Genomic DNA, 108,492 nt, shown 5'->3' with positions numbered 1-108,492 from the left:
GGGCACCAATTTTGAAGACACCCTGTGGATTCAGGGTAAGGACATAAGTAGAGCGCGCGCGCGCGCACACACGCACACACGCACACACACACACACACACACCAAAAGCCAACAAGACCGAGTTATTTCTTCAAACTCCTGCTGTGTCTGCTACATCAAAAGATACCTTTGCCCTCTCCCAGCTTATCGAAGAAACTTATAGAAATCTTTGCCAACTGGTGGAAGTGGTGCAGGAAATGCAGGTGTATAGTTTGAGGTGTGCCTAGTAGTCAGCTTTGTGTGTGTGTGTGTGTGTGTGTGTGTGTGTGTGTGTGTGTGTGTGTGTGTGTGTACGCGTGTGCATTCACAGAGTTGTTTACATCACTAGAGGACTTTTCAGTTTGCCCATACATCTCATCTCACTGCAGGTGTCAGACTACAAAAACACAAGACGGGCTTAACTGTGCCCCCTGGCACAACTAAATTGCAGTGTGTCCCAGATTAGAAGCTACCCGGGCTTCTAAATCTCCCTGCACGGTTTCTTTTCCTATTATGTTGCAGTTTATCACCTGATTTCCCACTAGCACACATAGAGTGGAGGAAATGAGATGCACATAATCTATTGAATAAACAAATTTGATTTCCCAAAGCGTTCTCTTTTCCACGGTGCTCTTATCCTTGAAAAATTCAATTCCATTTCCCTTTTTTTCCCCTCTAATTCTTTTGTTTTTTTCATTATGGAAGAAAATCAAACATTTTATTTAAAACTACTTAGCAAGGGGGCTGGAGAGATGGCTCAGGGGTTAAGAGCATCTACTGCCCTTGCAGAGGGCAGCGTTTCCAATCCTGCCACCAGGGGTAGCTCATAACTGCCTGTAACTTCAGCTCCAGATAATCCTTTGCACTCTTCTGGACTCCGTGAACACCTGCACACACACACACACACACACACACACACACACACACACACACATCTGGTGCCACCTTCTGGCACTAGGCAAGCACACTGAGCACATACATGCAAGCAAAACGCTCATACACATGAGTAAAAATAAAAGAAAGAAACAAACAAACCAACAAAAACAAACTCACATTAAAACGTCTCTTCTTGGTGACTGTTATTCACTAGGCAGAACTATATGTTCCCACCTTTGCACAGTGCCAATGTTATGGGGAGCCCACCAAAAATGGTTGCACAGTTTACAGCCAACTCAAAGTCTTTTTTTTTTTTTTCCCCAGTTGGTTGGGACCACACTCAGGTATTCTAGACCTAACTGTAGCGTGGAGTGTCTAGAGAAGCAGAAACTCTTTTGACATCTCACTTTGGGGCATTAGGTGGAGGAAGACTTGACTTTGTGCAATCAATCAGTTTGACAGAAGCTAAGATAACTGGTTAGCTGGAGGGGGTCCTGTAGTAGCAGGCAGGCAGTTTAGCAGAAAAGCTAAGCTAAGCTAAGTTAGCTAGGGCATCTTGACCCTGGATTTCTAGAACAGAGTTGGGTAAATTTCCTTGGGGTTCTCCATCAAGGAGATCAAATTCTAATTAAACTTGAAATGCCTTCGGCAAGAATACAAGATGGAGGAGCCTCTGTGTTGTCTTGCCCCATCACACTGTGTGGCCTACAATATTTTGAAACGTCTGGCTACCTCCCTTACTATCTCAGTATGAACTTCATCAAAAGAGGAAATCTTATTTTTCTGTTCCCAGTGAATACTCAGTAAAGGTTCAAGGAAAGAGTAAATCTAGAGCTAACAACATGCTCCATGAAAGGGGGGGGGGGGCAGGTTCATCCTAAGAAATGGTTAGATCATTACACGGAACAACAGAGATTTCAATACTTCAGGTACAAGCATGTATACTAAGTAATGCAGCCAAGTAGTACATGCCAGAAGCTTATGGGCACAACAGGTTCTTATTTATTAATAGGTACTGGAAATTTAACCGATGGCCTTGCCCTCGCATAGCGCTGCACTCCACGAAACCTGCCCTCTGGTGACTGTCCATGCCTAAGAGATTTTGGAGCTGGGGGTCGAGGCCTGTGTTCTAAGGCAGGTTCAACCACCCATTCGCAGTAATGGTTACAAGAATCCAACTAATAGTGGAAAGCGGAGGGAGCAGTGACCCAGTGCGGCCACATTGGGAAGAAGAGCTAAGAAACCCAGTGAATCCCCCAAGTCCATGCATCTTTGGGAGGGAGGGTCCTGAAGTGAGACCAGAGTTTAAATAGAGGGCCAACACCCAGGTAGAGTGGCGCACGCCTTTAATTCCAGCGTTTTGGAAGCAGAGGCAAGCAGATTTTTGTGAAATTGAGGTCAGCCTGGTCTACATAGTTTCAGGACGGCTAGAGCTACATACACAGTGAGACCCTGTGTTGAAAGCAAAGCAGAAACAGAATAGAGGGCCAGGAATGCACGTTTAAACAGCCCTGACCAAGGTGTGGTCCAGCCCTACATAGGGTCATTATCACTGTTTGGGTTTCAGTCTCATCCAGTAATGTGGGTCCCCAAATTGGGTAAAATCAAACAATACTTTCTCTCTGATACTCAGATAGCACTGCGTAAAGAACTCTGAGCTAAACAGTGCAAAGTCTAGTCTATTATGTTTATTTTAAAATTTTTTTTATTAAATTTAACTATTTTATTTTATGTGAGAGTGTTTTGCCTGCATGTATGTATGTCTGTGCACCACGTGTGTGCCTAGTGCCTATGGAAGTCAGAAGTGATATCTGTGCACCACGTGTGTGTGCTTGGTGCCTGTGGAAGTCAGAAGAGAGTGTCATATCCCTTGGGGCTTGAGTTACAGACAGTTGTGAAGCGCAGTGTAGGTGCCGGACCCTAACTGCAAGGTAAAAACACAAGAGGGAGGAACCTCTGCACCGCCGTGCCCTGTCATCAACGTCCTTCTTAAATCCCCCACTGAAGACCTTCCAGCTAAGAGATTGGAAATAAAACTCCGAAGACCACATACTGTATAACTGTCATTGCATAGTATTGTTAGATTGACAGAATTTTGCAGCAATAAAGAGGTCAGTGAGGGTGGAGGAGGCAGGAGTAGGGCTACGAAGGAAGGAGACCGTGGGTTGACATCACCATTTGGACTTGTGAATGTGCCTGTGGCCACTGAAGCCATGCAGACATAGTGGGATTGAAGAGAATGGCCCTTACATGCCTCCCTCAAACAGAGAACTGTCGCTGCATGGGTACAGTGTGGAAGTCACAGGAACCGCACTCCCTTGTAGGGAGAGTGAACAAGTGTTGAAAAGCAAAACTTTAAGGAATTGCCAGCTAGGAGAAGGTGACAGAAACAGGCCAGCGGCTGCCAACCATGTGGAGGACGAGGCGAAAGGAAGCCAGCCAGGAGCGCAGGAAGCAGAGTCACGGTGTCAAAGATGCTCTCCTTCTGCAGTTGAAGGCCATTTCTCTGCCAGTGAGCTTGTGCACAGAGTAACTGGTTGAGCTGGGAATACTCATAAAAAAAAAAAAAAAAGATAGCCATAAAATATAATTATCTCTTTGGCTAGTATTAAATACTTCAAACCCAACAGCCTAAATCAACCCAGTTTCAATTTCCACAATGAATGGTAAAGTTAAAAAAAAAAAAAAGAATCTGAATTTTTATTGTTAATCTCAAAACCATAACAGGACTGAAGATAACCACTAATTCAACCAGTCATTTAAAAGCATTTCTTTTTAAAAATTCAGAACAGCGCATTTTATTTACTCACATATCGTCTTGTTTATTATCAGATATTTTCAGGAAACATCCCTTTAAGCATCTTCATCTGCTTTAATCAAACCTTGAATTGCTCCTGCTGCTGACGGCAATCACAGCAGCCTGTTGGGGGTAAAGTACAGGGGATGGCGTGTGGGAGTCAAGGGAGAAAAAGAACCATGTCATACTTTCCTCGCAGTTCAAAAATTCTAAGACACTTGAGTTGGGAAAAATGTGCACTTCTCTGCTATTAAATGAAGGCCAAATTTCCAGAGCCACTCTAAAATGAAGAATGACACAAATACACCAGTTTGTTGGCTGTTAGCCAATGGATTAAATGCTATGTTAAGTAAAACTGCCCAACTCTAGCCTGTATAGAAGGCATTAAAAAAAAAAAAAACTTTGTGTGTATGATGTGTGTGTGTGTGTTGGGGGGACATGAGTGTGTCGCAATGTCAGAGGAGTCTGTTTTACCATGTGTGGCCTGAGGGTGGAATGCGGGCTGTCAGCCTGGTACCAGGTGCTAGTACTTACTGAGCCATCTTGCCAGCCCACTGTGACAGGCTTTAAACTGATGAAGATGGCATTTCTTTACAATTTTAATACATCTGAGCATCAATGATCTTTTCAGTGGCAAGTCAAGCATTTCACAGGTAACTTAATTAGGCTGTGGGGCTACTGAGCATAATTGCTTTGAAGATAGAGGGAAATAAAATATAATCATCTGCTATTAAATATTTTCTTCGTCTCACAGAGAACTATTATAGAATCCTTGCTTGCAGATAACTCCATCGCTTCCATTAGTAGAGGAAGCAATGGGACCCATGTGTGCTATGGCTCTTGAAAGCTTCTGATAGACAATATTTGGAACTAACTAGCCAACCAAAATGAAGACAGATGAGTGGGGTGATCAGAAGGAAGTTAGGTGAAGGGCACAGAATGAAGGCTGCATGTGCGCAGACAAGGACAAGAGAAATAAGCAGAGTGCTGTACAAACACAGGGAGAGGCGAAGGAAATACCCCGCGGTGGTGCGTCCCAGTGATGAAGAGAAACTGTCCTGAGAAAAACAAAGTTCACGGAGAGGCATACCAGACGCAGGAGCTTATGTTAAAAAGTCTCAACAGAGCCGTTTCTAACCTTAATATGAGGAAATAATTACACTTAGGGTAAAGCAAATCTAAATGAAAAAAGATAACAAAACAGGGCATCAAAATGGTCCTCTCAGGTACAGAGTAGGTTAAGATAGAGAGACCAGTGACTTCCCATTCCTTCCTATGAAGAAACAGAAGCCTAGGGATACGAAAGGCTAGACCTCAGTGTCAGTGTTTCTGTTCTGTTAAAAGAAGAGGCCAGCCTGTGAGGGAGGCCACAGATTTCAGGGCCAGGCTTCCTTCCACGTTCACTGGCTGGCCCTCAGTAACAATATGTGCTTGTCAGGGAATCAGTGAAGTAGAGCGTTGGTTTAACCTGGGGAAAGAGAATGGTTTTCTTCCCAAATAGTTTGTTCTTTGAGTTTGTTTCATTTGAAGACATGGTCTTTCACGTAGCCCAGGCTAGTCTCAGACTTACCAAACAGTCAAGATGACCCTGAACTCCGGTCCTCCTACCCTCCACCTTCCAAGAACTAGGATTATGGGTATGTGCCACCATGCCATGTCAAAACCCATACTTGAATCATCAAATATTAAAATGATGTATTTTCCCCAGGAGATGTCTTGAGGAAATCTGTTTTTGTTCATGGTGGGTGGGGCAGGGTGGCGGTAGTGGAGTGCAACTCAATTGCAAATAAATGTAGTTGAAAATCTGAAGGTTCAGTGACAACATTTTTTTTTTCATTTAAATCTTCTTCAATGTGTTTCCTTTTAAATTTAACAAGGTGAAAGAGACATTTCAGACCCATATGTCAGCTAGTCTTAAAATAATGAAGAAAAAACTAATACACATTATACATAGCAAAATACAATTTTTGAGTACCTGACAGCCAAAACAAACAAACAAACGAAGCTGTTAATGAAGACTGTCACTCACAAAAACAGGCAAGACCTACCTAGTCCTATCCATGAAGGATTATAACACAATAGGCCCAGGAGCTTTGTAAAAACATCTACTATTCCTAGGGTTGGAGAAATAGCCTAGTGTTGAAGAGCGCTAGCTGCTCTTCCAGAAGACCTGGGCTCAATTCCCAACACCAACATGGCAACTCACAATGAGGGGATTCAATGCCTTCTTCCAGCCTCTTTAGGAACCACATGCAAGCGGTATAGAGACACACTAGCAGGCAAAACACTCAGACATGTAAAAACAAAACAAAAAAGCAAAAGCCACGTTATTTCTAACTAAAATCAGCCAGAAGAAATGTGATCCCTTTAATTAGATACAGTTGCTAGTTTCCTTATAAATATCAGAGCAGTATTTGTAACTAAACATGTATATATTTTTCAAAAATAAAAAACAATATTACTTGGTGAGAGAAAAATGTGAAACCAAAAATAAAAGAAAAATGCCTAGAATTATTAGTACTGAGCTGCTGAAAGCCTGAGAAGTGCCACGGAGTTATACAGCAGGACAGACAGCGCGCTCTGGTATATGTGCTCTGGGAAAGGACCGAGTGTACTCCAAGTGGGTACCGAGTAACCGAGTAACCGAGTTGGCTAGTCAAGCGTGGGTGTGACGGGCTACCTGTCAGAGACACGACAAGCATCCTCAGAGCTCAAGTCCATTTCACCGTTAACTTTATACTGCAAGCAAGCAACACGGGTTTACAGAAAATGCATGGGGAGAAACAACATAAAAATAAATAAATAAAAAGCCTGGAGATGACTCAGAATCTGCGAGTGAGGGCTTGGCAATGGCGTGCCGTCAGCCTGCGTTGTTGCTCCAGTGTCGGGTGTGTAGTCATCAGGATCTTTGTTCGCACTTCACAGCATGAACAACCACCTTTCTCGGGGCTTCAGTTTCCAAACTTGTGAACGGTCGGGGTTTGATCAGATGACCCCAAAGCATAATTTCAAACAATTCCAGGGACTCACGTTGATTCAGAAACCAAGGAACAGCGTGCCAGTACATAGGCGGTGCTCCAGTCCCAAGCCCCCTGCCCCCCCCAAAGAATAAAGCTAAGCCATTTTTAATAGTCCAGTTTGCATATAATTATTTGATTCCATCTTTACTTAGTCATAAACATTACAGAACATAGAAAAACCAGAATTTCCACAAAGTGATTCAGTTTGTGGCACAGAATACTTGGGGACTCAAGCATATAATATAGACTACAGGTCTATTTAGCAACTCAGTGACAGACTGACAAATGCAATGGATAGACAGGCAACCTGAAGATGTAAAGACATCAAACTCCACTTTGTGCAAGTAGAAAAGTGAGGCGGTTACGCACATTGAAAGGTGTTTTAAAGTGTGCTTCCTCCTTTAAAATGGCAGTGATTATCAACCCGCACAGTCGTGCGGCACTGGTGAGGCTGTTTCTGTGCATCTCTGTCCACCATAACTGCTGTTGGGTTGGCTCTGCAGTCTGCCTTGGGCCTGAGTGGCTAGAGTTTTCCTAGTAACACCCCCAGTCTCTGCCCCTAGCTGTGGCCATACTTCCAGAAGTGCCCTGTGTCTGAGGCTGGGGGCAGCAGGGCGTGTGTAGTGAATGAGGAGAAATCTTTCTGAAACAAGAAAAAGGCCTGGATGCCAGGACTGCCGTGATTATCATGAGCCACAGATGGCGTAAGATTCAAATGACTAAAACTCAGGTTGTTGAAATTTTTTTTTTTAGAGTGGTATCTGAGCTCTCTCTCCCTCTCTCCGCCCTGCCCTCTCTGTAACAGAGAAGAGAGACACAGAGGGAGACACATCAGAGGGAGCTGGCTTCATGTCAATCTTGCTCCCAAAACACCTATGAAAAACCGATGACATTATGAGGCACCTCCTAAGACGACCCTGTGAGCCAAACCTCAGTCAAGTAGGTTGTGGTGCCCGTTTGTTACGATTCTCAGAGATACTGACAAATGTGGAGTGTGATACACAGTAAATGTTCTCCTCACGCCGCCACAGGCTGTCCCCCGGGGCTATTGCTAGGCTCTAGCATGCATGGAGGCATGACAACCAGTGAGCACACCTGGAAAGGTGGACCCTCCCTCCCCGCCCCGGCCCCGCCACTCGGAGAGCAAGCAGCCTCTTTCCTTGCAATCCAAACATCACTTCAAGTGGCCTCTTTTACCTTTCCATCCTCCTTGCAAGAAAAGGGAAAGCAACCTCTTTCAGCACTAGGGAAACTCTAAAAGTTTATTTGTGAATTTCCATTTGCCTCCCTGTAGTTTACAACACGTGCACTCTACTAACAGAAAAGCGAGGTGTCAAACTGCAATGACAAATACTGGCGCCCAGGTGAAATGCGTTTCCTAAGCACGACAGTCTTCCACATCACTGGCGTCCGTCCGTCCGTCCGTCCGTCCGTCTGGGTCTGAGAGGCTGGCTCCCGCCGGCTCAGCTGCTCGAAGTCCAAACCTTCTGGCCCAAGGTCAAAGTGGTCCGGGTTCCATTCTTTTCAAAGTGTCTGGGTCTCAGAGGTGGGTCTTGAGAGATTGGACCAGACAGATCACTCTTTGATAAAAAGAGGAGTCAAAGAGAACTGGGGTTTCCATAGAAAGATAAAGTGCTGCCCCTGGAAGTCACAGTCTCTGTAAAGTATCTTCCTAAAGAGGTAGAAATAATAGGGGGCGTGTGTGGCAGGTGCCCTTGCTCAGTAACAGTGAATGCTCTAGCTTTAAGGGCTTAAAATGGATTGACTCCACTCATCTCTCTGATTTTCTCGTAAGTGAGCCAGAACACCATTGACCAAGGCGTCTGAAAGATTAACCAAAGAGGGTTAGTGCACATTTCAAAGCAATTCTAAGTATTCTACACACACACACATATACATCTTTGAGTGACAGAGTCATTTTCAATCTACTTACAAAAACAAAACAGCCCCATAAATATCTTATCGTTTACCTTTGTAAATCACCCGGAAGTTTACAAAGCATTCTCATGTCACATTGACCACAGATTTCTCCATCCCTACATTCCCCTCTAAGCCTCTCATATTGATCTAATTCTGATATTAAGATAGTCTTCTGTATATCTGTCTATTCGGACATCCTACAGGTACCCAGATCTTTCTGTATCAAAAATTATATTTATTGAATCTAAAGTCTTCTTGCCCTGCAAATATTCCCACCTGTAAGAACTTGTTGTCAGCACCAATTGCCCAGGGTCTTTTTTCCCTCCTTATTTTCTCTGGCCCAACAGTTATCCTCATCCAATCAAGCTTCTATACCCCCAATACCTAATAAAAGGTGTCCTCTTTCCTCATCGCACCACCATTATATTTCATTGATCACTCCAGGACCTTTTCTCAACACAGGGAAGATGGGATAATCTAAAAGTGCCAACCTGGCCAAGCCACAGTCCACTCTAGTGTGCACGGTCCACCATGCTCTGTCTCTGTGCACTTTCTGCCTCTCCACCTCGCCCTCTGCCTTGCTCTCTGCGTCTTGGCCAGCTGTGCTTCCTGTCCTCCCTCACCCTTCTGCTCTCAGTACACTCCCACCCCTCTCTCCCTCTCTCCCTCCCTCCCTCTCTCTCTCTCTCTCTCCCCCCCCCTCTCTCTCCAGAGAATGTCTTCTTGCCATTTTACATGGCCAAGCCTTAGTCACTCTTCAACCTTAGTTTGAAAGTCTTTTCTAGGGAGGCCGTCAGAATTTCCCAGTGCAGGCTGTCTCTCCTCGCTGTGTATCTCCAAAGCACTAGGAATTCTTCCTGTGACTCTCGCCATTTACAGTTTCTTATTCAAGGCTAAAACCTCAATATGGGGCGTGCACTCGTGTGTGTGTGTGTGTGTGTGAGTTATTATATTATGCTGATTTTTTAATTAAGTTTCTAACCCCATAACTCATCCCATTTTCAAATATTTACAAGCAGTTACAAAAGTACCTCGCTTTAATCAGAGTCACTACATCACTAGCTCTATCTAGTGCTAGACCACAATGCGCTGTAGTAACCGACAGAAGCACAGCATGGAGCTCTCCTTAAAAGCAGGCTCTCTGTGGTAATGATACCTGTAAAACTTTCTCATCAAAACATGTTCTGAAGCAATAAAACTCCTCAAAATTATGAAATCTCTCTCTATATATATCCATCTCAACCTAGGATTGTTTAGCTAAGAAGACTACTAAAGGCTTTATATCACTTAAAAATACTGTACCTACTTATGTAAATAGATTGTCAACCTGTTTAATAAATGTGACAAGCTCACTTAGCCTTAGTCTATCAAGAAATGAAACATCATTTTAAGAAGAGGTGGAAAAAAAACCTTAAATATATTTTAAAAAGAAAGGGCCTCTTGTGTGGGCAAGACCATGCCACACACATCAGGGAAGAGAATGAAAAATATGAGCAAAGTGCAAGTGACTGAAATACAAAGAGAACAAAAATAAAGGAAGAAACGAAAGCATGCCCCGTGTTTACCATTCTCAGCCACGATGGCAAAAAGCCTTTATACAGGCTCAGGAAGCCTTCCCCTTGGACAGCCTGGATCAAGCAGTCAGTTGATGACTTATACAAAAGTCCTCTGGAAGGAGAAAGAGACCCTTGTCAAATTTCCTCCTGTGTAAACAGATGTAAATAAAGCCATCCAAGGAGGGCTGTTATGAGCTAAATACTTTCTTCTTATTTAGAACAAACAGTGTCAGGGTTCCATTGGCATAGGTATCTTCATTTGATCTAGGCATTTCCCTACTGACTCTTTTTCCCATCACCCTGCTCAGTCCACCTGACCTCTTCTAAAAAGAACACACTGATTTATAGCGCATCTAATTCTGTTAGTTAAAAGGCACATGTTCTTGAACAGAGTGGTCTGCAAATTCTCAGCAGAGTAAGGCTTCGTAACACTTTGAGAAGAATAAAGTCACAATGACTACTTTGTGTCTAAATAATATGACTCAAATTCCCCAAAGGCTTAGTGTATTTTCATCAGACAAAGAGAAAGTAATTTCACATGAATAATTGCCTCACTCGACAGGAAAACACACGAATTCATCTCTATTGCATAGATGTTAGGGGAAGGTTTTGTGCAACTGGGTATTCAAATGCTGATTCTCTACTCAGAGATCTGGTTGCAATCCCTGACACTGGCATTGACCTTTCTATGAAGCATTGTCTGTCTCAATGTTGTGTAAAAATTGTTCTCCGGCACCTCTGATTGGTTAATAAAGAGCTGGACAGCCTATAGCTGGGAGGAAAGTTAAGATCGGACTTTCGATCCCAGGAGGCGGTCCTAGGTGGAGGAGAGAGGGATGAGGAAGTCGCCATGAGGGAGTTGTTATGAGCACACATATGGAGCAGGACGAGCCACGGTGTGGGTAGTTGGCAGGTGATAGGGCATGTGGCTGGGAAGTAGGCCAGGCCCGCATAGTCAGGTTAGAATGGATGAGTATCTGCCCAGCTATAGTGCTTGAAGCTTATTAACAAATGTAATAGTTCTCTGTGTCATGGTTTGGGAGCTAGAATAGGCATAGAAAAAAACCTTTAGTTTTACACATAGACCTACAAGAAAGCATCTTCTTAAACACCCTGAGTGCTGCAGACACTCCAGCACGTGGGCACTAAGGGCTGTATCTACCTTCCTTGTTTGTCTCGAGGTTGGTTCATTATTCGGCTTTTGATGACATCAGCTGGCGTTCCCAGAATAGAAGCTACGAGCCCAGAACACAAACTGTAGGCACAAACAACAACATTTGAAGAGAATGGCCAATAGCCCCCAAATTCTAAAAAAGGCATTTAATATTTAAAGAGAGCGAAGTGCTAAATATTCTTTAAGGTTAAAAATGAATGCTTAATTCACTACAAAGAGAAAAACATTTAAAGCCTGGTCAGTCAACAGATATGTGCCTCCTGGTATTGGACTTCTTTTTACGAAGACAACAAGAGAGTTAAGATTCCCCCCTCTGAGCTAGCTTAGGAAGAAAAGGTGCTTCTCAGGCAAGGTTGATAACCCAAGTCCTGATTTCAGTCCCCAGAAGCCATAGCGGAAAGAGAGGGCTGACTCCCAAAACTGACCTCCACATGCGTGATGTGCCATGCACACATACCATACTACTGTATGGCACGCGCACGCGCACACACACACACACACACACACACCTACTACTACTACTACTGATTGATGATGATGATGATGAAGATGAAGAAGAAGAAGATGATGATGAAGGTGATGATGATGATGATGATGATGAAGATGATGATGATGAAGAAGAAGAAGAAGAAGAAGATGATGATGATGATGATGATGATGAAGATGATGATGAAGATGAAGATGATGAAGATGATGATGATGATTATGAAGAAGATGATGATGATGATGAAGAAGAAGATGATGATGATAGATGTTTAAAAAGATCCTGCTCTGGAGGTGTCTACGCTCTACTCAGGGAGAGGCCAAGGAATAATGGATAGCTTCAGGTGACGCCCAATGCCAGGAACAAACCCCAAACGGAAAATTGTGACAGGGAGTTAACTGAGTGACAGGCAGGCAAGGAAAGGCTCTGAGGATAACTGAGTCCCTGCCTGTGCAGATCTGGAGGCAGCGTTACAAGAACAAAGAATAGCATGTACAGAGAAGTATTCTTGGTGGGGTGTGTGTGTGTGTGCTTTTAATATCATCAACTTGAGAATATTAATATTACATCGTATATCTGGGGTCACCTCAATAGCACAGGGGGATTGAAGATTTTTTTCCAGTGTCTGAAAACAAGATCAGGAGCCAGATGAAACATCACTGTTTCCAACATCACTCATTCCAACAGGGAAGCTGAAAGTGTGTGTGTGTCAAAGAAACGGGGTGCGAGAAGAGCCGAGTTCGCTCACACCCTCATGTCTAACCCTGCTTCCCCATGGCCCTTCCCTTTGCTTTTGTTTTGTTTTGTTTTTCCATCCCTTTTAGCCCTGGGGTGACTCATTCTTTTCTCTCCTTATTTACTCCTCGCGGTCTTCACACGTGTCTACTTCTCCATGTTGCTGAGCTCCCTGGGCAAGGGCTGCTGCAGATGAATACTGGGGCAACCAGCATGGAAGGTCATGCATATCTGCTGAGCTGAGTGAAAGAGACCATCCTCAGAAACTGGCCCTGGGGCAGCCCCCATCAAGCACAAATGCTTGCAGAGTTTAATCTGAACCAGGCTGTGATTTTATCTGTCTCTTCCACATTTTAACCTCAACAAACTTGAAGACAGAAGCTCTCGAAAAACATAGCCTCGTCCTGCTCTCAGGGCGGTGACACTCTTGACAGAAAGATTCCCAAGGTTAGAACGTGGGCTAATGATCCAAGACAAGGCTCTATCGGTGTCTGGAGGGATGGCACAGTAGTCAAGAGCTCTCGCTACTCTTGCAGAGGACCAGCGTGTGGTTCCCAGAATCCATCACTCCATCTCAAGGGGATACAACAAACACTTCAGGCCTCAGAGGCCACCTCCACTCACATGCACGTGTCCACAAACAGACATAAAGGCATACACATAATAAAAAATAAAATAAAATCCTAAAAAAGAAAAGGAAATGGAACAAACAGAGTCAAAATAGCTCCCTTACCTGGATAAGCCATGGGTGGAGATGTTCTCCTCAAGTGGCGTGTTCAATACCAGGTAGTGCTTTACTGTATCATAAGTGGTTAAATCTGGCAAGGAGAAAGGGGTAAACATTCGTTCACAAACACTGAATGTCTTTTGTGTCAAAAAATATGCTGGGTTTGGGGGTGGACTGTGCGCCAGAATGAAAGACACCATTCTTGATTTTTAAGCAGAGGCAGGCAAAGCTACAAACAGTAGGAGAGGTGTGGGCACTCTTTGTGTCCAGAGATGCTTATGTTGCCCTCTGGAATTTTTGGTCTTTGGACTGAGAAATTTCTGTGTGAGACTAAGTTAGACTGAGTTAAGACCCTAACAGTAATAATCACCAGATCTAGACCACTGTTTCATGCTAAGCCTGTTATGTCTTTTTTTTTTTCTAGTGATAATAAAAAGCTATTTAAATAGGAAAGTTAACCCACACTGAAGTATAGACAAATGGACGTAATGTGGTGAGAATGGACTGGTATGTCTGAGCATAGAGACACAATGTGACTGGTACTTTTCTAGAACTTAGGGCAAGGAGCCACTGGTAAGATGAGCATCTCTGCTCCCTGCTGGGAGGTGGAACAACAAAAAAATAAACTACCAGATATCTAGATGTCATTGCATTTTAAAGTAAGTATTCCACAGACAAGCAGGGAAGGAAAGGAAGCTGGAAGAATAGGTGATGTGATGGATTTTGAAATTTGGATGAAAAGGAAAGATCTCTTGCAAAAAACCAAACCAAAACAACAACAACAACCTGATACCCTACTAGAGACCCAAAGGGAGCATGGAACAATAACTGTTTAGCTGGCCAATGACAGGAAAGCATTAGCCATGAAGCAGGTGCTGGCTTGGGTTGTGAATGATTGTGCAGAAGGCTGGTGTGGCAGAGCACGCACAGGAGAAAGAGAACTGCAGGAGCCCACGCTGGCCCAGGCTACTGTGGGGAGGGTCAGAGGTCAGACTGTAGGAAGCCAAGGAGACTACATGTGAGGCCATCACGTTGTTGCCAGTAAGAGATGATGCTGGCTCAATAAGGGCATTGGGGAGCCCTGCTCAGCTTCTGGATATATTCTGAAAGCAGAAATAGCCAGCAGATTGAGTACAGAGAAAGAAAGAAAAGATGAAGGCAAGGTTCTAAGTGTGAGCAATCTAAGGGGAAGAGCTGCTATTTTTGGAGATAAAAGTGAAAGCAGAGAGCTCCTATTATTTATTTATTTTTTTAACAACTGCAACGATCACTTTTGTAAAGCCAGTTCAGGGACAGCGGGCCATGGTGGCTATGTGACACCTAAGAAGGGACCATCCAGGAGGCTTCTGTCGTGTCTATGGAGGATGCAGTTAAGTCATACATGAACCAAGAAGCTCTGGGATGAGAAGACAGAATTAACTGCACTCAGAGAGTAACCGGCGCAAAGAACAGGGAACAGCAAAATTCATAGCCATATAGCAAAATAGATTGTGGGGTATTTTGAGATAATGAAGAACGGAGAAGAAGGTTCGGTAATCAAATGTAGTTTGGAGACAATCAAGTGATACCTGTAGAGTCCCTGAGAAAGCACCTGGAAAGCACAGGTTGAGACACTACAATCACAGGGGTTTCCGGGTGTGTGTGTGTGTGTGTGTGTGTGTGTGTGTGTGTGTGTGTGTGTGTGTGTGTGTGTGTGTGTGTGTAGCTACCAATGAGACCCAGCAGATGTACCTGGAGTGACACAGAAGACAGACGTACTCCCTTCCACATTTCAGCCACCTGTTACTGGAACTCTCTCAAGCACTACCTACCAATCCCTTAGAGTCACATCATCCACCCTAGAAATGATTCCTTCACCGATCAAGCCCTGAGCACTTGATGAGTTCATATGAAAAACTGGGGTGGGAAAAAAAAAGATGAATAAAACCATAGACATTGCCTTCAGGGGCTCACCATGCAGTGGAAGATATAGACTCACAGTAGAAGACGAGACAGTGACCTCACAGTGACAGCCACACGGAAGAGGGCATCTAACGTCACCAGGTATGAGGAGGGGCTGGGAGAGGTTCAGGAGCAATATGTGGGTAGAGATACCAGTTTAGCTGAGTGTTTAAGGGATGTATAGAAGAAAACTAACCACAAGAGGGGGACAAGACTGACAGTAGAGAGGAGAGGGCCAGCTCTGTACACGCAGGGGTGTGGCCCCTCAGATAGTAGCTCTCTGATGTGCTCCTTCCAGCGGATGCGATGAAATACTCAGGGAGCTGAAAGCAGGCAGCAAGCTCTGCGGCATCCTACATCACGTTCCAAAAAGGTCCACTTTGTTATTTAACAGAGGCCAGTGGGAGGTGATATGGATACTGACGGCATGCTGGAGCAGTGATTTAGATAAATCTCTCTGGATGGCTGTGCTGGACAACTGTGAGGATTGGGGACGAGGCCACTTAGAGGGCTGTGGCAGAGGCCAAGCTGGGGGTTTGACGGTGGCGTGGTCTGCTGGGAGGTTACTCGCAATGCTGAAGTAGCAGGTGTTGCGGGTGGGGTGGGATTAAGGGAGCTCAGAAGCTGGAAGTGGCCGGCAGTGCTGCTGTCCTCCTTCCAGGGCTGCTGTGCATCTGCACATGAGATGAGCATCCTTAGAAAACCTAGGATGTCAGGAACATGTCTTTCCTTTCTGCACCGCAAATTCTGTATTCTCAGCTAAAAAGGCATGCTGCTTCTTTACTGGTCACTGTTGCTGGTGACCTTTCCTATACTCTGTGGAGTATATTTCTGTGGAGATTTCACATTCATGTTGGTGAATAAACATGCAAGCATAACAGTAAGCATGGTGTAGACATATACACTGTATGTTTAAAATATGGATGCGGCTAATTTTAGCACTGTCTACGGTGGAACGACTGTCAGGCTCTTGGTGTTACAAAATGCTATTTCCCTATGTGCTTATATGCTTTAGATATCAAAGTTATAAAATTAGGCATATGAATTTAAAATAACGACTTCTTAGCGAAGGCTATCTCTAACTTCTCAGTAAGCACATCTGTCAACATATAGTTTTAAAATGTTTTCCCTCTTATGTTTTCTGTAATAGTGTAACTTGCATCTTCACTATTAATACAGTACCACATTAATAGCATTTCCTAAATAACAATATCTGATATGTCTTAAAATTTTTTTTGACCTAAGGTCTTTATGGTTCAGGATGGCCTTGAACCCACGATCCTCCCAGTTCAACTTTCAAAAAGGGTTTTAGTCTTTTCTAGTTTCCTTGGTGTATATCTGGCCAATTGAGACTTTATGGTTATGGTATTTTAAAAAGAGGTTCATAATTAAAAATGAGAAGCAAGGAGTAGAGACGCATTGTGGGAGGAACATTCCAGGGTATGCATCATGGTGTTCAGGGACAATGCCAAAGGAGCCTCAGGGAGAGAGAGCTGGGCATCCGGGCAGAGTGACTGTCAGAGGGCTACACAGTAGGAGTCCTTAGAAACAAGTTAGTCTTCTCTCCTTATGAGAACAATTTTGTTTTTGTCTTTGGTTCTTTTTGTACATTAACAACTGAGATAAAAATTGATGCTCCAGGACAAACAGTTCAGCTACCATCACCGACCCCTGTTATTGAAAAACAAAACACAGCCTTCGACGGCCCTGACAGCAGTGCTCTTAACTCTATAGCTGAGAGATCCAAGAAGCCTTCCGTTACCTCCCATGTTCACAAGGGCTGCTCTTTGAATATTGGGTACCCAGCCTGCCCACAGCCCGCGTATTCCTCCTTCAGCTAAGATTTTCGCAAACGCATGATGCACTCCACGAAATCTAAGAAAAACAACAGAGAGATGTTATTCTGTGTCTTCTCGACTTTGGAAGGCAGATGCGTAAATTTCACCTTCAGCCGATACTGTCGGAAGGCGGCCAGTGTGAGCAAGGCTTTGGGGAGCAGTGAGGGGGGCTCCAGAAGAAAAGGCAGAGGGCCTTTCCATCGAGTGCAGTGTGCTCCCTGGGTTGTTCTTGGATGTGATTTCATGCCTTCTGTGACAAATATTTGCACTCAGTTCATAAGACATGTTCTTTTTGGGTGTTAGGACATAGCTATAGAACCCAGTGTAGTGAGATGCTGAGCGCTGTCCTCAGTGTCCCCTGAATCTGGACATGGCTGTCTCCTCGCTCTCACGCTTCCCCAGATATAATGTATAGTCCGTGCCAGCCAATTGTGCGGAGAAAATTCTGGGAAAGGGCTGCTCCGTTAACATCGAGTGCGTGCTTACTTGCGTTTATTTACATGTTTTTCTGACCGTGTTTTCCTGAACTCAAACTACCTCCTTTGGATCACTGCTGTCTGGGTTACATTTTTGTATAAAAACACAGTGAAACTGAAGTAAGGCTACCTAAAACATTAGACTGTGGTCTGCCCCATTCTTTAAGGTCCTCAGATTCCAGGTCTGGCTGACAGATCTACCATAGGTCTATGAAAGTCAACAGATAAAATTAGAAATGAAACAGTACTTATTCAGAATCATGAGAAATTAAAGGGTTGTAAAAGTCTAATTTCCAGGGAAACAGAATAATTTGTTGTCAAAGGGCCAACCTCAAACATATCCCTTAAAAAAAAACTCATTTGTTTGTTTATTTTATGCGTATGAGTGGTTGTTTGTCTCCATGTAAGTGCACCACATGCCTGGAGCCTATGGAGGCCAGAGGTGAGCACTGGATTCCACTGGAACAGGAGCTGTGTTCCACCATGTGGGTGCTGGGAACTGACCCTGGGCCTTCAGCAAGAGCAACCACAATGGCTCTTAACTGCTGAGCCATATCTCTAGCCCAACATTTTCCTTTTCTTTTCTTCACCCTTTTTCTTTTCTGTTCTAGTTTTGAGCCTTGTTACTTAGCACAGCACAGGTTCAAAGTTGCAAAGCTCTTGCCTCAACCTTCTGAGTACTAGGATTACAGATATGTCTGACACGATTCAAACATTTTTAGTGGGCAGCATTGTAAATTCTGTCATCATTTTCTCTTCTTAGTTTAGGAGAATGATAAAAATACCACTTTTGCAGTTCTTGTATTGCCAATTCCCACATTAATTACAGGAGGAAGCAATAGTGATTAATCTTTAATTGGTAATACGGGGGCAATTATATTCATATATTCATAATATATTCAAATAATATTTAAAAAACACTGAGTTGGGTAGCTCCGTGGTAGATTACTTCCTTAGCATGCTGAAGGTCCCCTGGGCTTGATCCTTAGCATCATAAAGCCCAACAACGAAACTCAAACCCAGCAAACACTGACCCTCTCAGACTCTTTTATCACCTTGGGCTGGAGAGGTGGCTCAGTGCTCCAGAGCACTGGCTGTTCTTCCTGAGGATCTGGGTTCAATTCCCAGCACCCACTTGGCAGCTCACAAGTGTCCATAACTGCATTGTCAGGGGATCCAATGCCCTCTTCTAGCTTCTTCCACATGTACCATGTGGTGTGAAGACATGTATGCAGGAATATACCCACATACATAATGTAATGATAAAAAGAAATACCCCAAAATCCTTTGTCTCATAAGCAAGATGGTAGTTTAAGTAAAACAGTAGAGAAGACAATCTAAGAATTCTTAAGATTAGGTAATGTCACTTTGGTGACAATGACTATCCTGTCTTGACTTGGCTCTTACTTCTGTGTGCAGGTGAAAACCAATGGGTGAACTTGAGACAATCTGCTCAGTGTCCGCTGTAGATAAAACATCCTGCTTTTCACTTGTTAGCTGTGTTGCTTTTATGAGGGCTCTGTAATCTCTGAATCTCACCAAGGGACAATGTGACATGTTGACAAGCAGAAGCACTCTGTGCTTTGTCTATGTGGGAACTTACGGTACAGAGAGCCACATGCTTTCCCCCCTTTTTCTTCTCCTTTTCTTTCCTCCCTCCCTCCCCCCCCCCCTTTTCAATAACATCAAACACAGTCAACCACAATCTCCAGCATCAGCTACAAAGGAAACAAGCCATCCAGTCAACATAAAAGACAAGAACAAGCAGAGCCCAGCTGAAAACAGGTCCTCCTGGGTTTCAGTAGCTGTTTTCTTCCTCTCATTTTCTGATTCTCAGATTAGAAGCTGTTAGAAAAGCACCAGGGCATGCCCTAGAACTGTGTAACCGCCCTGCTAAGTCAGTGCCGCCTGTTGGCCAGCTGTGCATGCCCCACCCCCCCAAGGTCACAGGGAAGACCAGACTACAGTTGGGCAGGATAGAGAGGGCAGCAGAGCAGTGTTCAGTGGTGAGCGCACCGGGAAAGCCTCAGTCCTCCTCATTCACATCCAGCTCAGAGACAGGGTTCCCAGGAGCACTCCCCAGAGTCAGCTCAAATCTCCACCACTTTTCTGAGAGGGGTCTCTCTGTCTTTCAGAGCTTGCCCTACCCCAGGAGAAACAGGCTACAAGAAATTAGCTATGTCGACCTTTCAACATTCTTTCCAAGAGTTTTAGAGATGGTAGTGTTACCCATAACAAAACTCCTTTAAAAATGAAGACACAGAAACCGTGGGACTTCCAGGAAACCAGTACACACACACACACACACACACACACACACACACACAGACAGAGAGAGAGAGAGAGAGAGAGAGAGAGAGAGAGAGAGAGAGTGTGTGTGTGTGTGTGTGTGTGTGTGTGTGTGTGTGTGTGTTAGGGCTCAAACCAGGCCACATGATCAAGCTCACTCTCTCCCTATCCCCATTTGAAACCTAGTGTCATCACCTGTGGACCAGGCTAGCCTTGAGTTCACTATGTACTCCAGGCTGGCTTCCAACTCTCAGCAATTCTGCCCTGCCTCCCATGTGCTGAGATTACAGGTCTGAATGGCAAGGCCCTGCTGTGTAAACTCTCTACATCAGCTCGAAACAGCGGACTAGTCTAGCTGCCTTTTTTTACTAGGAGGAGGAGGAGGGGCAAAGAGCTAAAAAGACATGCAGCTGCCTGTCCCAGAGCACATACACACCGTATCCTGCGCAAGATTTGGGCTAGCTCTCCTCTTACAAATGCAACGTCAAGGAAAAGGATTTCTGTTACTTCCTTTGGCAAAGATTGGATTCTACGGTGAGAGCATTAGCTAAAGGTCCAAGAAACACGCGACAGGAAACGGGATGGGGGAAGAAAAGTAGCTGTTTTCTGGATGACTCACCTCAGGGGCTTCCCTTCCAGTTTCCGCTTTCCCTCCATTTGCATCTGAACCTTCACAAGGTCGGTGGGGTTGGCTAGAAACTGTCCGAAGACACCAGCCATCATCCCTCCAATGACAGACTTCCTGATTGCAAAAAGAGATAGGTTTTTTTTTCCCCCCAAAAAATCCTTTGATATTAATTTCACAGATCTTATAGGGGAACCACACCAAGCTTGTGGAGGCCCTGGGTAGAAGGTTAGAGATAAAAGAAAGAAACGACACAAAGGAGAGAAAAGCCGAGTCCGACTCTTAACTGGTGGGAGGGTCTAGGGATCAAAAGGAGAGAGGGAAAGTCTGAAATCCTTCTCGCTGAATCAAATCAAAAAGGCTTCAAAGGTAAGAACCCTTGAACTGATTCATTCTCTGCAGCTGGCATCGGAGCGAGCAAGCCTAACAAAACAGCAGAGATGCAATCAGCCTAGGAGGCAAATTTTAAGGCAGGTCTGAGCTGGTTTTCCAAATGGCAGGTTTGACAGTATTCCTCTCTCTGAAGAAATGTATTTTTGTGGGCCAAAGTTCCTCTCCTCGCAGCCAACAGTGAGCGGGACTCAACCATAGCAATTCTAGAGCCGCATTTCCAATTCTCCAATTCACACATCGGCAGTGCATTGTTATAAAAGGCTCTATTGTTTTACATTTCACAACAATTTAAAGAGAGTTTAAATTATTTTCCCTGTTTATTAGTGGTGCTTACTTGTGTCTTGTTTCTCACATGTGTAATGAACGTTTGTATTTCTTTTGGGAAGAATGTCTCTCAACAGCATTTCTTTTTTTCTTTCTTTCTATTTTTTGGTTTAATGGTGCTATATGCATTTTTTATGGCAAACTACCTGAAAATGTTTTTTCTAACTTTGTGTGTGTGATGCCTGAGGGAACTGGAAGAAGGCATGGGATTCCTTGGAGCTAGAGTTAGAAAGGGTTATAGACTGCCTACTAGGGGTGCTGAGAACTGAACTCTGGTCCCCTAGGAGAACAAAAACAACAGGAAGTGCTCTTAACTGCTGAGCATCTCTCCGGCCCCTGTGAACTACTCTTTACATTTCTGTTACAAATTTAAAATTTCAAAGCACTTGTACATTATCTCATACAATACTACAAAAAAACAGAAGGTGGCCATCACTTCTGCAGTGGAGGGAAGTGAAGGCGGAAAAGGCGAGGCAGTTTGCCCACGTTACTCATGAAGGGAACAGAAATGAGATTCAAGCCGAGCTATGACTTCAAAGCTCAGAGATTTCCAAAGGAAGAAGGGCTGTGCTGAAAGGCTGCCATAGGAGTTCTGATGGTACGAAGCTACTATGGTTCTTAAAAAAAAATTCTTAATAAGCAATGGCACGGTGGAAATACGGGGCTTTGGCATCAACAGATGGTAGTACTAAATTTGAGTCACGGAGACAACTTGTTGATTTGTATCTCGGCCTGGAAGTTTGGTCAGGGCTACAGGGACGCACGGACAACCAGGCAAACAGAGAAAGAGGAAAAGGTTCCTCAACATTCAGGGCTGAGCAGCTCTCCTGCCAGCACAGGCTCCTCCCTTGCCACACACTGATGTAAGAAGGAAAGAAAAGTGAGGGGCAAAGGAGAGCGCCAAAGACATGCCGAAAGGGTCCCAGAGCACAGTGTCCAGGGAGTCAAGGAAGTGAGCAGTCAGAAGAAGGGTCAGGGGTACCTAAGCACCCAGGACAAGGAGGATTTGCTCTAAAGCACACTGAATATGTTCATCATCCTTACATTATAGGAATGGAGTACATAAGTGTATGGGTTCAAATCCCATAACCATTAATGCTCTTTTTCAAACTTCTACATTTACAACCTGAAAACAAAAGAAAGAAAGAAAAACATATAAAAATGAAAAAAAAAAGGATGATAGAAAAAAATTAAGTGATCACCTAAACTTCATTTAAAAATTTAAATAACAACCTAAGCTTTGAGGAATAAGCTATGAATATAAAATCATTTGTTAAAATGCTTTAGCAGAGCTGACAAACAGGGTATCTTCATTACGGCGTCTTCCTTCTGTCATAAAAAGTGTCCAAACAACACAAAACAAGTTCCTGCAGGAAGCTTGCAATTCTTTATATGAGTGAAATCTATTCCCAGGTATTTTTTTCTTTAAGGAATTTCAAATAACTCCTAAGGGTGGCTATGATCACCCACTGACTGAAAACCAGCTAAGAGCTGTCAGAAGGTGACAGAAAATTTATTGGTAGAAATGTATTAATTAGAACTGATACAAAAATGTGAGCCATGGTTCATTCACTTCCTGGATACAGGCTTTAAAAACTGGACCACACAAAACGTCTAATAATACAAAAGCTGTACTGCACCCCCAAAAACCCAAACAAACCTGAAACAACACATAAATTTGTTACAAATTAGCTTGCTGCGAAAGAGATGTTGGTTTGCTTATTTCTGGGTGACATATTCTAAGAGAATATTTTTCACTCATAAAATTAACTCTTTTAGGGTTAATGGTGTCTAAGTGAAAGGCCTAAGTGGGGTGTGTTCAGATCTAAAGAGTTTAAAGTCCTTTATCAGATATGCAGTGCCTTGAATTTACCAGGGCATCTTGGAGAGACTGGTGTCTCTTGATTATAATCACAAAGGCACATGATAATGCAATGGTTTAATGTGTCACTTTTATATTCATCAAAACAGACTAGTCATAATAAAAATCATGTGCTGGCTATTCTTGGATAAACTTGACACAAGCGAGAGCCATTTGAGAAGAGGGATCCTCAATTGAGAAAATGGCTATCAGACTGGCCCCAAATGTGGGGCATTTTCTTCATTTTTATCTGATGATCTGAGAGGGCTCATCTCACGGTGGGCAGTGCCACCCCTGGGCATGTGGTCCTGCTGAGCGAACCATTGGGAGCATGCCAGTGAGTAGCATTCCTCTATGGCCTCTGCTTCAGTTCTGTCCTCCAGGTTTTTGCTTTTCAGTTCCTTCCCTGATGACCCTCTGTGATGGACTGTTTGCTACCTGCAATTGTAAGTAAAATAAAGCCTTTCCCTCCCCCAAGTTACTTCCGGTCATGGTGTTTTATCACAACCATAAAAAGCTAAGGAAGACAATGGCGTTTAAAAAAGAAGTCCCGATAGAAGATGCTCCAACAGAATTATTATTATTATCATCATCATCATTTTATGTTCTTGAGACATGGTCTCATGTGACAGAGGCTGGCCTCAAACTCTCTATATTCTTGCCTCCAATATTCAAGGGCTAGAGTTATAGACATGTGTGCTACCCCAGCCCTTGAATTTGTTAAGATTTAAATATTCAATAAATAATATATGTGGACAATTCAGATACATCTCTATTGTGTCTGTATATGATAGGCAGAGAACTCTCACTTATTTGAATTTCTATTATTTATTAAGTCCATTACTCAAAGTAATTTTAGTACAAATGGATAATTTTACATATACTACTAATAATCAGTAAAGAGTAAATAAAGCCTTTGGGGGTATGTGTCACAGCATATTGTTTTTAAAACTAAACTTACCAAAGAGGATAATGCTTATCTTCACTTTTGCCAAACACGACTTCCCGGAGATGTTCGTAGGTGACCATCCGACCTCCAGAATACACTGTGTAGAACAGACCATGACAACACAAATTCAGTCCTGTGTCTAACAAAATAAGAGGCCCTTCTCACCCGGCCTCGCTAATCTTCCAAAGGAGGACTTCCCATTCTGTGTCTGGCCTCTCTAGAATAAAGCCTCTCTCCTCTGCTTTGTTTAGACCTCATCATCTCTGAGGCTTGACTCAAAACATTTTCAGAACGTCTATTTTTGACCTTCTTCTCAGTCTCCCAGACCCATGCTGCATGGTCCAACATAGCAACTATCAAATTCATTAGCAATTACTTTGTTCTTATCTTCCCTTCAAGAGCTAGTCCAGGCCAGTTCTGAGTATTGATTTTTTTTTTTCACAGACATTAATTCACCAAACTTGAAAACGTTTATTAACTTGCACACAACTCAAGGTTTTAAGGCTTCTTAATTATAGAGCTTGGAGTGAAGTTAGGGAAGAAGAGATCGATAGCTGTTTCAATTCTGACCATCTTGGGGACCGCCACTGTGGTGGTAGGAATAAATATGGCCCTATAGGCTCCAGTGTTTAAGTGCTTGGCCATTAAGAGGCGTGGCCTTGCAGGACTAGGTGTGGCTTTGTGGGAGGAAGTGTGTCACTGAGGAGGCAGGCTTCGAGATCTCATATGCTCAAGCTAGGCCTAGTGTGGCAGTGCCCTTCTCCTGCCTGCGGATCAATATGTAGACCTCTCAGCTCCCTCTCCAGCACCATGTCTGCCTGCGCGCTGCCAGGATGAAAATGGACTAAACCTCTGAAACTATAAACCAGGCCCAGCTAAACGTCTCTTCACAGCAATAAAAGCCTAACTAAGACAGCCACAGAGAGGGGAGGGGAAACAGAATGAAAACAAGCCTCACAAAATAGCTCTGTTGTGTGGATTTTGACTCAAATACCCAACTATGGGGCTTGCTGCCCAGACGACAGTCTCTCTGAATAAACACATGTAACCACCACATTGAAGAATTCGTTACGATTTCTTCCCTTTCAGGGGTTAAGCACACAGAAAGGTCTTAACTGGAGAACCACAAAGCAGCTACCACAAATGAAAAGAGACAAAGCACAGAAGAGTAATGGGGTTCAAAAGAGAAATACTTTCAAAGGTGGAAAACAAGGCTACACAGAGAAACCCTGTCTTCAAAAACCACACACACACACACACACACACACACACACACAAACTCAGTCCATGGTGCCCATACAAGAGATTTTCTTGGTATTTCAGGAAGTTGGAGTTGGCATTTCATAAAGATAAATGCAAAATACAAAACAGTACACGTTTCTGTGCTCAATTCTGACTCTTTTTAAAAAAATCATTCGCTAGGCTACCCATGAGAAGAGTGGAATATTAAAAATAACACATGATGATTATTATGCCAATAGCACATGATGAGAACTGATGCTTTCTGGGCCAAGGAAGCAGCCTGGGGGTGGAGGGGCAGAAGGCCACACTCATCTCCAGGTCTCTTTGGAGCGACCTTCATGTTCCCCAGTCTACAAGCTGACATGTCAACGACGCTCATGCCTGTGAGCACTGCTGGGAAGCCGGGTTAGACACATTTCCTCTGGGCCAGGTACTACTAACAACCCAGAAAAGCAGTTAGCCTGGGAACAGCAGCAAAGGGAAGTTCAGTCTTGCTCCCTCTACCCTAATACCCCAGCTGGATGAGGCCAGGCTCCTGCCCTCTGGCAGGTCAGCCTAGTTGGTCTCTGACATACAGGGCAAAGATAAATCTATTTTAGCATTCAAAGAACAACATTTAGCTGAAGGTTCACCCAGAGCTTTGAATTCAAAACCTACTTTAATTTTCACTGTATTTAAGGTTTCTGAAGTAAAGGAAATGATGTAAATTGTTCATGTTTCTCTGTCTTATCCCATTAAAGAACGTACAGGGCAAAATTTCAAACACACAGCTGGGTAGAAACAATTATAACTCCTTTTATGTCAGCCTGTATTAAGTGGTAACACTGGCTGAATTATCTCAAAGTGATTTATAGAAATGGCGGCAGTCTGTCTTTCTTTTTTCATGTGTGTGGGTGTGTGGCGAGGTTGGGGAAGGTGTAGACATGCTCACATGTGTGTAGACTCATGTCAGTGAGTGGGCTGGCTTCCCAATTCCTTTACCGCTCAACCACTTCCAGCTAGTCTAGTTGGCCAGCTTGTCCCAAGGATCTTCCTCACGGGGTAAATATGTCTATATGCTAGTCTCAAAATTTAGGACTCCTTAATGGTAATTGAAAATATTTTCTTCTACTAATTTATTGTATCCGTGTAGGGGGCGGGGTGCCTGTGTGTGTGTGCGGCGACGATGTCTTTGCTGAACTTCGGATATAGCTGAACTCATAACAAACTTACCAGCTAGAATCAAGATAAATACCTACGTGTCTGTAAATGGCTGGCGTCACTCCTTGCCACAACTTTAGAAAGCCTTCCTCCTGGACAATCCCCAGGGCCGTGCGCACCATGCCCCTATAAGGGGCAGACTCCGTTGCACCATCTCCCAACCTAGCAAGGGCAGCTTCTCCTTGCATCTGGAGTCGGGTTTTTGTGAGATCGAGGGGAAAGGTTGCTAATAAGATAAAAAAACAAATGAACAGGAGGGAAACCCCCCCCAAACATTCAGACAAACAAATGAAACCTCTAAAATCATAGGATTAATATTCTCCCAAGATTTGGAGACTCTGAATATGAGAATATAGTGGAATCAGTTAAGGGATGTGAAAAGTACACGCATCTTAAGCCATTCCCACCCATTCTGACCTAGCCAATGGACCATTTATAAAGTATGTTCGCATGCCTTCCTAAATCTAAGACCTACTGCTACAAAGCATCCCCAGTCACAAAAGCAAAACAAAGTAATCCCATGAAAGTAGGACAGCCTTGAACTCTTTTCAATAAAATAATTTACTTCCAAACCCCACTTCAATTTTCCTAACGAGAGACAGCCTACAGTAGCCGTATCCTGTTGTGCCTCCACAGCCGCTATCATTTAAGATCTAATACAAATTAGGAACAGATTCGAAGGAGAATTCTACAATTTCATGGGTTCCCCTTCCATGAGAATAAATCACAGAACTGACGTTTGAGACGCAGAAGACACAATGAAGGTAGAATGTCTTCTGTAGACTGGGGTGGCAATGTTCAACATCCTTCAAATTGAGGCAAATACCCAATTATTTTTTTCTGAACTGGTAAGTTTTACACATGGCCTATTCATAGTAAGTGCCAACTTTATTCATTGGAAAAATTGTTTACATGCTGAATTAGAGACAGGTTATTTTTATCTGAGAGCATATTTTCACCACCTGACCCATAATAACTACATACACGTGATGTCCCTAAAAACTCTAAGAGGGGTAGTGAGTCAAGCTCATGAACATCACTGACGGTACATAAAAATGTTCAGTGACCACTATCTGATCTAGAATCTATGAAAACCTTTTCTAAGATAGGAGGAAGGAGGAGAAGTTTACATATTTCCATTTGGTTTTTTACAAAGTTAGTATCTAATCAGTAATTTTCCTGAACATATATACAGATGTATCTTATCTTGTATATAAATACCTTAAAAGTATCTTATTAACAGGCGAAACTATATACACATGTATGTATATATATATATACACACACACACACACACACACATATACACACACATAAATAGGTAGGAGCCTCTAAGTACATTCTGCTTCTTAAAACAGACTTTTTGTTTTTGTTTTGATTATTTCATAGTTCAGGCTCTCGTACCTAACTGGCGTGTACTCCCCTTCACCGACTAACTTCGATTCCGTAGCCTTCGGTTCTTAATCTTTATACAATTCTCTCCAGCACGCTGTGTTTCACAGGACTGTTTCTGTACAAGCTAATGAGCTTCAAACTGTGAATGTACCTGGTCACTCGGCCATCTGATTTTAGATGTCTTTAAAAGTTGGAGAATTTTGTTGCAGAAAGTCAATGATTAAAAAAAAAAAAGTTTCACTGGCTTTGAGAGGAAAGAGACAAAAAGATGGACCGAAGGACAAGAAGGAAAGAGTCTAAAAGGCAAGCCAATAGCGTGCTGCCTATGATAGGTAGAAAAAGGAATAGACCCCTTGCTAGAACAAAACTGAGTAACACTTTCAAATGGCTAATGCACCAGAGACATCCTTCTTTCCTTCCTTTTTCTTTCTATTTTTTAATGGACAAACAAATGTAAGGATAATTTGAGACTACAGATTGGACTAACAACCCTCCTCCCCCCTGAAAAAATACCATCCGCTCATGCCAAAGCACCATAATCCACTCTAGGTGGTCAACTCATGCGTATTTTCGTTTCTTTCTTTCTTTTGACTCAGGCAGATGAATGTGTTTTTGTTTTTTTCTGGGATCTTGTAATACACAAAAATAGCTTCTCTGCAACAGGCAGCAGTTGTAAATGTCTTTCTCTGCACGTGACCCCATCAGCCTGGAAGAAGGCCACACAGTGGTCTTCACAACTGTATAACCAGGACCCACTACCGTATCAACTGCAATAAGGCCCCAATGAATAGCTGCCCTGCCTTGCATTTACCGTCTGTAAAAATTACTTCTCAGGGTTCCTCCTGTAGGGTAAACACGGTATAGGCTCAATTGGCTGGCTGACTTTAAGCAGATGTTCAAGAGGAATGAATGGTTAATAACTGAAATCCCCCAAGGTAGGACTCCCTCCCCCTTCCCTCCCCCTTCCCCTCCTGGAACTCCTAAAATCTCAGATTCTTAGGCTGCATAAGACTATAAACCACGGTGGGGGGAAAAAGCGATCAGAGGAAGGATGAAAAAAAAAATGTGAACAAATGGATTATGGTCCTAAAAAGGTCAACCTCACTAAAGAGGAAATGTTTCCTAGAAAGGTATGAGGGTTCATGGAGAGCCCAAGAGTACTCACTCAGGCATAAGACAACATCCCTGAGGATGGGAAGACAAGGACCCTGGACACCTCCAATTCATGCTCCTCCCGAAGCTGGCCTACTGGGCACCTGACCACATCCTTGCGAGGGCGCAACCTCTGAAGATGCTCCAGCCTGGAGTGAGGCTACCCGCCCATCCCTCCCCCAGCAGGATGCCGCGGCCACTCGCTGGGGAGGCCGAGGCGGGGCGCCCGGTACCTAGCTCGGCCACGGTTGCGGCGCAGCCGGACAGTAGGAACTTGCTCGTCCGGGGCCATCTCTGCGTGAGCGGCAGCAGCGTCTCCTCCTCCTCGGGGACAGACATCCAGCAGCAGGTCAGGACCACTGGGTACCGCTAGTCGCCTGTGCACCTGCCACCCTGCCGGCGCCGCCCCTTTTTCAGCTCTAGAGAGGTCAAGCAGGGACCACGTGCCTCTATTAGACTCTGCAAAGCCGCCTCCCACTTAGTAGCTGGACGGGTCTGGCAGCCTCAGGTACTGAAAAACAAAGCCGTGCCCAAGAGGCTTCTGGGAAATGTAGTTTTCGGGGCGCTGCGACTTCTCCGATTGGCTGGTGGCTAGGCGCCCCGCTGCAAACTGTGAGCTACCGGAGCACCGCAGCTACGGTGCGTGTTCCCGCCCACCCGTCTCAACCCAGGGCAGCTCGGCTCAACTCTTTGCTATTTTTTTTTTTTTCCTTTTGGACTACTGGCCAGACTTTGTAAGCGATGCGAAGGTGGAAGGGAGCCACAATGCAAACATTACATAAAAATTGGGGCGGGGCGAAGGAGCTTCAGTTACGCAAGAGAATTAGTTGCCAAAGTTGTTCAGAGTTTGGAAAACTGAGTGCGTTCCTTCTCCTCAGTCGGCAGGGAAGTAGGAAATGCCCCAGGAGAGGGACATTTTCAAAAGTCTGTTGATTCTGGAAGCTGAGCGTTATGGAATTACTCTCACCAATAGTACTCGCTGTCCTGGGAAGCTGTCTTCTTTTCTTATTCTCTCAGTGGAAGAATTTGCGTGGACCCCCGTGCATCCGGGGCTGGATTCCCTGGATAGGAGTCGCATTTGAGTTTGGGAAAGCCCCTCTTGAATTTATAGAAAAAGCAAGAATTAAGGTATGTAGCTGTGCCGGGTAATATGGAGGGGTGTGTGTGGTGTTTTCTTTTTAAATTTTTCTTTTATTAAGCGCAGTGTTAGAACACTGGACACACACACACTTCCGGCAGTTAGTCTCTTGTGTTTTTCTACTCATGATCTCCAGCTATGCCTTCTAAGCAAGGTATCTAGACATGAGATGAAAAACAACACAGCTTGCTGGAAGAAGAGATGTCTTTGGAGTGTTGGTAAATTCTTTGCAGTTAACCTTAAGCGAATTCTTGCTAGCACGAAGATAAAAGCTTGTAGTATTTGGAGGTGGTGGAGATTAAAGTTTCTATGATTTCAGTTCCTGAAAATGGGTAATAAATTTGTATTACAAGCAGAGGTGATGCTACGATTTCCTAAAACTTGTTTTGCTAAATTGATCATTAAAAAAAAAAGTTTCAGCACTTTTTTACCCCCCTCCCCCCTCATACCCGCCCCCCTCCATGCCACTTATAAGGGGTTTTGTCCTTATAGCAGCTACTGAATGTTGAGCACTTTAGAGAAGACACTTTCACTGGCCTTTTAGTTTTTATTCATAATTTAGCCGCAAAGATCTTACTGTATTTGTGGTTGAGAAGATGTCTGGATGGATGAAGTGCTTTTGGCAACAAACATGAGAGCCTGAGTTCATTACCCAACCCCTACATTTAAGGGGGGTGGGGAGAAAGCTAGCTAGGGGCTCCAGAGATGACTCATGTCTTAGGATCACATACTGCTCTTGCAAAGGGCCCAGGTTCCCTCCCGCGAGCGCCATGTTGGGTTGGCTCACACTCACCTGTCACTCTTGCTTCAGGGTGTCTGAAGCCTCCAAGGGCACAAGCACATGTGCATACCCTTGTACAGAAACACGCAGACACATCAATAAAGTGAATCCTAATGCTGAACAAAAATCACCTCAATTTTCCAGTGCAGGGGAGGCAGAGACAGGGGAATCCACGGAGCTTCTTGATCAGCAAGGCTAGCACAAGATTCGGTGAGAGAACTGTTTTCAAAAAAGGTGGAAGGTCAGTGAGATGGCAAGATGCCTTAGTGGGTAAAGGTGCCTGCTGCCAAGTCTGACATCTTGAGATACGTCCCCAGAACCCACATGGTGGAAGGAGAGAACCAACTTCCTTAGGTTGTGCTCAGGCCTCCATGTGGGTGCTGTGATATGCACATGCCCATATACACACAGACATGCAAATCAACATATGAATAATATTTTATTATTTCCTTATCGTTAAGTCTCTCTCTGTCTCTCTGTCTCTGTCTGTGTGTCTCTCTCTCTGTCTCTCTCTCTCTCTGTCTCTGTCTATCTGTCTCTGTCTCTGTCTCTGTCTCTGTCTCTGTCTCTCTCTCTCTCTCTCTCTCTCTCTCTCTCTCTCTCTCTCTCTCTCTGTGTGTGTGTGTGTGTGTGTGTGTGTGTATCTGCTCTAGTCCATGCAGGAAGGAGCATGGAGTTCAAAGATGGACACCAGAGCCTCTACCTAATTCGCTTCTCCACTGTACTTGGTTGGGACAGGGTCTTTTGCTGAATCTGGACCTCATCCTTTTAGCTGGTCTGGCTGTTCTGGCAAGCCTCTGGGACCGCCTCTGCTCCCCAGTGCTGGGGAGTTTGTGTGGGTGCTAGGGATCTGGACTCTGAGTCTCATCTTTGCATAGCAAGGACTTTATTTTCTGAACCATCTCTAGTCTTTAATGGCTGTATTTCATCAAACAAGGACAGGATATTTTACTTAAATCCCAATAGTTGGGTTGCATAGGTTGCCGCCAACTGCCTCTCATTGTTTCAGCCAATACCTCAATGGATATTCTTATGTGTGTGCATGTGGTTGCACATTTACAACTTATTTGACTATTTCCTCAGGATAAACTCCTAAGGCAGAATTGCCTGTAGGGGGATGCATAACTAAAATGTTTATGATTGTATTGTGTTATTTTACTGCATTGAAAAAGATGTGATATACACTTTTAATCTTTGTTTTAGCATATAGATTTGCCTAACATTAAATTCCGGGCTATACTGTATACCATAATTCTGTGAAACTTTTTTTTTTACCAGTCGACTACATGAAATAATATTTCTTTGTTTCCCACAGCCTTCCATGGGCATATAAGCTTAGTAATTTTTAAGGAATGTTTGACAAGGGTATCTCAGATCAGATATGTGTGAGGGCTCTGCAGTTTTCTTGGCCAAATGAAGCAATAAGAGCTAACTCTTATTTGATACTGTGTGTGTGTGTGTGTGTGTGTGTGTTGTGGTATTTCTCTTATACCCAATGAGTGTGCCTCCTTTGTTTGATGTTTGAATCCCAGAAGGTAGTTTTAAGACTTATTGTATGGTCAGGATGAAAAAAAGTGCGTCAGAGAACTTTAAACCATGAGAGCTAACAGTCTCAAAGCAGGAATGCTCACCTAGCCACCCACTCCCTAACCAACACATACCCCCAAGCACAAAAGGAAAAACAAACCGAGCCAAGGGTTTTTGCTTCTCCATTTTATACATGTTCTTACTGTTCACTTAGTAGCCTAGCCTGGCCTTGAATTGGCTTCCTCCTTCCTGAGTACTCGGCCTTGTGGGAGTGGGGAGTCAGGTGTGCAGGGCCATGCCTTGCTCCCAGTCAGCTTTCTCAGGCTACTTTCACAGCACTCGCTTTCTCAGAGCAGACAAGAAAAGCTCCGTTGTGGGTGTACGCAGCTTTCTACAGCCTCTCTGGGTGCTTGTGAAGTCGTGGGTCTTAGCAGTAGAATGAAATTTTGGAAGAGGTGATCCACCTTTCCACAGTATCTGTGGTCAGTCCTAACTGGACACTTTGATGGGCAGTTGCACTTACTTGGAGACTGTGTAGGAAACATGTGGCTGGTTGGACTTTCAAGGAAGGGACTTCCAGTCATCCTGGTGAGTTTTCATCGCTTCAGCTCTTGCCCCTGAAGGAGACAGAGAAAACGCTGGGGGCCACAAGTCTTCCCTGTAGTTTAATTTAATTAATATTGCTCAACATTTTTAACTCTCAGGAGAGGCTTAGAAAATGGCTGAGGCGGTTAAGTGCTAGACGTGCAAGCCTGAGGTCCTGACACACACCCGTGATCCCAGGTGGATGAAAGGTCACTTGGGCTTGTTGGCGGCCACTCTAGCCAGTCCCTGAGTTCCTGATTCAGGGAGAGAGACCCCGTCTCAAGAAACCAGATGATTGCCAAGGAGGAAAACTGCAGTGTTGACCTTTGGCATCTCCATACACACACCTCCACACACACGTGCACACAAACATGTAGACACAACTGTAGTGAAAAATCCTGATTCTGTTTCCGTTCCATCTTATTTCTCACCCCTCATTCCCAAGCCCTATATTTCTATTCTGCAAACCTGTCATCAGGTAGCTGCAAATACCGTTCACTGTGGTTGGCAGTACAGCCCGAGGAGACCTGGGTGCCCAGGTAGGGCTTTACTCTGGTGTACCCTAGTGTTTCAAGTTCCCCACTGAAGAAAGAATTTCAGGGTGACTTGAGGTGAAGGAAAAGGTAGAGAGGCAATGTTCTCCCAATCCACAAATAAAGCAGAATAAATAATAATAAATAATGAAGCAGAAAAGACAGGACACCCTTGAGGCAAGCCAGGTGTGGGCTTGGGAAAGGAGCCGCCTGTATGTGACATGGGGTGGTAAAGTGACATGATTTGCAGCTGAGGTGGGAGACCAGGACGGGATGGCTGGTACCGTGTAGTTTTCTTATCCATACAAATGTGACTTTGAAGAAGAGATTTGGAAGGTTCAATGCACAAGGGTCAAGGCAGAAGAGGGAGCATCGGCGAAAAGCCATTAGTCACTGGTCAGAAGGGGGCTGGATTTAAGGCACCGATCATTAGGAGCATTTAAGCAATCTGGTTGGGATGTTTCTCAGAACTTAGAGGTCATATGTGAGTACAGAAAGGCTGGCACACAGTTACTGCCTGAGCCTGCACACATGTTGGAGCTGCACATGTGTGGCTAAACATACAATAGTGCTTATAATCACTCAAACAAATATTTAAGTGAAAATACAAATAGGTTTGAACCCTATTTGCCAAGAACCCCAAAATGCCAATTAAAATGATCAGAGATCTAGCGGGGTGCTGATGGCATGCCTTTAATCCCACCACTCAGGAGGCAGAGGCAGAGGCAGACTGATCTGTGAATTAGAGGCCAGCCTGGTCTACAGAATGAGTTCCAGGACAGCTGTGAGTACACAAAGAAACCCTGTCTTAAAAAACAAAACAAAACAAAACAAAAAATCAGAGATCCTAATGGAGAGATATGTTTCTTCATATATTTTTTGTTTTGATTTTGGTTTTTCGATACAGGGATTCTCTGTGTAGCCTTGGCTGTCTGGGACTTGCTTTGTAGACCAGGCTGGCCTGGAAATCACAGCAATCTCCTTGCCCCTGCCTCCCTTAGTGCTGGGATTGCAGGAATGACCCACTGTGCCTGGGTCAGTTTCTTCATATCTTGCATATAAGATTCAAATATCACCATGGTGATATATATGTATATATATTTCTAATTGTCTATTATTTTTAATAATCAAGAAAGGAAGATGGAATAGGTATTTTATTATGTACATTTTAGGACAGAATGAGTTAGGATTCACATAATTTAAATGTAGGCCAAACCAGAAATTCTAGTAACTACCAGATGTAACCATATTTGCAAATCTGGGCCATTATTTCATTATTGGTATTCCTTATTTTATGAGAGGGGGGAGAGGGAAGGGAGGAAGAGGTGTACATGTACGCTCCTGCATGTGCACATGTGTAGGTGCCATGGCTGCCAGAAGAGGGTATAACATCCCTTGGAGCTATGTACAGATGGCTGTTGAACTGTTCAAGGTGGGTGCTGGAAACTGACCTCAGGCCCTCTGCAGAACAGTGCATACTCTTTGTCCCCAAGCCCCTGCTCCAACCTCAGCATTGGTACTCTCGAGGAAGACTGTTCTACATAACCCATGAGTTAGAAGTGCTTTCTTATGTATCTCTGCTTGTGTGTTTTATTCTAGTATGGACCAGTATTTACCATCTTTGCTATGGGAAAACGAATGACCTTTGTTACTGAAGAAGAGGGAATTGACGTGTTCCTAAAATCCAAACATTTAGATTTTGAACTGGCTGTACAAGGTCCTGTGTATCACACAGGTAACTTAAGATTTTTGTTTTTGCTTTTGTGTTTGTGTTTGAGACAGGATCTCTCTGTGTAGCCTCGGCCATCTTGGCCTTGCTTTGTAGACCAGGCTGGCCTCAAACTCACAGAGATCCACCTGCCTCTGCCTCCTTGCATGCTGGGATTGCTGGGATTACAGGCATGACCCACTGTGCCTGGCTTGGTAACTAATATTTTTAGATAGATCCGTTAAAGGATAACATTGAAACCCCGGAGTAATTTTAAGTAAACTTAAATTCTCAGTCCTCTATTGAGAATAGTGAAGAGCAATTAATTTGTTTTTAAAGTAGGGATGGAAGGGGAGAAAGTATATGTGATAAGCTGGGTCATTGATAAGGAAATTATTGGCAGTCTAATACCTTAGGTTCCCTTTAGATATGTGAGTGAGCCTGGCTTCCCTCCATAGTCACTGTAGAATGTTCGGGCTTTCTAGTGTCTTACAGCACCTAGCCCTCTCACTCATGTATAGATCGTCTCCATCTCGCGAAGAGAGTTACTGGTTTTCTGTGCTGTGAGGACTTTGCCAACAGTCCTACTGGTCAATTCATAGCAGAGGCATACAGCTTACACGCGGCAAGAGGCTGTGCTTGCTTCCTTTGAAAGCAGTTCCCTTTGTCTTCAGCATGGATTCCAAAGAACATCTTTTTAGCACTGAACGAAAAACTGCACGTGTTAATGAAGGGAAAGATGAGCCCTTTTAACATTCCTCAGTTTACTGGGCAGCTGACTGAAGAATTTCACGAGCAACTGGAAAATTTCGGCACTCATGGAACAATGGACCTGAAGGACTTCGTAAGGTGAATAGTAGTTGTTTTAATCCTGAAATAAAAACTTGGAACTAAACCATTGGACTTCAGCATTCACCTGGTGGATTAATGTATTCTAACTAGACCACTATGAGATTAAAAAAAAAAAAAAAAAAAAGTCATTCAAATTCTAAATAATGGGCACTTTCTAGGTTAGCATTCTCCCATTATGGTGAGCAAGTAAACCCACAGTCATTTAACTCATGCATAGTAATTTCTCCTTGGTGTTGTAACAGTTATGTATTTGCCATATGGAATCGGTCTCACAACGTCTGTGTGTCCACCAGTCACTGCTTACTGTGTTTTTGACTAGGAAGACTTGAGAAGACCCAGGAGAAGATCGCGGCAGAAGTCGGTGATAGGGCCCCAGGAGACATTTGTGAGGCTTAAGAAAGAAGCTCAAGTAAAGTCAGTGCGGGGGGGTGCGGGGGTTCTGAGAAAGAGAAGGGAGGTCCTAAGAGACTAGAGAGATGGGGAGGAGCTATGCAGGGAGTCAGCCATTCAGAAGCTCTCTGGAAAAGATGGCGGTTGGGTATGCTAACCATAAGAAACATTTCCCACACACATAACAAATCTCTGCATGTGTGAAAACATTTCCACTTATCTAAAAATTCTCCACATGTGGAAATATTTTCATGCGTATAAACGTTCTCCACATTTATAAAAACATTCACGTGCGTAAAAAAAAATCCCCACACGCGTGAACATTCCCCACGTGTATAAAAAGTTCTCCACATGCAAAAGTTCCCCACGTGCGTATAAAGTCTCCACAGGAAAAAGTGAATTACCAAAGTACTTCCTCTCTTCAGGGGGAATCCCAAGACTCTCAAGGCAGAGAGAGTGAACCGGAAGTGGAATGTGGCTATAAACTCTCAAAGCCCCACCCCTCAGTGATGTACTTCCCCCAGCAAGGCTTCATCTCTTAGAAATTCCACAACCTTCCCAAATAGTGCGACCGGCGCGGCCGTTTCTCATTGCATCCATGCCCCAACGGAGAACTTCAACAGGTGCTTCAGTGGGCAGTAGTTAGAATAGGCAGAATTAGGTGAGAAATTCTGGAATTAATAATTACTATTAACCTTTTTCTCCCTAGCGTATTTGCTGTTACATTCAAAGACAGGAGTGGTGCCTTATTTGTTACCGTTATCTAAATAAATTCCTATTGAATTGCACTCATTCAGCTTATTCTTTGTGTTTGACATTTTGTGGTTTTTTGGGCCTAAGGCGCTTCCTTAGAATGGATTTTAAACATTTCACAGCTGGAGATAGGGCTCAGCGATACTGACTTACCTCATCTTCCGAGGCACCCACGTTCTCATGCCCATGTTCAGAGATACATGCCCATACACATAGTTAAAAGCAGATTTTCTTTTTGGTTTTTTGAGACAGGGTTTCTCTGGGTAGCGTTGGCTGTCCTGGACCCGCTTTGTAGACCAGGCTGGCCTCGAACTCACAGCGATCCACCTGCCTCTGCCTCCAGTGCTGGGATTATAGGCATGCGCCACCACACCCGGCTCAGATTTTTTTTTTTTAAGAAAGAATTTTTACATCTTCAGATAAACACCGTTTCAGTCCTCCTTGAATCACAGCGTGGCTTCCACCAACAAGTGTTAAAACTTAAGAAGGACTTCCCCCAAAGCTGTGTCACAGTATCCTCTGCTCATTTGTCATTTTAAAATTGTGCCGCCTTTGTTATCTAGAGCAGTGGTTCTCGACTTTCCTAATGCTGCGACCTTTTAACACAGTTCCTCGTGTGCCGGTTTTGTTGCCTCTTCATAACTGTAAATTTTCTACTGTTATGATTTGTAGCATAAATACAATATTTGGATCTCTAAAGGAGGCTGCGACCCACAGGTTGAGAACCATTGATCCAGAGCCTTTCTTATTGGCTGCTAGGTTGATTTCCTGAGTGTTCCTGTCTTCGCAGGTGTCTACTTTATCCAGCCACTGTCAATACTCTCTTTAAGAAAGGGTTGTTTTCTACAGACAAGATGGACGTCAAGGACTTCTACCACCATTTTAAAACTTATGATGAGGGTTTTGAGTATGGATCCCAGCTACCGGAATGGCTTCTGAGGTAGGGTAGCCTTCTGTAATTGGTTCTTTCCAGCAACGTGTGTGTGTGTGTGTGTGTGTGTGTGTGTGTGTGTGTGTGTGTGTCCCTTTCTTTCTGATAAGTGTGTGCGCAGGTCCGCTGTTGTTTTGAGACAGGGCGACTCGCCAAGCACAGGACTCACATTTTCGGTAGAGCAGCTGGTCATGGAGCCCCAGCATTCTCCAGCTCTGCGTGGAGTTACAAATGCATACTGTTGTCCTGGCTTTTATGTCATGCTCGTGACTGGAACCCAGGTCCTTACGCTTGCACAACAAGCATTTTACTTTCTGAACCACCTTTCTAGCTCTCATTTCTCTTATTGATTTTCTGCTTTATTTTTATTTTATGTAAATGTATGTGTTTGATATGTATGTGGGGGGGGCGGTATAGTGCACTTGGTGTAGTGCATATGTGGAGGCCAGAGGAAAATGTTAGATTTTGGTCCTTACCTCCCACCTTGCTTTAGACAGGGTCTAAACATCTCAGTATAGTTCAGGTTGGGGTGGCCATGCTTCAGTTGTCCCCACCTCCCATGGCCCTACAGGGATGCAAGGCTAACCCATGAATGCCAGCTCACCCAGCTTCTAGTGGGCTCTGGAGAATCCAATTCCGCTGGTCCTCACTACTGTGTGGCAAGTGCTGTGCCCCTAAGTCAGAATCCCAGCCACATGTCCTTCTCTTAAGTAGACTAACATCAGTTGAGCAGGAAAGACGCTGTTTCTATGTCTGTTGTTTTTGTTTTGTTTTGTTTTGTTTTTTTTATGGTGGTGAGAGGGAGTGCGGTGTTCTCTCTGTGTAGCCTGAGCTGCCCCTGGAGCTCCTGGCCTTCAGGGTGCTGGCATTGCAGGAGTGCACCATCACACCAGGCTCTATTAGTGTGCATGTGTGCAGTGAAGGAGGAGCAAAAAGAGACATTCTTCTTCCTTCCCCCTTTCTGTTCTTTCTTTCCTCCTTCCTGCCTCCCTCTATTTCCCTTCCCTTCCTTCCTGAAAAACAGTGTGTTTGTTTATGTGTGTGTATGTGTGTCTGTGTCTATGTGTGTCTATGTGTGTGTATGTGTGTGTGAGGGGGGAGAGGGGAGAAGAGAAGGAAAGAGGAAGAGAGGAGAGAGATTGAGATAAGGGGGGAAGATGGCATTGAGAATGTATCAACGCCCTTTCCAATGTACAGTGTATCATTATTGAGCAGATTCTGTTTGCATCCATGTTGAGTCAGCCTCCTCCTCTTTAAGGTAGAAGTAGGCGTGATCAAATGCATTTGTCACCATTAGCTCAGGTAAACATTTGTAAAATGAAATGAAAAAACAAAACAGAAACAAAACCCACCAAGAGGACTGCATTCTTAAAAGTTCTCCGTACTTGCTCTATGTTTTACTCTATTTGGACAGTCATAGGTAGCATGGACAGGTAACTTATAAGCAGGAAAAATGTATTCTCTATGTTTGTGGAGGCTGTGACATGCAGGATAAGGTTACCAGCAGGGTGGTTTCTGGGGAGGCCTTTTTTTAGTGGCCGATTTGCCAACTTCTGACTGTGCCTTTGGGGTGGGAGAGGCAATGGAGCTTTCCAGTGTTTTATAAAGGCACTAATCCTGCTGATAAGGCGTTTACCCTCTCACGGAGTCATCATTTTCAATGTCCTGTTCCCTCAAACCATCACCCCACGGTCGAGAAATTCAGCATTTGATTTTAGAGCATCCAGATCACTTGCAGGAAATGGTGGTAAAGACCTGAAACGAATAAAATGATGAGTTTTGTTCAGCTCAGTCAGCATGTGACCTTTGCGCTGGACTTTCATCCCATCACTCTTGGGACAGGCATATTGAACAGAAACCAAGCAATTGCCACATGGTTTTCTCCTTCAACGTCAGCCCAGTAGGAGTCCCAGTGGCTATTTACAAAGCCTCTAAAATGCATTGTCTTTACATGCCATTTTACCTGTGGCCTAGTAATTCAGAAGGGGACCTCTGGAAATTCCACTTTCAGAGACATTCTTTCTTTTTATGTAGTGACCTGTGCCCCTAAATGCCCTTGCAAATCATTGCTTATATGATTTTTTTTTTTTTCTTATGAAGAAGCTGGTCAAAATCCAAAAGATGGCTCCTGGCACTGTTTGAGAAAAACATTGAAGAAATAAAAGCTCATGGATCTGCAGGTCACTCTGAGGTAAGTATCCTCTTTCTTCACTAAGATATATGCGATGAACACCGGAATAAACGGTGATTACTGCAAAAACCATTTTTCCTTAGGAAATGTGTATGATTGGATATAATTTTTGTACCAAGTGGTACACTAGGCATGCTTACATGTGTTATTTTAATATTATAACCTCATAACACGAAGGCATTCTATTCTATAAGATAACAATGTAGATTCTACAATAACAAGAAATGAAAAAACAAAACTCAGAGACTTTAAAATTTGTCTTCACAATTGGCTGTGCTAAAGGACACAGTTACAACCTAAAGGCCTTTGTTGATTTACATAATAATTTTTGAATTAGGCAACTCTCCATTTTATATAACAGATGAGATGTCCCCATAGGCTGAGCATAACAGATGGGTTTTATAGAAAACGGTGAGAGAGCTACGAAGCTCAGAAACAAACAAAAACAAAAAAAAACTTTCCCTTTAAGACTGAGGACAAACAGCGAAGCAAACACTGCCTGGTTAAAATTGGATTGTTCTGGCTGCCTAAGGAGAGGAGGAACAAGATGGATGCAGCTTCCTTATCACTCTTGGCCAGTTTGGGGAGTGTCCACCTCTCACTGTCCTGATTTCTAAGAAGGTCTCAGAGCAACTTAGCTTCCATCCAGTGACATGGGACTCTGGTTTGAGCAACTCCATATTGATTTTTTTTAATTGTCCCTTGGTGTTATTTTATTTTTTGAGGCAGGGTATATCACTATGGTCACTGTGTAGCCAAGATATAGCCCATAATTTCCTGATCCTCCTTCCTCGTCCTTCTGTATATTGGGTCTACAGGGCTGGGCCACCATGCTTAGCATCAATTTTGAGTGTTTGTCTAGTCTACTGGAATCAAAACAATGGCCTCCTGTGGTAGTTTGAATAGGCATGTGCCCTGTAGACTCATGGGTACGAATGCTTGACCCAAAGAGGTGTGGCCTCGTTGGAGGAGGTGAGGTCTTGTTGGAGGAAGTGTGTCACTGTGGAGGTGGGCTTTGAGGTCTCATATGCTCAAGCCACATCCAGTGGGACAGTCTCCTTCCGCTGCCTGTACATCAAGATGTCTTCTCTAGCACCATGTCTGTCTGCGTGCTGCCATGTTTCCCATTATGATGCTTATGGACGGAACCTCTGAACTATAAGCCAGCTCCAACTAAATGTTTTTCTTTTTTTGTTGTTTTTTTTTTTTTTCATTTTAATAAGAGTTGCCATGGTCCTTGTACCTCTTCACATATTTAGGTATGTCCCTTGCCAAAATGAGGACCTGAGTCCATCTTCAGAACCTAAGTAGTAAAACTGAGTATGGTGTCCAGTACTTAACAATCCCACTGGTGGAGATACACAAGGTCCCCAGAGTGCACTGGCCATACAGAGCCTAATCATCTATCTCTAGGCCAATGCAAGACCCTGTATTAAAAAATAGGGCAGGTGGTGACTCCCAACGAGTGACAACACGTGCTGCTGTCCTCTGACATCCACATCCGTGCACACACTTCTGCATGCAAACCCACACATATATAGGTACCTGCACACCCATAAAGAGACACACAGAGAACAAACTGGGCCTGAAGATCTGTGATCCCACCTACTCAGAAGGCTGGGGCAGAAGGATAGCAAGTTCAAGGCTTGCCTGGACGATCTAGTGACATTGTCTCAAAATAAAAGGCTTTGGATATGCTCAGTGATAGAGTGATTTCCCAGCATGCCATGGCTCTGATTTCAATCTCTAGTACTGAAAAACAAACAAACAAAAAACAACCCCCCAAACAAAACAAAACAATAAAACACTTCAAATACTTCAGCATTTAAAAATGATACAGAAAGCTTCTGATTTTAGTTACGGTATTTTTCGTACTATAAGACGCACCTGACCATAAGATGCACCCAGTTTTTAGAGCAGTAAAACAAGAAAACAGAAAAAACAACAATTGGACTATAAGGCACACCCTAATCCCCCCCCCCAACTTTTTGGGGGAAAGTGTGTCTTATGGTCCAAAAAATACAATATATTATTAAGTGTCTCTAGCTAACAATGCTGCTTAAGTCTAGAGAGGAAGGCAGCCTCAGGAAAAAGAGATATGTAAATGAATTGTATCTTTGATGGTTATTTTTAATTTTCAAATTGACATGATCTAGAATCACCTGGAAAGAGTGCCTTAATGATTGAGGCACCCAGAGATCTTGATTGCACTGTGGGTGATACCATTCCCTAGGCAGAGGATCCTGCACTGTGTGAGTGGAGAACGCCAGCTGAGCACTGTTATGTATGCATTTGCTGCACATTATTCTTGACTGTGGTTGTGACTAGTTGTTTAAAGCTATTGTTGCCTTCACTTTCCCAAAGTGATGGACTGCAATCTGCAATCATGAGCTAAAATGTTCTTTTCCCCCTAAGCTCCTTTTCCCCCTTAATCACAGAAAGTGAAACCAGCACAGATTTCTTTCTCTTTGTCCTTGTAGCCTTTCTGTTTTTGTGATGAACACAACAGAGTCTATTTCATCTTATACTTTCAGATCATAATCTAATATTGAGGGAAGTCAGGGCAAGAACTTAAGGTAGGATAGTGGAGGCAGGAACCATTGAGGAACTGTGCTTGCTTAAGGCCCCAACTCATTCACAGACACATGCTCTACCTACAGTGGGCTGAGCCCTCCTATAGAAATGAACGCAGTCAAGAAAGTCCCTCACAGACCCTTGAAAAAGCTGGAGGTGATGGAGAGCAGCAGAAAAATAAAATCCACAATTAAAACAACCATTTCTGCTCTTCTGTCATTATGGATGTGGTAATGACACGCCAGCCAGTAATATTCAGATGGCAGTTACTATGAGCCAGGTATGGATACTCATCTCACAAAGCCATTTCTCATTTCTTATAATAACTTTAAAGCCAAGAAGACGCACTGGCAGGGCCAATCAATCTGGAAAATCTGCAAGCTTCATCCAACAGGACGTGGCACGAGCTGCTGCTCCATTTTGATCTTGCGTATATGTGCGTTTCTTTCACACGAGCTTTACTGTGCTTGTTCCCTTGCGTGGATTCTGCATGTGCAAAGGAGTAGCTGCTTCTTGGCACCAAGGCTGGTATACAAAAGAGCCGAACCAGCACCTTAAAAATGGCACTGTTCCCAGCCAAGCAGGGGAGAGATCGTGGCTCCCATATTGTTTTTCTATCATCACCTGTATGGATTAAGTAAAGACTAAGAGCGTACTCCGTGCCTGAGCATCTGCTTTCTGATGGAGAAGCAACTGTGGGCAAAAGCGAATTAGAGAAACCCTTTGAAGAAAGTCAGCGCGTATAGAATTTCTGCAGTCACTTGGGAATGGCCAGAGTAGGTGAGTGAAGCTGTGCTCTGAATTGGTACTATTTAAGTCAGAACGTTTCTCTTTGTTTATTTTCCTGGGAGCTTGAACCTAGGCCCTCTCATGGGCTATGCAAGCCCTCTGCTTCTGGGATGTATTCCTAGTTTTCCTTTCTCCTTTTTATTTTTGAGAAGGAATTGTTTATCACAGCAACAGAAAGGATACAAGGACAAGGAGAAAGATTTTGTGTTGGTTTCATTTCCTGTAGCTGTAATAGAAAAATTACTATTTTTTGAATGCCAAAAGCAACTTAAGGACAAAAAGAACTATTTTAGCTCATAATGCCACATTGTGGTCCATCACTTCAGGCAACTAAGTTGTCAGAGCTGCTCTGGAATGTGCTTTGTAGCCCAAACAGACTTTGAACTTGAAATTCTCCTGCCCTAACCCTCCAAGTCACTTGATCACAGCCCTGCACCACCAGGCTTACCTACTTACTTTTCCTATGAGCGGAGATTGGCTTGTTTTAAAAGGGAGCATTTGAATTGAGTGTGTAGTTCAGTTAGTGGAGTGTCTGCTGCTTGGTATGCAGGAAAGTCTCCGTCTCTAGCATTGCACTGTAACAATAGTAGGAACATCTGGGTGTGGTGGCACATGCCCTTAATCCTGGCATTCGGAAAGCAGGAAGATCTCTGGGAGTTCAAGGCCAACCTTGGCTATAGAGTGAATTCTGGGCCAGCCATGGCTACATAGTATCTTAAAACCCAAGCAGGATATTCTTGAAAATGCAAACATAGTAACCAAGAAATCCTGAGGTGGTAGAGGACATGGGAGTGGGGGGGGGGGTGGTGAGAGGTGGGGGTGGTGGCAATGTTTGGGCTTGGGTTGTGTAGCTCATTTAGGAGACTGCTGACCTGGCATGCACAAAGCCCCAGGTTTACTCCCAGCACTGAATAAAAGAGGCACAGTGCTGCACTCTTATAATCTGACCACTAAGCAGCGAGAGGTAGGAGGACCAAGAGCCCAAGATCATCTCCAGTTAATTTCCTTTCAAGCATTTTATGGGCAACTGTACTAATTTAATTTTCATGAGGAAATTCAATCGCTGCAGCATATTGAAGTGATTTATAAAAGATTATTCATTTCCTTAATAGTGATGAACACAAAGCCGGGCGTGGTGGCACAGGCCTTTCATCTCAGCACTCAGGGAAGCAGAGGCAGGGGGATCAGTGTGAGTTTGAGACAAGCAGAAGCAGGGTGAGTCTAGGACATCTAAGGCTAAACAGAGAAGCCTTGTCTAGATAGACAGACAGACAGACACACAGACAGAATAATGACATCACAAGGCAGAAATGCAGCTAAGCTCCTCTTGTGTTCCTGTTTCTCATCCCCATGCTGCCCCGAAGGGTATAAGTACCTTAGCGTGCAGACACAGTGTCTTTTTGAATAAAGACAAGTGAAGGATTCCAGGGTCATGGCTCAGTCTAGGGAAAGTGCCTAACCAGCAAGTGTGAGGCTCTGAGTCTAGGATTCCCCAGAACCCACATAAAAATCTGTCAGTGGTGACACAGGCCAGTATCCGCAGCCCTGGACAGACAGAGATAGGTGGGTTCTTAAAGCTCATTGGCCAGCCCCGCTAGCTAAACCAAGGCATTTCAGGTTCAATCGGAGACTGAAAGGTGAGGCGCGATGGAGGAAAGACTCCCAGTGTCGGGCTCTGGCCTCCTTGTGCACATGCGCTCGCACACACATCCACACTAACAAGTGTGTACAGCGCACACAAAGGAAGAATAATAGAATGGCTTCTTGTTTATGGGTATCGGCCATTGTCACATAGCCGTGGTCTAACAATAGTCATTTTCTTCACGCAGACCCTCTTGCAGACCATGCTGGAAATTGTGGAGATGGAAACACGTCAATACAGTCCAAATTATGGACTGGTCATGCTTTGGGCTTCTCTGGCCAACGCTGCTCCTGTGAGTCTGTGGGACAACGGGGCTCACCTTCATCGGTTTAACTTTTGTTTGTTTGTTTTTGTTTTTGTTTTGTTCACTATTTTTTCTTCCTCTTCCTCTTGCTCTCCAGTTCTTCACTTTGTTGGGGGAAACAAAAAGATGATGGTGGATTGGGATGTAAGATTAAAAACGAAGGCTGCCCATAATCCCAGTGCTTGAGAGGTGGAGAGCAGGGGTGCGTGGGACAAGCTGGCCAGCTAGGAAGCCTAATCAGTGGGCTCTGAGTTCAGCGAGGTAGCCTGTCTCAGTGGGTAAGTCAAAAAGTAACCGAGGAAGGCATCCGCCATCAACTCCTAGCCTACACAGGCAGGAGTGTATATGTGCACACATGTGCGCACACACTTATGCACAGACAGACCTGCAAGCACACCAGGCATGCATGTGCACATACATACGCACATGCACAGCACTCACATGTACAACATTTAACCTCCGTTCTACTCCCCTCCAAACTCCACCTCTAAATACTAAAGGGGCAAAGCTTAGGTCCAGAGAGAGTTTGGCCCCATGACATGCAATTAGCCCAAGGAAAAGCTTGCCCTTTGTGGCTCTGACTCCGTGAGGCTACGTATGCTCTACGTGCTGTGCAGTTGGACAAAGCCTGGCCCCAGCTTTCAACCGGGGTGAGAGTACCCCAACTAACAGTTTCCTATGGAATTTCTTGTCTCCAGCCACAGTGGAAGTCACTAAAAATCTCTATGCCTCCATTTCCTTTGCAGGAAGAATTGGGAGAGGGGAGGTGGGGTGGGGGGTGGGGGGGAGACTATGAGTATAAACATAGGCTTCTGACTTGGTCCTAGGCATGGGCCGTTCATTTCCCTATGCAGTCTCTGTGATGATCCAACAAGATGCTCCAGTTAGTGTCCAGTGAATGTGAACGCACCCTCTCCTCCTGGGTAGCAACGCCACCTGCATTGCTTGGCCCCTCAGATCTGTGAGCTTCCCAGGGAATGGAACTTGTGGCACTGAAATTCACTGCGCATCAAAAGAGAACAGGGATCTATAAAAACCATTTATTTTTTATGTGCTTGTTTTAATTAATTAATTAATTTAGTCTTTTGCTTGTTTGTTTTGAGACACAAAGTCTTGCTATGTAGGCTCGGGGCTGCCCTTGAACTTGCAATCTCAAGTGCTGAGATTATAGACACAGCATGCAGTGCTGGGCAACTGTTTTCCTATTATTGCTTTTCTTTCACTAAGTGAACAAAATAGTGGGTTTCCATAGGACACCGTCATCCATGTATATCATTGAACTTGGCTATGGTCACCCTCATTACCTCCCCTTGACTCAACTCCTGCTTGCTTCCTTCCTTCTTCCCAAACAGTCCCCCATCTGCTTCCATAGGGAGTGAGTGACTGTGTGAGTGTGCCCCTGTGTGTGCGCATGCTTGTGTGTGCATGTGTGTGTGTGTGTGTGTGTTTCTTTTAAAGCTACTATGAACTAGGTTGAAGCTAGGAGGTTAGTCTGTGGTTCTCTGCTTAGTCTGCCCTGGTTCCTTACGTTGGCCGAAGTGGAAGAGTAGAAAAATGGCTGTCTATGCATTTGTGTTTGACAAAAATAGAAACGCTCAGCCATCTCTGGCAAGTGTGGTCATTTTTCCCACTTTCTTCAACTTCTAGAAACAAAACTAATGTTTAAGCATGACACATTTCCTGTTTCTGAAGGGTCCCAGTCACTTTACTTCTTTTAACCTGTTGTAAAGAACAAAGAACCGAGACGGCTCTTCCTCCGGCATTTCTGCTCTAACATGTGCCACCACGAGACTACACCGTTCGTCAGTGCCAGTCGAGTGAGGAGTCCTGTGCTCTCTTCCCCACTCCCATGCACTATGATAGTCCCCTCTGACTCTTCTCAACTAACTGACTGAGCTACAGCAAAACTGAAGAGCAACTTCCCAAACATCCACACAACGGCCACAGTCAGGGCATCAGTTCTCAGGGACTCAGCAGCCAGGTCCCCAGAAGAAAGCCACACAAAGCACTATTGATCAGACACAGAGGTCAATCCTTTGAGATTGGGGCTGGCACTGGTCTGAAAGGACGTGTCTGAGGATGACTGAAAGTTTCCTCTTGCTGGGCCTTCCTTGTTGGCACCTCCCAGAGGCAGTGTGAAGCCTGAGCAGAGAACTGGGAAAGGCCTTTGCATCAGATCTGAAGCCAGTTCCCATAGCTGGGTGACAGTGGGCCAGCTAGACCTTTAACCTCTCCCAGGCTGCATCCGTGTCCTCATTTGAACTGCCTCCAGGGATGGTTGGCAAGATTTTACTGGAAGTAATGAAAAGTGCCTAGCAATATTGGTGCTCAGTAAGTAATATGTGTGTGCTGTATATAAAAACATCACCCTCGTTGAAATCAAAGGCTCCTTTCAATGGTCCGTTAGTAATGAATATAGACTGCCATGCGTCCCAAAGGCTTGACTCCTGTCTCAGTGTTCTATTGCTATGAAGAGACACCATGACCATGGCAGCTCTTATAAAGGAAAGCATTTAATTAGGGCTGGCCTACAGTTTCAGAGGTTCAGTCCATTTTCATCATGGTGGGAAGCATGGCAGCATCCAGGCAGACATGGTGCTGGAGAAGGAGCTGAAAGATCTGCATCCATATTGGTAGATAGCAGGAAGAGACAAATGCCACACTTCCTTCCACAATGTCACACCTACTCCAACAAGGCTGCACCTCCAAAGAGTGCTATTCCCTATGAGCTTATGGAGGCTATTTTCTTTCATTTTCCTTTCACTCCCTGGTTCCCTTAGGCTTGTAGCCATATCATAAAGCAGAAAAGCATCGAGTCCATCTTTAAAGATCCCCATAGTGTGTATTAGTCTCAACCCTACAAAAGGCCAAAGTCTCTTCTGAGACCCAAGACAATTTCTTAATTGTAATCCCCTGTAAAAACCAAAATAAAAAAGCAGATCACATACTTTCAACATGCAATGGCACAGGACATACATTGTGATTCCAAAAGGATGGAAAGGGAACATAGTGAGGAAATACTGGCCCAAAGCCAGATTGAAAACCAACTGGGCAAACTCCAAACTCTGCATCTCTATATCTGAGTCAAAGAGTTCTTGGATCTCTAATTCCTTTCAGCTTTGTTGACTGCAACACATCTCTTTCTCTATGGTTGATTCCATCCGTTTTAGTAGCTTTCTTCAGTATCCCATGACGTTGGCATCTCCAACATGCTGGGGTCTTCAAGGCAACCTAGGATTTACCTTCACAGCGTCACACAAAGGCTTCTCTGGGCATCCACACAGGGACACCTTTGATACATGCCTGGCCTCAGTGCCATTCCTTAGCTGTGGAGGGAGATTCCATAACCACTCTCTCCTATGCTCAAAACCACATGGTGGAAGCTGCCGAGTTCTGCTGCTTGCTGGGCTGGAACATGGCTCCTTGTCCAATCGCATCTTCACCAGCTTTCTGTTTATGATGGTTTCCTTCACTGCCTAAGCTTGGCTATCCTGAAATGAACTGTAGACCAGGCTGGCCTCAGACCTTCCTGCCTCTCCCTCTAGAGTGTGGGAATTAAAGGCATAAATCGCCACACCAGGTCCTACACTTTTCTTTATTTCCTTTAATTCCCAAGCTTAGCTGCTTGGGATCTTGCCCTGAAGTCACCACTTCCTTTATTCCATTTAACACCAGGATTTTCTTTAATCTGTTTATCCCCTTGAATTCAGGCTTTAGCTCCATTCCATTTCCTGGTGGCCCCCTTTCTCCTTGAATTATAAATTCTGTATTTTTTCCTTGTTAGGCTTGCTCTTTTTCACTATAGATCTTCATAAAAGTGAACACTAATAATCACACAACAGAGTTGATACTAGGCTGTTTTGAGGTTTCCTCTGCCAAAGCGATTAATCCAAAACTCTTTGGTTTAGCCTCAGGTGGATTTTTTTTTTTTTTTTTTTTTTTTGTCAAGGGCAGAAAGAAGCTGCATCCTTCACCAAAATATCACAAGAACAGTCTCTAGGACATATACAAATATTCTTTTCCTCTGGAATCTTTTGAACTGGGCCCCTATAGTTGAAAATTCCCCTCCACACCACGGTCTTCCTTCCATCCTTCTACTAGGATAGTCCATTAAGCTCCATTTAAAGGGCTCAACTGCTTTTCTAATCCAGACTCACAAAGGCCACATTTCTCCAAACAAAAACATGGTCTGGTCTATCACAACAATACCCCGCTCTTGGTTTCAACTTCTGTCTTAGTGTTTGCTGCTGTGAAGAGACACCATAACCATGGCAATTCTTATAAGAGAGAATATTTGGCTGGAGCTGGCTTACAGTTCAGAGGTTTAGTCCATTCTCAGCATAGCGGACGCATCGTGGTGTAACAGGCAGACTTGGTGCTGAAGAGGAGCTGAGAGTTCTACATAGGGATTGGCAGGCAGCAGGAAGAGAGAAAAGCTGCACTGGGCCTGACTTGAGCATCTGACATCTCAAAGCCGGACCTCTAGTGACAGTTCCTCCAGCAAGGTCATACCTCCTAATAGCTCTGGGGGCTATTTACTTTCAAACTGTCACGACTTATCAATGACCAATATGGGTGTGGCTCTGCTGTCTTGGCTATTAGGATCACCCATTGCTAAAGAAACCCTAAGAGCTGTAAGTGGTGGACAGGTCATTTCTTTGGTGTCCTCTCTCCTACCTTCAAGCCCATGGGACTCACAGGACATTGAGCCCTTCTCGAGTTACTGGGGATCTGTGGTCATCACTGCAGTTCTTTACCCAGCGTGAAATCCGACTTCAAAACACAAGGGATTGAGTATAGAGTGGTTGTTAATCAAGTCAATAGCTCAGCACTTCCACTGAAGCTGACAGGAGGAAGAACGGGAGGAGGGAGCTGTCTGAGCAGTGTGGGAAGATGAGCTTCCTAACATGGTGCTGCCCTAAAGAGTCTCCTCATTCCTTCTGCTGTATCAAGGCTGCACATCCTTGCGCTACCAACTTAATGCACCAGAGAGAAAGCCAGCAGCCTGAGCTGGGCTCCTTTCAGCATTACTTCCCTTCAAGCGCTGCTCTTCCTCTTTTGACCACGTGGGGGAGGATTGGGATCATGTCGAAGGACAGCCTGCTTCACAAAAGCAACACAAAGGGGATGGAAAGGACTTCAGTTATTCCAAGTGTTACCTTGGTCACCTCAGAACGGTTTTCAAATCATTTTTCTTTTTTGCCGCATGCAGCTGTCTTATTTATTTTTATTTAAAATTTTTATTTTAAAAAGATTTTTTTTTTTATTATTTTGTAAATATGAGTGCTCTTCTTTCTTCATGCACACCAGAAAAGGGATTCAGATCTCATCATAGATGGTTGTGAGCCACCATGTGGGTGCTGGGAGTTGAACTCAGGACCTCTGGAAGAGCAGCCAGTGCTCTTAACCGCTGAGCCATCTTTCTAACCCCCTTCCATTTTTCTTTTCTTTCTTTCTTTCTTTCTTTTTTTTGAGAATTTCATGTATGTACTGTATTTGTATTATTTCTACCCCGCCCTTGTCCCCCAACTCCTCCTGTGCCCCCCTCCCATCCCTCTTAAGTTCATTATCTCTCTTTTAATATTCCTTAATAATGTTTAAGTAATAGATGCTTCTAAGGAGAAAAGTGAAAGATAAACCCAAGCTTCTCAAGATTTTATACATTCCTGTATTGTTTAGCCTTAGAAGCAAAAACTTCTGCCTCAGCAGGAAGCTCATATTTTGGTGGTGGAGGGGGGCAGTGAAGTTATTTTTAGTAAAAGAAAAAAAGCATGCTTTCCAAGGGTGGCAAAGTGAGCTGAAGGTCAGAAGGAGGCTGGATGTGAGCTTATCAGAAGCTCCTATTCCAAAGCCTGGAAATGAGACTTGGCCTTTCCTGGGAACTGACTGGATTATCAGGCACTCCTTGGTGGGGTGGGCCAAGCTGCCCTTCATCAATGGCATGGCCTACATGGGCTCTCAGGAGACCACCATGTGCCCACTGACATGATTAGCACTTATTCTTGGGGGGTCATGAATTAAGGAATGACACGGGAAGCCGAAACAGTGGCTTATTCCGTGGGTTCTGTGTCACAATCAGGAAATAGCCTTTATCGGGTGCCACCATAATTTTCTTTTTCTTGGATCGAATTCAAGGAAGGTCCTGTGGGGGGGGGGGGTCAATTCATGCACAGTGCTCTGGGCCTTCAAGGTGAAGTTGTGTGTGAGGTTGGCGTACTGTGTAGTGGTGGGATTGTCATGGCGCTGTCCATGGAATGCTTCTGTGTTCACCACGATGTTTCCCTGCACACCTTTCTGGCTGTGACGTCTTGTGAGTGTTTGTCTCCTCCACCTCTGCCATCTCAGACTGATCCAGCAGCTCCCAGTAGGAAACTCATTTTGAAGAACAGTTTTATCTTACACATCTTATATAGGGAAGGCACGAAGTCCTCTTTTTTTTTTCTGAATTAATTTTTTTGATAAATATTAGGAATGAATAAAGCCAACCTCCATAAGTTTATTAAGTCTTGAATAAGAACATAAACATGGAGACTGTTACAGGGCATTATTGGGGTTGGGAGGACAGATATGCAGGCAAGAGAGGGAATCCACAGAAGCTGAGCGGCCCAGGCTAGAAACAGGATTCTTACACAACCCAGAAGATGGATGCTGTAGTCTTGATAGGAGACATTTATAATGTATTATGAATTCCAATAGAGAGCTTTGCTTTCCGATCTGTATTGGCAGCAGCTGCACTCAACTTTGTTTTAAACCCGAGAGTAAGGCTTCAAGCTCATATGAAGAGCAAGTAGGGAATCACTCATGTGTTGCCCTGAGTTGTGACAGGGCATTGAAAGTGGCTTTATAAGATGCTAAATAATTCTGATAGACCAACACAGAGCATTTGCAGATATACCTGGATGCAAAACGGCTTTGTTCTCGTGGTGAACTCTCGTACCGTGTCTTGTTTTTATTTGATTTTAATCTGGGCGGGGAAGTGTTGGGTGGTGAACACAGGACCTTGTATGTTCATACCCTGCAAGTTCCTCTACTGTTTAGCTACAGCCCCAGTTCCCCATAATTTACTTAATTTATTAGTTTACATTAATGGTGTGGTTTCCTGGAATTATTTAAAATTAATATGTTTCATTTGCAAGAATAAATATTTCTTTCATATTCTCTCTCTCTCTCTCTCTCTCTCTCTCTCTCTCTCTCTCAACATAGCCTTGCTGTGTAGACCTGCCTACTATGAAATTCAGAAATGCCTCTACTTCCTAATCACTTAGATTATAGCTATGTGCCACCATTCTATGCTGCTTTATTTCTACTTTAAGGAAATTAAATCACGACAATATGTTATGTTGTTTAACATTTTTTCTTTTTTTTAAAAAAAGGATTTGTTTATTAATTATGTATACAGTGCTCTGCCTGCATATGTACTTGTGTGCCAGAAGAGGGCACTAGATCTCATTATAGATGGCTGTGAGCCACCTTGGGGTTGCTTGGAATTGTACTCAGGACCTTTGGAAGAGCAGACACTGCCCTTAACCTCTGAGCCATCTCTCCAGCCCCTGTATTAACATTCTTAAGTGTTATGATTTGCTCTGGATATTTAGTGCATGGCTACATGACGTGCTATACTGCTTGTTAGTGAACACAGTCCTGAACCTTCTCCACTTCAGCAAAGACAGTTTACTCTATGCAAATACTATAGCTAAACCACAGCGACGGAATCACTGTGTAGATTTGACAGCTTAGAGGTGTTCGATACCCCCCTTGTTCATAAAATCCAATTGTTTTGAATGGTGATATTTAATAGCATGCTTTCTTAAAATATTTCTATTTTATATGTGTGGGTGTTTTACCTACAAATGCCTCAGCACCACGTGTGTGTGATACCCGCAGAGGCCAGAAGATGGTGTACGATCCTCCAGGCCTGAAATCACAGATGCCCATGAGCTGTGATGTAGGCTCCTTAGAATCAAGTCCATGTCCTTTGGAAGAGCTCTTGACTACTCAGCCGTCTCTCCACCCCTAACAGTGTGCTTTGAGGTCGACTGAAACCCTGCCCCTGCTTCTTTCAGTGGCCTATGGCTAACACTAAATCTTCCCCCATTACCTTGTGAGAAGGTTTTATAGTGTATGTTCCTCTTTTCCAGATTGCATACTGGACACTTGCGTTTGTCCTGTCTCATCCTGATACCCACAGGACCATTTTAGAAGGCATATCATCTGTGTTTGGCACTGCAGGTACCAAATTAATTTACATAATCGAGGACACGTTTTTGTATAATGTGGATTTGATCTTGAATGTCTACCGTGTTTTAAAGTTGGGGACCAGGGCTGGGAAATGGCTCAGCTGGTAAAATGCTGGCAACACAAGTGTGAGGACCTAAGCTTATTCATTCTCTGTCTCCCACATTAAAAAGACACTTATAATGCCGGTGCTTAACATGTGAAATCATGGGATGTGTTATAAAAAATTTAAAAATAATTTGATTTTCTTGTTTAATAGTATAGTATCATTGTATAAAATATGATGCCAGCTAAAATTGCTCCCTCCCACGCCTCCTCCAGGATGGCTAAAAATATCATTTGAAAAAAATTTTTTGGAGTTTTTTTCCCCCAAAGCCAAACAAGCTTGACTAGCAAGAGTACCTAAGCAACGCCCTGGTCCTGCCAGCCCAAAAGGAGAACCCAGGCATGCTGCGCTTTGTCTTGTGGTGATTCAAGCATTAGAATCATTGAGAACTAACGGCGCTCACAGTTGGGATTCCAGAAACACAGATGAATACGAGGACAGGCCGTTGCCCTTCATAGAGCTCAGGTCTGCAGAGCTGAGGAGAGATGTGCAAAGACCGAGTCTGTAGGTGAATAAACCGTGAGCACCCTGTCTCATGCGCTCTGTCTCCATTTGCCAGAGTTGCCTGCCATTGAGTTCTCCAGATTCCTGGTCTTTGAGTGTGTGGGGATGATGTGGGGAACCCAAGCCACCCAGAGGCCATAACTGCAGTGGGACGTTAATCTGAGTGTCTGCAGAGCTTAAATTTGGAGCTCTTAGATGTGGCTCCAGCATGAGGAGACAAAACCCTTTCTCCCCTTCTGCGTCTGCATTTGTTCTCAGACCCCATTATTCTCTGTCACTAGAGCAACAGTCCCTTCAGACAGCGTGTCATGGTAATAGCTGCACTGTATCCGTGATTTCCACTGTAATTCATTACTATATAATAGAAAAAAAAAGACTCGTAAAAGATATAAAACTTAAAATTAAATATGCATACAAAAGTAGCTCAGAGCACTCTGAATAAATAAGATAGTTCCAGAACCATCCATGGCTAAGCTGTAGTAGTGGCTCAGGAATTTGGATGTGGGATGAGGCTGCGATGCCAGGATGTTGAGGAAGAGATTCATGAATCTCTACAAAGGAACATGTCAGAGAAGGAATAGTAAAGTGTATTATCAAGCGTCCTCCAGAAACACAGAGCCAATTAGAGATGGTTGGATAGATTGGTAGGTAGTTAGGTGTATAATTAGGTGGATGACAAATGGATAGATCTAGAAAGAGATTTATCCTATATTGTTAAAGCGTATTTTTGCGTTTAAATACGTGGGTATTCATGTATCTGCACGTGGGTTATAAGCACTTTGGTGCAGGCGCTGACAGATGTTATCACATCTCCTGTAGCTGAAGTTACAGGCAGTTGTGAGCCATCTGGTGTGGCTATTGGGAACTGAACTGGAGTCCTTTGCAAGAGGCGCAGCATGAGATCCTGACCACAGCTCTCTCTCCAGCCCCCAGAGAGAGGTGTGTTATGAGAAGCTGGCCGCTGTGGGGTCAGACCCTAATATTACAGTACTTTTCATACCTACTCACGGAGTTAAGAGGTTTCTTCATAACTGGACATTGATTCATTTATACGAGGAATCTGTAAGCCTCCTGTGTGCACGTCAGGTGCTTTCAGCATCTCGCCAGTCCTTGAGGACTCTGCCTTGGCTCCTCCTGCCCTCTGTTTGTGCCTAGCCCCGTGGACAGCCACAGCAGGCGGCTTAGGCTGTCTCCTCTGTCTTCTTGAGCCTTAGTACCACCCTGGGCAAATGGCCATTGGCTTGTGAGGGAAAACACACCTTGTCAAAGCCACTACAGACACTGGTTTCCTGGCTTTAGTTCTCATCTTTGTAGTTTACCTGTTGTTGGTCCCGTCTGCCGTCTATTGCCTGCAAAGGTGAACCTTTATCTGTTTTCCTCCCAGCATCCTCAGGAAAAGCATCCTTACTTTCTAGCTTTCGAAATTTGGAAGACATCATGATTAAATTCTTGACAGCAATCAGTTTAATAATACACAAACAAACTAAGACTATTGCCAGGTATCAAACACTGTATAAGAAAAGAAAAGAGAATTGAACGTGCACAATCACCAGTGCCAGGAGCAGAAAGGAGTTGAGGAGGTGAGTCAGGTCGGCCTTATCGGCAAGACGGATTTGAGCAAGGACTTGAAGGGCCTTAGGGTTGAACATGCAGGTATCTAGAGGCAGAGGCTGCAGGTGTGACCACAGCGTGTGCCCACAGGACCTGAAATTCTGTTAAAACTGTCTCGTCATTTAACTCATATCAGATTGTCCAAGAAATGGATCCGCCATAGAGAGAGGCACTCAGAGGTCCCATCTCCTGCGGCCTTTCCCGTCCTCTGGCCAAGTGTACGCCCTGTCCTTCCTGGTTTTTGTTTGTTTGTTGGTTTGTTTTGTTTTGCTTTAACCACAAGAACTTAACTAGTTCATGGCTTCATTTTACTTGGCTGTATGCTCCCAAGTCATTTCTAGAAACTTCTAAGATAATGAGTGTACTGTTGCTGATCACAGCAGACGCTCTGGAGAGATGCGTCTTGTCTCATCCTTTTCCCTTTTCTGCTGCTGAGACCATCCTTGGTCCTTTCCCTCCTGTGACTCTGTTCATTTCCCCCCCCCCCCCCCCCCCCCCAGATCTTGGGCTCCACCCGCTATCTCTGTGTATTGCCAACAGGGTTTCCCAGAGTGAGCAACAGGAGCTCACTCCAGCTGACCAAGGCTGGTGTTTGTTTGTTTCGGTCTTAAGACATTTGTGAAAATGTCGTGGGATTTCCAGAAAAATTAGACCTGCTGTGCCTGGAGGGCATGCCCAATGGACTGTCTGGCAAACCCAGTGTGCCCACTAATGTCAAGCACATGGTGACACTGGCAAGGGGCGCTAAATGACACTGTGTCCCTCGGAATTTAAGCCAGTGAAACCTGCAACTGGCACCAGGAAAATCAAAATCTCAGTCTCCATTTCTTCCTATCACTCACTTTTCCCTCCTTTTATTCATTTTTATTCTTCTTATTTTTATTCATATGTAGATTCATGTGTGTGCATCTTCACAGGTATATGTGTATTTACAGGTGTGTGTATGTATTTGTGTGTGAGTGTGTATGTGAGAGAATGTGTGTGTGTGAGAGAGTGTGTTTGTGTGTGTGAGTATATGTGTATTCATAAGTGTGTGTGAGGGGAGAGAAAGACAGAGACAGAGACAGAGAGAGAGAGAGAAACAGAGACAGAGACAGAGAGAGAGAGACAGAGAGACAGAGACAGAGAGACAGAGACAGACAGAGACAGAGACACAGAGAGAGAGACAGAGACAGACAGACAGACAGACAGACAGACAGAGCCAGCCAGCCTGAGAAGGCCATAAGAAAAACACTGGCTCTACTCCAGACGTGGCTTCCTGGTCCTCGGTGAGAGCAGCAGGAATTCTTCACTGCTGAGCCATATTTCTAGCCCTGTTACCACTGACTCCTAATTCAGGAAAGGAGACTTTTTGATCTGCTCTGAGGCCTTTCTTCATGGTAATGTCTGAGCTTCATAGGAGACAAGGAAAGCGAGGAGACAAGGTTTGTGCTCTCTGGTCTCAGGCAAGCTCTGCTGAAACACACGTGATGAGGATAATGATGTGTAAATTACGTACATATGTTATGCACGAATATGAGCAGAAGAAATATGCTATATAATATTATTATAAAAATACACACACGCACACACACACACATGCACATGGATGTACAAAGAACACATGCAGAGGCCAAAGCAGTGTGTCAGGTAGTCTTTTACCTAGCTCCACTCACTCACCAAGACAGGGTCTCTCCCTGCCCTTGTATGTTTTCAGCTAGCCTGGAACCTGCAGTTCTCAAAGATCTTCCTGTCTCCACCCTTCTGTGCGGGAGTAACTGGCATTCCGTGGACTCCTGCTTTGCTATGTGTGGGTCCTGGGACCCAAACTGCAATGCTTGTGTTTGCACAGCAAGCCATCTCTCCATCCCCCACCTGGCAGTTAAAAAAAAGAAAAAAACAACACAATGATTACCTTAAGTCGCTGTGTGCTAGCCAAAAACAAATGTTCATTCCCTTTATTGTTTTTAAACTATTCGTAAACTGATAGTTCAGTTAGACTCTGTTTCTCTGTTACAACAAAGAGTGTTTTTCTTCTGTGAAGTTTCATCTGTTCTCAGAATAGTGAGTATTGCTGTGCCCACAGAATTGAAGAAGAAAATTAAAACACTAATCTCTTTGCTTTAAATGAAAGTACATATTAATTATTAAGTTACATGTTAGTTATTAATTATTTTTTAAAACATACATATTTTTGTTGTTTTCAAGACAAGGTTTTCTGTGTGTCCCAGGCTAGCCTTGAACTCACCGGTTAAGTCTAGGCTAACCTCAAGGCTTTCGGGAACCCTCAGTGCTGGGAGTACAGGCTGTGCCATCACACTGGCCTTTCAGTCATCACACCTACCCACCGCTGAGGGTGCAAACACCGAAGCCCATGCTGATAAGCTCTTGAAACATCTGTTCATTTCACTTTGTGTTGTTTTCTCAAGATAACACTCAGGCAACACTGAGTCAGCATGTGCGTGCCTGTTCATTGGCAGGCAGCCAAAAATAATCTGTGCCTTTAATACTTACGTTGTATCCACTGTGTTAGAGGCAATTTTCTTTCCTCATTGTGGAGTTTCTCACTGGGAATTTGCCCATCAGTGGTGCTTGCTCAGTCTTAAAAACAAGCAGACAGCAGGCAGATAAAAACCACTTATTTTTTTCCTACATCCTCTTTATGTTATCAACATTTTTATTTACTTCATTTTTAAATCATGGGGGTGGCATCCACAGCACCCTGTTTTCTACATATAATCTTACTATGCTTTATTAAAGGTTAAAGTTATTTATTCTTTAATTTTAGTATTTTAATTTAATTAAAACATCTCTCCCCATCCCTCCCCTCCTCCAAGGCCTCCTGTATTTCTTTCCTCACTCTCCTTCAAATTCCTGGCCTCTTTTTCCATCAGTTGTTATCGCATGCATGCATGTATTTGTATTTACATATATATCACTGAGAGTACGTGTTGAGTCAATCGTCCTCTCCCCTTCGCCTGTTGATTTTCAAGGTATTGGCATCATTAACACAAATATACCTCGACAGGATTGATTCTTTGAAGTATAAATCATAAAAGGCTCAGGGAAAAATTCCCATCTGGGGGCTGCAGAGAAGACTCAGTAGGTAAGAGTTCTCCCTGCTCTTACAGAAGTCAAAAGTGCCATTTCCAGTATCACGTCAGGTGATTCACAAGCTCCGATGGTAACTCCCACTCCAGGGCATGCAATGCCTTCTTATGCATTCATGAGTACATTCCATACACAAATATAAAACTAATAATAAATCTGAAAAAAAAAAACACCCTATTGGATTAGAGTCAGAAGTAGAGCCATGCATTTCCATCCTGTTAGTCACTAACTTGTGACTCTGAACACAAGAGAAACCTTACCCACAGCCAATAATACTTTTAATGTTCAGTTTGCTTTTGTTCTGGGCACCACTGCCTTTGGATTGGAACAGCAATCCTCCTGGAATGTACTGACACTGTAGCGTGACCAGGTGCAAACCCTGGCTTTTCTAATAAATGTAGACACGGCAGCAAACCCGCGAAATCAAAATGAAGACCAGGCCCCGGGATGACCTTGTAGGTGAACGTGGCTCTGCCCTCGGTGGCGTCATTAGCTCACGGGGACAGTTTTGCTGCATTGCGACATTTGCCCTTATTCCAAGTTGAGAGCTCGTGGCCTGTCATCACGTACTTGCACACTAACTCAGCTTCCCTCCGCTTGGCCACGTCTCCGCACCCTCTTGCCAACCAATAACAGATTCTCGAACAATTCCACCCCGCCATTCCAGATGATTTAACTCTTCCCCAGCTAGCAGGGGCTCAGGGGCTGATAACCAAAGCTTTGACTGGAATGGATCTTTTTGGCCGTTTATGTGACGAATTATAATGATGGGGGGGAAAGGTCAAGTAATAGAACCAAGATTATTCCAGTAGTGTTATGGACCCAGAATACTTATTGTATTAAAAGACTTCTCCACTCCCACTTGAAATCTGATAACCTGAGGTTAATGTGGGGATTTCCAGGCTAATGTGTATCATACAGGAAATATTTCACAAGGCTCATTTTCCTTTGCTAGCCTGGCCTTTATAAGCTGGGTTGGACCTATGATACAATAAATTACACAGAAGCATGTTACAACAGGGCTTCTTAGTCGCCAACCTTGATAACTGAATCTAGCTATTTACAAAAGCAAGAGGTTTCCTCCGACCTACCCCAAATTCCATCTTTTCTAGCCCCAATATATAATTTTATCTTTTGCCCCTCTTCACAAACTTGTGACCAACCCATTTGTTTGGAAGATTTATTTATTGTTATGTATACAGTGCTCTATTTGCATGTACACCTGCAGGCCAGAAGAGGACATCAGATCTCGTCATAGATGGTCCTGAGCCACCATGTGGTTGCTGGGAATTGAACTCAGGACCTCTGGAAGGCACACTTGGTGTGAAAAAAGATGTCTAGGACCATCAACTAAAGTAGACACACCAGGGAGAGCCTTGTCAGGAAGCCCCATGGCGGCTTCTCATTCTTAAAGCATAGTGATAGCTGCTTCCAGAGGCCTTTCTGCTTGATTCCTCAACCGCTGAGCTATCTCTCCAGCCCCTGGCCATCCCGTTGTCATTACCTGTAAATAAGGGTACCTACTGAAGGCTTTCATACATAGAAAATGATCACAAAATGCAGTGGCCCTTAGAACATTTTCATCCACTCTTGCTCAGTAAGAGATGTGCTCACAATTATAAGTGAATATGTATTTCCTCTGAGAGAAAAAAAGGAGAAAAAGGTTTAATTATGGGAGGATGTTTCTGAACTAAAGTGGACATATAATTCAGAAACTGGAGCTCTCAAATATTCCTTATATTGAGTTTTTAAAATTTCTAAAACGAAGGGGGAGATATAAAATCTGTTCCCTAATCCCAGAATGTAGTAAAGTCTTATTTCCCGATTCTGTTGAGAGTTCCCTCTCCTTTCTAAACAACAGACTTTCTGCTAAGCTCATCTTCAAGTGTTTGGCTGAGGAGATAACCCAGGACATTAGACACCTTTATTCCCTGACAGCATTGGTATCATTGCTTCATTACTTGTGAGTAGGAGTCAAGAAAAATAATTTTTCAGTATAATTTTCTGAGATGATAGTCTAAATTGCTTGAGCTGGGGAGATGGCTCAGTGGTTAATAACTTGCGAGGCCAGCACAAAAGTGAGGTTTGGATCCCCGGAACCCACATGAGTGCTGGGTGGGTGTGATGCCCCACAGAAATGTACAGCCAGTGGAAGGCAGAGTTGGGGCATCTCCTGAGAAATCTGGCTATTGGGCAACTTCTGGTTTTTATTGAGAAATCTTGCCTCAGTACAAGTATGATCATGGATAATTGTTAGCACGAACTTCTGACCTCCATATGGACATGTGCTTATACACAGGTGTGCCCACAACATGTATACACATTACACACACACACACACACACACACACACACACACACAGTTCACCACACACACACACTCCTGAAAATGAGCAGAAAGTCTAAAATAGTAACAATTTTTTCATTTGTTCTTTTTTTTTTTTTTTTTTTAAAGGGAAATTATTATAAAATTTAGCAAGTAAATCTCTGGACTGAACTTCGGTAGGAACCATTGCTAGATCGTGACATATCAGTTCATTTTCCAAAGGTTATTTCACATGTTTTTATCACTAGCCACACTTTTTTAAAAAAAGATTTATTTATTTATTATGCATGTACACCTGCAGGCCAGAAGACGGCACCAGATCTCATTACAGATGGTTGTGAGCCACCATGTGGTTGCTGGGAATTGAATTCAGGACCTTTGGATGAGCAGACAATGCTCTTAACCGCTGAGCCATCTCTCCAGCCCTAGCCACACTTCTTAACGAATGTGGGCCTTCATCCTCACACCTCAACTTTAACTGTCTTTAAGCAAGCTGGGCTGTGAAGATAATCTCTGTTCAGGGAAGCAAGCAGAAGCAGGCGCCCAGGGTTTCAAAAGCGAAGAAGGAAACTGGGGGCCGTGTAGGAACCGGCACGGTTAGCTTCCCACGGAATTTGTTATGCTCTTTTCTTCCTCCTTCCCCGCATCTCTTGACAGTACAGCAACACCTGTCTTAGAATATAGGGAGCCTCAAGTCCGGGAATAAATACCTTGCTGTCCAACCTCACCTCACAACCTCCTTTCTGATTGTGTCTCAAAAATGCAGTGAATGGCGCAGCACCGCTGGCCTGTTTTCTCACCTTCCGCCAAAACACAGGTTCTTTCCCCAGTTACTGGTTAGGCGCTTACAGAATGTTATGCCAGTGTCATGGGAGAATCAGCGGCCCCTTTTGCGGAACCAATAAAAGAGATTTAAAAACAGGATCGGAAAGAAACCTTGAGGACCGTTTTATGAAAGCACAGCAGGCTTTACAGAAGCCATGGCAACAGCCAGGAGGAGGGTGATGGGGAAGAGGAGGAAAGAATGTCCTGTCTTCTGGACTAAGGTTGGCAGTGGAGCTCTACAGGCAGCTGTGGACGTTGCAGGGTGTTCAGAGCAAGAGTGAGAAAACTCAGTGTTGTAGCTCACTTGATCTTTTTGCATAACTAGAGCCCCTCTGTTGAGACCTACTTTAACATAGCTGTAGTTCCTATGCTAATAATTGGTTTCGTCTGTAGCACAACTGAAGCCATTTTTATCTTCAGTCTGCATTTTGATCATGAGGTGAAATACAGTTCAAGTTCTCAGACTCTACCTGCTTGACACAGGAATAAATAACCTTTACTTACAATTCAGTAATTAATTACCTGCTGCTTAGAATAAAACAATAGATGGTGAATGCATGTTCTGCTTGAGTTATAGATAAATGTATGTTCTGTTGGACAGCGACACTCTGCTATATTCCTTTATCCCAGAAAGCCGAAACGCCCCCAAAATTCCCCTGCCCTAAATCCCAGCCAATCAGCTTAAAATGCTTTATCTAGCTACCTAGATACAATGTGCTTGGAACAAAAATGGATTCTTCTTGCTTGGTTGGACATGATAAACCTGGAATAGAATAGATTCTTCCTGCTTGGTTTTGGTCTTTTTTCTTTAAAAACTCACTTTGAGAATGGCTCAGTGGCGCAGTTTGGCTCCTGAGTCCACTCTGTGTCTCTTACTGGTCAGTTTTGATCAGTGCTCAGTTAAACTTTCACCCTTCTGAGCCCGGTGTCCCAGTGATCAGTGTAAGCTATTCTCCAATCCCAACACTCAGAGTGTCAAGGGAAGTGTGCTTAGGATTTGGGCCAATATCTGAAAAAACAGAAAGACGTAAGAACGAAAGTTATTCTTTTGCACTCTTAGCTTTAAAGATCTGGAAGGGACTGCCTTGAGGTAGGGCTTCTGGAGGGTATAAGTTTATTTTCTCCTTAAGGGATTAATCATTCCTCCCATTTCATTAGTTTTTCTTCTAGTGAATTGTTTGTTGTTGTTGTTAGGTTTTTTTGTTGTTGTTGTTGTTTTGTTTTTTTTTGTTTTTTAGGCACAGTTTCCTGGCTAGGTGATTGACAGGTGCTGTTAAATAAGCTCTAAGAGAAAGGACAGTAGTGTGTAAAGTTCTTGTCTTTGAGATTGATCAGGGGGCTGGAGAGATGGCTCAGTGGTTAAGAGCGCTGCCTGCTCTTCCAAAGTCCTGAGTTCAATTCCCAGCAACCACATGGTGGCTCATAACCATCTGTAATGTGATATGGTGCCCTCTTCTGGCTTGCAGGAGTACATCCAAGCAGAGCAGTATATAAATAAATAAATAAATAAATAAATAAATAAATAAATAAATAAATAAATAAATCTTTAAAAAAAAGAGAGAGAGATTGATCAGAATGGCGTATCTCCACCCAGGTCTTTTTTTTTTCTTCTTCTTCTTTTTTTCTTTTCTGTTTTTCACCAGTAGGGATTAGATTTTCTTCAGTCATCCTCATCAAAAGCCCACCTTTTCATATGATATCTTCCATCTTAAGGAAGGGGAAATGTGATGTTTCCTTTTCTCCTGTTACCATGGAAACAGGAGGTAGTGTCCAGAACTGATAATGAGGTAGCCCTCCATCTCTAACATCCTCCAAGACTGCTGATGTCTGTTTGGCTGCCCAATATCAGGACTACAGAAGCATTTCTTCTGCGTTTTTATTATGTATGTACGTGTATCTATTTGTATGAGGAAAGGGACTTAAAATATGAAAAAGCAGTGGGATTATCTCTGAAGTCCCTCCTTTGGTGTTCTAGTTGACTCGTGTTCCTCCCTAAGTCCAAAGAAATGATAGTTTCACGATTTATTTTAGACTCTGTTCTTTTGCTTTCTGCCGGGGTGACTCCTACCCACCCTTGTGGGCTTATATTGAATTCCAGCCGCAGGCAGGAGGAGATGAATTCCACTGATGCCTGAGTTTCCTTCTCCGAGACTTGCATTATAGTTATTTATAGCCTGATGAATTGTTTCACGCTCTTGTCTCCAAGGTCCTTTAAGGCTGTGATTTTTGTCATTTTGATTCCTTGTTCTCTTTTGGAAACCAGTGGTGGGATATTAGCACGAGTCTGGCTTCTTGTTAGCCTTAAAGGCTGTTGGAAAAGAACATTAGAATATTTATGATGTCGCACATACAGATGTGTAAACAATGTCAAAGTTGCTGGTCAGGACAAACTTGACTTTTACAAACAGATGTGTGATGACCTAGGCTTAGAAGGCAAGCACACCTGGATGGGAAGCTAGCTCGCTTAGCTTTTATTCTAATGCAAGGTGGCCCCGTGGCTCACTGCACTGTTGGGAACTTGACCTCACAGTCTGATGGGACTGGCTACTATGTAATCGGAGGGAAGGGCAGGTGTGGATAGAGAGTGATGTTTCAGGGATGAATGTCTGTTATCTGGGCTTTAGGCAAATAAACCCATGGATGAGAGTTTTGCTAGATGGGAGAGGGTTAGAGAAGACTGGCCTTTGATGCACTGGCCATCCTTGATAGAAAAACCTGTCTCTCACAGTTGGGCACATGACCTCGTCTGAGATTGGAGTGTTGGGAGGTATCCATGGAGACTCAGTGAAGGATCTAAAATATCTGTGGTGTTAGGTAGCCAATCCATTACTAACACTGCTGCTGTTTGGCCTGCATATGTTATGAGTGTTCAATGTCAGAAGCGCGCGATCATGCTTGAGTCTTCTCTCAATGCCAGAACCATTGACGAACAATAAATTATAGCGCATACCAAGTTCATGGCCTGCAATTTGCCATTCCCTCTTTCCTTGGTAATCTTGGCCTAGGCGAACAAGATTCATTTTTGTTCCAGTTTTAATCACTAATATTAATTCTCAGATCACACACAACATACTGCACAATATCTGTATCTTATTGACATTTATGTGTAAGTTGTAGAATGGCTATAAAGGGTTAAAAGGCCACCACGGAACTGAAGAAGTTCCTGAAGTCTGGAGAAGCCAGGAAGCTGATAGAAATCTAATTAGAGTCTGTACTGCCAAGATGAAGCACAAAAAAAGCTGTAAGGAAAAGCTTCTGTTGTGGGCCGGGCCCACTGCAGATCACAGGCGAGAAGTGCACCTGCGTGGTTGTGTTCAACTACCGAGCTGACAGAATCGAGCCCAGGTGAAGGAACCCGCAGACAGATGGGTCACCTGCTAGTTCAGACAGGCGAACGGCTGGGCGGGCTGTGTGAGCAGGGAGGACAAAGCAGAGCTGAAGCCCTGGGGGCAGTTGGAAGTTTTCTGACTACTGATCCTTGACAGGTGTGGACACATGACAAGTGGCTGAGGGCCAAGCGATCACAGTGCTATGCGACCCTCTTCCTGGGGTCCCGGTGAGAGCGTTGTGTCATTTCTTTGGTCTGGTGTGTCTGCTAAGTTTTGAGGCCTAGTTTCCTACAGTCTCAGTTCACCTCCTCAGTGGGTTTGAAATAGAACGGTGCACATAGGCCCATGTGTTTGAATACTTTGTCCCCAGCTGGTAGAACTGTCCGGGAAGTATTAGGAGGTGTGGTCTTGTGTGAGGATGTGCATCACAGGGGTGGGGTAGGGGGGTGGGAGGGGCTTTAAAAGACTTGAAAAGCTTTACAGCATTCCAAGTATGCTCTTTGCCTTCTGCTTGTGAATCAAGATGTCAGCGCTCAGCTATTTTGTGATGCCACCACTTTGCTCTGCTATCATGGACCCTAATCCTCTGTAACCATAGGCCCTAAATGAACCCATCATCCTGTGAGTTGCCTCCATTTTGGTATTTTACCAGCAATGAAAACTAAGGCATAGGGTGGCACCCTTTCAACCCCCAGAAATAAGCCAGATCTCACTTAGTGCAGTGTGATGCTGTGTAAATAGCCCGTCACACCCGTGGATAGTTAGCCTATATGTCAAAATGGAGGGAAAAAATCTGCTTGTAAAGTGGAATTTCTTGAGGTAAGACATAGTCTGAAAATGAGTATTTTACAAAATGTGGCTTAAATCTGGCAGAATTCAGATTGATCTCAGCAGATACATAGCACGTTTATAGTGTGAGTTAGTAGCTGAAATAACAACATTTAAATCTACCACTTATACTTAACAATATAGTTTATAGTCTGTGTAATTATGACTTTCATCTAAAAAATAAATAGATTAAAAGTTTTTTCCTCCCCTCCTTTCTTCTTTTCTTTTTTACTATTTCTGTGTGCAAGAATCATCTTTTCTTTTACTTGTTTTCAATAACCTAAGAATTGATTTATTGCATTTATGCCAAGAGTTAAACAGATGGTTTTTAAATTTTACCCAAGATCCCCCTGAGCTCCTCCCCTGGTCTCTCTCTGCAGTGGTCTCCCCTGAGCTCCTCCCCTGGTCTCTCTCTGCAGTGGTCTCCCCTGAGCTGCTCCTCTGGTCTCTCTCTGCAGTGGTTTCCACTGAGCTCCTCCCTGGTCTCTCTCTGCAGTGGTCTCAGCCTTTGTTGAGCTCCAGCCTTTCTGGTGATTACCTTGGAATTCTCCCAAGTGGAGCTTTCTAAATTTAGAGCCACGGGACTGGAATAACAGGCCACAGATGAGCACTGAAATCCCTACAGTATGGGTGCAGAGCCATTTCAGAGAGTTGACAAAAATGGTCTTTTACCAGAAAGATGTTTGAAAACTTAGAATATTTCTTTTATTTCTTTTGTCCAGGAATGCTGCTTTGTATTTCCCACATCACAATGGGATTTGAGAAACTAAAAACTACATGATTCAAATATTTGTTTCCCACATCACATATACATTTGCATATACATACACATTGCTTTAGCTATTTTCCACCAGAAACAAATTTTCAGTTCTATGTTATGTAATATGGTGTAAAATGATTCTACAATGCAAATAGACTAATAGCAACACTTAGGATTAGAAACTTAAAAAAAAAAAAATCTCTCAAGGAGATCAGAAACTTCACCATAACCGAGTTCAAGCCTCCAACTCTGCGTGTGTTAGAACACAGAGATATGTTAGTTATTTTTTTCTCATTGAGGAGACAAAATATTAGATAAGAGCATCTTAAGTGAGGGAGGATTTGTTCTGGATGAGGTTTGAAGGGATCAGCCCATCATGGCAGCAGAAGCGCCCGGTGGCTGGTCACATCATGTCTTCAGTCAGGAAGCAGAGAGGAGAGAAACACACACACACACACACACACACACACACACACACACACACACACACACACAAAGGGGGGGCAAGGGGAGGGAGCGGGAGGGGGTGGGGCTATTGCTCAGCTGGCTTCTTTCTCTCCCCCTTTTGTATTTGGTCTGCAAATCCAGTCTGTGTGGTGATGCCACCCACCGTCAGGACTTGTCTTTTCTCCTCACTTAAAGCCCCTTGGAAATGCTGCCCCAGGCAGGCGCAGTGGTGTGGCTCCCAGGCGGGTCCTGTCAGGTTGACAATGAAGATGAATGACCCAGGGTGCATCCCATTGGAATCTCTCACCTCTGATTTGGGTCACCACCTACCTTTGGTCTAGTGGAAAAGCATTTATTCTGTGTGCTACAGCAATAGTGCACTAAAGTAGGAGAAAAAAAAAAACAATAGAGGAAGGAATGTTTGATGAATTTGCTCAAATAATGTTGCTATAAATAGTCATTTTAGGAGAAACCAGTCTTTTGGGGAAGTCACCTCAGGCTCTGAATCAGACCCTGGTAACTATTGTAATACCTATTTATAAAGGGCCCTAGCTAGCCAGGCCTTCCGTGGCATTCCGGATCAAGAAGAAACTGATCTGAAGACTGTCTCTGATTCTAGTGCTCCTCGTCCCTGTGGGCTTCTGGGTAAGCCGTAGCTCCTTGGCCAGGGACTGACAGCCTCGGGGTTGAGGCCGAATCTCTGGAAGCCTGAATGGCAGGCAAACTCTTCCACCTGAAGTTGTCCCACACCACAGTATAACTTTGCCTTCCCGTCGCCGCATGGTTTTAACGGTTTGATAAAGTCAACTGATAAATCAAGGTAATGCTTGGGACAGCCATGATCTGGGTGCTGTGCACTGAAGCAGCCAACGCAGAAAGGAGGCCAAACATGCAAAGGCCAAGAGAGCAGACATGAAGAAGGCCGGCTCAGGAACCAGGGGTCCTGGAACAATAGGACACCCCATCTCCTGCTGCCTCTCTTTCCCGAAATCACCAGCTGCCACCTCAGTGCATACCGCAGCAGTCCTGTACCTTTCCCTGCTGCCACCCGCCACCCTGCAGGCTTTCTATAACAGGATTTCATCTCTTAATACACAGCTTTAGAGGGCTTTCCTTGCCTCCTCCTCTTTTCTCCCTGTATTCTTTTTTTTTTTTTACAAACACCAGGAATCCCAGTTGTCACTATTTTCTGTGTGTGTGTGTGTGTGTGTGTGTGTGCGTGTGCACGCGCACGCGCATGTGTAAACCAGAATATCAGAAGATGCAGGTGTTTGGTCCATTCAGTTATCAAAAATGGCTGAACTATCATCAAATCCCCGAAGCCAGTCCCAACTATCAAAGCTCTTAACCAGTCGAAATTATTTCTACCAGAAATAATGTGTCTCCATTATTTTTGGATTCATGGGGGCTGCTTTGACACAATCCTCACATCAGTTTTAATACCTTGAAGAACATAGGAGGACATACATGGACATAGACGGGTGGTTGTTGAGCTAGGCTGGTTTATAAACACAAACAGGCACACATCTGCTGCCAAGGTTTCTTTCCAGGGCTTTGCTTGAATTCTGAAGGATTTTCCCCTAGGTACCATATGTTACCTAATTGCACTTTCTGTTTGGTACGCAGGAGATGTTTGTACCACAGGGAACATGGAGCAGACTGCAAACCAGGCTGGCTGAGAGGGAAGCATTCTCTCTATAATGTGAGGAAAGGGCTACTGTGTGAGGGCGCAGGGGAGGGAGGACCCAACTACAGTGCTTTCTTAGCTCTCTAAGAAAAGAGTTAATGTAGAAACCACGTGTCAGGAAACAGATTTCCTCAACACATCTGCTAGCGTGTGCTCCCTCAGTACTTACACACAATCAGCGCAGCAATCTTATTCTAAACAAGCACATTTCTCCTCTGGCCATGCAGTCTATATTTTCCCAATAAAATGTATTTTACGGGATTATTGAAATAGTACACTAGGCTCTTATACTTGACCTTTGAGGAGAAGTGACAAGGGCAGTGGAGGCCACACAGGATTTAATCTGATGTGTAAAATTCTGGGGCTGGAATAAAATGTGGCCTCTGAGGAAACCCAATAATAATAGTTCATTCTCCTTCTGCCCTGCTCACAGGAGTAAGCATTTTTCATACCAGGCTCCACATTTTAGATTTTATGGGCCATAAAAGCTCTGCTGTGGCCGTCTTATTTGCCATTGTAGTGCAAAGTCAGCCGCAGAGGAGGGCGGATGTTTTTATTGGAAGGCAAAACTTTATAAAATAGAACAGGGAGCTGGTCTGGCCTGTGCTCACAGTTGATGAACTGCACTCTTTTCTGTGGCTTCACACACAGAGAGAAATGTGTGGTCATATAGGTGGTAGGTGCTAGGTGGTTGGTGGGTAGGTGATAGGTAGGTAAGTGGTAGATGGGTAGGTAGGTAGGTGGGTAGGTAGGTAGGTAGGTAGGTAGGTAGGTGGGTAGGTGTGGCGCCTGCACCACCACGGTACCGAGTCGAGGGCGAGGGACTGCGGATTTAACTCACACACACACACACACACACACACACACACACACACACACACACACACACACACACACACACACACACACACTAACAGAGCGGGTCCTTCGTGCTAAGAGATCAGCAGCTGTAGCAGCAGCCACGGCAGCAGTTTATTATTCTTTTCCCAGAGTTCCAAAGAGCCTTCTTATAGGCAGCAAAACAGGAATCCTCCTCCCAGGTGAAATCCCTCAAGAGGTGATTGCACACAGGAGGACAAGTCTCGAGGAAGGGAGGGGCGCGTTCTCAGAGCAGTAAACATGACTAGCTAACCAAGATAAACACAGACATGGAAGCTGCTAGAAACAGGACATGAAACAGCAAGACAGGCAGGCAGCCCAGTCAGGCCTGGTTCCCACAGGTAGGTGGGTGGGTAGGTAGGTAGGTGGGTAGGTAGGTAGGTGGGTAGGTAGGTAGTAGGTGAGCAGGTGGGTAGGTAGGTAGGTGGGTGGGTAGGTCGTAGGTAGTTAGGTGGGTAGGTAAGCTCAGCCAGGATGTTTAACCTCTGAGGCTCTGCTGCTGAGAGGGAGCTGACACTTTTGTGGTTATAGGAATTATAAAATTGGCGACTGGTAAGTTGGTGTGGAAGGCGATTGCACCTGCCACCAAGCCTAAAGACTTGAGTCTTATGCCAGCACCCTAGTTTAGAAGTATATTTTAACTTTTGTACTGGAGCTCTGGCCATAAGACTCACATCTGGATTAAAACTTGTCAGAGTTAGCGTATACATGGCCCACTTTTATGGTTCATCCTAAGAACTAAAGTCCTTCCTTACACAGTGGCAGGAACCAACAGTGAGTGTTGTTTGGTAGCAGCACAGGCCTTTGGCATTTCTTTCTCATCTGGACGGCGGCTTAAATAATAATTTGCACCCTTTAAGCTCATTTACCTCTGTTTTTAAAGAGAAGAGGTCATTTCAAAATTAGTATAGTAAGCTTTAAAATGAGAATATTTAATAAATAAAATACAAGAGAATCATTTATTTATTTACTTACTTATTTACTGGACTAGGGCTTGAACCCAGAGCCTTCTACATCTAGGTTGGTGCTCTCCCACCGAGAGTAGCCACAGTTCCATTCTTTTTTCTTTTGATCTCTCTCTCTCTCTCTCTCTCTCTCTCTCTCTCTCTCTCTCTTTCTGTCTCTCTCTGTCTCTTTCTGTCTCTCTCTGTCTCTCTGTGTCTCTGTCTCTGTCTCTGTCTATCTCTCTCTCTCTCTCTCTCTGTGTGTGTGTGTGTGTGTGTGTGTGTGTGTGTGTGTTTCTTCTTAAAGCATGGTCCCCATACCAGCAGTCAATTCTTGGGTCTGGTATATGCAAGGCTTTCGCTAAATTCTATCCCATTTAAACATTTTCCTCATTCTTCCCCAGCATTGTCTCTAGATCCTTCCTACTCCCTGCACACAAGCTACGGCCTTTTAAAATGGAAATTTCCAAGCGTTTTAACCACCAACCCATTTGTCCATTCATTTATCCCATCAACAGTAGTGTGTAGACTGCTTCCCATGCACAAGGCATCGTATTAGATCGCAAGTATGCATCGCATCGATGGATATTAAAGGAGTGAGATCCAGAAAGAAAGAAGAAAGAAAATGTTATTACATTTGGACAACCTCATGATAGAATTATAAGCTGAATTAATTTCTGGATTAAACCCATAAAGATATAATGGCATGGTGGTGAGTTAGGAAAGAACTGGGGTCGTCAGGCAAGGGCTCTCTCAGGATGATTTACATGCATTTACTTTAACAGTCCTGACAACGAGAACTCTATGAGGCAGATAGTCAATGTTCCTATTTTGTATTAGGTGAGCCAGCTGAGTCAGGCAAACATGTACAAAGGCCACACTGTCTCCAAGATTCCATGTGAGGTGCAATAAGAGGCATATGCAGACTGCGTTTTCTAAAATGAAAACATTGCCATTGTCTTTCCACTCCAAGACATCTTAGATCTCTCTTCTGACACCAGCAGGGCTCTGCAGAACTTAATTCAATTCCAGTACTCGCTGCCTGGACTTAGTGCAGACCCTGAAAAATCAGGGCTCAGCCCCACAGTGTTGCCCCTGCTTTAATGACCGCAGAAAGTAGTAGGTCCCAGGTCACTCATACTGTGTCTATCCTAGTTGCAAATTGGGGGTTTTCCACAGCTGCCTTCAGGTGCTGTGATTTGCCCAATAACTGACGGAGTTCAGAGAAACGCTTTACTACCATAACTTGCTTATGATGAAGGCTGCTGTGAGTGACTCAGAGGAATGGCCAGATAAAGAGAGAGAAACATCCAGAAGTGGCCAGCCATGGAAGTGTCCTGCCCCTGGGAGATGGTGTAGGTGACCCTCCCAGCACATGGATACATTTGAAAACCCAAGAGAGATTTTGGGGAAGTTGTCCTGCATGGACAAGGTTGATTCAATCATGAAATTAACGCCCAGTCCCCCGGAAGTGGAGGTGTGGGTTGAGGGGCTAAGAGTTCCGGTCTTCTGATCATGTGGTTCATTTCTTGCATGACTTTCCCCCCAGTGCTGCCAGTGTCACCTCAGTAGTGTAAATTCAAGGACGAGCAAAGACACTCCTCTTTCTACTGTCACTCAGTAGTTTGTCAATGTTTCAGGAGCCAAAGAGCCAAGTGCATATTATATTAATATTATTATATATATTGATAATATATTATGCTCATTATATTACTTCATATTATAACGCAATGTCAGTCAGAGGCAGCAGGGGCGACAAAGATCAAGCAACTTGGCAGAGCCCAACCATTTCCTGTCATGGCAAGACAGCTTGGTCAGGAGTGTGTGCTTATTTTGGTGAGGGAAGATAAGGGTTCAGTGTTGGTCACTGTGCTCCGAGAAGCCCTTTTAGACTCTATAGCACATCCGGTGGGTGGGGACAAGCTGGAGCTTAGGGAAGTGATTACTGGGCTGAGGAGATGGCTCAGTGAGTAAAGTGCCCATCGCTTGAATAGGATGACCCAAGTGGGCTCCCGAGCATCCACATGAGAAGCCAGACATGGGCACACATGCCTGTCTAACTCCAGCACTGTGGGCAGCAGTAGAGATGGACAGGTCCAGGGGACCCTGTGGCCAAGCCAGTCCAGTCAAAATGCTAAGCTCCAGGTTTAGTGAGAAATTAAAAACAAACAAACAAACAAAAAATGGATAGAGGAAGACACCCAGTGTCAGCCTCTAGCTACCATATGTGTACACAGACAAGCAGGTGAGTACATGAACTATATGTACACACACACACACACACACACACACACACACACACACACACACACACACACACACACACACGGCACCTGATACGTCTGAGGGAAAGGAGCCTCTTAGCGTATTCTGACAGCAACTGCATTTTTTTCTTGAGGCAGGGACTCTCTATGTAGCCCCACCTGGCCTGAAACTTCATATGTAGACTATGTTGGCTTCAAACTCATAGACCACCTGCTTCTGTCTCCTGGGCAACAGGGGTTAAAGGCCTGTGCCCCCCCGCCATCCCCTGATCCGCTGATGTTTTAAATCAGCTTTTGTGACTGCTACAGATAAATGAGAGGACCAACTTAAAGACATAAAGACTTCTTTTTGCTCAGGGCTCCTTAGAACTTGCCCATGGTTGGCTCTGGTCCCACGGGGAGAGAGATGGAAAGGGACACGGATGGATGGATTGGTCACGGTGACTTGCTAAGTAAGCGCTGTCAATACCAGATCGAAAGCACTTCTATTCTGAGTGGTTTTCAAAAAAAATGCACTTTTTCCTTGAAATAGCCACCATTAAATTGTCTAATTTGACTTGAGATTTCACAACCACACTTAAGGCAGTGTAAAGATTGACTGCTTGCTATTTCTTCTTTAGGTATCTTCACCTATTCAGCTTAGGAAAGTTTGTCATGACTATGTTAAGGGAGGAGTTCTTACTGAACCAACAACCAGAGCATGTCCTCTGTACACACGCAACAGTTGTGCAGCCTGGTCTTCGTGTGGGACTCCTAACAGCAGGAGCAGGGGCTGTCTCTGACTCTGTTGCCTACCTTTGGATCCCGTTCCCCTAACTGGGCTGCCATGTCTAGCCTCAGTAGAAGATGTGCCTAGTCTTACTGCAACTGAATATTCCAAGGCAGGTTGATATCCGTGGGAGGCCTCCCCTTTTCTGAGGAGAAAGGGAGGAAGGATGAGAGGAGAGGCTGTGAATGGGATGTAACGTAATTAACAACAACAATAAAAATATGGAGCTGAGACAAACTGCCCTCCAGAGAACATGTACATCTAATCATCAAATTCTGCCTTCTGATGAAAGCTGAGCAGTGCCTGTCATGTTCATAGTCCACTAAAGGTCACTTCTCTGTCTTCATCCATTTGCAAAGTAACACTAGCCAATGGTTACATTTGTATAGGTGTCCAGTAAAAAAAAAAAAAGGAGGGTGCTCTTTGTTGCAGAGAGGTCAACCCCCATCCTAATGGCCCTGCCTTTGGGTCATCTATAAAAATGATAATATAGAAAGGCAATAGAGCTGCACATGGTGGCGTATGCCTTCAGTCGAAGCAATCAGAAGAATGAGGCTGGAAGGTCGTGAGCTCAAGGCCTGGGTTTATAGTAAGATCTGGTTTCCAGTTACTAAATCTAAAACAGGTCACTTTTCATGAGTGTATGTGTATGTGTGTGTGTATATGCATGTGGTGGTGTGTGTGTGTGTGTGTGTGTGTTTGTGGTGTTTCTCTTAAGATTGATTATTTTGGTTAACTTACAAAGAAATTGTGTTTCATTGTGATGTTTTCATACACAAATCTTTCTATAATTCATTCTTTTTTTCCTAGAGACAGGGTTTCTCTGTGTAGCCCTGGCTGTACTGGACTCACTTTGTAGACTAGGCTGGCCTCGAACTTACAATGATCCGTCTGCCTCTACCTCCCGAGTGTTGGGATTAAAGGCATGTGCCAACACTCCCAGTTATAATTCATTCTTACTTATCCTTTGTTCCCTTACCCAACTGACCTCTCCGCAGGATGACCCCTTACTCCCCATGAATATGCATGTATGTATGTGTACCATGTGCATGCAATCCCTGTGGAGGCCAGAAGAGGGCAGCAGAATCCCTGAACCATTCTGTGCATCTGCTCCTGGAGGCCAGAGGTTGACGCTGGATGGCTACAATCGTTTTTCTGCCTTATTATTTTTAGACAGGGTGTCTCAGGGAACCTGGGGCTCACTGACTGTGCTAGGCTGACTGGCCTGCAAGCCTCAGAGACCTTCTTCTCTGCTTCCCTAGTGCTGATAGTCAGCCCCACCCTAGCTTTCTTGTTCTCCCTCTAGGACGTGTTTCTGCACATGAGAGAAAAAAAAAAGTCATATATTTCTTCCCCAGTTTGGCTTATTTTGCATAATATAATGATCTCTAGTATTTAAAAAGAAGACTTATTTATTTTATGTCTATGTGTGCTTGCCTGCATGCATGTTTGTGTGCTGTGTGCTTACCTGGTTCCAGGAGAGGGTGCTGAATCTGCCTGGAACTGAGGTCATGGGTGGTTGTAAGTGCTAGGATCCAAACCCAGGCCCTCTCCAAGAGCAACAAGTTCTCTCAACTGCTGAGCCATCTTGCCAGCTCCAGCTATCACCAGTTGTAGCCATTTCCCACTGAATCCCATTTCATTCCTCTTTACATCTGAATACAATTCCATGATGTATTTGTACCACATTTTCTTTATCCATTCATCTGTTGATGAGTAGGCTGTTTCCATATCTTGTCTATTGTGAACACAGTGACAATAAACATGGGCATGCAAGTATCTCTGTGATGTGAGTTAGAATTAGGCTGGCTTAGAGTTCTTTGGGAATGTACCCAGGAGTCATATAGCTGCATCCTAGGTAGTTTTCATTTTAGTTTCATCAGGACAGTCTATACTGATTTCTGTAGTGGCTGGACCAGAGTCCTGTCCCACCAGTAGTGTGTACTCAGGCTCTGCTTACTCTGTATATAGGTCAACATTTGCTCTCATTTGCTTGCCTGATAATAGTGATTCTTGCTGGAATGAGATGAAATCTCAAAGTAGGGTGTGTGTGTGTGTGTGTTATGTGAATATATGAGTGCATATGAGAAAAAGCTGATAATTATCTTTCACAGTTGGGCTTATTTTGCCATATTGTGATCACCATAACTAAAAAAAAAAAAAAAAATACAATCTTTATTATTAGTCTGAGTGTTTCCCTGCATGTATAATGTGTATCATGTGCATGCAATCCCTGTGGAGGCCAGAAGAGGGCAGCAGAATCCCTGAACCATTCTGTGCATTTGCTCCTGGAGGCCAGAGGTTGACGCTGGATGGCTGCAATCATTTTTCTGCCTTATTATTTTTAGACAGGGTGTCTCAGGGAACCTGGGGCTCACTGACTGTGCTAGGCTGACTGGCCTGCAAGCCTCAGAGACCTTCTTCTCTGCTTCCCTAGTGCTGATAGTCAGCCCCACCCTAGCTTTCTCCGTAGGTGCTAGAGATCCGAACTCAGGTCCCCACGCTTGTATGACAAGTCTTTACCAGTCGAGCCATCTCCCAGCCCTGGAGGGCAATGCTGATCTGCGTTTCCCCGGTGGCTAAGCATGCCCAGCATGTTTGAGAAACATGTAATTTACTGGGCGGTTGTAGTTTCCCCTTGTGCTGCCAGTCTTTTACTGCTATTTCTTTAAACTTGAGGGTTTCGACAAGGAGGAATGAGGTGAGGGAAAACCGAGCCATTTCCAGATACCATCTTAGCCATTCTGTAGTTGCAGGACTGCTGCAGCTAGGTTGGGTGCCAGTCTATTCTGCCAGAGATAAGCAAAATCAATCCATCACAGCGATCCTTTCCTTGTTGGTAAGCTTCTCCTGCACTGCCTAGCGTGCAAGAAAGTCCAATGACCTCCTTCCTCTCCTGAGCGTCTCTTCTTTAGTCTTTAAAAATCTCTTTACAGGTAAAGACAAGATTAAAGTGTCTGAAGATGACTTGAAGAAGCTCTTTCTAATTAAGTGGTGTGTTCTGGAATCCATCCGCTTGAGAGCCCCTGGTGTCATTACTAGAAAGGTCGTGAAGCCAGTTAAGATTTTGGTAAGTGCTGGTTTTGTTTGAAAAGGATGAACATTCCAGAAAAAAAAAAAAGGATGCTCATACATTTTCTGGATTGATACATTATTGATTTCTTCAGTTTATTACGACTGAATGTAATTTATATTATTTGTCATATACAACATGCTTTGAAATAAGTGCACATTTTGTAATGGCCAAATAAGTCACTAACCTGTGTAGTGTTTCACACATTTAGTCATCCTGGTGTGAAAACATCACTCTATCAGCAGTTAGTACATCATTTCCAGCCAATAGTGACTGCGCAGTGGACCGTATCTCTTTAACCTTTTCTGCTGTTTAAATGGAATTTTGTGTTTTTGACCAGCATTCCTCAACTCTCCTCCTCCTACCTTGCAGCTCCCGAGAACTACATTTGAAACTCTACTTCTGGGAGCTGAAATTTTGCTTTTCCAATGATCAGGTTCTTGCCCATCCCTGCCTGGCTTATTCACCCTCATGCTTCTTCTGTGCTTTTGTAGGCTCCAACTTTTAAAAAGCTGAGTGGTATTTCATCACGCACATGGCGTCTTATGCTCTCTTCATCCGTCTGTAGACAGGCACACTTGGCCGCATGTCACGGTCCCCATAAAGCATGTTGCAATAAACGTGAAGGCGTGGTTATCTCTTTGACATGTTAGTTTCACATCCTTTGGCAATAAATTCAGTAGTTGGGAAGCTGACACAGTAGTTCTACGATTAACCTGTTGAGGATCCACCATGCTATTTTTGTACAAGGGCTACACTAGTGTGGATTCCAAAACAATGCTCTGCAAGGGTTTCCTTTGTCTATGTCCTCTGACACTTCTGCTTTGTTTGTTTGATAATATAAATTCTAACAACAATGAAGTGATGGCTCATGATGGTTTGGATGGTTTGGAGACCCATTTCCCTGCATTGCAAATTTTTATATAGTTTTTGAATATATGCATGTTTTCTTGTGTCTATGTGTCTGTGTATGTTGTGCCTTGGAAGCCAGGAGACAGTGTTGGCCTCCCTGAAGCTGGGGTTATAGACAGTTGTAAACTGCTCAGTGTGAGTGCTGGGGACCAAAGTGGGGTCCTCTGGAAGTGCAAGGATCTCCACCCCAAACTACTGAGACATCTCTCCAGGCAATTCTTGGGTCTTCTTCTAAGAAATGTCTGTTTAGGTCTTTGCTTTTTTTTTTTTTAAAGATCCACTTTTGTTCTTACTGCAGAGCTGTTTGAGCTCATGTGTTGGAAACATTAACCTGATATGAGATGTGAGATTCCTGCCCTCCCAGAGGCTGAGCTGGCTGTTCACCTACCTGAGCCCTCCTTGGTTGTACAGAAAGATGTTACTTTAGACGGACCCCCTTTGTCTGATTCTACTTTTGTTAAAATCCTCATTTACAGATTTACTGTCAAGGAGGTTTTTCCCCTCTGTGTTTTGTTCTAGCAGTTTTACACTCTGAAGCATAATCCATTTGAGTTATTTTTATATATTGTTTGAGATACGAATCTAACTTCTTCCTTCTGCACATGGATATAGCCTATCATGCCAACACCACTTATTAAGAAAACTGAGAGCTTCCCACGGATCGTATTGGCACCTTTATAAAAAGTCAATCCGCCATATTGAGTGGATTTATTTTATGGCTTTCTATTCTAGTCTCTTGGTCTGTGTGTCTCTGTTTTGATTACTATTAATGTGTAGCACCTTTTAGGTCATGTGGTGCACTGCCTCCAGCTTTGTTAATTTTGGCTAAGGCCATTTTGGCTATTTATTCACGGCCTCTTGTGATTCTATGTGAATTTTAAGTTTTCATATTGCGAATGAAAAATGTCCTTGGAATTTTGACACTGTGTTTTATTATATGAAACCTTAAGATCCCTTGCACACTAAGTGACCCTAGAACAGTTTGAACCAGTAACATCATCTCATTTGGAGATTTGGCTTTGGGGGGAATATTTTAGGTAACACATAATAGATTTGGCCATGGGTTCCTTTATCAGTTACTGTAATGCTGTTTAAATCAAGCAGGTGGGCTCTTGCCAGCTGACTCAACCAAGTACTTCTTTTGAAATTTTGTATTTATTTTTGAGAATTCCATAGATGCATATGGTGTATTTAGGCCACATTCACCACCTCCCCCAGCTCCACTCAGACCCCTTTCCATGTCTCCCCCCAAAATGTGGCATCCTCTTTTTTTTGGTTAACACCCACTGAGTCTACTTAGTGCTGCTCATATTGGCATAAGCGTAGGGCCTGGTTAACCTACCAGAAGCTCCACCTGAGAAAGAAAGGGCACTCCTCCTCCCTTAGCACCCAACAGCTGTACAAAGCCCCTCAGCTAGGGGTGGGGCTTGTGTGCCCATCCCCCATCCCTGTTGGCTGGATCCTGTGCAGGTGCTGAGCAGGCGGCCACAGCTGACATCAGTTCATGAGTGCAACAGCTCCGCCATGACCAGAAGAGACAGTAGTCCTCCCAGTCTCTCTCATAATCCGTCGATTCCTCTTCCTTGATATGTCCTGAGCCTTGTAGCAGGGAGATATTAATATAGATGTACCATTTATTGGTGCACACTCCATTGACATCTGCTTTCTACCCGGTGATTCTCAAGTATTTTTGAGCAGAATCAGGAAGTGAGAGCAGCTCCTATGAAACACCGGAGGAATCTTCTAGCCGCAGGCGAACAGGTGTAAGGGGGGAGCAAGAGTGGCGTGGAGGATCAGCTCGGCGTAGGGATGGCGTGGAGCGAGGACCAAATGGGGAAGAACCTTCCAGTTCAGCCTGTAAAGCCTTGCCTGGGGCACACTGCACAATGCAGTGAAATATTTATGAATCATTCACCGGAACCAAGATTTTTACCGGAATTGTGTGCCTCAAGGGCCCGAATTACCTAGGGGGATCACGTCGATTGCTTCCACTCTCTGGTTTACCCTTTTTATACACAGCTTGTGAGTTTGGGGATCCATTGCAGGGGGTTTTTGGTAGGTAGAGCACAGAAGAGATAAAAGGCCCAATTTGTAACAGTGACAGCATTTGCACCCCTGTGAAAACAAAGTTAGCTTCTCTGATATTACATAAATGGCCGCATTTTGTTTTACGGGGATTTAGATAGGTTTACTTTTAATTAATCTATTGGTTGCTTCAAACTGCAAATGCACTCTAAGAGGAAATCGCCTGCTTGTAACAATGAGGCAGAGAGCCGCGTTTGTTCCTCTGGATGTCAGTATACCCCTGACTGAGCATTCATTAAGCACCTCTGGATGTCAGTATACTCCTGACTGAGCATTCATTAAGCACCATTTGTATTCTGGTTAAAAAATAAATATCAGGCTTGGTTTAGATGTCCCTGTCTCAGTGGGTTTCATGATGACTCCTTCAGGCAAACAGACTTTTAAAAAAAATTTATTTATAATATTTCATTTATTTTAGAATGTTTGTCAATTGTCACCTGGGGCTGGGTGTTGGGTATGGTCTTAGTCTGAAGAGAATATGCGTGTCTATCCCAGGCTGGCGTGGGACTTGTAATGATCCCCCTGCCTCAACCTCTAAAGTACTAGGATTATAGGTGTGATCTGCTCTATCAAAGTTTTGGTTTTCAGTTTTAAACAACTCAATTGATCCTTTCCTCTTTCTCTGGCAGCAGGGATGGAAACTAGGGCCTTGTGTGTGCTTGGCAAGCTCTCCATCACCAGGCTACATTCCCTGTCCAAACACCTAGGGGTGCTTGTAGGTTTGAGTGATTTCTTTGATGTGGGCAATACTTTTATTTCTGTCTTCTGTTTGTTGCCTTTTTTCCTTATAGTATCAAATCATCAGTAATTTCCAGCACTGTGTTGACGTCTAGTGTTGTCCCATAGCACTTTGTTCTGATCTCCTTGTATTTTCACTGTTAAGTACTGTGCTGGGTAGAGATTTTTATAGATGCTCTTTTTCAAGTTCAAGACAATTCATCTCTCCTTTGCTGAGAATTTTGTTCATCATAAATCAGTACTGGATTTTCTCTCTTGCTTTTTCTGTATCAACTGCTATAACCATATGCTTTTCCTTGTTTGTCCTATTGACAATCAAATAGTGAATCAGCCTTTCACTTCTCTGATAAATCACTTGATCACAGCGTGTGTGTGTGTTTGTGTGTGTGTGTGTGTGTGTGTGTGTGTATATGCCGTATGTATACGCTTCAGGAATATCGAGCTTCACAGAGATTGACATAGGCTGACCTTTCAACCACTCTGCTGATTCCTTTTACATATTATTGGATTTATTTTGTCAATTTTTAAAAATTTTTAAATGTTTTTATTGAAAAAATAAAAAAATGGCTGTTTAATTAATTATAGTAATTATTAATAATACTAAGAGTTTTTGTGAAATGCATCGTGCTATTTATACACACACATATACATATGTACACATATATCTGCATATATATACACAATTATATATATGTATACATAAATACATAGGTACTCACACACACACACACACACACACACACACACACACACCTCTTGCCTGCCTGGTTTGGTTCCAACACCCAAGCTGGGTGGCCCGCAATTGCCTGCAATGCCAGAAATAGAGAATATGATGCCCTCTTCTGGCCTCTGTAGTCACTAGCACTCATATGCACGCACACACACACACACACACACACACACACACACACACACACACACACGGGTGGGGGGGGGAAGGAGGGAGGGAGAGAGAATCACCCTGCCAGGAAAGTTAGGTTTTTTTTCCTCATACTTATTAAGTCTCTCTCTTTTCCACAGTATAGTTGTAGCTTTGTTTTTAATGACCCCAAAAACTCCTAAAAAATAATATTTCAAAACAAATGATTTGAACCCGGTTTTTCTATTGTAGAGTCATACCGTTCCTTCTGGCGATCTGTTGATGTTGTCTCCGTTCTGGCTACACAGAAACCCAAAGCACTTCCCCGACCCTGAGTCATTCAAACCTGTAAGTTCTCCCCTTCAATATGTACTATTCTATACGAGTTTTATGTTTCTTGACAAGAGTATGAATGCATAAAATAAATTACTAAGCAGCCATATTGTTTTCTAGTAACTGTGCCTAACGCTGGCTGTGATGGACCAATAGCATTTGCAATGTAGATGTTACAGCATTTACAAATCAGACAGAGGAGTGTGAACTGAGCATAGGAAAAGATGAGTTTTTATATAAAAACCGGAGGGAACATTAAAGTCAATACCTCTGGCTCTGCTTCTGTTACTGGTTTCCAAGGAGCCCACAAAATAAAAACACAGCAAATTAAAACTGTCCTGGTATTTCATGTGCTTGGGGAGTGACATGGCTGAAAGGCCCCAAGAGGTCCATCCAGTTTGAGCCTTGCCTTTAGGCTCCCGATGTACTTGTTCCACACCCCAGCCCCTCCTCCAGCAAGTGGCTCCGCAGGCGTCATGCTCCTGGATTTATTATTATGAGTAATTTTATGGCAGAGCCTGAGCCCCTCTTATAAATTCTTTCGTCTTATCACGTCACTCTTTACCTGATTTAAATCGTCATTGACATTTGCCACTTAAGAGGCTTCTTGCTAAGCCGGTCTTTGTTTGTAAGTTCACGTTCCCAAACCACATTTGTGTCTGATATTCATAACAGCTTGGGGGAAAAAAAATGACCCGCAACTTCACAGCTCCGCAAGCTCCGGACGCAGGGATTAGCTCTACAGCGTCATCTTTAGCCCAGAGAAGTAGAGTTAAGCTTATTTATATAAGACTGATTTAGGAGGAAAAAAAAAAAGTGTTTTCTTCCCACAGGAACGCTGGAAAGAGGCAAATTTAGATAAGTTTGTTTTCCTGGACGGCTTCATGGCGTTTGGAGGCGGGAAATTCCAGTGTCCCGGAAGGTCAGTGCAACAGCTGGGCAGCATCTATGCCGAAAGTGTGGCAAGGACAGTGGCTCGGGGAGAAATTCAGCATCCAGTCGTCCTTCGTTATCAAGTTGCTCCTAGACACATTTTGCTCAGTGGTGGCGTGGGATGTCTTTGTGGGAATGTCAGCGGTGACTTCTCAGAGGAGACCTCACGAGAAGACACTGCACTGGCTGGAGCCACAGAATACCGAGGCTTCCATAGTTCATGTATGGGCGGTTTGAAGCGTTACCCACCTGCGTGTGTGCATGTCATCGGAGGGGTATGTAAAGCATGTGTGCAGGGGCATATGTACATGGGTCCATGCGGGAGCTGAAGTGCAACCCTTAAGTGTTGTTCCTCAGGCACGCCTCATATTTTCTTGGGGTCATCAATCTGGAGCAGACTGAGCAGGCTAGGCTGGCAGGTCAGTGAGGCCTGTGCTCACCTCCTCAGACCTGGGATGAAAGGCGCATGCATACAATACATGGTCCTTTGTCTGGCTGCTCTGGTCTTGGTACGTTTTATAGTCCTAGGCATTTGCATCCAGGGCACTTCCCTGTGCTAGAACAACTGTCCATCATTTAATGGATTGTTTGCATTATTTATCCAACCAGAAAGAAAATATGAGCATTTCCTTTCACAGTCTTCATGCCTTCATTGAGGAAGACACCACTGGGGGAAGTGTTTGCATTTATTTCTTATAATCTCACTCAGTGAGATCATTACAAATCCTTTTTTTTTTTTTTTTTTTTAGTGACTATTTAACAAATTGTAATTTCTTAATCTAAAAAGTCAGTTATCTTCATCATTGAGTAGTAATCACAATCCATATTTATGGTTTTTACCCTATAAGCATCTATCCTTCTTCTCTTTTCTGTGTGTTTTAGAGTATCAGTGTGCTTTTAATGCCTTATATCTCTTCCCCAATGATTTTTAATTTAGTCTTAGTTTTTAAAAATCTAATTAAGTTTAGTTTTCTACTAAGTTTCCATTTCAAAATATCTTTTCCCCCCTGCCACTTATTTTAAACAGGCAACTCCTGAAACATTTTATTTTTTAAAAAGAGACTTAAAAAAAAAAAGATAAAATAGAAATTGTTCAAGCAAGCAAATGACCTCATTTGGGCAATGTAAACCAAGAGAACTTTCCACGGGAGAATTTAATCCTATGAATCCTTAGCATAAACACCAGCAAATTACACCCATTCCTAATTGGTGTTGCAGGGGCCAACTTATTTTCTCATGCACAAAACACTCAGTAAGTCAAAAAGAGTTGCCTGTAATGTAGCTGGCCATCAGAGCTCAACACAAACACGTACTCTCATGGCCTTGCAGCTGTTCTTTCTTGGACTTTATGCTGTCGGGGTCCCATGAGAGTCCCCCTTTTGGGGGAGCAGAAAATTTTACTGATATAGCTCCGTAAGTCCTTGGTACAGCCTCCAGTGACTAACAAACACAATGGCAGAGCAATAGCACCTCTTCAAAAAAAAGTGGGGTTTCTAAAGGGATTTACAGAAGAGCCCCCGTCTAGGCCCCTCCATATAGCATCATAGGAAGAGAAGATAGGACGCGTCTATCCTATAACCAGACTCTACAGGTTGAACACAAGTGCTGACAGTGTCGGATCTATTTTTTTTTTAATCTCACTAATTAAGACTCGCTCAATTCTATTGCTAATGAAGTCCAGGCTCTCACCATAAACATGCATGAGGAAGCAGCGTGAGCTGTCGGACTTCATCAGAAATAGACGGGAAAGGAAGAGTCCTATCACAGCAGACAGGCTCGTCTTGAGCTGTTATTCAAATGGAAGGGAAAGGTGGGATTCCGTTTCGAGACTTTTCCTTTCATGGGGCTCTCTGGGAGCTGGTGACCTTACAAGGGGGCATGCTTTCTCTGTTTGCACCCTGGGGTGTCTATCCAAAGCAAGCTGGCAGTATGTGATCCCCACTCTTACAAGAGCATATCTGCTTGGCTGTACCAAGTGATATGGGTTAAATTCCATGGTAAATCTGGGGCTGGAGAGTTGGGTCAGCAGTTAAGAGTGCCTACGGTTCTTGAAGAGGTTGAAGGTTCAGTTCCCAGCACCCACCTCAGGTGGTGCGCAACGGCCCAGAACCTAGTTTTCTGGGATCTGGACCTCTGAGGGCACCTACACACGTGTGGTTCATGTAAATTCATGAAGATACACATACACATAAGTAAAGAAGTACTTTTAAAGACCCTCGATGTCTAGCAAGCTTACCACTGACCTATAGCAAGCAAGCAAGCAAGAAATACTTAGACAAGATGGTGTGATAATAGCAAGGCTTCAATATTTGAAATATGAAAAAGAAGAATTTATCTTTCGAGAATGAGAACTGTTGGATTCCATCCAAGATGGCCGAGCCTAACACACACCTTGTTTGAGCAGCAGGCCAGCAGTGAACGCTCAGCAACCTAAGGACTCATCTGAGATCCATACGACAACAGCACCAGTAACCCACAGGTGAGAGGGCTCCAAATAGTGTGGGATGCAGCCGGGTAGAGCCACACATCTGGCGGGCAAGCAGTCATGAAGATCCTGGGCACGCACACATCCCCAGGGGCTGGCGGGCAGTGAGTGTCTGATTTCCCAGGGTGCAGAAACAGCCTCTGCTCCCCAAAACTCTAGGGTTGGTGGGTCATAGCCCCGAACAGAGGCCAGAGACTAGAATACAGACAACCTAGAAAACCCACTGATAACACCGGTGGGCCAAACAACCACTGGAGTTCCCAGGTGTGTGCGATTCTCCAGGCTGGCAGACAGCATCTGATTTCCCTGGGCACAGAAAAAGCCTTTGCTCCCCAAAACACCAGTGTCTGTGAGTCCTATCCCTGAACAGATGCCACAGACTAGAACACAAGTGGATCTGTCGACACAGCACCCAGAAAACTCTGGGTACCCATGTATCCAACAACCACAGGGCCCATACAGAGACATCACAATGGGAAGAGGTCAGTGTAAGAACACAAGTTACAGCCCTCAGGTCCATTGGATACCACCAGAAATCAGCAGTCCCTCCACCACAACAAGCCCTGGAGGTACTATCACAGCCGAGGCACAAGAGAAAGATTTCAAATCTGAGGTTATGAAAATGATAGAGGCCTTAAAGGAAGAAAATAAATCCTTCAAATTAGAACTGGAATACACGAAGGGAAAAAAAAAATGCACAAATCACTTGAAGAAACTACTATCAAACAGGAGAAAGAAATGAAATAAAAAGTTTCATGACCTAAAACAGGAGATCCATGCTATGAAGAAAATACAATCTGAGATAATCCAGGAAATGGAAACCTGAGAGAAGAGGACAGGATCTACAGACACAAGTGTGACCAACAGAATCCAAGAGATGGAACAAAGAATATCAGAGATAGAAGATATGACTGAAGAAATGGATACAGCAGTCAAAGAAAATGCTAAATCTAAAAAGCTCTTGACACAGAATAGCCAAGAAATCTGGACACTATGAAAAGACCAAACCTAAGAGTCATAGGGATAGAAGAAAAAGAAAATCCCCTACTGCAATGCCCAGAAAATATTTTCAACAAAATCATGAAAGAAAATTTCCCTAACCTAAAGAAAGAAATGTCCATAAACATACAAGAAGCCTACAGAACTCCAAATAGATTGGACCAAAAAAGAAAATCCTCCCGACACATCTAAACATACAGAACAAAGAGAGAATATTAAAAGCTGCAAGAGAAAAAGGCCAAGGCACATATAACGGCAAACCTATCAGAATTACACCTGACTTCTTAACAGAGACCATGAAATCCAGAAGGGCCTGCACTGAAGTCATGCAGACACTAAGAGACCACAGATGTCAGCCCAGATTACTATACCCAGCCAAGCTCTCAATCACCATAAATGGAGAAAACAAGATATTCCATGACAAAATCAAGTTCAAACCATACCTAACCACAAATCTAGCTCTACAGAAGATACTAGAAGGAAAACTTCAACCCCAAGGAGGGTAATTTCACTCAGGGAAACAGAGTAAGTGAATAACTGCACACCCACAAAAACAAAAGAAAGGAAGTTCACACACACACACACACACACACACACAACCACTACCAACATCAACATAATAGGAACCATTAACCACTGGTCATTAATATCACTCAACATCAATGGCCTCAACTCCCCAATGAAGAGACACAGGCTAACAGAATAGATGCAAAAACAGGACCCATCAATCTGCTGCATACAAGAAACACACCTCAGCAATAAAGATAAACATTACCTTAGGATAAAGAGCTGGAAAAAGGTTTTCCAAGCAAATGGACCAAAGAAACAAGCTGGAGTAGCCATTCTAGGAAAAGAATGAGAACTGTTTCTCTCTCTCTCTCTCTCTCTCTCTCTCTCTCTCTCTCTCTCTCTCTCTCTCTCTCTCTCTCTCTCTCTCTCTCTCTCTCTGTGTGTGTGTGTGTGTGTGTGTGTGTGTGTGTGTGTGTTGTGCATAGGGATGGAGGGGACTGTTCATGTATTCCAGGGCAAAGTCATTGATGTGTCTTGCGTTACTAATGGAAACCATACAACTGTTGAAAAATGACTTAAAAGTCTGGGCTTAGGCAATGTGGACTAGAAGTGCTGCTGGGCAACCAATAAAACAGCTCTTGAGCAACCAACATGAACACAATTATGTACCAAATCAGTTAACTCCTTTTTGAATATACGCTATGTCTTACTGTCGGGTTCTGAGCATTACCATTGGAAACAAATCAGATGAAGCCCCTTCCTCCATAGAGCCTGTGCTCTAACTCTGGTCACCCTGTTAAAAACTGCAGATGCAAAGAAGTAATACGTTCCTGAATAGTTTGTTGCAGTTAGGGAGATTAGATGTTGCAACATCTGAAGCTCGCCCTGGTCTAGAAAGGTGGTTTAACAGGTAGCGGCACTTGCTATGGCTAGCCTGGCAATCTGAGCTCAATTTCCTAGTATCCAGAAAAAGGTGGACGAGCAAGACTGGCTACCAAAAGTCACCTCTGACCTTCACCTGCTGGTGCCTTCCTAGATGCATGTGGGCACACACAAGCATTTAGTAACACACTAATCCTACTTAAAAGATGATGGCACATGGTAAGTGACAGAGGACTTTCATGTAGAATAACGTCTATAGCAGTGCGCTGCTAGAAAATGCTTTTGGACTCAGTGGGAATAATCAGGAAAGAGTCTGTCTTCCTGGAGTATGGGCCTGTCAGTCTGCAAAGCAATTAAAAGGTAAAAGTCACCCATAAGTTTCCAAAGTACCTGTATGTTTGTATCAAGGGTATTGTATATTTGGGATTTGTGGAGCTTTAAGCGCATTCGTTCCTATATATTTATCATGTAGAAAATATAATTTTAATGGCTATATATTAGTCAATAAATTATTTTACATAACTAGCATTTGAGAAGGGTCATGAGTAGCTTTTACCATTTAATGCGTAGGAACAGCACATTGCTTTTGAAGAGTGAACAAATTCAAATCCCCATGGATTTAATGGCAAAATGAATGAAAGTACATATTTTTCTGAGGAATGTGTTCTGAAAATAAATGTGTCCTTCAAATTCCATTAGTTAAATATAATTAAATGGAAACATTCACTCATACATAATTTTTTAAACATTACTCTAACATTTAAAATTGCGTTCTAGAGTTTTTACAAAACATGGCTATGTCTGCTCTCGGGCCTATAAAAAAGGGGGATTAGGAGTGAAGGCAAATGATGGGCAAGTGTCATTAGGCCCAAGACTCTCCGCCAGGCTGCCAGAGCCCCTTATTAATTTCCAGCCACACTTCTCTTTTCTCAGTGTCTTGCTAAGGATCAGTAACTCCCTCGGAAGAGCACAGGAGCCACTGGCAGAGCGGCAAGCATCAATCTCCTGGCCACTCATGAGGCTAAGATTTAAGTCTGTCGGGAGCTGAGCAGCATCACAGGGCGGATCTCTAGCACTTAGCTGAGAATGCTTCCAATAACAAAACATGTACTTTTCTGAGCAGAATTTTTATTTAAAAAAAAAAAAAAAAAAGACTTTCCCTCCCTTTTCATATGGAAAATAGAACCCTGAGCCCTTTGTGGTTTGAAGGGTTATTTGTCTATGGAGAGAAAGGAGACTCTTCTAGTGGGGTTTGCTGTCTTCTCCCAACTTCTTTCCTGTGCGTGTTTCACACCATCCAACTGAGCTACTGATTGCTCATTCATTATTTCCCGAGGCTTTCAGAGACAGGCTTGGTGCCACTGCATGTCTGTGATCCCTGCACTTGGGAGGTCGGGGGAGGAAGGTCAGGAGTTCAAGGCCAGCCTGGGCCACATGGGACCTTGTCTCAAAACAGGAAGAGGATTTCATTCCTCAGGACATGGGGCTGGACCTGAAAGCATACTAAGTCCCAGTGTTAGTCATTGGCCACTGTATTGCCATGACGTAGTGCCTTCTCCTTTTCTGGTAGTCTTAATTTTCCCACGGAGAGAGCCACGGCGTTCTGTGGTTCTGACTCCACCCAGCTCTGCTGATGTGGGTCAGGGCTGGGTGGAGTCAGGTTGGCAGGTGTTTGAAGCAAGAAAGATAAGTAAGTAGGGTTTCTATCAAGACTTCAGAAATAGCCATTTCCTCTCAGATGTGGACAAAGAGGCACACTAACACAGAAACTGATGGTAGCTGTCGTTTTCTGTTGTGCTTGTTGTTTGTTTATAAATATTTCATTGAACAGTCATACTTGCATGTAATGTGTTTGGGTCATATGCTCCTCCCTCCTTCTCTTCTTCCTTCCCTTTCAAATCATTAAAACAACAACAACAACAACAACAACAACAACAACAAAAAAAACCACTGAGTGCACAGAGTGTTGCCTGTGTGTGCATGGGTGGCATGGGCATCGGTCCCTCTGTTGGAGCATGGGTAGTTATTTAAGGGTCATGTCCCTGAAGAGAACTGACTCTCTCCCTTCCAGCAGCCACCAGTCACCAATAGCTCCTCACATAGAGGCAGGACTTCATGAGTCCCTGCAGTATCCTTGCTGGGATTTTGACCTCCTTGAGCCTGTGCAAGTCTTGGCATTCCGTTCCAGCCACTGTGAGTCCATGAAGCAGATGCACTGAATGTAGAATTCTGTGCTGGATCCACCTGGCCTCTGGCTGTTGCTGGCTAGAAGATTGCTAGAGACTGCTGCTATCCCGCTGGTTTATTATTCTGTCTGTTTACCAAGTTATTTATCATCTATTTCTTTTAGATTTTCCAGTTTAGTAACATGACTTCAATTTTTTTTCTTTCAAAATCGGAGAGCAGTGTTATAAATATATCCTTTCCCCTTTTACCAAATGTCATGGACTGATTTTTATATTTAAGATTCATTTTGTCAGGATATTAAAACAATCGTGGTGATTGATAAATAGAAAGAAAAATGTGTGCATGCTGCTGCCCACCCTCTCTCAACAGCCAGCAATGCTCTGGTGCATTCCCTATATATTTTATATGTTGTATATTGTAGGTGATTGAGGTTACTTTGTGCATAAAGTTTGTCCTTGATGCACTGAAATTTCCTCAATGTCTGTTGTAATGTCTCACCTTTCATTTTGGATTTTTCTTGATTTTCGTCTTTTTAATTTGGCTAAAGATTTGTTCATCTTTTAAAAGATCCAACCCTTCTATTGATTGTTTGCAATTTTTTTCATGCTCATTTCATTAATTTTGTCCCTGATTTTGAACATCTTTTCCCACTACCGCTTTTAGGTGGCGCGCATTCTCTTTACCCAAAGCCTTCAGGTGCATCATTAGGTAATCACAGCCCTTCCCAAGCTTTTCAATACATGGCCGAGAGAATTTCCCCATTCATTTGGCGAGGGCATTATCACACTCAACTCTACACAGAGAGAGACACTACAAAACAAACAGCCGACAGACCAACATTTCTTAGAAATAACTGATGTACAAATTCTGGAGTGCTGACTCAGAGGTTAGGAGCACTGTTGCCCCTGGAGAGGACCCAGATTCAGTGCTCAGCACCCACACGGTGCCTAACCCCTCTAGTTGCCTGGCCTCAGCTGACACTGCACACATGTGATGCAGACATACATGCAGGCAAACATCCATACACACACACACACACAAAAATAAAAATAAATAATTTAAACATCACATTCTTAGAAGTAAATCTCAGCAAAATGCTCAGAACTGCACTCAGCAGCATCCTTGGGGTTGGCTGGATGTGGTGGCACATGGCTTTAACCCCAGCACTCGGGAGGGAGGCGGAGACAGACAGACCTCTCTATGAGTTCGAGGCCAGCCTGCTCTATATAATAAGACCTTCTTTCAAAAAACATCAGGCTGAGCAAGATGGCTCGATGAGTAAAGGTGCACTCGGTGGGGACCAAACTCAAGTCCTCTGCAACAGTGGCAAACACTCCTATTTTTTGCACCATTTCTTACAACCTTGCCCTTACTCCTACTTCATTTTTGTCCTTCCTGTCTTCTTCCATTTGGCTTTTCCTTTCTCGGCACAAAGCACCTGTTTCTCGCCCTTCCAGTTTATGCTTACTGCTCTCTCCAGTCCAAAGTTTGGCAGCCATAGTGTTTCACGTGGCTACTGAATTATTTTTTGTAATTTGGGCATCGTGCAGTAAAATTCAGAGGGATAATACACTTATACCTCCCAGCATGCATTGCTTCCTTCTCTCCACTCAATTCCTCTAGATTTTTTCCATTTTTCAAATTGTGGGCTTCACATCACCAGTAGAAATACTACTTGGGAATGTGCACAAAGCACAGATTCTTATGTCTTGTCCCAGCCAGACCTCGGGGATCAGAAAGCCAGAGGATAAGGAACTGTGCCTTCCCAGTTCCCCCAGGGTATTCTGATAGACCCTAAATTCAGAGAACCATTGAATCTGGGTTCTGGCCACATACTTGATTTTTGTCTTCCTCAAAGACTTCTTAGGAGGGTGAGATTATGGGAAAAAACCTCTCCCCTTGAACTTTGAATAGCTGTGCTGCAATCTGTAATGCCTCTGAAACTATGCCTGCCCGCTGCCTTCTCCAAATTCCAGGGCAAGAGCATTCTATTTTCATGAGCTGCAGCTGGTAGCAACCAGGAATACACAGCCGTGCTCCTGCTCCTGGCAACGGGGACAGTTTTCCAGTCCGCATTGGCATCGCCTGTAATGACTTCTAGGAGGGAAAAGGAGAGGTCTTCCTCTTCGGAAGTCAGAGGGAAGATGTGGTGGTTCACAGCCGTAAGCCAAGTACTCAGGAGACTGAGGAGGTTCGAGGATAACGTAGGATGTTCTAGGACCTCTGGGGCTTGAGACCAAAGCAACAAAAAAACCAACAGCTAAAGGAAATGTACACTCAACATCAAGACATCTGAAAGGGAAATGAGTAATTCTGTCTGATCCTCGCACACCTTAAACGCTCTGTCTCTGTCATACCTCGGTATGATCCAAGACACCTGGTGGCTGCGGTTGCCTTTTATACCCCCAGCCCCACTCAGGTATCCCACCTGTATTCTCTCCTGTGGAACCAGCCCCTCAGGTGATGGTTTGCTGTCCTTTCAGCTCCCCACTCACTCTCTTCTTTGATCTGTCTTTACTACTATGCACTGAAGAATTTTCTAGGAATAAGTCTGTGAATGCCACTCTCTCCCCTTAGGAGCCTGATGCCCACCAGACAGAACCGTTTGCTTATCCTGTCAGGCCTCCTGCTTGCCCCTAATCTGAGCCCAGCTGTACCTTTGGGTATCTGCTCCTGAGGGGTTATCCTGCTGTCTCCAGGCCCCCATCCTCCCAGCTCCTGCTGTGCTGGCTCTGAGATGCCCTCAGTTGCCATGCCTGCTTATTTAAAGCCTGTCCTTCCTCAAGGTCTATCTCAAGTTTCCTCTTCAGGACTACCCAGGCCGGTGCTGTCTCCAGACCCCAGATGTCTGCAGCATCCTTGTGCCCACCTTTGCCTTTTCTCCTTGCCCTAGTAGTTGCCATGGCCCTCTCACGCCATTCATCCTGGCAGCGCATTTGCTGGTACCTCATTTTTCTCAATGCCCCTGCAGCTGGTCCAGACAAGTATTTACAAGTGGGGAAAATCCACAAGTGCTAAGTATTTAAGGAATTTTCAATGTGTTTGTATTTTAATGAATAGTCTTCCTAGACATGAACTCTTGTCCTTGTCAGTATAAAAACTGAATCTGTTATAAATAAAACACCTCATTATTTTCACTGTTTTGACATTGGAAGTGTTGGGACAATATTCGTAGCATGGACATAGCTCAGCTGGCTTCTGAAGAACTGTGAAAAAATGCAGATTTATGACGTTTCTTTCCTGAAGTGCCACAGACTATCAGAATCTAGAGTGGGTCACGGAAGAAAATCCAGTGTTGTAGTAAATGCCGAAAACTTTTATTTTGTCATTGCCAAAAATTTGCTTTCAGTGGGTATTTGAGAAAGATTCTACTAGAATGTCCAAATATGTAAATTTGTGTGAAATCACATTTTTGTATCTTTTCCCTTAGTTAGGATAACAATGTAAAATTTTGATTTGCCTTTATTTATACATATGTGCATGAGCCTGTGGGTCTGTTTGTCTTCTGACCTCTCAGGGCACATGCATACTTTTGTGCACTTGTGCATGTACACACACAGACACACAGACACACGGACACACACCTATATATACAAATAAGGATAATATAAATCGTTTAAGTATAGGTTTTCATTCATTGCGTTCTTCTGCCGACTATGCATGCTACACACCTTCTGAAGCATCTGAGCCATCCCAGTTAGTCAGTGGAACATGTGGCACTGAGAATGGAGTTAGGCATTCGTGCGTCTTTTATAGGCATGTAATTGCTTTATGTTTCTCTTTCAGATGGTTTGCTCTCTTAGAGATTCAAATATGTATCATCTTGCTGCTTTACAAGTATGAGTGCCGTCTTCTGGACCCATTACCAAAACTGGTGAGTGCCTTTAGATAAGATGGAAACCCTAAACCACGTGACTTTCAGTACTATTCACGTGTTGAGTGATTCCCTCACATTTGACCTTGGCTCTGTGGAGAGAGGTCTTTTGTAGGTCTGCCAATGAACTCTTTGTCTTGGATGTTGTCAGTAGTCCATTCAGACGGTGACCAGATGCAGGCAAACCAGTCCCCCTGTAAAGACAGGAAGCAGAAAGGAAAGGATGGGACTTCTTTCCCTTACTTTTAAGGCTGTCACTTAACTCCATGTAGACGCACTGGCTTCTGAAGGGACATGAGCCTCAGAGTCCTTGGATCCTGGAGGCATGAAGAACATGGTAATTCACTCTCCTCCCTAGGGCTCCTCCTAATGCAACAGTTCTGGGAAAGAACCCCATGTTTGCACTTCTAACAAGTGCACCTCTTCCTGCCGGGAACATGGACACCTCACTATAGAGACCGCTGCCATAGGCATGAGAGAAAGGCCAATTTAATGCCAAATGTGTGGAGACCTGCTTGGAAACAGGATTAACGGTGCTATATGAACAGGCTGAGGCTCAGGAGTCACAGTGGGCTAGTCACTAAGGTCACTCGTGTTTAATGTTTGAAGGAGTAAATAAAACATCCTCGTGATGTTTCAATGGGAATTGTATAAGTGGCGTAAATGGCTCAGAACTTATGTTTACAGATAAACAGACCAGTACTTTCCACTGGTTTCTTTTCCATTTCATTTTCCTTGTTTTATTTTTAAATTTGTATTAATTGTTTGATAATCTTATCCGTTGTAGTTTGCTCATATTCATCCTTCTCCCCTCATCTTCCAGACCCCTCCCCCCACATTCTTTACTGACCCAACTTTCTGTCTTTATTTCTTTTTTTAAACCCTATAGAGTGTAGTCAGTGCCACTTATATACTATTGGGTGAGTGGCCACTCACTAGAGCATATTAGACCTGCCCAGGGGACCCAGGGGACACCTTTAAAGAGAACTGTCTTCTGGCAGCAACTGCCGATTACCAATAGCTCCCCAGCTATTGCTTCGCCCACTCCCACCCCGCCTCCACGCTAGGGTTCAACCACTCTCAGTTCAGATGTTCGACAGCCCTGTTGTGTCTAGGAAGCATTTGCCTCATAGTCACCTACCACCTCTGACTCTTACCCTTTCCCCGCCCTCTTCAGTGGTCCCCGAGGCTGGCAAGGGTGTGACACAGTTGTTTCATTTAGTACATTGCACGTCTGTCTTGCTCAAGCCTCAATGGTGAAGAGCTCCCAGATGCTAACTGTGAAGGGGACTTCTAAACAGTCCTCAGGGGAGCCCTCAGCAGCCTGCCGTGCATTTTAGAGAACAGAGGTCAGAGCCAGGCTTCCTCAAGACTAGGCCCTGGTGCTGGAAGAGATGGCTCGTGGTCAAGCACACGTGCCACTCTGGTAGATGACCGGAGCTGGCTCCAAGCACCCACACCAGCCGCTCACAGATCCTAACTCCAGCTCAAGGCATCCTGCCACCTTCTGGCCTCTGTGGACATGCGTGCACATGTGTGTAGAACCCCACACATACACAAAAACAAAAACCAAAAATAAGTCTTTAAAAAAAAATCAAAACCTAGGTCCTGGTCCTTCAAGATAGATATCACACTTTTCCTCCAGAACTGACTCAACATTTACTCTTCCTCCGACAGCTTGCCTACCTCATGAGAGAGGAGCCATTTGTGAAAGCTACAAAAACCGGTCTCCTCACCCGCTCCTTGAGAGTTCTCTTAGCTCTCCCTAGATAACAACTCCTGTAGCTGAATTTAATTTTTCACGCTACTTCACTCACGATCTTATTTATGTTTGGATACCCCCGAAGACTGCTACTTAAAGAAATGTTACCTAATTTATAAAAGTGGAGTGAATTCCTGTGGCCTCACAGAGAGAGCATTTCCTTGCACCATTCTTACTTCAGGAAGAGAGAAACAATGGGAATCGTGCAATTGTTAGAATTAGTTTAATTATAAAATGAGCTGATCAAAAAAGTGTAGGAAGGGGCTGGAGAGATCGCACAGCAGTTAAGAGCACTGGCTGCTTTTGCAGAGGCCCCGCATGGTGGCTGCCCACCACCTGAGACTCTAGTTCCAGGGGTTCCGATGCCCTCTCCAGGTCCCCATGGCCACTGAGTTATGCACCAGCACACACACAGACGCGGAACACTCAGGCACAAAAATAAAAGCAAGTAAACAAATCTTTAGTGTAGGAAATGAGCTCCAAGTTTTGAATTTAGCGTAGAGATGACAAGGTGTTGCCAAGGGCTGAGGCCCATCTGTGGGATGTACACCTGTTTCCTCATCAGAGATTTACCTGGGTCGAGAGAGATCCAAGAGTAGAAACCTCAGGTCGAAAAATGAGTTGTTTGGTGCTTTCCTCTTCTTTTTTTTTTTTTTTTTTTTTATTTTAATTTGGTACTAAGGATTGAACCACTGGGCTTCACATGTTAGGCAAGTATATTCCTAATGTACATTAAGAAATGTTGATCCTGAGGCTGGAGAGATGCACCCGTGGTTAAAGGTGGGTGCACGCTGCTCATGCAGAGGCCTTAAATTCCCAGCATCCATGCTGGCAGCTTACAACTCCCTTTAATTCCAGTTCTGGGCTCTTCTGACCTTCACAGGCACCTGTTCTTATGTGCAGAGACATGGGTGCATAATTGCTTTTTATAAAATAACTATCGCTTCATTTCTCTCTCAGTGTGAACCAAAGAATAAGTAAATACAGCAAAACTTTATTTAAGTTAAACACTGCACCAGCAGCCTGATGTTGGCAGCGTGGCACCCACCCATGGCTTCAACTTCAGTGGGCTCATCAGAACTATGAAATCCACTCCATTTGTGGAGTTAAGGAATCCAGTCTATGACCTGTTGTGTGAAAAAAACAAAAAACAAAAAACAAAAAACAAAAAAACGCTGGTTACCTAAATTGTATCACCCTCCTCCTTTCTCACTATTTATTGATGCCAAAGCTTAGAACTGACAGAGACTTTTGTATCTCTAAACATTACAGTCCTTTCTGTGCTTTTAGCAGGTACATTGACACCCTTCCCCCGCCCTCTCCCCCACAAACTCAGACACTCCTCTGTCATAAGGGGAAAATCCACAAGTGATGGTCATACAAGAGTGGCTTGTCTGCCAACCAACTCCAGCACCTGTTACAGACTGAATACAGACTCAAAATAAATGTTAGGTCCAAGCTCCAGAGCCATGAAAAAAAAAGGAGGGGGGGAGCTCATAGCAGGCCGGCATGTACACATGAATCATATACAGATAAGACATACTATAATTACTGGCACACAGTATGGCAAGCACGGGCCACACACAGGTGGACACAGACACACAAGCAGACTACCACATAGGCTGCAGGCTTAAATGCTTTTCTGTTGTGATGAAACACCATGGCCACAGCAACTCATAAAAGGGAGTATTTCAGCTGGGCATGGTGGTGCGTGCCTTTAATCCCAGCACTGGGGAGGCAGAGGCAGGCGGATCTCTGTGAGCTCGAGGTCAGCCTGGTCTACAAAGAGTATTCCAAGACAGCCAGGGCTGTTACACAGAGAAACCGTGTCTTGAAAAAACAAACAAACAAACAAAAAACAACAAATACAAAAAGCTAAAAATAAAAATTAAAAAAGGGGGTGTTCCTTTGGGGTTGTAGTTCTAGAGGGTTAAGGGCCAGTGAAGGCTTGTGGGGGCATGGCAGCAAGCAGTACGCATGGCAGAAGGAAAAAGAAGCTGAGCATTTCATCTTGAACCACAAGCGTGAAGCAGAAAGAGCTAACGGGAAGCAGGCCAGGCTTTTGAACTCAGAGCCTGCCCCCAGTGGCACACTTCCTTCCGCAGGAGTGCTCCCGCAGCACTGCTCACTGGGGGATCCAGTGTTCGAATACTGAGCCTGTGAGGGACTTAACTTAGTCAAGCCACCATGGAAAAGAAAAGTAAAGGTACCTCCAACCTCAAGGTCATGTTTCTGTGGGCCCACACAAAAGCGCCATTCTATCTGGAATACTCATAGGTCTTTAGATCCCTGTTTTCCTTTTGGGTTCCCCAGGCATCTGCCGTCAGCCATCCTTAGCTGACTCAGTCCCCCGGATATCTGGTGTCAGCCATGTTTTGGCTGACTCTCTGTACCAGTGCCATGTTGTCCGAACGTAAAGCGACATGTCCAGCCTTCTGTCTGTCGTAGCTTTTGAGGCAGGGATGTAGAAAAAGCTTTGTTTGTTTGTCTATTTGTTTGTGACATCCTCTTCAGTCTGATAAAGTGGAGGGTAGGCAGCAGGCAGGCGTGCAGACCCTGGTGAGTATATGTGAAGCCGGGAAATGATTAGAATAAACTGTCTTTCTTCTCTGCTCCTCCAAGGGTAAAGTAGATGTTTCAAGTTGTGAGCCTCAGCCTTGTGAGTGTTTCTCAAACTTCCGCCCTCCCCTCTGGACCTTTTAGAAGAAACCACAAGACTTGGGATTAAAGCCGTTGGCTTCTGACACTTGGGATTAAAACCGTTGGCGTTCCCCTCAGGTTTTGTATCTCCGCTTCATTTCTGCCTTTAGAGTTGTCTTCATTTGATCGGTGTCCCCCAGCCAGATGGGAAATGCAGAATCGAATATAAACAAAGAACATGACCTTCCTTGCGGCTCGAGAGGGTCACCACCTTCTGCAAGAGTGAAGTCACCCAGCCAGCTACTATCCTCCCAGCTCCTTGACCTGAAGACATCTTAGTGACACAACTGTTTCACATCTGAAGACCATGCCTCCGATTTCACTGTTAGGAACACAGAAGCCCCAACTCAGGGTATACAGAAAAGGTCCAAATGATTTTTTTTTAAAGTTGATAAAAGGTTGGCTTCATGTATAATCATATCAAAACTTCAAGTAAAAATGCCATTTGAATGGAACTATTGGTACATTAAATTCACTGTGAAAGCAACATACTTAAAATCCTATTTTGCAAAAAACTAAAGTTTTGGGCACCGAAAAATTAAATAAAGATTTCTAGGCATTTTCCATTTTTAAAATGTGACTAGACTTTGGAAATCTTAGGCTTTTTAATGCCATTCACTTACGGACAAGCCTAGTGCTGAGAACTGTGGCTAAAACAGTAGTTTTATGGTATTTGTGGGGATGGGTTCACATACTAAACTCATTCCTGCACCCTGTTATGCCCAGGGCAGCATCTTCCTGTAAAGGGATAACTAATCGGTACATATTGACTGAGGTATCACTTCGTGTTTTAATTAAGGGGAGGCACTCTTTTGATTCGAAGTGTCTTTAACTATAATTCGACAGGGATACTATTTTTGGTCCTGTGTAAAAGTACACAATCCCCTCCTCCCTCATTACGCCATGTTTGCCTGATACCCTTGGGCAGGTGATGGGGTGTCGAGGGGGATGGCGCATGTCTGCTCTTTTCTGAGGGGAAACAGAGAAGCAAGGGAAGTGAGGAGGGGGGCTGAAAGGAGGGGAAATTGCAGTTGAAATGTATTGTATGAGAGATGAATAAATTAAAAAAAAAAAGAAATGCATATCTGATTTGCCAGGTAAATAACCGCACGTGAGTCTGTTACTTAAATCTTAGGACAGTGGAATATTTGTCATTAAATTCAGAAGAGAAAGCCCAGCAGGCCTGTGGGAACGTATGATTTTCATGACAGTGAACTATGTGTTATCCTCCAAAATCCAATAAAAATTCTCTTCGTCTCCTGCTTCACAGTCGTCTCCTGCTTCATGGTGGCTGTAGTGCTTGCTGTTCTTTGGTCTTCTTCACTTGCCTGACCTGACCTGGCCCTAGCTCCCGTAGCTGAGAATTGTGTACCCATCTTTTCCTTACCAACAAGGACATGCCTCTCTAGAAGACAAGTAAGTGCTTTCAAGCATGTTCCCTGTTTCCAGCCAGCGAATTGATTTTGAAACTTAACCTGACTGCTCGGAGCTTCTTTTATCAGGCTCAGTGGTCTGGACAAGGCATCACAGAAGTCCACAGCGGCTCGGAGTGTTGCAACCATAGCATGGCAGGTTCCTCACGACAGTCACAACAGCTGTGTTCTGAGGGATGGTGTTTTGGTAGCCCCACAGCCTAAGCCCACAAGGAAATGCTTCATTTGCATACAGTTGAATTAAATTGCAGAGCCTGGTGTCTGCTTATCCTTGCTCCCTAAGGGTCTTGTTTGCTAGTGTGTCTATGTTCTTTCAGAACTATTAGAAGGAAATCTGTTGGTGTTTGGAATAATGAAGAGTTAATATTTGAGGTCTCTTGTTTTACTTGTATCACGCTGGGTGTTTATATCATATGTAATATTCTTGTAATAGTCTCGCTTTCCAGAAGGCAGGGCCCGAGACAGACTTGTACATGGATAGTTTACTTGGGAGACAGGAGACAGAGGGCAGGGAGAGAATAGGCCCAGGGGCAGGCATTGGCAGGCTGTGTGTTGTAGCACCAAGGGGTTTAGTTCAGGACCACCCGTGAAGCCCCGGTCATTGTCCACTGAGGGGTACGAGGTGGGTGTGACAGCACTCTGGGGAGTTGATAAGTACACTCTGAGTGCAAGAGTGCCTGGGCTCTGAAGCTCTGCCTGGTCCGAGCAGCTCCAGTGCAGTGAGCTAATGAGCCCGAGCTTGCTGCCTTTGCTGAGTTCTGTGAGCTGAGGTTGGGTCCAGGGGAGCCGGCATGGGGGCCCAGGGACGTCTGATACACTCTGCTCTTGGCTCTTCTCAGATCTGCTGGCGCTTTGCTTACGTCCACCACACCATCGTCAAGGTGGTGGCTGCCAAACAATGGCTAAACGTTTGGTTTGGCTGCAGCTGCCATCATAGTCATAATATTTTGAGATGGGCCTAAGGACTCCTCCACTTGCTAGGAGAACTGTAATCTACTTCATAACTCAGGCTTAGAATGGTTTGCGGCGTCTCGGCCAATCCTTAAGTGGCCAGATAAGACAAGTGTGAGCTTTAACTAACCAGGCTCTATACAGCTCTTCTCTTTTCTGCACACAGCTTTCCTTGCTCTGGCTATGAATATAACCTACCATGAAGTTGTGGGGTACAGCATTCTTGAGGTTTCAATCCAGAATGCTGTCTAATTGTAGTATGGCAAATCAAACCAAGAGTTACAAAATTATGTGTGTCATAATTCCTTAACAATTTCAGAGCAGATGAGGGGCCAAAAGAAAGTGCCGAAAACTCCCTAGAGTCTGTGAGGGATGTTGGAGATGCGCTGCTGGCCTTTTGGGGGGGGTCCCCCTATCTTATGGAGTTGGTTTCCTTTTGGCGTTGGAGCTCTATTGGCATTAAGTACCAAATCTTTTTGGCTTCTGTCTTTTGAGTCTGGTGCTCATTTGCATTGTGAAGAGCACTGACCATTGGAAGCCCCTGCAAAAAACTGGCATAATTCCAAGATTGCAGTGAATCCCATCAGTAATTGGGTTAGATCCAACTGGAGGCCTCAGCTGTCTGACTGAGGAGACAGAAACTGGCATACGGGTACTTACTAAGGGAAATATGAGTCTTGGCTTTCCAGAATTTGCAGGGACCTCATCTTCCAGCCTCTTGTGCATTGTTGCAATATAATAAACTTCTTAAAGCCTAGCAATCAAGAATGGTAACGAGAGCTGTCGTATCTTCATCTGTCTGCATTTCTGGGTTGTGTACATAAATATGTGGGATGTGTGTGCGTGAGTCTACTAGAATATCTGAAGGCGCTTATATTTGTTACTTTTCTGTTGCTGTGATAAAAAAAACACCACCAACAAAGCAACTTACGTATGGAAGAGTTTATTTGACTTCTGGTTTCCAGAGGGAGCTCAACATGGCAGAAAACCATGGCTGCGGGAGCAGGAAGCTGAGGGCTCATAACTTAAGCAGCAGACACCGGAAGTAGGATGAGGCTATTAACTCTCAAAACCCAAACGCTGCGCCACTTCCCAAACAGTGCCGCCAACTGGTGACCACGTTCAAGTACAGGGCCTATGGAGGACGCTTCTTGTTCAGATCACCACAGAGCTCTGTCTGACTGACTTAAAGGAAAATGGGTGTTTGAATCTAGTTTTTAAGTTAGATTTACTAGTTAAACAAGCTTTGCTATACCCTGGATATATCAGGCCACAAAGATGAGGAGGGAAATGTATGAGAATGAATTCTTTCATACAAACAGTCCACGAGAGTACAAGGAGAGGAGAGCGGTTTGAGTCGCTTTGCCTCTGTGATGTTTGTGTTTGGTCACTGCTAGGTAGGGTCTCCTAGTGTCCGGCCTGGTTTGGAACTTACTATATAATAACGCTGGCTTTGAACTCCCGACCCTCCAGTGTCCACATCCCATATTCAGGGAGGGATTATAGGTTTCTGCATTTCTGGGTTGTGCACATGAACATGCAGGATGTGTGTGTGTGTATGAATCTACTAGAATATATGAAGGCGCTTATATTTGTTGCTTTTCTCTTGCTGTGATAAAAAAAACACCACCACCACCTAAGCAACTTACATATGGAAGAGTTTACGTTATGGAGAGTCAACATTATAGCCAGGATGGGGGAAGGGCTCTCAAGACCCTACTCCTGGTTGAGGAGGCATGGGCAGTTGCTAGCTACAGTGTGTAAGTGGGGGGGGGGTCAGTTTTCTTCAGGGATGTGGCCACTGTTGGCTTGTTCATGTTCTAGTGCTCAGCCCTACACCTGTGTGCATATGGGCAATAAACACTAACTAGACTCAGTATGTTATATGTAAAAAAGCAGCAGACGTTGCATATTTGAGAGAGGGGGATACTGTGGAGACCTGAAAGGAGGTGGAGGCAGGGGAATTGAGGCACGGGCATAATCAAAATCTATTGTATTTGTGTATGGAACTCTCAAATAAGAAATAAGGAACAAAGATCGTTTTATGTGAAAACATACTTCTAAAAATTACCTCAGAGTCGCCGATAGCAATACAAAATGCTTACTATTTAGATTTTTTCCCACAAGAAATTAAAGTTGCTATGGTTTTAAAAAAAAATTCTAATTAGTGTGTGATAACCAAAACTAGAGGTAATAATGGAATCCAGAAAGCTACAGTCCTTTCAGTGGGGGAACTTATAAGAAAAGTCCGTAGGAGTATTCTAAGTCAAAGTATGTGTATTATTCAATAAACCCGATGGACTGTCTGAGCTTTAATAGAAGTATTCACCTCATTTACCATTCTCATTATGAGGTTCCTAAATCTATAGGATTTTTTCATGGGAGAAGTGGCTTGAGAGAAAAGTGTCCTCCTAGGCTCATGTATGTGAGTGTTTGATTCCCGAGCAGGCGCTGCTGTTCGTGGAGCTATGGAACTTTTAGGAGACGTAGCCTTCCTAGAGGAAGTGCATCACTGAATGTGAGCTTTGAGGGCGTATCATCCTACCCACTTCCTGTGGTGCGACTTACAGAACTCCAGGTTTTCAGCCATTGGGTACAAAGATCAAGACCAGTGAGTATTTCATAAGACATGTTTGGACCCCAAACCAAGTGGTCTTATTTGCTCTTTAGCCCGTATGATCACCATCTCAGATTCCTGGTTCAACAATACTATTTATACCTCTCCAAGCAATGTGTCCATGAACAAAAGAATTGATGTCACTGTCTGTCAATAGGCTATGGAAGCTCTCATAGCCTACCTTACACCTGCAGTCTCATAGTTTGAGAGATGAAAGATTAAGAAAAAATATGGGCTAGACAATTTGATGGTAAATTTGTTGCTCCAGAAACACACACATTGGTTCACTTCCCTTAATCTATATGGTAGATGATAGAGAACACTGAGGAAAGAGATTAACCCTCTGGATAGTCCACTTGTTGGGTTCTTTTCTTGCCTTGAAGTACATGAATGAGGTTAATACGTGTTGGGATTCAGTGGTGGAAGGTACCTTGGTGGATATGGGCTATGGTGTGCCAGAAGAGATCACACCAGGATGCAGATCTCATACAAGAGTTTTATAGTGTGTGGGGGGGGGGGAAGCTAAGGGCTATCAGAACTTTCTAATTTTATTTGTTTGTGGTGGGCTTTGCTTTTTTCCCCCTTCTTCCCACTTTACAAATCCCACTGCTCTGCTATCTGCTGTGTACAATGGGGACCTTGTATCCAACATCTACTTTATCTTTCAAATTTTGGAGGATGACCAAAAGAAGTGGTTATGGGTTGGCCTGGAGTTGCCTCCGTACATAATTTAAGTTTAGGTTAATGGTGAGCCACAAGCTAACTTGCAGTGTATTTAGAACATATTCTTCTAACAAGGGACTGAACTTCACACAACCCAAAGTTGCCAACCATTATTCACACCATATTCAAATGGGAGAGGTGTGAACTGCACCCCATAGGCTTCCTGTGCATACCTCCTCCATGCTCTGTATGGGATAGGTGTGAACTATACCCTGTAGGCTTCCCGTGCACACTTCCTTCATGCTCTGTATGGGGTAGGTGTGAACTGTACCCTATAGGCTTCCTGTGTACACCTCCTTCATGCTCTGTATGGGATAGGTGTGAACTGTACCCTGTAGGCTTTCTGTGCTCTGTAACACTTTTTTTTCCCTTTCAACTTAATAAAAATAAAATGTCTGTTGGTGTTAACAGGCCCTCAGACCTTAGCACAACTGACACCATGTTAGAGGCACCATTCTGGGCTTAGAATCCAGCATGTAGGCCTCAGCACCTGCCAAAACAGATACAAATACCTAATCTGTTGAAGACTTAGTCCACAGTTTCAGGATCCAGGAAAGTCCTAAATGTACTAACCTTGCTTTTTGCCTTCTGTAGTTTTGCTTCTTGCTAGTTGTTTTTCGCTAACCAAAGTGTGTCAGCCAGGATATAGTTTTTGTACATAAAAGACAAACCAACAAACAAACAAATAAAAGCAAAACAGCAAACAAAAACAGTAACAACAACAAAACCCAGTAAAGCTCAGGGCATCAGTCATGATTTAGGCAAGTTCCCCATGCAGTCACTGGCTGGCAATACAGACTTTCTAGTTGACTTTAAGAGTGTCTCTGTGACCACTGCCCAGCTGTGGCACATGCCTTTAACCTCCTATTTGAAGGCAGAGGCAGGTGGATTTCTGTGAGTTTGAGGCCAGCCTGGTCTACAGTGAGTTCCGGAACAGCCAGGGCTGTTACACAGAGAGACCCCGTCTTGAAAACACAAATAAAACATGTCTATGGCGTCTCTGGGGAAGTTACCATGCAAGAGCAGAGCAGGATGTTCCAACCCCTGTAAACTTGCCCTGTGGTTATGGTGGGTCATCTGGCTAGCATGGGCCAGTAGGATGCATGTCCTGGGGTAGGTGTCAATGCCATGTGGATGTAAACCCACCTCTTTCCTGTCTCCTCTGACTTTATGGAGATGCAACACAGCAAGGCAGACTGTTCCTCAGGCCATGCATGGGTACCATTGAGAAGGGAAAAGTCTTTGTGCACAGCCTGCCCTGAGACAGGGGGTGAGTGACAATGAAATTTCTACCACAACATCAGAACCTACCTGGGCACTCTGGGAGCTGAAAAGCTCTGCTTGTCATTCTTTCCTTATGGTTTTAATATCCTTTTCTCTAATCTGGTTTTGCTTAGATCAGGGGTGAGCACAACCTTTTGACATTGTTACATTGTGATGTTGTCATCGACAATGTGTTAGGCAGGCTATGCTGGGATGCTTATAGAGGTCATGTGCTCTCAACAAGAGTGCCACCATATTCCTACCAAAATGTTATCATGCATACTCTATGCAGGGATCTTAATATTTTTAAAAGTTATAACATTTGCAGCCAAAATTATGTTTGGCATTTTACCTCATTTTCTGAGCAGTTAGTTGGCTTACAAAATAGAAAATAATTTCTACTCAGATGAATTCCTGAGTCACACAGGTTACTGACTCGTGGACTGGACATCCAACAGCACAGTCAGTAAGCACATAGAGGTAGGTACCAGGCCCGTGCTTATGCTCAGAGAGTAGAACACCTGCATTTGAAATAGGAATATATTCTGGTCATTTGTGTTCAAGTCTAACGCTATTGAGTGTCGGGGAGTCTGCAAGTCCCATGGCCTCCGTGGTCTGCAATGGGACTTGAAAGCATTCTCTTCCGCTGTGGCTTGAGTTGGTGGGTAAAGCAACAGTCAGGGTAAAATAAAGGCAGCTATTACGGACTAAATAGCTTCAACCCCCTCTGTCTTCTAAAGGAAACTACACTTCTGTTCCATAAGAAAGTCTTGCTGGAATTAGACCACAATTTCTTGTCTTAAGTAAAAATAAAAAGTACTGCCTACCACTGCTACCACGATGCAAGATCGAAGACATCTTCCAGACTGGCAACCAAGAACACTTTGTCTCTCCATCTCTCTCTGCAGTGAACCCGCTGAACATCAAACCTCCTTGGCCCAAACCAAAGTGGTTCATTTTTTCCCCCTTCTCAACTTGTTGGTTTGGTCCATGGGTTGCATAAACCATTGTCCATCGTGCCTAATGTAATGTCTCCCATCTGTTCATTTTCACATGGCTACTATGGTACTTTTTAAGTGAAGCAAGTCATTCAGAAGTGTGGTGCACAGACTGGCTGTGAAGGGGAATAAGGGGAGAAACTGTTGTCTTGTTATATCTGTTGGGTTGGCACAGATTCAAATCCAACATGGCCACGTGGCTCTGCAAGAGAGTGCACTGGTAATATTGTTTCATGGAGTGCCAGTTTCATCATACACTTGGCAGTAAAGAAGAACATATAAAATTTTTATGTCACCTCAATTGTGCTGTGAATTTCAAACTGTTCAAAAAAAAAAAGGTCAACAGAAAAAAGAAAGAAATGATTGCTAATAAATACTGGACCTTCAAAACATCCTGCTAAGTGAAAGAAGCCAGACAGGAAGGACCGACCGCATAAAACATGGGATAGCTAAGACATGCAGCTGTGCAGAAAGAAAGTAGATTTGTGATTTCCTCTGACTGGCCAGGGATGGTATGGTGTGTGTGTGTGTGTGTGTGTGTGTGTGTGTGTGTGTGTGTGTGTGTGTGTGTGTAAAAACCTTTGTTTTGGAGATGGGCTTCAGGATCTGCAAGGTCAGGCTGGATGGTCACCCAGCCCCAGGGAAACACCTGTCACTACCTTCTCAGGACCTGGATTGTATCACAAGCCTCCACGCCTTGCCTTGCATTTTAAAATTTCTCTGTAGGTTCTGGGTTTCAAGCTCATGTCCTCCCACATATACAGCAAGCATTTTATCAAGAGCACCTTCTTCCCAGCCCCTGAGAGAGGATGGTCTTGATGGTTCCTCAAACCCCAGCCAACCTAAATTGTAGGGTCACAAATGGCTTACACTTGAAATATTTTCAGGACATGATAAAAATTGCTACACCGCATCTTATAGTACAGCAAACAGAACAATTGAATTGCTATATTAGAACTCTGTGCAAGTTGATATACCTAGATACAGTGGAGCCATGAATAAACAAAAATAATAAGTTAAGACTTAACATTATTCTGTTTGGCATCTTGTAAGCACTTGGCTTGCATTGTTTTTCTTATTTCAAAAACAAGGAGGGGCCATACTCAATGTTTGACTTCCTGGTTCCCAGAGAAGTAACAACCAGAGCCATGAAATAAGCATTTCTCTGCAAACTGCCCATAATGCTTTGCGGGATGACTCAGATAAGAACCCAGAGATTTCTGTCCTGTAATCGTCTGCTCTCATGGAAACAAGCCAATGAGGTTCCTGTTGTTTGTTTGTGTTTGTGCTTTTTTTTTTTTTTTTAATGGATTTCATCAAAAGTGAGGAAAATGGAGTTTTCACCAAACAAACCTCTGTCTGTGGAAAAAGCTTTCTTTTCACAGAGTATCACACTGTGCTGTGAGAGTCCTGGATACAGGATGAAGCTGACTGCCCCAAACGGTGGGACTTGGAGAAGACCCTACACCTAGGCCCTGGTGCACAGAGCAGGCACCCCTTCTGACTCACCTTCTTCCTCCTCTGGAGCATGAGGACCCTTGCCTAGGCTCCTGAGGCTGTGGCCTTCATGTGCCTATATTCCACAACTGTCTGACACACCTGGCTACACAGGAAATAGAGCAGAAATGAAGGCAGAGTTCATGTGGCTGATGCATCACTGCCATGGGTCTCTCTCTGTTCTTTGTCATGGAGAAAGTGAAGAGCAAAGTAGATAAAGCCAGTGGCCAGAATGATGACTTCGTCCCCAAGTTTCAGCATTATTTTCCCATGCCGTGTTCATTTTTCATCTGGCCAAAAAGAAAAAACAAAACAAAACAAGTGAGTGAGAAAATACAAGCAAGGTGTTTTTACAGACGGCTTCTAGAAGACCCTGTGCCTCGT

At 43.9% G+C, this 108,492-nt stretch overlaps 2 protein-coding genes and 1 pseudogene across 3 annotated transcripts; 1 reads left to right on the top strand and 2 right to left on the bottom strand.

The window, feature by feature from the left end:
* Nucleotides 1-8,142: 8,142 nt before the first annotated feature.
* Nucleotides 8,143-29,535, bottom strand: Slc25a27 (solute carrier family 25 member 27). 2 transcript variants are annotated; one of them, XM_051152929.1, is made up of 9 exons: nucleotides 29,226-29,532; nucleotides 26,480-26,671; nucleotides 24,016-24,100; nucleotides 20,471-20,593; nucleotides 17,011-17,123; nucleotides 13,314-13,398; nucleotides 11,350-11,442; nucleotides 10,197-10,299; nucleotides 8,143-8,534 (listed from the first exon to the last, which is right to left on the bottom strand). In XM_051152929.1, exons 1-9 carry the CDS (start codon nucleotides 29,329-29,331, stop codon nucleotides 8,463-8,465), a joined length of 972 nt encoding a protein of 323 aa, XP_051008886.1. In that variant the 5' UTR covers nucleotides 29,332-29,532; the 3' UTR covers nucleotides 8,143-8,462. The 2 variants fall into 2 exon arrangements, with proteins under 2 accessions (XP_051008886.1, XP_051008887.1); XM_051152930.1 differs by lacking the exon at nucleotides 26,480-26,671 and having other exon boundaries at nucleotides 29,226-29,535.
* A 390-nt stretch (nucleotides 29,536-29,925) lies between these two features.
* LOC127195502 (24-hydroxycholesterol 7-alpha-hydroxylase) lies at nucleotides 29,926-99,228 on the top strand. Its single transcript, XM_051152931.1, has 12 exons — nucleotides 29,926-30,120; nucleotides 35,156-35,291; nucleotides 35,939-36,113; nucleotides 38,050-38,199; nucleotides 40,291-40,381; nucleotides 45,574-45,678; nucleotides 53,829-53,919; nucleotides 77,231-77,364; nucleotides 82,214-82,309; nucleotides 83,128-83,216; nucleotides 94,077-94,164; nucleotides 98,737-99,228. The coding sequence occupies exons 1-12, from the start codon at nucleotides 29,944-29,946 to the stop codon at nucleotides 98,806-98,808; spliced, it is 1,404 nt and encodes a 467-aa protein (XP_051008888.1). The 5' UTR covers nucleotides 29,926-29,943; the 3' UTR covers nucleotides 98,809-99,228.
* On the bottom strand, nucleotides 51,701-52,030 carry LOC127195247 (dynein light chain roadblock-type 1-like; annotated as a pseudogene).
* Nucleotides 99,229-108,492: the final 9,264 nt, after the last annotated feature.

The sequence above is a fragment of the Acomys russatus genome, chromosome 11 (assembly GCF_903995435.1).
Source record: "Acomys russatus chromosome 11, mAcoRus1.1, whole genome shotgun sequence".
Taxonomy (NCBI): domain Eukaryota; kingdom Metazoa; phylum Chordata; class Mammalia; order Rodentia; family Muridae; genus Acomys; species Acomys russatus.
This window is presented reverse-complemented; position numbering and strand designations above follow the sequence as displayed.

Excerpts from the sequence above, each read along its gene's own strand:
- Slc25a27 (XM_051152929.1), bottom strand. The coding sequence starts at position 29,331 with ATGTCTGTCCCCGAGGAGGAGGAGACGCTGCTGCCGCTCACGCAGAGA. Across the intron at positions 11,443-13,313 it reads TCCACCCATGGCTTATCCAG|TTTGTGTTCTGGGCTCGTAG; the intron begins GTAAGGGAGCTA and ends TTGTGCCTACAG. Across the intron at positions 10,300-11,349 it reads CCTCGAGACAAACAAGGAAG|AGGACTTTTGTATAAGTCAT; the intron begins GTAGATACAGCC and ends TTCTCCTTCCAG.
- LOC127195502 (XM_051152931.1), top strand. The coding sequence starts at position 29,944 with ATGGAATTACTCTCACCAATAGTACTCGCTGTCCTGGGAAGCTGTCTT. Across the intron at positions 83,217-94,076 it reads AAATTCCAGTGTCCCGGAAG|ATGGTTTGCTCTCTTAGAGA; the intron begins GTCAGTGCAACA and ends TTTCTCTTTCAG. Across the intron at positions 94,165-98,736 it reads TGGACCCATTACCAAAACTG|AGTTGTCTTCATTTGATCGG; the intron begins GTGAGTGCCTTT and ends TTCTGCCTTTAG.